General features: G+C 48.1%; 2 protein-coding genes and 2 long non-coding RNA genes across 7 annotated transcripts; 1 reads left to right on the top strand and 3 right to left on the bottom strand.

Annotated features, from left to right (window-relative positions):
- Positions 1–47,248: 47,248 nt before the first annotated feature.
- On the bottom strand, positions 47,249–65,358 carry LOC142925672 (uncharacterized). The gene is made up of 3 exons (XR_012942636.1): positions 65,050–65,358; positions 51,844–51,924; positions 47,249–47,652 (listed from the first exon to the last, which is right to left on the bottom strand). It is a non-coding gene; the product is annotated as an uncharacterized LOC142925672 (long non-coding RNA).
- On the top strand, positions 60,327–105,306 carry LOC116945230 (uncharacterized). Of its 4 annotated transcripts, XR_012942635.1 has the most exons (4): positions 60,327–60,612; positions 60,979–61,037; positions 79,701–79,957; positions 104,787–105,306. It is a non-coding gene; the product is annotated as an uncharacterized LOC116945230 (long non-coding RNA). The 4 variants fall into 4 exon arrangements; XR_012942632.1 differs by lacking the exon at positions 60,979–61,037; XR_012942633.1 differs by having other exon boundaries at positions 60,327–61,037.
- TRPA1 (transient receptor potential cation channel subfamily A member 1) lies at positions 70,963–109,747 on the bottom strand. Its single transcript, XM_032959537.2, has 25 exons — positions 108,518–109,747; positions 106,228–106,335; positions 105,385–105,493; positions 102,508–102,653; positions 98,207–98,343; positions 97,422–97,470; positions 96,418–96,517; positions 95,273–95,373; positions 92,928–93,097; positions 91,137–91,301; positions 89,984–90,098; positions 88,858–89,024; positions 87,890–87,980; positions 87,074–87,133; positions 85,684–85,785; positions 84,314–84,384; positions 83,176–83,347; positions 81,298–81,405; positions 79,818–79,987; positions 78,436–78,565; positions 77,100–77,282; positions 76,598–76,666; positions 75,304–75,414; positions 73,804–73,901; positions 70,963–73,120 (listed from the first exon to the last, which is right to left on the bottom strand). Exons 1-25 carry the CDS (start codon positions 108,836–108,838, stop codon positions 72,928–72,930), a joined length of 3,246 nt encoding a protein of 1,081 aa, XP_032815428.1. The 5' UTR covers positions 108,839–109,747; the 3' UTR covers positions 70,963–72,927.
- A 104-nt stretch (positions 109,748–109,851) lies between these two features.
- Positions 109,852–125,672, bottom strand: LOC142925671 (uncharacterized). Its single transcript, XM_076068982.1, has 4 exons — positions 124,615–125,672; positions 116,001–116,122; positions 113,825–114,032; positions 109,852–110,700 (listed from the first exon to the last, which is right to left on the bottom strand). The coding sequence occupies exons 1-4, from the start codon at positions 124,648–124,650 to the stop codon at positions 110,461–110,463; spliced, it is 606 nt and encodes a 201-aa protein (XP_075925097.1). The 5' UTR covers positions 124,651–125,672; the 3' UTR covers positions 109,852–110,460.
- Between the last annotated feature and the right edge of the window lie 18,507 nt (positions 125,673–144,179).

The raw sequence follows: 144,179 nt of genomic DNA, 5'->3' as shown, positions 1-144,179 counted from the left end.
TGGAATTAACCCGATTTTGCCGATTAAAGCCTGGTTTTTATTATCGGCGTCTCGTGCACACTTCAATCCTGCTCCTCGTCGTCTTCGTCGTCGCCCCTCGCCGCTGGACTCGGCGTTGTCGCCGGGTAGTCGTGGAACGCGTTGAGGTTCGATTTAACGAAGACGAGCTTCTCGACTTGTGATGGGCGCCAGGCTGTTCCTCAACTTGGAATGGATAAATCCCAGCGTCGAGAAGTTTCAGCTCAGACGCAGCAGCAGCGGCGGTCGACGTGGCCCTGCTGAGCGCGCACGGCGGCTGAGCCCGGGCCCGGGCCCGAACGCCGCTAATGTGTTGCGCGCGACTGAAATTCCGACTTAACTTTAATAAAACCGGATTTGCGCAGGATCCAGGTGCTCCGGTTTTATATAAAAAAACGATTAAAACCCGAATGAATAAAACCGGGCCGTGCCAGCCTTGGCTCCGCAGCGCGTGTGCTTGATCACAGCCGAGATGACATTGCTTAGATAACTGCCCCCCCCCCCCCCAACGATATCTCTCTTCGTGTCAGCGTGCCGTGAGCTCGGCTCATTCCCGCACGGATTTTGCCCGCGGCTGGCATGGGGGTACCGTAATTGAATAATCTCTCGGTTCACCGGCTCCGCACATTTGTTCCTTATTTTTTTTGACGTGCGGGAAATTGGCTCTGTGCGGTAACCTAGCGGCGGTGACGAGACGTTTACTACCTCGCACGGTATGCAGGAGGTTCGTGGGTTCGATCCCCGACCCTGACGCCTGTTGTATATTTGGAGTTTGCGTGTCTCTCGCTCTCTCTCTCTCTCCCCGTGGTCGCTTGGAATTTTTTCCGGGTCCTCCTCCCCCATATCTAGAATCAACATCACGCGTTTAGGGTAATTTTGGCCGCTATGAATGTCCACGTGACGATAAGCCACTTCGTTTGGCTAACGTTTGTGGCCGGTTCGCTTCTAAATAGAATGCAAAAGCTACATAGCTCAGGGGGCCTTGCCTGGTAACAATCTCGTGCCCCACGTTGCGTGTTGAGGAGGGGATGGTGTCGGTTGGGCTTTCGCGACCCATGTTATGATTCGTCATTGATTTTTTTTTTGGTTCAGATCGCCGCGTGAGTTCAACGCCAATGAGCGTCGCGCATGGCTCTGCGTGCACGTATCCGCTGGTGGTCGAGCAGAGATGGTGGGGGGTGGGGGGGGGGCGCGCGTGCTGGAGTGACATTGAGCCCTGGTCTGCTGGCCGTCTCCAACCCCAGCAAGTCCCGTTAAGGTGTTCATCGGGCCCCTGCCGGTAACGCGTTCGCCGTGCCACTGCGCAATCGGGAGACAATAATAGCGGTGCTGTTGCGGCGCGCGTAACCAGCGGTAGCCACACAACAACAACAACACCCGCACGCGAGCTTCGCATAATTCATTGGTGGTCGAATGTAAGTGAAAGCGCGAGTCGGATGTGACTCAAATTCTGTTTGTTCTGCCACCAGCGTGTGATCTGTATCCGCTTGCTTTAAAAAAAAAATTCGCCGACCGTGGCAATTATTTAGCTGATTCCGGAGGCGGGACATGGATTTACGCGTTCACACGCTCGGCTCACGCCAAGTCTTCACTCTTATCTCTCTTCATGGACCACGCGTCTCGCCCGAACGAGCTTGGGCTGATTTATCAAGTCCAAGGACACCCCCCCCCCCCCAACCCCGCTCCTCTCCCTGTTGGTGAATCGGCACTCGCTAAATAGCAGGTTGAGGCACGCATCGCGACACCGCTTGGCTTAGAGCTGCGATGCTCACTATATATAGGAAGGGGGGTTGGTGGCGGGGGAGGTGGTGGTGGTGGTGGTGGGACACAAGCTCCAACATGGATACCGTGCAGGAGAAATGTCTAGTGCAGGAGCGCCTGCACCACATTGCGGTGATTAACAACACACCAATAAACACGAGGCAGGGACACGTGATCCTTGTGTGCTGCGGCTTTTGCAACCTTTAAGTTGTGTTTTGTTTTGTGTGGCTGGGGAGAGTGGTGAGAGGGGAGTGTGGTGTTGATAGGGGGGGGGGGGGGGGGCTGCCATCCACAAGCAGTTGAGAAGCACTGTACGGTATGTGTGTAAGTGTGCTGGACTTCTTTCGCACCGTACGTAGCCAACCGTGCTGGGGGAAGGACAACCAAGTAAGGTTATGTCAGGGAGGGATGTTCTGACAAGGGGGAATTGAACACAGCGGCATTACCCACAATTTTAGCACCCAACGGCTGTTACAGAATTTTATTAAAATTCATAATTCTCTGTTACAGTGCATTCTGGGTAATACATTGAATAAATCGGCCTCTTTTTTTTTGCGTGCCTGAATGAAAATAAAGCATTTTAATTTAGTCTATCAGTCTATTGGGGGCCTTTAGACTTAAGGTAACCGGCAGAATTTGTTTGAGCAAAGGTGAATACGAAGCGCTCTGGCTAATAACGTGATGCAAATTACGAACAGTTGGCTTAACATTCCTGGCTCTGCCGGATGAAAAAATAAAAATGTCAAAACAGGTTCGCAATTTGCTTGCTTAATAAAAAAAAATGCTGTTGGTTCAGAAAGTTCTACAAGGTCAATTGCTCCAATCGACTAACACACATTGTCTTTGTAATGCAGAGATATGGAATGGAAGTACTGTAAACGCGCTTAGAATACATTATTTAATTTGTGTCATGCAGAAACATCGACAAAGATCTCCATACGTATATCCTTGAATAGACTGTTAAGGCAATTGCTTTTAGCGAGCACGGTGAGCACCTATGAAGGCCGGCACGGCACACGAGGGGGTGGGTGGCCAACACCACGCTCGTAAGCCTTTGTCTCTTCAGTGCTGATGTTTATACGTCAGACCAGGTTTCTCATTTGAGGCTGAGCCGACCTAGGGGAGGCCTACGATGGGTTCAAACATTCGCCACTGTTATTGGTCGTGAGTGGTAATCGAACTCGGGTCACAGAGTTCGTTGCGCAGTGCGCTAACCACGATGCCACCGCTCCCCACATCTACTGGGGGCACATAGACAGACATCGTGTGGCTGGGAATACAAATAATAACAACAGGTCTGAAGTGGGAAGCTTATAATACAGCAAGGAGATTGTGGTCATCAGTGAAGTCATTTATTTCATTTAATACAAATGTACCTTGATGAAGGGCCATTGTCCAAAACGTCGGGGAGTGTGAATATTAAGCGTGTATGCATGTGAGTGCCACGGTGGCAAGATGTTAACTACCTCGCCTGGTATACAGGTGGTCGTGGGTTCGTTCCCGACCTCGACGCCTGCTGCTGCTGTATATTTCGAGTTTGCATGTTCTCCCCCGTGGTCGCGTGGATTTTTATCCGGGTCATTCGGGTTTCCCCTCCACATCAATAATCAACATCGCGCGTTTAGAGTATTTGGCTGCTTTGCATTTCCATGGGATAAGCCGCTTCGTCGAGCTCTCATTTGTGGCCAGGTCGCAAAAAGAACAATACAGTTGTAGTGGGCTTGACCTGCTAAGATGCAAATCTTTAGTGTGGGTATATGTGTTAACGCCTTCGCTACACTTGTTAAACAACTCTGACTCATGTGACTCAATCAACCCACCCCCTCCGAAGTGTTGTAAGATTCGAGCCCATATCATAAAAAAGAGGAGTCCTTCCTTGTCTGTTAGCTTAGCAGTTCACCAGCATTGATTCAAGCGAGCCTGACTCTGCCGATGAGACACTGGATGTCGAAACCGGTCCAGGCTTTTGCTTGTCTTGAAATGAATGTTGCTGAAATCAGGCAGTCGCAACAACGCCGTGCGACTTGATGGGCTGTGTAAAGAAACATGCTTGTGTGTATATATGAAACATGCTTGTGTATATAACAAACATGCTTGTGTATATAACAAACATGCTTGTGTATATATGAAACATGCTTGTGTATATTTGAAAGATGCTTGTGTATATTTGAAACATGCTTGTGTATATATGAAACATGCTTGTGTATATATGAAACATGCTTGTGTATATTTGAAACATGCTTGTGTATATATGAAACATGCTTGTGTATATATGAAACATGCTTGTGTATATATGAAACATGCTTGTGTATATATGCTTGACTGTGGAGAGACATACATATAATAGAGGCAGCGAAAGAACTTCAACATACGTACATAATGGAAAAGGACTCCCTCATCCCCCACCCTCCCTCCCCCTCCTCGTCCCCTCATCCTCCCCCCTCCCTCCCTCCTTCCCCCTCCCTCCTCTCCCCTCGCCTTACGTAATTTGACATCGGTGTGCTTGAGCCAGATCACGTGGCACCGGCATTGAGTCGTTCTACGTTCCACGCTCAGTTCTGGGTGACCACAGTCGCCGCACACCGGCCAATTATATATATTTTTGGTGTAATTTGCCATTTGTGCATCATTAAGTATCCCGCATCTACTGCCGTGGTTTGTGTGTGGATACAGTTTAGGATTGGGCCCATGAGACTTCGTGGCATATCCAAACCAGGGATCTTCGCGCATTGGACGACGGAAGTGGTGCGGTTCAGCGGCACACTCGATTGTCGCCTCGACGTTCACGACCACGTGGACGTGCAGGCGACAGCAACGAGCCGTCGCTCAAGATCGATTCCTGTACCTCGGGCGTTGAGTCGTTCCACGTCCCACGGGTCCGTTCTGGGTGACCAGAGTCGCACACGCATACCGGCAGGCGCAAATACGCCGTGATTAGCGACTAGTCCGGCTGAAATTAAGCAGGGCTAAAGAGTAGGTGATGATTATCATTGTCGCCATCATCACCATCGACAACAAAAAAAAACATCGTAAAAGACCCATGGTCCACCTTAATCAGCATACACTGCACAAACCATGGTAGATGCGGACACCTGATGCACAAATGGAAATGTCAAAACTCTCCAGGAGTGTGGCGACTGCGGTCATCCAGGTACAGACCGTACAGGGCATAGCGACGCAATGGCCCGATCCACAAATGCGAAGGAGAGACATCACAGCGATACACTCCGCTTCTGCTGGCGCGGTAATCTGGCTTAGACCACCCGAATGTGAAATTGTAGCCATTGCTCTGCAACACCATCAGCCGTACGGAAAAGAAAATCATCATCAGCTACGCATGAAGCCTTCTCATGCCGGCACCGCCCCTTCGCGGTCTCGCAATGCCACAAATCCATCTCCCTCGTCCACGTGGGCTCATCTCATCACTCGTTGGTGGCTACGCACGTGGCCTCTAAGCCAGCACCGTGGAGAGGCACCGAGGGTCGGTGAATCGCCGCATCAAAAGTTGTGAAACTCCCTTCCCTGTAGGCGTCGAGGTGCCGCGGCCACTTTTGCCAGGAGACTTCCGACGAAGGAACACGTGGACTCCCACCACTGCCATCTATATGGGATAGAGTGTTTCCCCCTCGAACGCGTCGGCTTGCTCCGGGCACTCCGCTTTTCTCTCAAGTATAGAGGTGCATTAATTGGCTGAATACGTCTTAATATATAGAGGACTACAGAGCTTGGGCGACTGTTGGCACCTGCTCACCGCCTGGCTGCCCATCCTGTTCGTCTGTGGTTCCTCGCGCCTCCGAGTCTTCCTCTCTCGACTCGAGCGAGCGATTACTGTGTGGCTGCGCCTTACACATTGACATGATTGTTGTTGTTGTTGTGGTGGTTCGGAGAGGATTTCTGTGCTACGATTAAGGTCCGTTGCCCTCCACGTGCACCACTGCCACTGCAAGTATCACCCACACATATTCAAAAGAGACGAGTTGCACAACATTCAGCAACTTTGCGCTTGTGAACGCTCGGTGTTTAGTGTTTGTCGTCCTTTCCTCCGCACACTCTGATTGGCACGGTTGGCTGCGTGCGGTGCGAAAGAAGTTCAACGTACGTGCACACGTACATTATTGCTTGAAGCAAAGTGGCACTGGATGGATTTTGTTTACAACGAAAACCCGCCATACAAGAATTGCCATCGCGTGCGTGGCTGTGTAGTGCTATCAATTTCCAATAGATGAACGTTGCTGTTATTAATATTGTCTAGAAATAAAAAAAACCGCTAAAGACATGCCTTGAGGCAATGGTCTTTTTCGCAGATAACAGAGCTTCCGTGTGCGGTTGCATTAATGAGGACGTCTTGTACACCCCCCCCCCCCACCTCCCATTGACCTTCTTACGCGAGCCGCCGTCTGTCCGATTAATATTTTTTTGCGGAATCCTTTCCGGCCGTGACTCCCTCTCTCCGCCCTTCCGTGCGTCCAGGTGCTTTGCAGGCCTCGCTTGGCCACGAATAGCCCGGTGGACAAATCCACCGCAGAGCCCGGATTACCTTGCGAAACAACGGAAACGTCCGTACGATCCCACGCTTCCACGCTTCCACGCTTCTTCGAGCAGAACAATTTCGCTCGACGCGTCTTATCCGTGAAAGCCGGTGGATTTTTGTTTAAAAGGAAGAATTTGATGGTCGTTGCTCAAAGTCGGCAAAATTTTTGTTTGTTTGTTTAACCTCGTCCCAGAGTACGCGCGAGGGCTGCTCAGAGTACGCGACTTTTGCTACACGCGGACGTGGATTTGAGCGCGTGTAGCCGCATCGCGCGCGCGCGCGAAAGAAACGAGTACAAAACAAATTATCCAGCGTTCTATCTGACTCGCATGCTACCGATGATTAGTGAATGATTTATTGTACAGTGCTGTACCTTATTAAACATTAATGTACATTCATTTTCACATTTAAAATGCACTCTTGCATTTTATATAGTAGTATATAGTAGTGTACTGACATTGTATACAATGTATACAATGTTTGTATACATTGTATACATTGTACGTAATGTATACAATGTATGTACATTGCATACTACACTCGTATAGGCGAACCCCAATTTACGCGAATTCGCGTACTCTGAGACCTTACTGGATGCCTTTTATTTTTTTCCCCTCTCTACGTCAATGCTTACACACGTGTTTGTGTGTGTTTGCTGGAGCTGCTGACGAAATATCGTCTCTCTCCTACGAGCGGTAGTGTAGTAGCGGTTAGCGCTACGCCGCGCTATGAACCTGGCGTCCCTGGTTCGATTCCCGCTCACGGCCAACACCAGTGACGATTATCTGAACCGGTCCTGGGTCTCCCCTAGGTCTACTCAGCCTCATTTGAGTACCTGGTGTGATGGGTAAACATCGCCACTGGGGAGACAAAGGCGGTCGGGCGTGGTGCTGGCCACCCACCCCCTCGTGTACCGTCCCGGCCTTCATAAGCGCTCGCTAACAGCACTTGCCCCTACAGTCTGTTAAGGCTATACGGGGGATCTTTATCTTTGCTGGAGCTCCTGACGAAATGTCGTCTCTCTCCTACGAGCGCCGTTCTCGTGGTGCAAACCTGTCGTGCGCTGTTGGATTTCAGGCGCGTATTGGGTGAACGGAAAACTGTGCAAAGCCTGCGATACGGCTATTGATTTTTTTTTGGTAGTTTGTAACACCGCTTGTTTTACATAGAGGCGGCCACGTTCGTACAAACACGAACATTCATACCCAAATCACGCACGCGCTAATTACGTTCCATATCGTGTGGCATTGGTGGTCAGGGTGATGTCAAGTGCGCGTGGTCAACCTCACCGCATTCTGCCACGAATGTAGCATTCCGCAACAGTTTTGACAGTCGAGGCTTGATTCCTGACCACGATGGTATTCGGTGCTTGACGCTGGCCCCGGAGCCCCACCACATTTGGTCAACTCGGGTTTTGACGAGTCACCGTGTGTCCCTCGGCTATTACACGTGTGGCAGTCCACCAGCTTTGACTCAAGCAAGGGGTGACACTTTCCCGACGAGAAGCGGTTTGTCAAAACCGCTCCGGAGTTTTGCCGTTGCGTTAAACCAACGCCCCCGAAATGATGCACTCCAAAAAAAAGCCACATTTGTTAACTGGAGGTGCTAAGAAAAGCCAACATACGATTGTAATTATTTTTTTTTCTACGTGGAGGGACAGACATGTGCACACATCAGTACTTGTGACCGGCGTTTTCTGTGGTGGGGAGTCCTTTACCATTGTGCAAGCGCGTTGAACTTCTTTCGCACCGTACGTAGCGAACCGTGCTAATCGGGGAGTACACACGTGTGACCGTTCGTGCCTGCGTGTTTACCAGTGTGCTTAGAACCACCGACGCAAGCCGTGGCTTTAATGTTTGAGCTCGAACAACTGATTTCGTATGTTAGCAACATTCTGAAATGTTATATTTAGAACGAGCTACCCCAGACTGTTGACATATTGGGCTCCCCCCCCCTCTCTCCGATATGGCATCCGCTTTGCAGTGGAGTCGTTTTGAAAGAACTGGGGTATTTGTTTTTTTTTGTCGCAATACAGTATTGTGAATAAAGAATAACACGGCCCTCAGAAAGGAAATAAAAATAAAAGGTCATTGTTTTTGCAGAGATGTCCAACAGCAACACTGCTTGCAACATTTGACGCCGCAGGCTCAGGTGAATGAAATGTAAACCACCGGTGTAATACTCTGCAAATACAAACTGTTTCAGCACTTACACAATAGGCACACCCCTGTGAAGTCGTGTCAATACTGGGACAATTGTATGACCTAGTGGGGGATATGGAAGTATGTCCGAATGCATATTTGTATTCGCAAGCTGACGAAAACACTTCTCTGTGCGTTATACCACTCGCGTTGTAGTGTGCGTGCGTGTGTGGCTTGGAGGGCGGAGGAGCGACGCTCACAACAACGAGCGGAGCGCTGGGTAGATGAAACGAAGAGAGTTGGCACGGAGAGGAACACATGCCAGTCATCTCAGTCAACTCATGGCACCTGCGTCTATCCCGTGACCTCCTGCCAGCAGCGAGTCTTCCACACTATACGTGATGGTTTCAAAGTGCACCTAGCCTGGCACAAGCGCTGTGGCGACGTCATCGTCACTTGGTGGAAAATTACGATAGTTGTGTGGTGATTGTGTGTGTATCGCGGGAGCGGTGGTGTAGCGGTTAGCACGCTGCGCTATGAACCTGGCGACCCGAGTTCGATTCCCGCTCACGGCCAACACCAGTGACGATTATCTAAACCGGTCCTAGGCCTTCCCTAGGTCGACTCAGCCTCAAATGAGTGCCTGGTGCGGTGTGTAAACATCGCCACTGGGGAGACAAAGGCGGCCGGGCGTGGTGCTGGCCGTCCGCCCCCTCGTGTGCCGTGTCGGCCTCATTTTCCACAGCAGTCTGCAGTGGAGACGAGGGAGCTCTTTGTATTTGTATCGGGATGTGACCCAGCCGGTGGCTTATCGCCACAAACGCAGCAGAGTTCAATGCCCTCCCACAACGAACATCAGTGGCGAATATCTCAATTCATGTCAAAGCAGCCTTAAATGAATACCCTGGGGCGGCGCGCGAACAACTTAATTGTGGCGCTGGCCGTATCATTTGGCCACAATAGATGTCCCCAACAGTCGACGAAGCTGCGCGTGAGACGGTGTCAATGGACTCTGGACGCGGTGTGCACGTGTGCGGTGTGCTGAAGGCTTTGTGTGGCGCAATAAAAACCTTAGAACATTGCCTCTAATATAATGAAGTCCATCAGACGGATGGCTCTGTTCCAGATTCAACCTTCCACCCACCCATGATGAGATTGCCTGTGCGGGCAGTGTGTGTTTTATGTGTTTGTGTGTGCGCATGCATGTGTGAGTTATTGCGTTGTGCGATGCGGGGGAGCGGTGGGGTATCGGTGAGCACATAGGGGGGGGGGGGTCCGAATTTTGGCAATTAAAAAAAATTATTCAATGTGGATTATAGAGAACAATCTTTGCACCCCCCCTAATGGCAGACCCGATGTCCCAGGGCATGCTTGTAAATGAGACTCATCCTGGCCTCTTGAGTTCTCACTTGCACAAAACAAACGTGAATATTTTTTTAGGGAGCCAGAGTTCAATTCCTGGGGGTGATGTACAACACACGTAGCAATGGGTATGCGAACCTATAATTTATTTTATTTTACCAGCGAAGGCCCATTGAGCTCTATAACTCTTTTTTTCTGAAGCGACCTGGCTATCAGAAATGATAGCTCAATGAAGTTGCTTATCACGTGGAAATTCATAGCAGACAAATGCATGTTTCTGAATTGCACCGGGCTACCCTAGGTGGATTCGGCCTAAAACGAGTGTGAGTTACGGTTTCAGCGTACTCAACACAAGATGGACTGCGTGGTAGTTACTGGTTTTCACTACGCTCTCATGTAGAGGTGCTCATGGACAGCACTTGTCGCGCGGAGTCTACAATAGTGTGACCATGAGTGCATTAATTCACCGATCAAAATCGATTACGAATTGGTGTGTTTCGATTCATGTATGCTGTATGTGATGGATTTGCGTGATTACATCCAGCCAATAGAGGCCGCAACGTTCACCACAAGGTGATAAAAATATATATAAATATTGCACCAAGAATTTAATTTCAACCGTGAATTTTGAACACTCAATCACACAGGGAGTGGAATGGATGCACCCTGGTCTATAGGATGAAATGTGGAATCGTGGTCTTCGTGTTAGGTTTCATATCCCCGTGGATACCTTGTGTGCTGTGCATACAGAGTGCAGTGGCGTGGTGTGTGTGTGTCTGCGGGTTACACCTTGTGTGTACACACATCCAAGTGACGGAGTGTGTGTTTGTGTGCCTGTGTCTGTGGAGTTCCGGCCTTCACAGGTCCACGCTAACCGCACTCGCCTTTACAGTCTGTTAAGGTTATTTGGGAGACATTTGTCTTGTCTCTGCGGCACACCAACACCTGTGACGCATATCTGAACGGGTGCAGCGTGTCAAAATCGCCACTAGGGAGACAAAGGCGGCCAGGCGTGGTGCTGGTCACCCACCCTCTCGTGCGCCGTTCCGGCCTTCATAAGTGCTCGCTAACAGCACTTGCCCCAACACTCTATTCAGGCTATACGGGAGATCTTTATCTTCGTAGGGTACCCATTCTGTGCTACGTACACACATACAGGTGACGTGGTGTGTTTGTGTGTGTGTCTGTGCGTTGCACCTTGAGTGCTATGTACACACATACAAGTCACGTGGTGTGTTTGTGTGCGTATGTGAATCCCGTTTTACACTCGCAGCCCCAGTGTCCTCTAGGTCATGCCTCCTTATCCCCTGTGAGTGTTTTTAAAAATAAACAAGACAGAGGTTTTCTGCAACCCATCTGGCTACTATGAGAGATTCGTTCATGAGGCTATCCACATATACAAACACTGAGACAATTTCAACCGAGAGAGATGGATTCTTGCTTAGCAATAATTGGAAGGATTTGATAAACCATTTCAGGTCTTAATTGATTGTTCACGCTTACGGTGGCTTTCAGACCGCATCCATTATTTTGGTCTCCCCCCTCCTCTTTTCCGAACATAGATGGACTCGGCCATTTGAATAACTGCCAATTCGCTCTCCGTGGTGCCAACGTAAAAAAACGCCACTTTTTTCACATTTTCTTGCTGTGGTTTTCACACCTGATGATGATTGCTTGTGTTGCAGTTGAAGCGTCATGATAATTTTATTGTTTTATATTATTATTTTATTGTTTCCCTTCTACGTGACTTTACCGAAAGAACCAAGAATACAGGAGCCAGCCCATCACGATGATCTCGTTTATTTTACAGCAGACATCCGGAAAATATCAATTTGCATTGCAACATTCCATTACAGCACGCTTATTTGAAAACAAATTCTGCTGGCTTGGGTGGCATTATAGTTGAATTCCTGTGTCTAGTTTTTAGTCTTCTTTTACGTAATAAATCGTGGGGAATGCTCTTATCCGCGGCCATATTATCAGCGACCCTATTATCCGCGACCCTATAACCCGTGACTCCTACGATCGCGGGAGCTTGACGGTCCGCAAAAAAATAACTCTATTATCCGCAGCTCTTGCCTTCCTATCCGTGATAGTTTGCGGATTTCCCCCATCCTGCTTCGTGGAATGGCTTCCCGATATCCGCGATTATTTCTCATGATAAGTGGACTAAATGATTGGAAAACGATAATAATAATAACAACAACGTACAGCCCTTTGTCAGTCCATTTCTGTGGATGATAGAAGCCTCCCCATGTCGTGTTGGTCATCCGGGTGGTGGGGGGGGGGGGGGTGTATGACCATACTTCACCACATGGGTCAGTGCAATTTGAGAAAGGTGGGGGGGGGGGAGCAATGTACCTGTTCTGACACCATGCTAAGTTAACTGCAGCCAGCAATCGAACTCGGGTCTACGAATTCAGGAGCGCAGACCAACCGAACACACTTTACGCTCGCTGCTCCGCTTAATAAATGCCTGGCCCGACCAACACGCGCAGGCAGGTGCAGATATATTTACTCCCCGAGTGGAAGATCAAGGACTCGCCAAGCTGTGAAATGCAACCCATCAGGCGCAAGTCGCTGACGACTGCGCAGCACAGCACGCGTGCAGACGAGTTGTGGGACAGGCGGAGCACTCCACTCATCTCTCCCCCCCCCTCCACCCACCCGGGTGCCGCGGCAGGGCATTGAAAAGATCAAGAGCCACAATTGTGGCTCTGTTGCTTCTTCTCAAACTGATTATTGGGTTTAGTTTGTCGTCCTTGCCCCGCACCTCCGATCACCACGGTTGGATGCGTACGGTGCGAAAGAAGTTGAACCATACGTGGACAGCCATACAAACGCCACACGAAAAATGATGTGATTCCACATTTTTTTTGTAAATCCAGGAACGGTTCGCCGAGGCTCAATGCTTTTTTTTTATCGGAAGGTGGAATGTTCCAGAGATTTATTTTATGAATAATGGCAATGGTGGCACCTCTGGCAATGTCTCGACACTGGAGCAGCATTCACAGTAAGCCGACTGTGTACACGGGAAGGATCACCCTTGCACTAATTTTTCTTTTCCAGTTTAAATGTAGAGCAATATCCCAGCCCCCTTCTCCCCACCCCCCCCCCCCCCACCCCCCACTATCGTGCCAATCTAAAATTAAGACAATGATTGGTACTCTGCCTGCAAAAGGATGAATAATTATTAATCAATTGGTTGGTGTATTTCCCATCTGATGACACAATGGAAGTCGTATAACGCACTGTTGTTTCTTGAGTTGCAAGCCCAGGGTCACGCAGCTGTCATAAATCGATTTCTTCATGTTGATGAAAAACTATAGCTACGGCAATAAATATAGTTTACAGCTACTTTTTTGTTGTTGTTGTTCAATCTACTGCTGGATGAAGGCCTCCTCCATGCGCCCATCGGACAAGATTGTCGTTCGCATATTACTCGCTTCTGATGTTAGCCACAGCTGGGGATGCAACCTTAGGTCCGCTTGGTTTCTAGTGTGGTGAGATAGACACTGCGCCCTTCTGCTTCATCCAGCAATATGCTGGTGCAGGGTCTTCATTTCAAGGCCCGCGGGCCACTGCCAGCCCCTGGTGGTCTTCAGTTGCGGCCTCTAAACGTCCGGCATCCGACAATACACAACGTGTTAACGCACCCCACCACCACCACCATCATCATCATCATCGTCAAAGTCGTGTTGTCAAACCCCCAAAGGTTTCACACGCGTGGCGGCCCTCACTCTGATGTCGTCTTATCGGGGAAAGTAGCCCCCTCACTCCCCCTTCTGACAATCAGTGAAGAACACCATACTCTTTGGTTCTTTCGGTAAAGTCACGTAGGTAGAAAAATATTATTATTTGTGATCTATTATTTTTTCTACCTACGTGGTTTTACCGAAAGAACCGAGGAGTATGGATTTCCTGCGGTCACGAAAGCTTCAAAATCAAGAGATGAAGAACACTGTTATAGGTAAACATTATATGGTGTAATATATATCACGATTTAACATTGTAACGCACCGCACACAGTCTTCACTCGCTCTCGAAGACAGAGAACGAATCAGAGGCACCACAGACGACTGGTGAGGCAGCAGCCACGCGGTAAACCGGCGCCAGCATTTACCCAAGCTTTGCGGTCCTCTATATATCACGGTGCAATCAGGCCAACGAATGAGTGCATGCATGTGGGAGGAAACCGGAGCTCTGTGAGAGCACCCACTCGGGAAACACTCTATCCCATGCAGATGGAACGGGTGGAGTCCACGTATTTGCTACGACCACTACTCATTGCAGGGAAGGGAGTTTCGCAACATTTGTGTGGTGTGCTCACCAACCCTCGCTGCCTCCACAGCGTTGGATTCGAGGTAGTCTCGTGCCTGGCCACCGCTACCCCGGCTATCAAAACATGTGTGTTTTAAAAAAAAAAACTAGACCTACATACGCATGAGTACACACATTGCCTACTAAGCAACCATCAAGGAATTGTTCCAAAAAATTCAGAAAAAATTATCAAAAGTAAGAATGTGGCAATTACGCCAGACTATTACAATAGTGCATGCAATTAGTCCTGGAGGAACGCACGCGGTGTCTTATATGATTTATTATCACAGGATGCCACTTTAATAAATTATCGCTGGGTAGTAGTAGTAGTTGTGGTGGTGGTAGCCGTGGAAGCGGAGATGATTCATTTATTTCGTAAAGCCGGTCATTAATAGTCCACAGTTGGACATCCTCCATTAATTAAACGCGCAGTGTGTCAAACACGTAGCCAAGAGGCACAGATTCAAACAACTGCAACAACTATAAACATCCACCGTCTCCGATTCCTTGGAATAAGATCCCAGCAAATTGCTTGACCGAGATTCTATTAATACGTGGAGGTGTCGTCATCGTCATCATCATCAGCGTTGTTTAGCCACGATATATCCACTGCTGGATGAAAGCATCCCCGACGCAAGTCGTTAACCCCCTCTTCACGATCGTGCGGTGTAAATAAAAATAAAAATTGCCACCGAGTGGGCCTGCATCATGAGCCGATCTCTGCGCTCCAATCTCACGTCCTCTGTGCTCTCTAAGGGGGATTGGGTGAGGAGGAGGAGGGGGGGGGGGGGGTTGCATCCTTCTTCAGGCTGCTCCCTCATTCCGTCGTGAGGTCTCAGCCCGCCGGGCCTCATCTCATCATGAGTCACCCCTAGGGACGACGCCTCTTCGGTTGCGTTTGAACCGCGATGGCTCTGGCGTTGCCTACGCTGCGCTCGCAGCGACGCACGTGTAGCGCAAATAACAATAAGAAGAACAACAATCTTGATTTACACCATTGGAACCCCCTCGCCAGTAGCACAATATGATCATTGTTTTTTTTTACCCTTTTATCTGGCAACAAAACTGACACCTTTTTTTGTACAAGGAGTCATGTTTGGCATTGACCACAATACCTGCGGTCGGAATGCAAACAAAAAACATAACTCTGATAATGTATTGGCACTGTCCTTGAAATTGATTGGTCCACACCCGAGACAGATGGCACCAAAAGGCGCACAACTCAAAGACAATACACCATCAGGTGTCAGTTTTGTTGCCAGGTAAAAGTGTAAAAAAACATTTATCATATTTTGCTGCTGGCAAAGGAGGTTCCAATGGTGTAAATGCTTACCCCGAGCTCTCATACTCTGATGGTGCATTGTCTTTGAGTTGTGCGCCTTTTGGCGTCATCTGGTCCAACACCACGTGAGGCTAGGGCTCTAAGGAAATCTGTCTCGGGTGTGGACCAATCAATTTCAATGACAGTGCCTATATATTATCAGAGTTATGTTTTTTGTTTGCATTCCGACCGCAGGTATTGTGGTCAATGTAAACATGACTCCTTGTAAAAAAAAGGTGTCCGTTTTGTTGCCAGATAAAAGGGTAAAAAAAAACCAATTAACAATCTTGATTTGAAGCTTTCGTGACTGCAGGAATCCATACTCTTTGGTTCTTTAGTTAAAGTCACGGAAGGTAGAAAAATAAAATAAAAAATATTTTTAAGCAGTTCCACTGCTGGATTATTTTTTTCCGCCTGAGGACGACCGCTTGTGTTGCGATCTAAACGTCGTGACATTTTATTTTTTATTTTATTTTAATTTTTCTGGCTTCCGTGACTTTACCCAAAGAACCAAAGAGTAAAGAAGAACCACAACTACAACAACAACAACAACCACAACAACAACAGCCACAACAACAACGACGCTCAACTCATTAGTCAACGATAACACTGAGTGTTTTTAAATCAGGGGAAGTAAAAATAAAAATAATGGCCGACGTTTGGAGCAATGGCCCTTCTTGATACCACATACATTTTTTTCAATATTCTATGAAGAAGAGCCATTGTCCGAAACGTCGAAACGCCACCTGTTATATATTGACTTGTGTTCAAGGCCACACACACACACATACACTGTTTGTGATTGACGAGAGCGTTGAGTGTTTTTTTTATTTTCCGTTAGAGATTTGCGTTTTTATTTGTTCTGTATACCACGAGTTTCTCTCCCTGCCTCTCTCGGTGCAACTCACGTTTCTCTGGGTACGTTTTGCAGCGTTTTGCTTCCAAATCTCAATGTGAACGATGCTTGTTTGCACGCGCCATACAGAGAGCGGCGATGCGCCCTGCTTAAAGGGATCCCTTTGCTAGAGGAATGTGGAAACTAGGCTACTTGGGTCTTGCGGTAAAGTCACGTAGATAGAAAAATAATAATATTTTTTTCACGACGTTTCGATCGCAGCACAAGCAATTGTCCTCAGGTGACAAAAATCAAATTTTTATTTTATTATTCTTTTTCTATCTACGTGAATTTACCGAAAGACTCAAAGAGTATGAATTCCTGCAGTCATGAAAGCTTTAATTCAAGAATTAGGCTAATTGGCTTCGGGTGATGAGCGAAATAATAATTAAACGATAATATCAATTAATAATGATGATGATGATGACTAAATAAATAAGTAATACTTGATGAGGACGTCAAGGATGTCTTGCATGCTATTTATTCATGTATCATGTGATTTTTCATTGCCCACAAAGCAAGCACAGCTGTCGGGCTTGACACATCTGTGCAGGAGATCTCTAGCTCGTGACACGTGCCCTGAGGAAAGCATTGACATACACCATTATTTTAGTGGGATGCCAAGTACAAAAGCATTACATCTTGCACTATTACTGGCCACCGTAAATCTAACCTATGTTCTAACTGAACTATTTGTTTTATTTTACCAGCTAAGGCCCATTGAGACTACATACATTTTTCAGAAGCGACCTGGCCACAAATTGATAGCTCAACGAAGTGGCTTATCGTGTATAGCAGCCAACTACTCTAAACGCGTGACGTTGATTCTAAATGTTGAGAGAAAAAAACAGAGGACCCGGAAAACAAATATCCGCGACCACGGCGAGAGAGATAGCGACACCCACACTCAAAAATACAACAGGCGTCAGGAGGGTCAGGATCGAGCCCACGACCTCCTGTATACCAGGCGAGGGAGTTAACGATCTCGCCACCGTGACGCCATGGAAAGCCCTCCTACCACTTTCATTCTTGCGTGGTTTGAATGTAGGACAGCTGACCTTCAGCGTTCTATCGGTACGTCGATGACGCACGATTAAAACGGATGAAAATAATAAAAGCCTGTGCTCTTCCGGCCATCTCTCTCTCTCTGTTTGATGGCATCGTGGCAGGCATTCACACATAATTGCATCGCCATCGATCACAGGAAACATCGACCACCACGCGGTCCCACAACCACTGAGCGCAGCGCAGATGTCCATGCTGCAGGGAGAGACGGTCAGTCGTGCGCTGGTCACTTGCCCATGCGTTCACTCGGGGTGGGTGGTAGTGGCGGGGGTGGGTGGGGTGGGGTGAACTCAGGTTGTCGGAGTTTCCGGCAGAGACGTTGCGATTCGAGAATGAGGGAGCCCCGGATTGTGGCCGTGATGGCATCATGTGCCGATGATGTTACCGATGGCTAGGAGTCAGACAACGGTTTTGCCAGGATTGTAGCGCAGGCAAAAATCCACCCTGCCTTCGCTGCTTTGCTTCGTACGCACACTTACACGTATGAAGACAGCGACCCCCCGTGCAGAATGTAACAGACCGTTGGTGCAAGTACTGTTAGCGAGCAGCACCTATGAAGGCCGGAACGGCACACAGAGAGGGGCGGGTGGCGAGCACCATGCCCAGCCGCCTTTGTCTCCCCAGTGCTGAGATGTATACGGCAACAAGCATTGGAGGCTGGGTCGACCTAGGGAACCACAGACAGGCGATCGCAGTGATAGACACAACCACAGTGATAGACACAACCACAGTGAAGACACAACCACAGTAAAGACACAACCACAGTAAAGACACAACCACAGTAAAGACACAACCACAGTAAAGAGACAACCACAGTAAAGACACAACCACAGTAAAGACACAACCACAGTGAAGACACAACCACAGTGAAGACACAACCACAGTAAAGACACAACCACAGTGAAGACACAACCACAGTGAAGACACAACCACAGTAAAGACACAACCACAGTAAAGACACAACCACAGTGAAGACACAACCACAGTGAAGACACAACCACAGTGAAGACGCAACCACAGTGAAGACACAACCACAGTAAAGACACAACCACAGTGAAGACACAACCACAGTGAAGACACAACCACAGTAAAGACACAACCACAGTAAAGACACAACCACAGTAAAAAGACACAACCACAGTAAAAAGACACAACCACAGTGAAGACACAACCACAGTGAAGACACAACCACAGTGAAGACACAACCACAGTGAAGACACAACCACAGTAAAGACACAACTACAGTGAAGACACAACCACAGTAAAGACACAACCACAGTAAAAAGACACAACCACAGTGAAGACACAACCACAGTAAAGACACAACCACAGTGAAGACACAACCACAGTAAAGACACAACCACAGTAAAGACACAACCACAGTAAAGACACAACCACAGTGAAGACACAACCACAGTAAAGACACAACCACAGTAAAGACACAACCACAGTGAAGACACAACCACAGTGAAGACACAACCACAGTGAAGACACAACTACAGTGAAGACACAACCACAGTGAAGACACAACCACAGTAAAGACACAACCACAGTAAAGACAACTACAGTGAAGACAGCACCACAGTGAAGACACAACCACAGTGAAGACACAACCACAGTGAAGACACAACCACAGTGAAGACACAACCACAGTGAAGACACAACCACAGTAAAGACACAACCACAGTGAAGACACAACCACAGTGAAGACACAACCACAGTAAAGACACCACCACAGTAAAGACACAACCACAGTAAAGACACAACCACAGTGAAGACACAACCACAGTAAAGACACAACCACAGTAAAGACACAACCACAGTAAAGACACAACCACAGTGAAGACACATTCACAGTGAAGACACAACCACAGTGAAGACACAACCACAGTGAAGACACAATCACAGTGAAGACACAACCACAGTGAAGACACAACCAGAGTGAAGACACAACCACAATAAAGACACAACTACAGTGAAGACACCACCACAGTAAAGACACAACCACAGTGAAAACAACCACAGTGAAGACACAACCACAGTGAAGACACAACCACAGTAAAGACACAACCACAGTGAAGACACAACCACAGTAAAGACACAACCACAGTGAAGACACAACCACAGTGAAGACACAACCACAGTAAAGACACAACCACAGTGAAGACACAACCACAGTAAAGACACAACCACAGTGAAGACACAACCACAGTGAAGACACAACCACAGTAAAGACACAACCACAGTAAAGACACAACCACAGTAAAGACACAATCACAGTGAAGACACAACCACAGTAAAGACACAACCACAGTGAAGACACAACTACAGTGAAGACACAACCACAGTAAAGACACAACCACAGTGAAGACACAACCACAGTAAAGACACAACCACAGTGAAGACACAACCACAGTGAAGACACAACCACAGTAAAGACACAACCACAGTGAAGACACAACCACAGTAAAGACACAACCACAGTGAAGACACAACCACAGTGAAGACACAACCACAGTAAAGACACAACCACAGTAAAGACACAACCACAGTAAAGACACAATCACAGTGAAGACACAACCACAGTAAAGACACAACCACAGTGAAGACACAACTACAGTGAAGACACAACCACAGTAAAGACACAACCACAGTGAAGACACAACCACAGTAAAGAGACAACCACAGTGAAGACACAACCACAGTAAAGACACAACCACAGTAAAGACACAAGCACAGTAAAGACACAACCACCGTAAAGACACAACCACAGTGAAGACACAACCACAGTAAAGACACAACCACAGTAAAGACACAACCACAGTAAAGACACAACCACAGCAAAGACAACCACAGTGAAGACACAACCACAGTAAAGACACAACCACAGTAAAGACACAACCACAGTGAAGACACAACCACAGTGAAGACACAACCACAGTAAAGACACAACCACAGTGAAGACACAACCACAGTAAAGACACAACCACAGTGAAGACACAACCACAGTAAAGACACAACCACAGTGAAGACACAACCACAGTAAAGACACAACCACAGTGAAGACACAACCACAGTGAAGACACAACCACAGTAAAGACACAACCACAGTAAAGACACAACCACAGTGATAGACACAACCACAGTAAAGACACAACCACAGTGAAGACACAACCACAGTAAAGACATTACCACAGTGAAGACACAACCACAGTGAAGACACAACCACAGTGAAGACACAACCACAGTGAAGACAACTACAGTGAAGACACAACCACAGTGAAGACACAAACACAGTGAAGACACAAGCACAGTAAAGACATTACCACAGTGAAGACACAACCACAGTAAAGACACAACCACAGTGAAGACACAACCACAGTGCAGACACAACCACAGTGGAGACACAACCACAGTAAAGACACAACCACAGTAAAGACACAACCACAGTGAAGACAACCACAGTAAAGACACAACCACAGTGATAGACACAACCACAGTAAAGACACAACCACAGTGAAGACACAACCACAGTAAAGACACCACCACAGTAAAGACACAACCACAGTGAAGACACATCCACAGTGAAGACACAACCACAGTAAAGACACAACCACAGTGAAGACACAACCACAGTGAAGACACAACTACAGTGAAGACACAACCACAGTAAAGACACAACTACAGTGAAGACACAACTACAGTGAAGACACAACCACAGTGAAGACACAACCACAGTAAAGAGACAACCACAGTGAAGACAGAACCACAGTAAAGACACAATCACACTGAAGACACAACCACAGTAAAGACACAACTACAGTGAAGACACAACTACAGTGAAGACACAACCACAGTGAAGACACAACCACAGTGAAGACACAACCACAGTAAAGACACAACCACAGTAAAGACACAACCACAGTGAAGACACAACCACAGTAAAGGCACAACCACAGTGAAGACACAACCACAGTAAAGACACAACCACAGTGAAGACACAACCACAGTAAAGACACAACCACAGTAAAGACACAACCACAGTGAAGACACAACCACAGTGAAGACACAACCACAGTGAAGACACAACCACAGTGAAGACACAAACCACAGTGAAGACACAACTACAGTGAAGACACAACCACAGTAAAGACACAACCACAATAAAGACACAACTACAGTGAAGACACAACCACAGTGAAGACACAACCACAGTAAAGACACAACCACAGTAAAGACACAACTACAGTAAAGACACAACCACAGTGAAGACACAACCACAGTGAAGACACAACCACAGTAAAGACACAACCACAATAAAGACACAACTACAGTGAAGACACAACCACAGTGAAGACACAACCACAATAAAGACACAACTACAGTGAAGACACAACCACAGTAAAGACACAACTACAGTAAAGACACCACCACAGTAAAGACACAACCACAGTGAAGACACAACCACAGTGAAGACACCACCACAGTGAAGACACAACCACAGTGAAGACACAACCACAGTGAAGACATAACTACAGTGAAGACACAACCACAGTGAAGACACAACTACAGTGATAGACACAACCACAGTAAAGACACAACCACAGTGAAGACACAACCATAGTGAAGACACAAACCACAGTGAAGACACAACTACAGTAAAGACACAACCACAGTGAAGCCACAACCACAGTGAAGACACAACCACAGTAAAGACACAACCACAGTGAAGACACAACTACAGTGAAGACACAACCACAGTGAAGACACAACCACAGTGAAGACACAACCACAGTAAAGACACAACCACAGTAAAAAGACACAACCACAGTGAAGACACAACCACAGTGAAGACACAACTACAGTGAAGACACAACCACAGTGAAGACACAACCACAGTGAAGACACAACCACAGTAAAGACACAACCACAGTGAAGACACAACCACAGTGAAGACAACCACAGTGAAGACACAACCACAGTAAAGACACAACCACAGTAAAGACACAACCACAGTGATAGACACAACCACAGTAAAGACACAACCACAGTGAAGACACAACCACAGTGAAGACACAACCACAGTAAAGACACAACCACAGTGAAGACACAACCACATTGAAGACACAACCACAGTGAAGACACAACCATAGTGAAGACACAAACCACAATGAAGACACACCCACAGTGAAGACACAACCACAGTGAAGACACAACCACAGTAAAGACACAACCACAGTAAAGACACAACCGCAGTAAAGACACAACCACAGTAAAGACACAACCACAGTGAAGACACATCCACAGTAAAGACACAACTACAGTAAAGACACAACCACAGTAAAAAGACACAACCACAGTAAAAAGACACAACCACAGTGAAGACACAACCACAGTAAAGACACAACCACAGTGAAGACACAATCACAGTGAAGACAGCACCACAGTGAAGACACAACCACAGTAAAGACACAACCACAGTGAAGACACATCCACAGTAAAGACACAACTACAGTAAAGACACAACCACAGTAAAAAGACACAACCACAGTAAAGACACAACTACAGTGAAGACACAACCACAGTAAAAAGACACAACCACAGTGAAGACACAACCACAGTGAAGACACAACCACAGTAAAGACACAACCACAGTGAAGACACAACCACAGTGAAGACACAACCACAGTGAAGACACAACCACAGTAAAGACACAACTACAGTAAAGACACAACCACAGTAAAAAGACACAACCACAGTAAAGACACAACTACAGTGAAGACACAACCACAGTGAAAACACAACCACAGTAAAGACACAACCACAGTAAAGACACAACCACAGTGAAGACACAACCACAGTGAAGACACAACCACAGTAAAGACGCAACCACAGTGAAGACACAACCACAGTGAAGACACAACCACAGTGAAGACACAACCACAGTGAAGACACAACCACAGTGAAGACACAACCACAGTGAAGACACAGCCACAGTAAAGACACAACTACAGAAGGGCGGTAGCAGTGCCCAAACTATCTCTCTCGGTTCCTGCACAATGACTCATTGCGTGGTAGCATTCGGAAGGGTGTGGAGGCATTTGACCTGTGCGATGTAGGTTGCGGCGAATGCGTCTTGGGGGGGGGGAAGTGGACATTGACATTGTGACATCCTCAAAGGTCGCCTGTCACAGAGCAGACGCAGATAATGAACTCCACCTCAATCCAGAATGCTGATGCTACTGCTGCTGCTGCATTCATGATTGTCATACCGCACGCTGTAGATGTGCGGTGACGCTCGCTACTTGAAGAGCGTTTGACGATTCGATTCGTCGAATCATTAACAACAGCATCATCATCATCATCGTCGTCCTCATCATCGTCGTCATCATCAATCCACACCATGCGAAAAGCAAGCGGGATTACTGCCATCCTCACTGGATGAAATCATTCATTGTCACCGCTGGAGTTTAGTGCTTGTCACGATTTTATATCAAACTGATCGCGCACTAATAATCATATACTGCGTGCAATTCATAAAAGTTGTTCTTATGTCACCACTGCAAAGCGTTGCCAACATATATTGCAAATTCACGAGCAGAATATAGCTTCCACTAAGCCCCTTTGTATTGGTTAAATGCCAGGAGCATTTGTCTGTTGATGCGTGAGATTCCATTCCGCATACCCCTAACATAATATTAAAATTGTGAACAAAAAACACGTCAGTTCAAGGCAAAATTTAATCTGCTCTGTCTACCTGTGCGTGAGAATAGCTGGCATCGGGCCACGCGTGTAAGCCAGTGTGTGGGTGGGCATGTGGGGAGCGGTGGCGCAGTGGTTAGCACGCCACGCTGCAAACCCGACGAACCGAATTCGATTCCCAGGTCACGGCCAAAACCAGTGACGCTTATCTGACCCGGTCCTGGGCGTCCCCCAGGTCCACTCAGCCTCCTGAAATGAGTACCTGGTGAGATATGTAAATATCGCAACTAGTAAGACAAAGGCGGCCTGGTACCCACCCCATCGTGTGCCGTGCCGGCCTTCATAGGTGTGCTCGCTAACAGCACTTGCCCCTACAAGTCTGTTAAGGCTATACGGGGGGTCTTTGTATTTGTTTTTTGTTGTTGTTGCGGGCTTGTGGCACTGGGAGTGCGAGGTTGTAGGATGCGTTGAGACCCTTTGATATAAAGGGGTCGCTCAAAAGGAAGCGCTGCCCTCTGCTGTGTGGAACGTAACGTCCCACGAGGAGATCTCAGAGGGTAGCTCCGTCATATCCACGTCCGCGGGCCGTTCTCCAACACGAGGCGGTCACGCTGCTCCAGCGAGATGTCCGTGACGACGCCGATGGCAGTGCAACGCGGGGGGTAGATTCGGGAGAGAGCAAACAACTGGAACGTGCCTATCGACAAAAAAAAAACACTGAGTGGATTGTAACGAAACTATTAGCCTATTTTATAATGCCCACTGAATTATACAGTTCTTCAGAAGCGACCTGACCACAAATGATAGCTTAACGAATGTGGATTGTCACGTGGACACTTCTAGCAGCCAACTACTTTCAACAGCGTGTTTCTAAATGTGGAGGGAAAAACCGGAGGACCCGGAGAAAAATCCACGCGACCACGGGGAGAGAGAGAGAGAGAGACACGCAAACTCCAAATATACAGCAGCAGCAGGCGTCTGGGTCGGGATTGAACCTACGGCCTCCTGTATACCAGGCGAGGTAGTTAACATCTCTCCATCGTGGCGCCCCACTTCCAGAAATAATCTTCAGTGCACATTAATGAAGGTAACATGCTGCATTCAACTCTGAAGTATACGCTAAGGTACCTCTAGCATCGTGATAGCGTGCAAAGGAAATGTTATACGATCACTATTATCCGCAACTAATTCAGAATCATCATCATCATAATCCGTTCATTGCATGGCGAGTTTATCATGTCTTTTTTTCCAAGAAGACGTGCATTTCCATCAGCTCACAACTGGCTACTTCGAGGGAAATGAAGGCAGTGACGTGGCTGATACAGACATTTGTGGTATGTGACAGCCACGCTGGTGGTTTCTTCAAGCCGTATTGTCTCGCAGAGATTGAAAGCTGATGCCACAAATATGCTCGCCCGTAATCCTAACGAACCTGTTTTGTGGACAAGGAACTCTTTATGCAAAAAACAGTGGCATTTCGACATTCCGCAGCCTAAGTCGCGAAGCGCGTTGCTCGAATATTTTCCCTGTCGGTATGTTGTAAATAGACCACGCTTTTTGTTGGTGACAATATTGCTATCGACTCGTGTTTACATGGTCTCATGTGGAAAGTATGCTATGGATGTATGCATGTGGGGAAGTGGTTAATGCCCTGCTCGACGAACCCGGCGACCCGAGTTCGATTCCCGCTCACGGCCAACACCAGTGACGATTATCGGAATCGGTCCTGGGCTTTCCCTGGGTCGACCCAGCCATCAAATGTGTACCCGGTGCGATGTGTAGCGAACATCGCCACGAGGGAGACAAAGGCGGCCGGGCGTGGTGTTGCCTACCCACCCCCTCGTGTGCCGTGCCCGGCCTTCATAGGTGCTACTCGCTAAGAGCACTTGCCCCAACAGTCTGCTGAGCCTCTACGGGGGATCTTTGTCTTGTGCAAGTAGTCGTGGCTGTTGTGAATTAGCGCACACGTGTTCCTGTGCGTGTCCTATGCAGCTGCGTGTGATTGCCCCGCACGAGCAGTGGGCGAGTCGTGCACTGGCACACGCGTGAGTCCCAGATTCCCCGAGTTCAACTCCCCATCGCACGGCCATCGCCGGTGGCGTGTTGAATCGGAGCCGGTTCGGAGTTGCCACCGCTGCATCGGCATGCGCTGCGTCAGCGTGGTGAATTACGTTGCAGCAGCATCCATGGCCCACCGTCGTTATTGGAGGCCTTCATCCAGCAGCGGATTGACGTAGGGGCTGTACGTTATTAGCATTCGTCTTGTTAGCATAACATCAGTAGACGCGATTCGTAGTGAGCTTCCAAAATAATGCTTGTGATATTTTTAGCACGATTTGCGCGCGCGCGCGCGCGTCTGTGTGTGTGTGTGCTTTTCAATTATTTTAAAGGCTGTTTTTCTTTACGCCTTTTTTTGCACGTCAGCCGATCGGAATGCGATGCTCGCATCCGTAAGGCGCGCTCGCGATGAGAAGAGTTTGTGCGCCCGTTGTGTTGTTACGGTCCGCCGACGACTCTGCGAGCCGAGCAAGATCCCTGGGTGGCGACCCCCATCGCGAGCGCGACGGATCGCGTCTGAAAGCTGCCCGCGTGGGCTTCTCCGAGGCCGAGGCAGACTCAAATGAGTGCCTGCTGCTGCTGCTGGTGCTGCTGTTGTGCGCCGAACATCAATATTGGAGGGGCGAAGGTATCTGGGAAAGGTGGCTGAGCCGCCCTGGCTCATGAGTTTTCGCCAATAGTCCAGTGGTGGGCATAGGCCCGAACGCCCCGTAATGCCGTGGTGGGAGTGAACATTTGAAACCTGTGACTGCGTTTCGGAAGGCATAAAGGATTAATATTTTTTGTTACGTATTTTGACTCACAGATAGACCCCCCCTTCCCTAGCCTAACAGACAGGCCCACAGGCACACACACACAGATGGAAAGATGAGCTCAGAGAGCCAGAGACGCGCACAGACATCCACAGACACGCACAAAGACCCACAAAAAACGCACAGAGATTCACAGACACGGAAAGAGACCTCCTATCCCCTCTTCTGATCCAGTGGGGGAAGTCATAAATGATTCCTTCCTTTTCTCAACCCTCATTATTCCAGGCCGCCCATTCATTTAGGACTAACCATAGATGTTTGTGGCATTTTCATATTTAACTCTGTTATACATTGCGGCATATATATTAAAAGTACAATTGTGTACGTTGTGTATTTTCAACGTGTGTAACCGAGGAGGCTATGAACAATCTTGATTTGAAGCTTTCGTGACTGCAGGAATCCATATTCTTTGGTTCTTTCCGTAAAGTCACGTGGGTAGAAATAAAATAAAATAAATCACGACGTTTCGATCGCAACACAAGCAATCGTCATCAGGTGGGACAATTACAGATGACGATTGCTCGTGTTGCGATCGAAACGTCGTGATTTTTATTTATTTTCTTTCTACCTACGTGACTTTACCGAATAGAACCAAAGAGTAGGCTATGAACAGATTAATTTAAACGGTAGAACTCGTGGGTGCCTGTGCATTTGCCTACATTGTGCACTTAAGGTCAGTCAATAAACAAGGAAGGAGGAGGAATGCTAAGTGAGAATGTTGCCCTCCCCCCCCCGCCTCCGCTCCCAACAACAACAACAAACCTGGGAATATTGCGAAGGATAAATCCAGGCTCAGTTTCTATGGCGACAAACGAGCGCTTACTGACGTCAACGAAGTAATTCCCAGGGTAGGTTTATATACCACGGAAGCATTAGTTTTCTTTTCTTTACAGAAGTGGATTCCTCGTAATATTTTACAATACCCATGCTGCTGTGACCCCCAGGAACCCATGTTTTTTTCTAAGTATTTTTTTTAGCAACGGACAACCTCCCAATGTTTTGCACAATTTTTGCAAAGGCGCTTTCTAACGAGCCTACAGTATTTGGAATCACAGTCAGTGTTACTACCACCACCACAAGCATTATCACCATCAAACAAAGGCAAAGACTAATATCACCACGTATAGCCTTCAACAGACTGTCGCGGGCAAGCGCTGTTAGCGAGCACCTATGAAGGCCCGCATGGCACACGAGGGGGTTGGGTAGCACCACGCCCGGCCGTCTTTGTCTCCCCAGTAGCGACGTTTACACATCGCAGTCGGGTATTTATTTGAGGCTGAGTCGACCTATGGGGAGACTCGGGATCGATTCAGATAATTGGTCACTGTTGTTGACTCTGAACAAGGAATCGAACTCGGATGGCCGGGTTCGTGGCGCTGCGTGCGAGCCGTCTCACTACCGCTCGCCCGCATCACTTGGGTGATTTGGAACAAACATTGCTTTGACCTACGTCGTTCCGACATTCGTCGAACATTTCAGGCGTGCAACCCCGACGTAAACCGGGGTTTGCTGCTGTGTCGGCAACAAGGACACACAACCAGCGCTTCACCCGGAACAAAAAAAACAAACAAACAAACACCTTGCTGCGTAAGAGGCGCATTGCAAACAGACAGCGGCCCTTCGACAGCACGGCAAGTACTCGTGGGGACATTTTTTTGGGCCAGTGTCGCGCCCCTTTCCCCCGGTCTTAAGGGAGCCCTTCGCGGTGTTCGCCGAGCGGCAGTAAGGGGCACGCGTGGGCCGCTGACTCGCGGTGGCCCACGCGCGTGAGCACGCACAGAATGTGGCGTCCTTCAAGACGCTCACAGTGCACGCCGGTTGCGTTCGGCAGTCAATCTCTTGAGACCCACGATGACGAGGTTGCCGCTGCGACCAGCCCAAAACAACAACCCTTGTGAGCCGGTTTCCGTAAATTAAAGGATTTGGTGTCTCCCTGCACAAACCAAACCGTCCTAAAATACAATCAACAAGGGTGCACGATTGAAGTCAGGGGGAGGAGGAGTCCTGTAGATGAGGGAACGTGATGAAGGAGGGAATGCGTGCTGCATACACTGTCAGATGCTTATGGAACAAATGTCTTCAAAGTAATGCTGTTTTGTCCCAGTGAATTAGGAAAATATTTCTACAATAGATGCGGGCGGATATTTCATTTTTTGGCTATTTTTAACCCCAAGCAAGATCAATATGAGTTTGTTTTTGGGGTTAGGCCCACGTAAGTAGTTTCATGCCACAATTCACTTAATTCAACCTCCAGGACTTTTTACCAAGCAGAGATTTAACATGTGCCTTTATTTGAGCTCCGTCTGTCTCTTCGTCTGTAACGGGAGGGCACTATAACTCTCATAAATATGACCCAATATGAAGTAAACTGCGGTGTAAAGTTACATTGCGATAAGGGACTTGTCCTCGTGAAAACTGGCCATGTTGATGTAGAGTTTGTCCAAACTTGCCCTGCCACCGAACTAATCAGATTTCACACTGCTAATTAAATACTTCTGAAGACAGACGCGTGTTGAAATGTGTTACGTAATCCATGCACTTGCAATGATTTACCACATTAAATTAGATTCAAATTTAAATTTACAAGCATTTAATAGATATTGTTGGACGGATAGATTGTAATAGGGGTGTGACATTTACCCCCTCTTCCACCTCCCGGCGATTTCCACAAATCGTCGCCATTCAATTCAAGAATTGAAGGCGATTTTTTTTCTCACATTGACGAATGATAGCGCCTCTTGTGACAGCAGGTGATCATGCAAACCCCATTGCACAATAAATATAGATGTTGAACAACTTTCGCCACCGTACACAGCCAACCGCGATAATCGGAAGTGCGGGCGAAGGCCAACAAACTGAACACAAATAGCGGTTCTAAAGAAATTATTTTTCAAGTCAGATGTAAAAGTGCACAGCTCAAGTGGATTCCTAATATCGTTCCTGACGGCCGCAGAAGCGCTTCTGAAAGGGCGCGATTCAGTGGTTCGTCTTTGTTCCATAGCCAGCCAAAATCCGCTGCGAGGCTAACCGGAGTTTGCGTGATGATTTATGCTCCTTGACGAGATCAGAAAGGTGTTGTGGTTCATCTGTGGTACATCTCTATGGGTAATTAATGCGACCTTAAAGTGTATTAGTTCGGCAAACCGGAAGACAATGCAGCTCGGCGATCACTGGACACACAGGGAATTCCATGACTGTATCGTGAACCTACGAATCAACATCTCATGGGTGAATTGATGATTCGTTACGTCGCTAGTGGAGTGACATTGAACGAGTCACTGTAGCGCGCGTGGCGCTGGGAGATTGGTAGACAATGGGATTGGGGGTAGCAGCGCCCTCTACCAGTTGGACCTGTGGGCCTAGCCCGGAGCCTTCTGGGGGATCCAGAAGGGGGGCGTGGCCGAGGGCGGAGCCTCTTCAAGTTGTGGGTCTGGAAGCATGTTGGCTGTCCCGACCCGGTATGGAGTTATCCTCTATGGCTGTGAGAGTCGGAATAAACAAGAGGGATAACTCTTCCTACTAGTGTCTATGAATTAGTACACTACACTAACTTGCACACAAACACACACACACCGCGCGCATGTCCATAAATGAAAGGATTTGGTGTTTGCCCAATCAAAACCCTCCTAGTAGTGGAGTAGTTAGCGCTATGCCGCGCTACGAACCTGGCGACCCGGGTTCTATTCCAGCTCACGGGCAACACCGGTGACGATTATTTGAATCGGTCCTGGGCCTATCCTAGGTCGACTCGGCCTCAAATGAGTACCTGGTGCGGTGTGTAAACATCGTCACTAAGGAGACAAAGGCGGCCGTGCGTCGTGTTGGCTACCCACCCGCTCGTGTGTCGTGCCGGCCTTCATAGGGTGCTCGCTAACAGCACTTGCCCCAACAGTTTGTTACAGGCTACACGGGGGATCTTTGTCTTTGTGCAGCTTGCTGTCACTTTACTGCCAATTTCCGTCAGCACACAAGATACCGTCGGGCAACAGATGCCGTGCGCGGCGCCCAAAGCACAATTATGAATGTGCACGAACGAAGACAATCTGTTGGCAATTTATTCGGCATCCTGTTGTGTATTTACCATCCAGCCAGGTGGCTCAGCCGTAGAGCGGCGCGCGTCTCGCAGTCGGTAGCAGCTTGTGTGACGGGTTGACTCACCCCATCATCCCTCTGGGATCAATAAAATAAGTACCACTTTTGTGGGGAAGTCGAAAGCGGTTGCTCTTGTTTTCGGAGAGACAGACTCACCCCCGCCATAGAAACGTGCAATTTCCACCACTGGCTCAGGGCTGTAGAAAGTTTGCTGTCCTTCCCCCGCACCTGCGATTAGCACGGTTGGCTCCGTATGGTGTGGAAGAAGTTCAACGGTACATAATACGTGCATGCTAATTTGAGCAGGAAATCACTGTGACCTTGCCAGGTAGGTGTGAGCCCAGTTCACTAGAAGTATAAGGGAGATCTGGGAGGAATGCAAATAAATGTAGTGATACAAAAGAGATGTGTGCAGAGTTGAAAGTCACCACTCTCATCAGGAACAACGGCTGGTAGCTGCAATAATGCAACAAAACATTAAAAAAACCATAACCAGAATGATCATCTTTCAAACATTTTAATGAATCGTTATAAGTCAGTGATTCAATTTGTGACTTGGGATTGGTCGAGATGATCGATAGGAGAGATGATCAATGTTGCGCAGATTAAACATTGTTCCATGAAGCTGAGCTAACTGTAGGGGACACGTAAATGCGCAGCCCTGCAATTGTTCACTCACTCCACTGAATAGTGTGGGGGGCATGAACGGACGAGAGCATGATCGGGTGAGAGCCTGGACAGGTGAGAGCCTGAACGGGTGAGAGTCTGGACAGGTGAGAGCATGGACAGGTTAGAGCCTGGTCAGGTGAGAGCCTGGACAGGTGAGAGCATAGACAGGTGAGAGCCTGGACAGGTGAGAGCATGGGCAGGTGAGAACCTGAACGGGTGAGAGCCTGGACAGGTGAGAGCCTGGTCAGGTGAGAGGCTGGACAGGTGAGAGCCTGGACAGGTGAGAGCCTGAACTAGAGAAAGCCTGATCAGGTGAGAGCCTGAACTAGAGAGAGCCTGATCGGGTGAGAGCCTGGACAGGTAAGAGCCTGGACAGGTGAGAGCCTGGACAGGTGAGAGCCTGAACTAGAGAGGGCCTGATCGGGTGAGAGCCTGAACTAGAGAGAGTCTGGTCGAGCGAGGGCCTGGACAGATGAAAGCCTGAACAGGTGAGAACCTGGACAGGTGAGAGCCTGAACAGGTGAGAGCCTGAACAGGTGAGAACCTGAACTAGAGAGAGACTGGACAGGTGAGAGCATGGACAGGTGAGTACCTGAACTAGAGAGAGCCTGGACAGGTGAGAGCATGGACAGGTGAGAGCCTGAACTAGAGAGAGCCTGATCGGGTGAGAGCCTGAACAGGGTTGAGAAGCTGGACAGGTGAGAGCCTGAACAGGTGAGAGCATAGACAGGTGAGAGTCTGGACAGGTGAGTGCCTGAACTAGAGAGGGCCTGATCAGGTGAGAGCCTGAACTAGAGAGAGCCTGGACAGGTGAGAGCCTGAACGGGTGAGAGTCTGGACAGGTGAGAGCCTAGATAGGTGAGTGCTTGGACAGGTGGGAGCCTGAACTCGAGAGAGTCTGGACGCGTGAGTGCCTGAGCTAGAGACATCATCGTGATGAATGCTTCTTTGTCCCGATCCACATTTTTGACGGATCGGCTGGGAATCATTGTTAGTGATGGAAATATTGGGGACACATTTTTTTTTCTCAAATAAAAAAATAATAAATGAGCATTCGTCAAAATGAGAATTTGGCCAACAGCACACCAGCTAGCCAGCTGGTGTGCGTATTTTTTTTTGTATTATAAACAACTGCCCACAGCATGTTCTGAAGGGAATGGGAAGTTCCCACAGAAAACAACTAAACGTTTGTAATCCGCTGCCTGGAGACGGGAGCATATGTTTAATAACTTTTGCCACCAGGCAGGAAGGCTGTAGTCTCCCCTCTCAACTTTAAGATTAAATGTTCTTGCTCGTGTGTTTTTTTGTGAAGCTCGTTCCTCTTACTCTGCTTCTATTTTCATCGCCGGCGGAGTGCTTTTATTGCTGATATGCGACCCTCCGTTTGCTCTGCAGCGATGACCTCACAGCCAAGTTAATCACAAAGTAGCTGTGGCTTTTGTAAGCCCTTTGATATTCGCCACGCATATTTATGTATTTAAATAACATAATAATGATTATATATCCTTTTGCAGGAACTAAAGGAGGATAACCAATACATTCCCCCATAACATATTTTTGTTGTTGTTATTCTTAACTCTTTCGGTAAAGTCACGTTGAAGGGAAACAATAAAATAATAAAATATATATAAAAAACAATAAAAATTCTCACGACGTTTCGACCATAACGCAAACGGTCATCATCGTGACTTTACCGAAAGAGCTAAGAATATGAATTGCTGCAGTCACGAAAGCTTTAAATCAAAATTTGTTGTTGTTGTTTTCAATATATGACTTCGGTGAACGCTAATTAATCTCGTGACTTAAGACTTCTCTTTGATGCATCTTCGAAGTCCACGACGGATCTGTTCGCCTCGGAAGGAAACAAACAAAAGCCTCAGAAGCCCCCTCCGATTACCCTCTTCAGTATGCCCAGGTCTCACTCGCTCTGTGGAAACAAATGTGCAGGCTTGGTGCTGCTTGCCGCAATGAGGAACCGCGATCGTCGCGTTAGGGTTGGGGGGATTCAGTCACTTGCCGACCGCGAGTTACCTCCGTTCACTGCCGAGGCTCAAGTTCCTTCATTCGACGTAGCCGTCATGAATAATAGTTGGCAGAGAAGCGTGATCCCGAGATTGTGTACGTGCGCGTTGAACTCATTTCGCGCGCACCGTACGTCGCCAAAAGTGCCAATCGAAAGGCGCGGAGTCTCCGTGGAACGCGTTAAAAGTTTCCCCGCCACTTGGATCTTGATCTTGACACCCGCCACCAAGTTTGCCGTCAACACACTGTAACATTTTAAACACGTAGGGTTTCGCGACCAATATCATCCATAATAGAGTTTGTGTGGTTAGATCGCGTAAAATGTGTGCGTTAAACTTCTTTCGCGATCTAACCCCCCCAAAAAAACCTCTATTACAGTGTAACATTTACGTAAAACAACTCACGTTAATCTTAGGCGCAATGAGACGTACGTTTTTATTCCTTTGTAAGAACATTCTGGCCGTCGCACGTGTGTACGCGTGCACGTGTGTGTGCGCGCGCGCGTGTGCGTGTTTCATATAAGAGTTCACTGGTTCAGATCCAACCTTGGCTTGCTAGACAATACCCGAGGGGGGACTTAGTCAAACACATGCACCGTCAGCTCATTCGCATGGACGTAAAAGATCCCATGGCATTGTGTGTGTGGTTTTTAATTTTATTTAAAGTGGGCCAGGTCGTTCTGGAGCCGCCGGGGAATAATACAAAAATACCCACACGGCTACACCAAAAACTGGGGCCATCTGGGTGCAAGGGTCTTGCCGTGTCCCGGGTGCCAATATATCTAAATATGGCTCTTGCCACCACAAGCCGCCTTTCCCCAACGTCGTCTCTCACCCAACATCACGCTCCTTCTCCTGTACAGCAGCAGCATCTCCCTCGTAAGCAGAAACAAACAAATTAAGTACAGCCGTATCATCCCAATGGCATTTACTTGATCATAATTAAAGGTAATACTACAACCCTCGATATCATACATTCATTGTTATTTCTTGATTTGAATCTTTCGTGACTGCAGGAATCAATGCTCTTTGGTTCTTTCGGTAAAGTCACGTGGGTAAAAAAATAAAACAAAATAAAAAATAAAATAATCATTTCAAATTTGTTGTTGTTTCAGTTTATTTTTCTACCTACGTGACTTTACCGAAAGAACCAAAGAGTATTAATTGTTATTGTTGTACTGTGCAGGCCCCAGCGTGCTGTCACCGAGAGCATCTGGCAACCCAGCAGTCTTTGTTTAACAGGCCTGGCTCTGCTGTTGTGAACAACAACTTGAGCACCCTGCCTCGAGTTTGACTGCTTAAACAAAATGCTGCTGGCTCACGTTGGTCCACGAGACACATGGGCTGACATACACAAATTTAATGATTTTTTTTATTACCGAAATTAACGTTTTTTAGTAAGCGAATGAACATGCTCCTGGACAAAGTTATGAGACTCCGCAAGGCTGCCCTGGATAGTTTAAACGCACCACGCGTATAATATGTATATATTTTTTGGGCGCGGCTGCATTTAGACCAGAGCAGGGAGTCAGCAAACCAGAAGCACAAGAAGAGGTGTTTTTCTTTCGAATTCTGTAACAGAATAAGAAAACCCCTCAATATTTAACGAGACTCAGCGCGTGTGAACAATGTCACGAAGCGGTCCTCCAGTTTAATACGTAGGAGGAGGCTTTCGCGGCCAATATCATCCATAATAAGAGGTTTTTTTTGGGGTTGGATCGCGTAAATATATAAATGCGTCGTTAAAACGCGCCACCACCCGACACAGCCAACCAGTAAGGGTTGTCACGTAAACAGAACGTGGCCAATTCGTCACTAGTGCAGCAAGCAACAGTAAATGTTGTGGCTTGGCTCTCCAACGCACGTGACAACCCTTACTTGTTGGCTGTGTCGGGTGGTGGCGGGTTTTAACGACACATTTATATATTTACGAAATCTAACCCCCCCCCCAAAAAAAAAAAATATTATTATAAGCGGTCTTTTAGATAGATGCATGCTGCTCGGAAAGCCGCAGGTTTGCGACCACTTGGACGAGACGCTTCCTAAATCCGCATTGAGTCATGAATGCGAAATATTTTAAAGAGACTCGATGCGTGCGTGCGAAAAACGTCACGAGAAGCGGTCCTTTGGAGAGCCGCAGGTTGGCGAGCCCATGGACGAGACGCTTCATGGATCCATATCGTGTTGTACTGTACTATGGGTGAGGACGTGGGGGGAGGGGGGGAGGTGGCAGGGGGTGAAGGCGTAGGAGGGGGGCTGCTCCGGGCTCCTGTGGGGACGCACCGAGCGGAGTTTGCTGCGCTCGAGATGGAGTCAGACCTGAGAGCCTCCTCCCCCCCCTCCACCCCTAACCGCGTTCCTGTGCCGAGCGCTCGTGAGCGCTCAGGTCCAGCACGTGGGACCACCCCCCCCCACCACCCCGGGGGGATTCCGTGGTTGACAATGAAGCAGCAGCAACAACAACAACAAAAACTCCACCTCTTCCTGCTTCCTCCTCCTCTTCGCACAATGGGGGCAAGTCAAAGATGAAGAGCTACCCAGTATGGCCTGTAACTGACTGTTGGAGCAAGTGCTGTTATGAAGGCCGGTACGGCACGGCACACGAGGGGGTGGGTGGCCGAAATCACGCCCCGGCCACCTTTGTCTCCCGGGTGGCGATGTTTACACACCGCACCAGGTACTCATTTGAGACTGAGTTGACCTAGGGGAGGCCCAGGACCTGTTCAGATAATCGTCACTGGTGTTGGCCGTGAGCGGGAATCGAACCCGGGTCGCTAGGTTCATAGCGCAGCGCGCTAACCGCTACACTACCGCTCCCCACACAACACACACTAACACACACACACGTGTGTACACATCACGTTTTCCTGCTCGCTCTGGCGAGATGAGAATAAGGGGTTTTCCAGTATTTATATAAGTACATTTCAAATAATCGTAACGTCATTTTACTTTTGCTGCTTTTTTATCATGATAGTATTTAACCTAAACATGAATTATAACAATTTAACGATTTTTTTTAAAATTGTAAATACATTGAGAGACAGAAAGAGGAACACGCTAATTCGAGAACATCCGCAGGCTAAATGACATCAATCAAATCTGTTAAAATTAACATAAGTGGACGTGGGGGGGGGGAGAGCCGCCATAAGGGAATGATGCAGTGCCGGATTATCCCAGTAGCAAAAGTAGCTACACATGGAGCTACACAAGTAGTAGCTACACAAGTAGTAGCTACACATGGAGCTACACAAGTAGCTACACATGTAGTAGCTACACATGGAGCTACACATGGAGCTACACAAGTAGTAGCTACACATGGAGCTACACAAGTAGCTACACATGGAGCTACACAAGTAGTAGCTACACATGTAGTAGGTACACATGGAGCTACACATGTAGTAGCTACACATGTAGTAGCTACACATGTAGTAGCTACACATGTAGTAGCTACACATGTAGTAGCTACACATGTAGTAGCTACACATGTAGTAGCTACACATGTAGTAGCTACACATGTAGTAGCTACACAAGTAGTAGCTACTACACATGTAGTAGCTACACATGTAGTAGCTACACATGTAGTAGCTACACAAGTAGTAGCTACACGTGTAGATACTACATGTAGATACTACATGTGTAGCTACACGTGTAGCTACACATATTTTAAAGCACCCCCCTCCCTCCATCCACAACCACCCCCCCCCTCATTGATGCAGACGCGTCGACAAGAAGCACCTGCGAACATTCACCTAAACCGCGATCCTTCAAGGAAACGTCCCGCACAATGAGAGGGAGACGGAGGGGGAGGTTATTTATTTACTCACAAGTCAAGTGGGAAGGTGGGGGGAGGTGTTGCAAATAAACGATTCACAACTTCTGGCCAGAGAACAATGATCGTACGCACGCAATGAAATTAAATAAATTAGTGTGACAAAAAAATATATATTAATATATTGTAAATAATCTGTTTATTAACGCTCAAAAAAATGTACAGCAGAGCCATTGGTTAAACCCAACGTAGGATGAAAGTCTTCATCGTGCTGCTCGGTGCAGGGTTGGTGATATAAGGGCGACTCGTGAATCTGTGGCGTCAGCTGTGACTTGCAATTGCACCGGAGTGACAGCCCAAATAAAATAAATAACATCGTAATTACCCCGAAAAAATCCAATGAAAAATAGATTGTGGGTTTGAAATAAATGTAATGTCTATCAAAGGGTAAATTCGGCGAACGTATTGCATCAGTTTTGACACGAGCAAATGGAGGTGACGTCACCTTGTCAAAGTGTTGATGGCTTCCACGTACGTGTGTAGCTACACACAACACACACACACACACATGTAGCTACTACATGTAGTAGCTACACAAGTAGTTACACATGGAGCTACTTGTGTAGCTACACATGGAGCTACGGGCCCCGCACTTTCAAGGGCCCCGCGCTAAATGCGTTCAAGCTATCAATGCCGGTTCAGTGATTCTGCACTTGCTCTATCACTATAGTACTATACCGCCTTCAACTTTAATTAACGACTGGGTGTTTATTGTTAGCGATTTGTCGTAGTGTCTGGCTGTATAGCAAATGAAAACATACAATCACTTTACTATGCACGAAAAAATATGTGTGTTTTAATATTCACGTGTTTTTTTATTTGAAAGTTAGGGCCCCTTTATAACATACGCTACAGGCCCCCCCCCCCACTAGCTTAATGCGGCACCGGGATGATGGCTGACTTTCAAGAATAGCCGTGGAGTGGCGGCCAAGGAGTGGAATGCCCCCGAGAGGATGGAGCGATACAATCGGCTCGCGCTGCTGACTCCACAGACAGCAGCGGATGTCCCCGGCGGTGCTGGAGACTCAACGGTGGCTGCCTTCCCCCCCCCCCAACTCGCCGACCACCTTTGTCTTCCGAATGGAATGATGCCTCGGGACTTTTCCGCCCCTGCCCAACCCTCTCCCCAGCTTTTTGTCGCTCCCCGCAGCTGCTGACCAGAGACCCATCCGAACCCCTCTTTAATGAATCCCTCTTGTCCCTACCGTCATTAAAAGCACACCGGCCACTTACAAATGGAAGAATTCTTCACGTCAAATCATTGCGCCGTTCCGTTGCAATGTGGCGCTGATTGCCTACTTTATTGAGGGCGATATTGGCACGTAAAATAAAGATTGATTATAATCGCTGCAAAGCGCTTTATAAGTTTAGACAAGAAAATATGGGAAGGTGCTGGGTGGATTATTACAACGCCAAAATCACGGGGAGGTGGAGGCTGCCGAGGAAGTCTTTCATCCAGTAGTGGATTGACCATGGCTGGTGATGATGATGAAGATATTTTAGAATTGTTTAAATTAATACAGGACCACAAAATGATTGGATGTTGTGCGTGTTTTTGTAGCAATATAATTTTTTAAAAGCACCGTGAAGACATTTCAGTGACGTCGTACAAATGCTCTCTGTTGCGTATTACACCAGACCGCTGGTTAGAGGGCATTTATCGGCGGGCAATACCACACGCAGCACCGTGACGGTACGAGTCAGGTTAAAAGGTTCTACTCTGTACGCTACAAATCTGTTACCCTGGAGATAGCAACGCTTATGGCATATTTTAGTGTTAGGGCAGCAAATACCACGAATATGTTAAGACTAAACTTATCAATTTTTATTTGACCAAGAAAAGCCCATTGAGCTATAGATCTCTTTTGTTGAAGCTACCTGGCCACAAATGAGAGCTCAACAAGTGGCTTATCAGGTGGACATCCATAACAGCCACATACTCTAAACGCGTGATATTGATTCTAAATGTGGAGTGGAAAACCGGAGGACCCGGATAAACCTCCAAAAATACAGGCGTCAGGGTCGGGATCGAACCCACGACCTGCTGCATACCAGGCGAGGTAGTTAACATCTCGTCAGTTACAGCAGAAACAAGTAGATCATGATTTCTGAAGTTAGACATTATTTTGTAAAAAAAATTTCAGTGTACGTGTAAGCCATCAACACTTTGACAAGGTGACGTCACCTCCGATTGCTCGTGTCAAAACTGATGCAATACGTTCGCCGAATTTACCCTTTGATAGACATTACATTTATTTCAAACCATAATCTATTTTTCATTGGATTTTTTCGGGGTAATTACGATGTTATTTATTTTATTTGGGCTGTCACTCCGGTGCAATTGCAAGTCACAGCTGACGCCACAGATTCACGAGTCGCCCTTATATCACCAACCCTGCACCGAGCAGCACGATGAAGACTTTCATCCTACGTTGGGTTTAACCAATGGCTCTGCTGTACATTTTTTTGAGCGTTAATAAACAGGTTACTTACAATATATTAATATATTTTTTTTGGTCACACTAATTTATTTAATTTCATTGCGTGCGTACACTCATTGTTCTCTGGCCAGAAGTTGTCAATCGTTTATTTGCAACACCTCCCCCCACCTTCCCACTTGACTTGTGAGTAAATAAATAACCTCCCCCTCCGTCTCCCTCTCATTGTGCCGGACGTTTCCTTGAAGGATCGCGGTTTAGGTGAATGTTCGCAGGTGCTTCTTGTCGACGCGTCTGCATCAATGAGGGGGGGGGGGGGGGTGGTCGGTTGTGAAGGGAGGGAGGGGGGTGCTTTAAAATAATTTCTAAGATAAACAAAAAAAGGAATTTGTTTTTTACTATTCTGCCCCAAGTGTAATTCTCATTGTGTGTGGCATTCAAAGAGGCAATTCCAGACACATTTTTTTTTGTTTTGCATTTCCCATTAGGATTCTAAGAAGTCGGTTCTCAGCCACCGCTTGCCACAGGCTTTTGTCACATCCGTCTGTCAAATGTATGACGAAAATACCCATCGTCGTCCGTCAGCCTTGGCCAATCCACTGCTGGATGAAGGCCTCGCACAAGCCGCCACCACCTGTCACAGTCCTGCCACGTGACAATCCACCCAGCACCTGCACAGAAGCTGATTTCACTGCTCCATCTCTTCAGTAGACGTCCTCTCGGACGCGTTCCGTTCCTTGGATGCCACTCCGCTGTTATTCTCGACCATCACCATTACAGATGCGCTTCTGTGGCCGTCTGGAACGGTCTTCCTTTCCGACATTAGTAAAGCACTGGAGCTATTTCCACCGTTAAACCTAAATTAAACACTCAATTTTGTTGGAACTGCTCTTTTGTGTTTCGGTTTGTTATCCTTCACCCCCCCCCCCCCAGCGCGCCTCCGCTTAGCACGACCGGCTACGTACGGTGCGGAGAAAGTTCAACACGCGTACGCACGCACGCACGCGCGTGTCTTTTACGGATTTGACAACGTCGCTCATTCATCGGCACGCGCACGGCCAGGCGGAGTTCCTTGAGAGGCGTCTGTGTTCGCGCGGCGCGCTCCCCGTTCTTTCGCTCCCTCCCCACCCCCACCCACCCCTTATTTCCAGCAGGCTGCCTGCGTCAGTGCTGCTCAATCGAAGCCTGTGTCGACCGTGGCACACACAGGGAGGGGCTGCTGTTTTAGCTCTCGCTCACCTCAGCTAGCCTGCAAGCGGCACACAATAATAATAATCATAGTAGTAGAATTGATTTGAAGCTTTCGTGACTGCAGAAATCCATACTCTTTGGTTCTTTCGGTAAAGTCACGTGGTAGGTAGCAGTTCCACTGCTGGATTATTTTTTTTTCCGCCTGAGGACGATCGAAACGTCGTGATATAATATATATTTTTTTCTTATTTTTTTTCTACCAACGTGACTTTACCGAAAGAACCAAACAGTATAGTAATAGAATTGCTTTAACTTGTGACGCGCCACGCAGTAGCCGCTCCATCGTGATGAGAGAGAGAGAGTGAGAGAGAATGACTCGGAGGCGCGAGGAACTGCAGACGAACGGAAAGATAGATAAAGCCAGGCGCCAACGATTGCCCAGGCTCTGCGGTCCTCTATATATGATCGTGTTATCGGCCAAGTAATTCGTGTTTTACGCGTTGGAGCAAAAATGGAGCACCTGGTCCATACCCACACGTGCGAGGGGGAAACACTCTATCCCATACAGACGGGAACACGTGGAGTGCACATTTTTTTTTGCCGCACCGCCGCATTCTCCTGGCGAGCCAGGTGGTACGGCTCCTCCTCGATGCACGCCCACGGGACGTGGAGTTTCACAGCGTCTGCGCTGTGGTCCACCAACCCTCGCCGCCTCTACGGTACCGGATTCCGGGCAGCAACGTGCACAGTCACCACCATCACCGCGACGAGGAGGACGACCGCCGCCCGACGAAAGGGAGGCACTCAGGGCAAGCGAACAGCGACCGTCATTTGGCTTTTTTGGACGTTCCATGGCAACAGACAACAAGCACGTGCAACAGCAGCCCTGCGACAGTGGGAAAAAAGGGAGAGCACTCCGCACGGCCTTCCGTTGTGTTTTTTTTGCGTGTGCCGGCAGCGCCATACAAAGAAAACACGGTTCTGCGTCGTCTGATGGTGCTTGGTTTGCTCGCGTTTGTTATACGCACCGATGAGCCAGTTTTGCGTGGAGTTTAGGTTTGTGTTTCAGCTACCTATGATTTAAATGGGTTTCTAAAGCGCAGTGAGTTGATGTTCTCTGCCCAGTTGCAAATTATTGCACGTGTTAAAATTAGTTTTTACTTAGTTTGGTTACATTTCCAGAAAACATGTATTTAGCTTGATCATCATGTGATGAACATCACCACATCGGGGCGTGGTTTAGAGGTTCCTGGAAGGGGTCTCAGAAGTACTTCTGTGAACTCCGCTTCCGCGGGGCGGTTCTCTAATGCGGGGGGTAGGGGTGGTGCATTGCATGATGCCGATAGCGCAGCTGCAATAACATTTGCAAAAACGATTTATTTTAAATCGTATAAAAATGTTGTGGTCTTTATACCAGTGTTACTGCATTCATGCCAAATTATGAACTTCACCTACAACTAGACCGTTGATAAAGGGCCGGTCATAATTGACTTTGTAAACTAAAGTTTTGACGTCTCATGTCGCCTTCACTGAGGTCTACGCATACACAAGCACTGTCACAAACCCATACTTGTATCTCTGTTGCGGCCTTAGTGTCCTGCAATTCTTTGTAAAATGAATAGACTTACTTCCCTATCGCCGCGTGAACATCTGTTTTAGTCCATAACATCTGACAAGCCAGAAGTATTTGTTTAAACAGGCTCGACTGACGAATATACTCGGCAGGCCAAGACTTGGCTAGTTCGCTTGCTTACATACTGCTGGATAAGATAAATCAGAAAGCCTGATGGATGAAAATAAGATGTGTTTGTATCTTTTTATTATGTCTTTAGGTCTATGTGAGGAGATGGGAGAAAGGCTGTTTACTAATATATTACCAATAGTCCCACACAAACTGCGCACAACGGGGATGAGTGTTGCCATGTAATACTGTTCGGTACGATGTGATGAACTATTGAATTTACTGTTGCCAAAAATCTTAGGACAGATAAAACATTTATGGGTAATCGAACACGTAATTATTTTTCTTTTGATTAATTACACCACTAAAATATGCAACACGATGATTTATAAAAGTATTAAATGTCATTATTGTATTCATTATTTACGTGGTCCCTTAATTATGTCAAATTATTATTTCATGGATTCACTTACTGATTGTTACATTATACATGATTTGATCACTTTTTTTTCATTTGTGTCCACTAACAACATTTACAATGAAGTCACGTATTCACTCGCCTTTCTCAGATTGTTTTTGTCCTTTCCCCGCTCCACCGATTAGCATGGTTGGCTACGTACGGTGTGAAAGAAGTTCAACATACATACTACACTATACACGACTATACACTACACACACTGCACTATACACTACACTACTGTGCACTACTCTGCTATACACTGCACTATACACGACACTATACACTACACTTTACACAACAATTTACACTACAATACACTACACTCTACACTCCACTACTATACACTACACAGATTGAAAACTCATTTATTTCGAACTATTCTTTTGTGTTTAGTTTGTTGTCTTTGCCCAGCACATCCGATTAGCACGGTCGGCTACGTACTGTGCGAAAGAAGTTCAACACAGCTCCAAACCATCAAATACCCCACCCCCACATTTACTTTCTCCCCCTCCACCTCCACCCACCGCGTCCTCCTCCAACTACTCGTAAAAGATCTCAAGCCGCGTGTTAACTTTCGTCTGCCACGCAGCGCACTAGCGGGCGCTGTTTGAAAGTGCGCCCCACGTGCTTTTCATTAAGCACGCGAGCCAGCGAGCCCTTCATGAAGCCAGCGAGCCCTTCATGAAGCACACGAGCCAGCGAGCCAGCGAGCCAGCGAGCCCTTCATGAAGCACGCGCGAGCCAGCGAGCCAGCGAGCCAGCGAACCCTTCATGAAGCACGCGCGCCAGCGAGCCAGCGAACCCTTCATGAAGCCAGCGAACCAGCGAGCCAGCGAACCCTTCATGAAGCACGCGAGCCAGCGAGCCATCGAGCCAGCGAGCCCTTCATGAAGCACGCGAGCCAGCGAGCCAGCGACCCGTCATGAATCACGCGAGCCAGCGAGCCAGCGAGCCAGTGAACCCTTCATGAATCACGCGCGCCAGCGAGCCAGCGAACCCTTCATGAAGCCAGCGAACCAGCGAGCCAGCGAGCGAGGGCGGTTTCTTATGTTATTGTAGCCGCCAAGTGTCTCGCGTCGCCCCGTCGCTGCTGTCGTGGCTTGCGCGGCCAACTTCGCGGAACAGGTGTGCGTTCGCGCAAGGGCGCGGATCCATCAAGCAATTACCCATAATTGGCTAAAATTACAAAGTGCACCGAACACACCCCACCGCCCTCTCCTCCTCCTCCTCCCCCGTCGTTGGCAGCGATGGTTGGTGAGCGTCGCCGCTGCCAAAATGCCAATTTGGCTGCCGCCGTTTGTGAGGCCCCTTGAGAGTTGCTCTCGGCCGGGGCAAGAGGTACAATGACAACAACAAAAAAATCAACGTGACCTCCCCCCTCCACAACCCCCCCCCTCCCCCCTCCATGGCAAAAATATAAATCGTCACGATGCCAGGGCACGCAGCACCCCCAGCCCGAGGTCGAAGTTTAGAGTGCGAAAAAAGCGAAAAACAAAAACGTTGTAAGCTCGGCGCGCCATCCAAATGTGCGCTAAATATTGCGAGCATTCCACAGGGTCCCACTTCCAACTCATCTCGCCTCTCTCATCCATTCTCATGTCTCCTCTCGTCCTATTCGTCCGCAATCTGCTCTCTGTCCCTCCTTCTCCGTGTGTCCAAACTCGTTTTTAACATTCTCCCTCCTTGCGCCCCTCCACTGGAATGCACATTCCCTGTCCATTGAGAATTCCTCCTCCATAACCTCTGTCCGTTCTTCCCTTAAACCTCACCTCTTCTCCATTGCCAATTTCATTCCTCTTCACTTCCCTCGCCCCTCCACTCCTTCCCGTCCCTCCCCTATAGCCCGTGACCCCCGTGTGCCCTCCATTAGGTCACTCATTCCTCGGCCCTTGCACTGCCCCTGCCATCCAAAGCGCTCTATTTAAAGGACCTTAAAGCACCTTGAGCTTAGGCGCTCTATAAATATAACGTAAGACGAGGCAGAATTAGACCAATCGCACGTGGAGGTGGCACACAGCACAAATGGATGGGCAGCTGAGATAAAGTCGCCACCGTGTGTAAACATTCAGGGGATTTACTGGGATCTGCAACGTTGGCCACCGCTAATAGTCGTAAGGGGCAATGCTTCACCGGACTCCCAGTCATTAAAATCCTGCAGAGTAGCTGGGGGTGCCGGGTGGGCATTACATTGCATCACTTGCACAATTTTTTTTTATTGCCAAGGTCATGACACATGTGCCTGAGTTATGTATGTAAGAATGAAAAACAAAACCAACATTGGGATGTGTTGTAGACAAGCGGGTTCCATACGACCCCTGGAGTTACGAGAGCGACCCTGGTTCCAGCCCCTCGCAGATGACGGGTGATTGGCAGTTGTGCGGTCGTGTGGAGGGGGCCCACCACCACCACCACCACCTCCACGAACGTGACTCACCGCTAAGGGGAGGAGTGAACTCGCGTGGTGCCCAAGGGACATTTCGTGGTGCAAGGGGCTCCTCTCAGCACCAGCTGAGCAACAACCAAGCACTCACCAGAGGCTGCTGCATTCACCAAGACGTTTAAAGACGAATTGATCCTTGAACCCAGTCATGGCCTGCAATCACATCAATTTAATTACAGCGAAGGGGTGACTATTTGCACACCGACCGCTGAGCACGGATGTCCTGGTGATGATTCAACACGAATCCAGCGGAATAAATGATCTTTGTCCCTTTCCTAATCCCTTCATTTCCAGTCGACAGCTTGCCACGAGACACCGATCAAATATACGCGGGACATCTGCCGTGCAACCCACTCACTGCTCAAGCAGAGAATTCGTTACAGCGCACCGTATATACAGATAGTGTAGACGTTCTGATGATAGCCTCGTTGAAATATGCAGCGAACAGTGCCTCTCCAAACTGCATATGCACGCACGCGCCCTATAGCCACGCCGTCTGCTTTAAAATCCCGTGACCCTGATCCAGGCCACGAGCGGGCCTGCTGAAATTTGCGGATGGATTTAGCTCCGGGTGAGGCACTGTGGTTCGGATAGAGGAGGAGGCGGATGCAGGGGGTGCGTGCGTGTGGATTCAAACTTTCATCAGCTGCTGTCCCCCTCGACTCCCAGGCACCACCTCCCATTCCATGACCTTCTCACTGCACTCAATTCACAACCATCCCCCACCTCCACCCAACCCACAATCAATGACCCCCCGTCCCCACCGCCCCCCCCCCCTTGCATGAGGTAACAACAGGACAGCCTGTAACAGGCTGTTGTGGCAAGCGCTGTTTTGCGAGCGCCGATGAAGGCCGGCACGGGACACGAGGGGGTTGAGTGGCAAGCACCACGCCCGACGATGTTTTAAAATACCGCAGCGGGTACTCATTTGAGGCTGAGTCGTCCTAGGGGAGGCTCAAGACCCGGGTCAGATAATCGTCACCGGTGTTGGTTGTGAGCGGGAATTGAACCCAGGTCGCCGGAATTCGTAGCGCAGCGTAGCGCTAACCACTACACCACCGCTCCCGAAACAACCTCCCCCCCTCCCCCCCTCCCCGAAGCCTTCATCAATGACTCCCCGCTTCCCCACCCCTTGAGGTAAAACAAAGACAAAGATCTCCCGTACAGCCTTTACAAACTGTAGGGTCAAGTGCTGTTAGCGAGCACCTCTATGAAGGTCGGCACGGCGTAGGAGGGGGTTGGTGGCCAGCACCACGCCCGACCGCCTTTGTATTCCCAGTGGCGATGCTTACGCACCGCACCAGGTACTAATTTTAGGCTTAGTCGACCTAGGGGAGGACCGGAACCGATTCAGATAAGCGTCACTGGTGTTGGCCGTGAGCAGGAATCACCGGGTTCGTAGCGCAGCGCGCTGAACAAATCCATGCAACACACACACCCGCCCATGAAACACACGTGCAGTTATCCGTCTTATAAAACAATCATGCACGTGTGGTTTTTTAATTCTTCTTAACTGCTGACACCAGAATCGTAATTTTCATCATCGTTGCTCAATCCACTGCTGGATGGATGCGGGCCTTCCCAAGCTGTTGGACATATTTCGCGCCTCCGATTAGCGCTGGCTGGCTACGTATGGTGCGAAAGAAGTCCCACGTACATTTCGCTGGTCTGCGGCGCAACAATACACTGAGTGCATGAACCCATTAATTGCTCCATCTCCACGAACGACGCGCTCCTTTAGCGCGTTCCTCCACGCTTGGCTGTCCCTCGGTCGTGAAACTCGTGACCACCTCGCCTCTGGCTGTTGGAGGTTGCAATGTTTGCGAGCACCTGTTGAGGCACATGCTGCGAGCAGGTGGTGGTGACCATGAGCGTGTATATGCCAGGCTGCATTTCATCACTGCGGATGTTCACATACCAGACGAGGCACCCATTTCAAGGCTGAGTCAAATTCGAGGTGGCAGACGCTATAGCTTTATGCTCTCGATTGCTCTTGGCATTGTTGCCAGGATTTTTTATTTTTTTTATTTTTGCACCGCGCACACAGCCATTCGGCTGTGTGCGTAGCACAGTGCTAATGCGCGCGCGACGTTGCTGGGACACGTTTGCGTTGATTCCAACGTGACTTCAGCTGCCGAGCCCAATCCTCCGTCTATAATTGAGAGACGCATTACGGAGGGGCGTTGCGTTGCCAGCGCTGGGTGAACGCTGTGCTCAATACGAGCGGAGGACACGGCACAATGTACTCGACACACAGGAAACAGACATGCTGCGCAACATAATAATAATACTTTATTATGTTGCGCAAGCGTTTCAACGTCACAAAAGCCACTGGGTGCACGCAATTAGTTGTCCCCCTGCCCCACCCCCCCGCTCTGTAACCCTGCACTGAAGCAATGGATGGCTATAACTTGTGATCAGTACCAAACGAACGGCGATGAACTCCGTGCGGGTTATTGAACGGTGTCAATTGAATACAAAACACCACGCAAAAAACATTGCCTTTATTAAAAAAAAAATCCGAGGCGTGCGACGTTTTTAATTAGACTGTGCCGATTCAGCTTTTAGTAGACGGTTAAATAACGCAAAATTAAAATTTGTTTTTATTCTTTTGCATTGCACTTTGGATGGTAATATTTGACCTCAAGCTTTCTTTTCCCCTAAACGGGGTTCACGCGAATCTTGGGGCATCTTCGCTGTGGGCTCCTGCGCGCGCGTGCTTTGCGTGTGTCGAGTGATGCATTGCCGAAGCATTTGGCACGTGATTTGGCGGAGAAAGTAATGATTGACAAAAGATAATGTGAGTAAAAAAAGCTGCATGCGTACAGCATTGTGTCATTTACGTTTTATGCGTGTGCACGTTGGTCAGGAAATTAACACAAATCAAACGCATCGTATTTTACTGATAATAGAGCAGGTGGCTTTGGACACGAGATGTGTACTGTATATCTAAGAGGGTCGTTATAATGTTTGTTTTAATTGCTGGTTATTGCATTTAAAAAAAACAAATGGATTAAAATTTGCTGCACATATACAGAAATGACGACCAATGAATGTATATATATATTTTCACCTTCATAACTGAGAAATAAAGTTAATTTGCCGTGGTGTAAGGCCGTAGCGCACTGAACTTTCAATCCAGACGTCGTCGGTTCGGTGAGATCTCGAGGCGCGGCATTTGGAGCAGTGGGCCAGTCCCTCCGCCCCCCACCTCGTCGCCACCCCCCCCCCTCATCCGCGGCACCCCACCACGCCACCGCCTTATTCCACCCAGCGATACACATGGGTGCTCCACACACAGTCGATGGGATTGGCAGGTCACGTCTGGTGGGGTTAGGTGAGGGTACTCGCACCTCTTCTCAGACGCCTGGCCAGCGTTAAAGAGTAGGCCAAGATACACTCTAGTTGTTGGCGGGGGGGGGGGGGGAGTGCTCTCTAGAGATGCCACGCCATTCCACCAGCAGTGGCGTGAGCGAGCACTTGCAGGGCTGCGCCTTTATCAATACATTGCCGCGGTAGCGAGATGCTAACTCCCTGGCCTGGTATGCAGGGAGTGCGTGGGGGTTGATGCCGACGCTGACGCCTGCTGTATATTTGGAGTTTGCGTGTTCTCCCTTGTGGATTTTTTTTTATCCCGATCCCCCGACGATTCCCTCCACATTTAGAAACATGCGTTTAGAGTATGTGGCCGCTATATCCTCTAAATGTACACGCGATAAGCCACTTGGTTGAGTTATCATGTGCGATAGCCAGGTCGCTTCTGAAAAATAACTAGATCGCTCAGTGGGTCTTACCTGGATAAATGATAGCTGAGTATTTACTACGATAATGAGCCAAGATTGTCTGTCCCGCGCGTGACGTCACTCCACGTCGGCCAACTCCCTCATTAATACTCATGAACCGGTGACGTCCTCCACATGGAATCCCCCCGCCCTCATTAATAATTATGAGCGGGTGACGTCACTCCACATCGAGCAGCCCCCCACATTAATAACCATGAAGAGGTGACGTCTTCCAAATGGACACTCCCCCACATTAATAATAATTAGCGGGTGACGTCACTCCACATGGGGGGGGCGAGGCCCCTGCTCCCCCCTCCTCAGCGTCAGCTTACAGCCCTCACTACAAAGGCAGAACCCTCTCGTCACGTGAGGCATAGAAGTACAAATGAAAGAAGTCTGTGTCACCGCGGACTTACACATTGCACACGAATTGATGCAATGAATATCACGTCGCGGTTCCGCCTTTCGCTTGCAAGTTCACCTTCTTAGCCTTACAGATCTTAGTCGTGCGGGCAAATGCCCTGAGCAAACACCCACGCGGTAAATACTAATTATTTGTCTTCAAAATATTAACAGCCTAATATTTTGGTGAATGGCCATTATTGATTCTCAAGAAAGGCTCTTTTGAAGAAGCTTTGCTTGAAATATTAGTCTATTATATATATTTTTTATCTTATAAGGCAGTGTTAATGTAGAACGTGGTGAGTTTTAGCGTCTGTATTCAAGCGCTAACACAACCTCTCAGTTTGCTTCGTCTTTTAACACTAAACGTCATGTTTTTTGAGCCGACGGAGCTCACCATGAGCCGTGCTGTGTCTCACAGGCAAGGTGATAATAACAAGTCATCGCCAAACACGGCCTTCAAGGACCCTAATGTGGCTGTACGACCGTGGGTCGTATTTTTATATTTGCGGTATAGGGCACGCCGTGACATTCAGCAGAGTTGCCACCACCAATGAGATCATTTTAGCTTCTCAGGGTCCCCATACAATTCCAGAATCCCTTATTTTCGCATCGTGCTGAAGGCAGGGGCCTCTGGTGGCTGCATGGGTCACACAAACCAATATATTACAAACTATAAACTATTTTCTATTTTAGCAGGTAAAGGCTCACTGAGCAAGAGCCCTCTTTTTCAGAAGTGACCTGTCCACAAATGGTAGCTCAACGAAGGGGTTTATCACGTGCACATTGACATTACAGCAGCCACACACTCCAAACGCACGTTCCTGTTTTGTTTACGTGACAAACCTTACCAATTGGCTGTGTCGGGTGGTGGCGGATTTCACGACACATTTATATTTTACGCAATCTTACACCCCCCCAAAACCCAGGGCGACTGTCACTCAGCCAGTACCGCTAACGCACGCACGCACGCGCGCGCACACACACAGCACGGCCCATGCGATGTCTCCTTATCTCAACAAACACCGACTTATCTGCAGTGGCACATAGAACCCTTTGCACTCATATACACTTGCGCATCTTTTTAAAAGGGCCACTGACCTGCCAATGCCCTGTCAACAACACACGTACTGTATTGCACTTCTGTGTGTGTGTGTGTCATCTGAGTCAGTCAACCCATGGCGCATGGGGTCTGTCCCGTGACCAGCGAGCCTTTCGACACTTCACGTGGCCTCAAAGTGCACTTAGCCTGGCACACACTCTGTGGTGCCGTCACCGCCAATTTTGGTGGCGAATGGCGGTTGTTGTTGTGTAAAAGAGGTGCTGTGTGTAAACATCACCACTCGAGGAGACAAAGGCGGCAGGGCGTAGTGGTGGCCACTCACCCACGTTGTGTGCGGCGAACAGCACTTGCCACAACAATGTGTTAAGGCCATACGGGGAATCTTTGTCTTTGTAAAAGTGGTGCACATATAATGTTGCATGTCGGATGCATCTTAATAACCCAGGAAGTATGCAACGTTGGGCCAACGTTGCATATTTACCGGGAAGATAGGTATACACAGATACGGACGTTTTTCAATTTATGGCTCAGTACTCTTTGGTTTTTTCGGTAAAGTCACGTAGGTAATTTTTTTCTGTGACTGTTCCACCTGAAGACGGAAGCTTGTGTTGCCTCCGAAACGTCGTGATTTAATTTAGTTGTTTTCATTTATTTTATTTTACTTACGTGACTTTTCCGAAAAAACCAAAGAGTATGAATCCTTGCAGTCACGAAAGCTTCAAATCTAGAATTGTGGCTCAGTCTTGCACTTTAATTTCCGTGCGTGTTGTTTGTGGCGACGCTTTTTACCTCGCACTGTCGGTACGCCCGTCGTTTCTCCACGCATGTAACCCGCACATGAGAGACGTGTTGTGTCAGTGACCTCTCAACCTGGTTTAGATAAAGAATGCCCAACGCACACACAGCAACACAAAACCTGAAATCAAAGGGGGCACGCAAGTGGTATAAACACGCGGCTTGCTGAGTACGTGGCCAAATCAGACAGCCTCGGACGCACAGAATCCAAGGTCACAAACAAGAGGAACAATATTACGTGTCGCCCAAGTTGTTTTTAATGTTTTGTTTGAAAAAAGAGAATACCCCATCGCGTCCGAACAACACAAGCTACGGACCCCAAGCTTACGTGCCTCTCCCGTGTGCTTCCCCGGTAAAGGGTCACTCCTGGCCAGCGGCTGTCTCTCTCTCTCTTCCTCTAGCATTCGCGCTCGAGCGAGCGTTCACAAGTCGAGGGCTTCGGTGCGCGCCCCACATATCGGCGCGAGGCCTTCTCTTTGCATTGCCCCGTGAATTTCACTCTTTTGAGAAAACCAGAGACCCGCGCGCCCCTTTCACCGCAGCCCTAAAGCGACCTTTGCACCCGAGAGCGGCTCACGAGAGGCGGGTTGGCCCTGTGCGGGCCCTCGCCGCCCAAATGTATCGCCAGGGCGGCACGGCCATCACGGGACACAGGGCCCCCGAGTCCTGACCCTCTGAAGGTGCTTTCATGCCGACTTGAGCACCAGCGAAACGTTGTACTGCTCATTCGTAAATGTTGTGGGTCTACTCGCCGTCGCACCGATGCGTCGAAGTAACAGCTAATTGGCACGTGCTTTTCACGTGGCAATCCTTACCAATTGGCCGTATCGGATGGTGGTGGGCTCACGATACATTTATATTTTACGCGATCTAAACCCACCCCCCCCTCCCCTTCCCAAAAAAAAACCCTTGATTGTGAATAATATTGGTCACGAAAGGCTACGTCGCTAATTTAAACAGCTTCGCGTTTTTTAAAGGTTGCAGGTGACGTTGGCGATTATGAAGGGATTGTGTCGCCCGTAAATAAATCGTGCCTGGCGGCATTACCCCGGCGTAATCTGGATTTGGTTCTCCGCTTGCCCTTCCGTCCCCGCTTTTGGAAAGGTTAAAAAATGGAAAGGTTGACGAGGCTTGGTCCCTCTCGCTTCAACATTGTATCTCGTCAGTACTCAACCAGTGCCGGTGAGACCAGGAATGGGACATCCCTGAAGTCCGAAGCTGCTGAGCCCGAGTTGCGTCTTCTGACTGTAGTTTGACGGTTTTCGGCATGGTCACGAGTGTGGTGTGTTCCATTGTAATGGACCACAATTTGTCCCTGTTGAACTGAAAACTATTTCTCAATGGACTCCGACTTGCTCACGTAAACGGCAACAATCTTTAAATGTAACAACTGCAGCAACGTTGAATTGCAGCACAAAACCAATCGAGCAAATTCTAGGATAGCGGAGCCTGCTTGCTACTTGGACGGTTGACCACTGGGGCTTGCCAGGCGTTGCAGGCCTGGACACCGTGAGGTGGGGCCTAGCTGTGGTCATGTTGAGTGTCATCCTTGGGTGTGCTGTGAATACTCCCGTTTCCTCCCATGCGCCAAACACTCATTCATGGAATTGGCCAAACATTTCGATGCAGGACCCTCCTGAAAAAAAAAATCTGTCTCGAGACGCAGTGTGACAAATTTTCGTGGAGAAGATAAGAAAATAATGTTGTCATAATCATGAAAACTAAAGGGGAGAGGGGGGGGGGGGTTGTCATTGCTCATTAGTTGCCCAAGTCACAAAATTGGTCAATGTGTCTTTTCATGTTGAAGGAGCAGGTGGCGATTGAGCCTTTTGGATCCATACCGCTGCAGATTGAAGTGGCTGGTGCTTTTTCCTGGTCAATGGGTGTTGGTCTGCGCTAAGGATTATATACGGTCAAAGGCTCCCAATTGTTATTAGTTCACTTAGAACCAATAGAATGCACGTGACATTTATCGAAAGCGATTCAGTTTTCCCGAATTCACGTGCTGCACATACAACATCTGCAGCCCATCGTCCACCTACCCGCTGAATGAGTGGAATTCCTCTTATCATGTTGGTAATCGGGGTGTTTGGCCATACTTCACCACGCTGGTCAATGCGGGTTGGTGAGGGCTGGTGTCAGGCCCTGCTCAGATATCGCTTACCCACTCATGTCACTTTGTCGCCAGGAATTCAATTTAGTTTGCATGCATCTCGGTGCCACTGCTTCCCGCTTGTGGTTACTACAAAACAGATTTAGTTTCATGTATCGTGCTTTCAAAGGTAAAGGTGTTAGGATGAATCGATTAGAACGACAATATCGCTAAGAATGCATTTGAATCGATAAGAATTGATTGCAAAAGTAAAGAAGGTTGGGGATGACAGTGAGCTCCCCTCGTGTGATTAACATTGAGGAGAACCAGCTTATCCAGAACATTCAATTTGTAAAAATACATTTTAATCCAGTTAACTAATTTAAATATTTGCTTTCACAATTTTCCATGGGCGTAGGCACCCCTTTTGGTTATGAACGTGTATAGGGAATGAAAGAATAAAAGGGATGCATTGAATATTCTTTTGAGTTAATACAATTACTATGAAATGGAAATTCATTGATGCATTCATTCGTTGCACACCGCTCGTTTTATGTACCGTTTCTTTTAACGTTCAGATATTTTTAGAATACAGATTATTTTAGTCTCCTCCCTCCACCCCCCCCCCCCTCTCCAATGTATTCCAATTGTGCCATCAGCATCGTATCACGAGACAAAGAATGTGCCTGTACATTTCGCAGGGTCACTGCACCTCGTGTCCCGGAGAATGCTCGCTGAGGAGACGTTTCACCGGATTTCTGAACATAAGTCCAAAGAAGAGGTTTCTCACTTTTCGGGATACTCTGCTATGAAATTATCGCATGAAGGTTAACCCAACATTTGTTTTTTGACTCTCAGAGTTATAATTTCGCAAAAAAAATCAAATATAAACTGAAATCTTGATTTGAAGCTTTCGTGACTGCACGAATCCATCTCTTTGGTTCTTTCGGTAAAGTCTCGTGGGTATAAAATAAAATAAATCAAAATAAAATAAATCACGACGTTTCGGGCGCAACACAAGCGTCCGTCATCAGGTGGGAAAAACGTCGTGATTTATTTCATTTTATACCTACGTGACTTTACCGAAAGAACCAAAGAGCTATAAACTGAAATTTAAACGTGTTTTTTTCGTGAGTGTGTAAAGTCATCGGAAAGCCAGGTTAAGGCCTTCAAGTTTAGTACATTTCTGAGAGCCGAGTTGAATTCCAGATGACGCGCCCAGATTCGTACCTGAGAGCTCAATGATGCCGACTCAGCGTTGATCTATGAAACCCGCAGCTACTCCTTCAATGATCCTTAAAACAAATAAATTTATTTTTTGGGTCTTCATGAAGACGACCGCTTGTGTTGCGATCTAAAAGCCGTAGTTTTTTGTTATTTGTATTTGAACCTATCTACGTGACTTTAACGAAAGACCCAAAGAATATGAACTCCCGCAGTCACGAAAGCTTTAAGTCAAGATTTAAATGAATATATTATTTCGTAATTAAATTCTCATCGTGCCCCACGGCGTGGAGGAGGCCGCGATGGCGGGGAGGAGGCCGCGATGGCGTGGAGAAGGCCGTGATACACTCACTCATTTTACACTGGCTCACTCACACATCATACACTGACTCACACTACCACTGACTCACTCACACATCATACACTGACTCACACTACCACTGACTCACTCACACATCATACACTGACTCACACTACCACTGACTCACTCACACATCATACACTGACTCACACTACCACTGACTCACTCACACATCATACACTGACTCACACTACCACTGACTCACTCACACATCATACACTGGGAGTGTCATGCTGCCAGCTATGGCTGCAAGTTTTAGTTGTACATGTTATGTATATCGTTTATTGTTTTGAATCACAGTTCCTATGATTATTGTTGTTACATTGTTTTATAGCTTTATTTTGGTGATTTCGAAAACTTATGGTTAAGCCATGCTTCTTGCGGAAGTGCCTGATAACTTTAATCTAAATTGTCTTATGGTTGTTATTGTTTGACTTGCATCACACTGGGATTTTTTCACACAACGTTGTAATATGGTGGGGTTTCTTTTTTCCTGGAAGATTTGCTGGTTTATCCAGGATGTTTCTGTTGCGCGTCGTCGCTTTAAGATGTTCCCTGTTCATATTTTGTTTGTTGCGGTTGCACCCGACTCAAGAGCCGCATGGCTCACAGGGCTATACCTAATAAATTAAACTTGAAACGGTATATAAAGTGACGTCTCCAACTCTCATCCACTCCCGCCTCGAGGGCTCGCTGTGAAGAAGGTGACATTGCCATTGATATATATTTTTCATTTTAAGGTCACGCGGCGTTATTGATGGACTTGTTGAGTTCCTCGATCTGTTTTTCGTGCACCACTGCCAAGGCAGTGCCACCAAATAATTTGGTATATTTTTTTAACAAAAGACCTGGCTGTAAATAAACACAGATGTGCTCACAACCAATAAACAGCACAGCTGAACGCCATGCTGGGATCGACAGTGGGCCCGCTATAGGGCATTTAGTAATACACATTTGTTGTGTGATAAATCAATAAAAAAAACCTCACGTTTATTGTTCGTTCGTTCGTTCGTTTCTCAATCCACGTGTCCTGCTGAGGGTCTTGGTGGCAGCATGTTGAGTAGGGTGGTCCAGACCTCCCTTTCCCTAGTGACAGAATCTATCACTACATTACGATACACTACTCTACACTACACTATACACTACTACACTTTACACTACTATAAACTACTATACACAGACTCTAGCTCTCCCTGGGGAATTCCCAGGCGTTCCCAGGCCAGGTGAGCGACATCGTCCCGCCAGCAGCATCGTGTCCTGGGCCAACCCCGGGCCCTTCGCCCAGTGGGACGTGCTGCTGCTGCTGCCCGGTAGAGTGCCAGGGGCAGTCTACCGGGGGGCATCCTTACCGGGTACCCGAACCACCTCAACTGGCTCCTCTCGGTCCGGAGGAGCAGCGGCGGCTTGACTCTGAGGTTCTCCCGGATTACCAAACTCCTCACCCGATCACAGAGAGTGAGCCCGGCAACCCTGCAGAGAAACCTCATTTCGACCCTTTGTACCCGCAATCTCATCCTTTCGGTCGTTACCCATAGCTCGTGATCATAGGTAAGGGTGGCAATGTAGATCGACCTGTAAACCGAGGGCTTATTGTCCAACTGTCATTTATTTATATTCATATTTGTTCAAAATAGAGAAGCCGTCGCAAAATGACTGTCATCTTGGTGGACCACAAAGTAGAATAGATATAGTGCACATTCATGAATAGGATGCTCTTGAACTGTGACGTACTGGAGCTTTGAAAAAGTTTTGGGTGGGGCGGACCTCAAAACGCATCGGACTGGAGTGATGCGGCCGGTTCACAGCGGGAGAACTAAAACATAACTATTTCTTATGTTACCAGCTATGTAGCTCTTTTTCCGATGCGACCTGGCCACAAATATTCTAAATGTATGGCGATTTTAAACGAAGCGTGTCAGTGAGCCAGTACCCCTGAGAACCTGGTCTCAAATCTGTGAGTGGTGAGTTAACAAGGCACGAAACAAACCCCATCACATTAAATTAGATTTTTTTTCCATCAGCATATTTCCAGCGCAGAGGATTACAAAGAATTATAAACGATGCTTTATTTGCCCAGGTAAGGCCCACTGAGATATAATAGATGTTTTTTTCAGAAGCGATATGGCCACAAATGATAGCTTAACGAAGTGCATTATCGCGTGGAAATGTAGTGCAGCCAAATACTCTAAACACGTGACTTTGATTCTAAATGTTAGAGGGAAAACCGAAGGACCCAGATAAAAATTCACACGACCACGGGGAGAACATGCAAACTTCAAATATACAGGCGTCAGGGTTGGGATCGAACCCAGGACCTCCTGTATACCAGGCGAGGTAGTTAACATCTCGCCACCGTGGCGCCCACCGTGGCAAGATTATCCTTTTGATCGCTGTACAATGAACACCCCACATGGTCGGGCATCTGAAAAGACACAACCCTCTAGTTTTCGGTAAACATTAAAAAAAAAACAACTCAACACATCCGTCAATAACATCGTGGACTTCAGGCGACTAATATATGTTGGGTAACGTTACAGGCAATGGCCCATTCGCAGCAGCACTTAAACACCTCGTGTGGGTGAGAGGCGACGCGGAAGTTGTTTTGCGAAGTCAAACAAGTATGTATGTTGAACTTCTTTGGCACCGTACGTAGCCAACCGTGCCAATCGGAGGTGAATTATACACGGGGTCATCATGCCCTTCTCTGCGCAAGGGGTTGCGAAATGAAAATGTGTTCATCTCGTGGTACAATGTCATTGAGCCACGAGTGTAATGTAGTTTAACACGTAGGCTTTCGCGACCAATATTAATTATAATGGCGGTTTTTGGGTTAGATCACGTAAATATGAATGTCATTAAACCCGCCGCACACCCGACACAGCCAATTAGTGAGGTGATGCTCGTTGTAATTACTGGCGAAACGTCGTTCTCGAATTGTCAATGTTGTGGGTTTACTCCCCAACACACCGGTGTGTTGTACTAGTAACGAATTGGCACATTTAGTTTACGTGACAAACCTTACCAAATTGGCTGTGTCGGGTGGTGACGGATTTAACGACACATTTATATTTACGCGATCTAGCCCAAACACCTCTATTATACAGTATAATATAATTCGGACAAATAGACAACAGAATGACGATTTGAGCTGTTTTCCATCATTTGAGCTGTCTCGTAAACAACAATCCCACAATCACTGTCAGGTCACTCTTCATCATCTGCCATCATTATCATGCTCATCGCCATATACATACACGCGTGTGCTTATTGACACGGAGATAAAGATGAAAGAAGCAAGCGTGTGGTGTAAAGGGTTGTTGTTTTTTTAAATCAAAATCAATAGCGCGTAGCATGGTCGACATATGTACGTAGATTAATGGTGATGTTTTCCACAAGTTAGACATGATTTAGGACTCACATGATTGTGTATTGTAATCATAATTGGAGCGACTAAAGAAAACTAGACATTAATTCAATTGTTACAAATCGAAACAAAAACCCACCACGAAACTGAATTGTTATTTTAAAAATTGTATTCACAAATTTTGTTTACCCGCCCCCCGCACGCGTGATGTCAAATTTGCAAGTCATGGTGAAGGCTGTACTTTTGATGTTGGGCCATAACGCTAATTAAAATCGTTGGTTTTAATAGGCAGAGGCAGTCAGGATTTTTTTTTTTAGTAATTCAACATCCGACAAAACTATCACCAATATGGGACTGTGATACCACAAAGTAATTATTTTGAGAATCGATTATGGAACAAAAAATTGGCAGAAAACTCCGTATGATGGAATTGCCCATCTTGTTTTGGAGTAGCAACGAGCAGTCCCTGAAAGTGAACCTGGATATTAAATCTTGCCGGAAATTTAAACAAAAATCCATATGAGTAGCAACTTTTCAAAGCATTTTTCGAATTTTCACCGCCAATTTCTGTAAAGCAGAAGTCACGTAGGAAAACATGAAACATAAACGATAGTCATGCTTGTTTGAGGGACTCTAATGATAAACAGGCTCTGTTTGGCCACACTATCAGCTGATGTCCTGGTTACGAACCAATCAGATCTGAGACTGAGACACACCACTCGGCTTTGGCTTTCTATTGGCCGCTGTCGCAATTGCGGTTCAAAAACACTGCTGCGGGGGTAAATATTTTGCCAAGTGAATTGTTTTGCATTCTTTAATGCCGCAAAATAATGTTTGTTTTGCGTGCGTCTTTGTCAGACAAGCGATGCATTGTGAAAAATGTATTTGCCTCGAAGCGAAAATAACGCACTGCAAATTTCGGACATTCAATACTTTCTCAAAACATGTCGCAAGGTCGAATAACAAGAGAGCCCCACAACTTGCAGAACGCTGACTGTGAAGCAGACGTTATTTCTTCACTTAATTTTTGCCCCATATGTACCCAAAGACACGACGACTCTCGATCTGCGGCAAATCTTGTAAGTGTTAATTATTAAGTGCCGTTCGCAGGCATAGAACGTGCCGTTTAAGCGAGGAGGGAAAAACAATGCTTCGTAAAAAAAATCTGTTCCCCTTAAACAAGGTTACTTTTGCTGCGACGGCCTACTTCATGGTCTTTAGAAATCCAGTGTGGAATGTAATGAATCCAAAGGTTTATGATGTATATAAAGCATGCAGGCAGGGGGACACACCGCGGCAAAGGGGAGGACATTTATTCTTGCAGTCTCAGCGGTTTCGGAATATCCACGCGACCTTCAACCATCCCTAGCCTATATGCCATGTAGCGGTGCTCCCCCCCCCACTCCACTCCGTGTAGAACACTTTAATATTCACGTTCGCACGGCGAGTCTCCTCCCTACTCTCTTGCTTTATCCGCGATTAGCGCTGACAATGCCACCGCGCGAATATCGACTCTGCAAAAAAAAAAAACCGGGGGAGGGGGGGGGGTGCTACGTTCCATCAAACCAGCAACCACTTTAAAAATAAATATATATTTCGCCCCCCGACAAGTTGCGCGCGGTGAAATGTCGACATTCGGCTTCGATAGTGAAACGCCGAGTTTTAACAGCAGCCGATTTGACAGTAAGGTGACCTCCGACGCCGCTGGATGACACGGTAACGGTGAGCGCATATGTCCCCCCCCCCCGCCAGCCTTGAGCCAAATCGCCAGCGACGATGTCCGTTGTTCTTCGATCGCGGCGGCGTTTCGCAACCACCACCTCGACGTGCTGTGGAGTGCCCAGGGCCTATTGACGGCTCTGGAGCGGGCGCGTGACAGCCTGCGACTTGATTCGCATTTCTCTAGGCAAGCACATCGTGTTGCAGAACAAGTCTTCCCGGACCCGGCAAGTCTGGGGAACTCGGCGAGCGTGCTGTCGTGCGTCCATAGATCACGCAAACGAGACGATGCGTTTAAATTGTTTGTGCTCAATAAAATGGATTGTATTGCTCCGTTGCTTTCCGTTGTTCCACGCCGGCTCTGCAAAGGCACCGTGGCCAAGTTCCGCGATCGCCTCTCCATTGCACCGTCTTCGCTGCTGCCCGAGGTGACCTCTTCATGCCCCAACTCCTTACGCGAACAACGAGCGGCGCGCTCACGAGGACGCGGTGACAGGTTTTAAATCCCGAGCACGAAATGCGAGTGCAGTGCCGGTTTTGAGTGCGTTTAAAAAAACAATAAGAATAATAAAGCGGGCTTTGATGTGGCCGCTATGAGAAGCGTCACATGCTTCGCCGTGTTCTGAGGGTGGCAATCGAGGCGCAACTTTGCGGCGATCGTGAGTAAAACGTTTGATCCAAGGGGATTACATTCTAGATCGGTGGTTCTTCACCTTTGCTGCAGACCTGCAACCCATTTGGTTCTCGATACAAAAAAAGTACAACGTTCATAAAAACGTAGGGTTTGATGATGGGAAAAAACGCAAGTTGTACCCACGTGCGCGCGCTTAATTTGTGCTTTCTAAAGAAATCTGGCCACGTCTCGCACAAGCAGAAAAGGCATCTCACACCCCCCAGGGAGCGCGTGCACCACAGGTAAAGAACCACTTGCTCCAGATGATCAGTTAACAAAAACACACGACTGCTGTTTGGTGCTACAGCGGTTTTTGAACACACCACCGTTTGTGTGAGAGGTCTGCCAAATATGAAGAGACCTTTAATTTTGTTTTCTGCCTGTGCTGTCAATGTTTTGTAAGAGGTATTGGACATTTTCCTACGAAATATTAAAAAACTAAAAATATACAAACATTTGCTCATCGCTCCTGTTCAGCAGCGGAACCGATTATCGTCACGGGGCTGGCAACAACAGCAGCAGCAGCACGTGGAATTGGAGACGCATTGTCCGCGCGTTAGAGCTGACCGGCTATTGGAATACAAGTCGCCTTGTTGACAGAGCGTCCCTGATTTTCCTCCACTCTCCTGCCCTTGACGTCACGTTGCGATGGAGCGTCGTTGGTTGGCGTTGCATTGTCCCGTGCAATGAATGATGCACAGCTGCGCGTGTCACAACACGGTGGGTGGATGTGGGTGTGCGCGTGAGCGCAATGTTTGACAAAGATGCCCCGTATAACCTTTAATAGACTGCTGGGGCAAGTGCTGTTTGCGAGTGGCACCTATGAAGGCTGGCACGGCGCACGAAGGGGTGGGTGGCCACCACCACGCCCGGCCGCCTTTGTCTCCCCAGTGCTGACATTTAGACACCACACCAGGTACTCGGTCAATATTAAGTCGACGAAGGAGAGACCCATAACCGGTTCAGGTATTCGCCACCATTAATTATTAGTCGTGAGCGGGAATCAAACTTGGGTCGCCGGGTTCGTAGCGCAGTGCGTTAACCACTCGACTACCGTTTCCCATGAAATACCACGCATTCAAAGACGAAGATCTCCCGCTTAACCTTAACAGACTGCAGGGGCAAGTGCTGTTAGCGAGTGGCACCTAAGAAGGCTGCCACGGCGCACTAGGGGGTGGGTGGCCAGCACCTCGCCCCGACCGCCTTTGTCTCCCCAGTGGCGATGTTTACACGCCGCACCAGGTACTCATTTGAGGCCGAGTCGGCCCTATGATCATTTACAGCGTTATATGTTATTACACCTTTGTATATTTTTTGTGCAGTAGCAATGTTTTTTTTGTAAAGTGAGGGAATTCAAAGTCAGCTTTGAACAAAAGGAGTTTTCGGTTAGGATCGGGATGTAGTGGGATGCTGAGGCCCAGTGTGTGGGTTTTTGTTTGCGGGGGTGGGGATGTGGGTTTGGTGCCCTCCTTGCTGCAGGATTTCCAAATGGAAAACTTATTTCATCACATGACAAGACGTCGATAGGACAATCGTAATATAAATGGGTGGCAGAAACGGGAAAAGTAATACAGTTTACACGAGCTAAAGATAGCAAAGCTTTTATTTTACGTAAGGGGCCGTCCATAAATGACGTCACGCGCCTGGGGCGGGGGGGGGGTCAGACATTTGTGACGATGTGTGACGAGGGGAGGGGGGTGAGAAATGTGACGTCACATCCAAATGCGCAAACTTTAAATAAATATAGACAACACCTTCTACTTAATTAAATAGACTTTTTTTTATAAATGTGTTCTCCTACAACATCAGAGTGCAGCGCCACATTAAATACGCACTACAATGACAATAGTTTAAAGCGATTTGAAGCATGTTTTATATATTTTTTTGGGGGGGGGGCAAAGCTTTGTGACGTCATATTTTAGGAAGGGACTGACTTTTTGTGACGCCGTGTGACGAGGGGGGGGGGGGGTAAAAACCGTCCAAAATCGCGTGACGTCATTTATGGACGGCCCCAAAGTTCACGTGCTATTTCTATCTCTAAATCAACTCAAGCCTCCCGTATATTGCATGACTTATGGTGCATAATATAATCAGTATGCAAGTATACCAATTGGTCGTGGCTTTTTGCGTGACAACTTTGATTAGATTGGCTTTGGCGAGTGGCGGAGGGGTTATAAACGAACGTTGGCATTGCAACTACACGACCTCGCGCACAACTTACGAATTTCGAATTAATAACATCGGTCGCGAAAGCCTCCGCATAGAAGTCCCGTCACGTATGTGTGGCCCACCCTCCCACTCGGAATTCCTCTCCTCACCGCCCGCCCGCTGCTCCTTGCAACTCGTTTCTGCTCGCTCCTCTCTTCTCCCTCTCGTCCCTCCCTCCTCCTCCTCCTCATCCTCCTCCTCGCATCAATCTTGGCCTGGTCATCCCTTCTCCCTCTTCATGCACAAGGTGCTCCTCCTTCTGCTGCTCAATCTTGAACCGCGGCCCTCTCTCCGTCCGTCTTGGTGACTTCCGTCCCGGCATTCCTTCCCTCTCTCGTTTGCTTTTCATTCCCCCCCCCCCATTCATTACATCCGCGATGATCTCGTCAAGGAGAATGAACCAACACGCCAACTCGGCTCATCCTCGCAGCGGCTGTTCGCCTGGCAGTCGAATAACACTTGCATCGCGCGATTTCAGATGGGCTCCTGCGGCCGTCTGGAACAATCTTCCATCCGTTAGATTCGGAAGCCACCGGAGCTATGCGCTTTTGAATCGAGATTGAAGCTTCATCTTCCTTAGAACGGCTTGAAGTTATTTCGTTTGTGGTCCGTACCCGACACGTTCGATTAGCACGATTGGTTACGTAAGAAGTTCGACACCCACATGTTACACCACAGTGATCTATGTGCATTCGAAGGGGCATGGTGGCAACACGTGTCTCACAAACAACAGAAAACATCCCCTTCTCGTGTACGACGCCTAAACACGTTTATGTTACACTAATGGATGAAGCGTCACGATATAATTTACACTATTGTCTGTAAACAATAAATATAACTGCAGCAGCTTGTCTTGCCCAAGTCGCATGGTGCACATTGCCCGTGCATCTAACCCAGCGTAAATATGAACCGCACAACCCAGCCTTTTGAGTGAATGCCGCTGTTGTAATGTGGCCTTATTTGATTAAAGCCAGCCACGGGGGGGGGGGGGGGGAGTGGGGGGCAAAAGAGGCTGGCGTTATTATTGGTCTGCTCAGCAGTGACAATTGTATTGAGGGGTACAGTGGTGGTGTTTGTTCGCCTCCGCCACTGGGGAAACATTGGGGAGTCATGCCATCTCGAGGCACACGGAGAGAACAGCACCGCACCAAAGCGGTAACGATAAATGGTCCGCGATTCAAGGGCGCAGGAGAGCAGTCTTCTTCATTGGAAGGCCCCCCGCGGGACACTGGCGGCCTCTCGTGGCCTTTGGTGCAGTGGAGAAGTCGAGGGGCTATCCAGCGGTCCCCAACCTTTTTTGGCACCAGGGACCGGTTTCGTGGAAGACAATTTTTTTCACGGACCGGGAGGGGGGGTCATCATTGGGTCTTTCCCCCCACCTCAAAGAAGCTCTCCAGCGACGTTTGTGTTTTTACTCATTGTGGCTACTAGGGGTTAGAGCATGTGGGCTTACCAACACTGTGACTGAGACAAGTGCGCAGTGCGGGAAAGAGGCGCGGACGGAAGTGGTGAATAATAAAATAATGGGGGTGGGCCACGCGCGGATTCACCGCTCTCACCTCCTGCTGCTGTGCGGCCCGGGGGTTGGGGACCCCTGGGCTATACGATGGGGGGCGGGGGGGGGCACCACGGCGGCGAGACTCCTGGACTCGTGGTGCTGAGTGTGAGAGGACGGAGCTACCACCCCGCTCCTGCAGCACGTGGGTGTGTGAGGTGGAGTGTGGGGCAGTTGACGGGCAGCCGCGAGGCTGTCAGTTGTGGCAGTTGACGGGCAGCCACGAGGCTGTCAGTTGGGGCAGTTGACGGGCAGCCGCGAGGCTGTCAGTTGGGGCAGTTGACGGGCAGCCGCGAGGCTGTCAGTTGGGGCAGTTGACGGGCAGCCGCGAGGCTGTCAGTTGGGGCAGTGTAGGGAGTAGGAGAGTAAGTTATACAAATGGGGTGAAATAGCAGTTGAGAACTGTTAAACCTGGAGAGGAAAGGGAGTGGCCTGGTTGTGAGAACTCCATAGGAGGTTACAGGATAAATAAGCACAGGACGGTAAACAACAAGTTACCGTAATAGAGGTGTTTTTGGGTTAGATCGCGTAATGCTTAAATGTGTCGTTAAAACCCGCCACCACCCGACACAGCCAACTAGTAAGGGTTGTCACGTAAACAGAACGTGGCCAATTCGTCACTAGAACAGCAACACCGCTTGTGTGTTGGAGAGCCAAGCCACAACATTTACAATCTGAGTGCGACGTTCCACCTCTTTCGTTCCTTATATAGAGGCGTCGATGTGGTGACCACGCTTCTGCGCTCTTGCGAAAAGTGGGGTGGGGGGGGATTCATGAGCCAATGTACATTACGCATGCGCATTTTGCGAGCCCTTTTTAATTTAAATTAGCCGTACCAACGGTAATCCCTATTGAGGTATGGTGGCCTGTATCGGCATGCATTTAAACGATGTATTATTTGTTACAAATTGTGAAGTAATATATTTTCTAAAATCGCGTTACCCATTGTGGGTACAACATATACACGATTGTCAGCGTCTTCTCTTAATAGTTATATTTAGCAACGTTACCGGTGCACAAACGTGAAAGCACCCCCATGGTGCTGTCTAACCCAGCGGTTTCGAGTGTGTGGGTCCGACCCTCACAGCGACGTCTTATCGGCGTAAGTGGCCCCCTCTTGAAATTAGTGAAGAACGCCGCAGTAGAGGATGGAGCGCTCGGCGTTAGCAAACCAAGCGAAAGCATAGAGCCCCAAGTATCTCAAGGGGTTCCCAGATTCATGAACATATAATATCGGTAAATTAAATGTCAGCTCAAGTTCAAGAGTGTACGTGACAAACAAAAATAACTAATTGACATAAACAGTGAATTAACCTCTTCATTTCTTTCTTGCCTGTATCTGTCATCTCTTATCGAACTACATATCTCTGCCTCTTGACTATACCTCTGTCATTTCACCACGTCTGTGTAATCTGCATCTCTCTACTCTAATCGGGTTTCATGCAAACAAATAAATACAGAATCAGGTGGGAGCCCATTTTGAGACATAAATCACATGCAAGAGAGAAAATACAGCAATACTCAGAACTGGTTGTATGTTCGTAAGTATGGATGTATGTACGTACCTTCTTTCGCACCGTACGTAGCCAACCGTGCTAATAGGAGGGTTGGGAGACTGTAGCCATTTCGCAGTGGCTACACCTCTTAGCTCAAGGCCAGATTGAGGAATACGCTAAGTTACAGCCTTGGGTCTTCACATTCAGGGGCCTTTAAATACGAAAAAAATAAGAAGTGTAAAATTTCACATCATTGGTTTCAAAGTAAAGGAGGGAAAAATAAACTCGGTTACTTTCACTCCTATGACAAAAAATATCCCAGCATTCCTCGATCTCCTGCGAAACGTCGTACAACAAAATTGTGAACATTTAGCCTTTGATTTTCCGCGTTACCTGCTGTACCAGTCGTGGGCCTCTGCCATGCTGGTCAGTGCGGTTTTTGTTGAAGGTGGGGGACCTACGATCAGATATGCCATCGCTCTCCACTGATGTAAGCCATGGACCGGAAGCAAACTCAAGCTTCTGCGGTTCATAGAGCAGTTTGCAATCCACTGCGTCACACGTACAATTCAAATCAATTGGCATATTTGCCCTCTAAGCCTCACGTTGCTTCAGGGCCCCAGCGATGTCAAAATCTGTCCCGGCCTGTTACGTGCCTTCTTATGACCTTAAACGCAGCTGATATCGCCATCTAGGCAACACGAACCACATGGTAAACCGCCTGTAGTCTGCGCTCCTTCAACGGAGTTGCAAATCTCCACACGCTCTCTCCTGAAGCCCTCTCGCCGTGGCCAGAAGACCTCGGCATTGGCACCCAGCTCCTGACCAATACTGCATTGTAATATAATAGAATGCACACAACGTGGGTTAAGCAATGACTTTCAAAATAACACACGCGCGCGCGCACACGTGATGCGTACATTGTTTAATGCTTCACTTCGTGTCTAAACAACAACATACAATACGTATTAAAATTTAATAGCCATGTATTGTGTGTGAGCAAAATGAACAGATGTATCGGTTAGTCGGTGAAGCATTGAGGCTTTCAAGGGCTGCCCAGCCACATCATCTCTTCGTGGTGGATAAAATGAGCACCATCCGATGAGGCCGTACCAACTGGCGGGTGGTCAAAAGTGGCGAACCTATTCGGATGGCCCCTGCCATTGGAATGTGGAGTTTCCACCGCTGGCTCAGAACTGGCAACAGAAGAGGGAGTGCCGTTTTATGCTCGTGTAGGTATTGGGGCTGCTTTCAGGCCGCATTCGTGGAGGTAACCTCTCTACAGTGTCCTTGCCGATTGTTCATTAACCAAATGGGAGACTCGTCCCTGACGAGATGCAATCGCTGCACGCATCACATTTATTTCGGCACCAAGACAGCATCACACTGCGTCCACGCCCGCCTTCTAGCACGCTCATCCACTGCGCCTGCGCTGATCACTTCAACAACCCACCACACACCAAGTTCCTTGGCATCACTTCTCGACTCCACCTTATCCGTCGACGGCCACCACGACCAAATCATCGACGTGATCCCACTGCACGTTCACAGCAACGTTCAATCTGCACCCACTTTCAAGAGACACTTTAAAGAGTCGACCTTCTCCCCTCTCGCCTGGCTTCCGAGCGAGCCACGGTCGCTTACATAATAGAGGTTTTTTTGGGTTAGATCGCGTAAATATATAAATGTGTCGTTAAACCCGCCACCACCCGACACAGCCAACTAGTACGGGTTGTCACGTAAACAGAACGTGGCCAATTCGTCACGAGTACAGCACTCCGGTGGGTGTGTTGGAGAGCCAAGCCACAACATTTACAATCTGTAATCTTTTTTTCGGTAAAGTCACGTAGGGAAAAGATAAATAACATAAAATAAGTGAAAACTCAATTAAATCACGACGTTTCGGGCGCAACATAAGCGTCCTTCTCCAGGTGTGGACAACGTAGCGAAAGCGCAAACGCTTAAGTGTGTCTCAGAGATGGTTTGTAACGAGGGATTATATAGTCGCGGGGCATGGAGAGAGAGGTGGGGGGGGCATGGTGAGTGTAGGGGGCGGCGTGTGGGCTGGGAGGTGAAGTTGGGAAGGCGAGGGTGCGCTGGGAGGCAACGACTGGAGCTGAAACTGAGGCTCTGTGATCTAGATGGCGGAAGTAGATAATAAGCCGCATTTTGTTATGCTGCCGGGTGGGTAAATTCGCAATGCGCAGGCTAACAACGTATGGAGTTCAAACTGAAATGTGCAAGCTAAAGAAAACAACTTGTGGTACACACTACCACGGCGATGGTAGTGTGTAAAACTGGGGGTAACAGACTGGGAATATAGGTATGTCGATGAAAATACATCTACACCGGCTGTCTAGCAGTAAACTGCCCGGTAGCTAAAGTCTGATTTGGTTACTTACATCTTTCCAATGATTGCTAAATTTTAATCCATCATCACGGTTGAAGTTACGTCTATGTTTGGATATCTGGATGGCTTCATGGTCAAATCTTTGGTAGTATCCAGGAGGCTTGCAGAGCACCTTGGTATCGGAGGACACAATGTCATGAGAGCCAGCAGCATTATAACGGTGGTCGGCCACGGCCGAAGAATCGGTCCTGCCATGTTTCAGATCCAACTTGTGCTCGCGAATGCGATCAGAAATATGTCGTTTCGTTTCCCCGATGGAACAATCCCCACAGGTGCAACTCAGTTTGTAGACACCAGGGTACAGTAAGTCAGGAATGACATCCTTTACAAAATGCGACTTAATCCTATCCTGCTTATCTACTTACGCCATCTACAACACAAATCCTCAGTTTCGACCCAAGTCGTTGCCTCCCAGCGCACCCTCGCCTTCCCAACTTCACCTCCCAGCCCACACCCCGCCCCCCACACTCACCATGCCCCCCCCCTCTCTCCATGCCCCGCGACTATATAATCCCTCGTCACAAACCATCCCTGAGACACACTTAAGGGTTTGTGCTTTCGCTACGTTGTCCGCACCTGGAGAAGGACGCTTGTGTTGCGCCCGAAACGTCGTGATTTAATTTTAGTTGTTTTAACTTATTTTTTTTATTTTTTTTACCTACGTGACTTTACCGAAAATACTAAAGAGTATGAATCCTTGCAGTCACGAAAGCTTCAAATCTAGAATTTACAATCTGATCGCGACGTTTCGCCAGTAATTACAGCTTCATCAGGCGACGGCCAGATGTATTATGGATGATATTGGTCGCCAAAGCCGACGTGTTAAACTCACGGTCACTTATGTCCGCAAATTGCAAAATTGAGAATCGTTAAACGTCCATCACATGTACAATATCGCCTCACATCGGCAATTGTTGGTGAACTATTGCAGCCTCGTTGAGGAGTGATACCCTGATCGCACAACGGTTAACATGCATTTGATTATTCCACATGAAGTTATACCCATTTGACGTACACTCGTTATAGACTTAGGCACACAAAAACAGCGAGAAACCTCCGATTAGCACCGTTGGCTACGGACGGTTGCGTGAGAGAAGTTCAACTATATACGTACGGCACTTTGAGGCATGCCTTGCTATACCAGCACAGCTGTTGGCGTGCCTTGCTATGCGGGCACGGCTGTTTGTGGGAGAGCCTCCAGTAGAGGGCGCGCTAGAGAGGCTTTTTTGGTTCACCGAGGGAGCTCTCAAGGAATGGAGCCGCTCTGAACCCGGGGTGCATGCACCCCGCTAGGGGGGTACGAGGTGCCCTCTCTGGGGGTGCGAGACATGGGCCAGATTTGGTTTCGGGGAGGTAAATAATCGAAGCACACGCATTAAGCACGGACACGTAAGTACACCTACATCTTCTTGGTTCTTTCGGTAAAGTCACGTAGAAGGGAAACGTGACTTTACCGAAAGAACCAAGTATATGAATCCCTGCAGTCACGAAAGCTTTGAATCAAAATTTTACAACTACATCGTTTCATTAAGCCTCCGTACCTATTAACTTTATATAGATATGTTTTTTTTTAACGATTGGGAACCAAAGGGGTGCAAGGCCGCAGTGAATGTTGACTGCTCTCAAGGTAACGTGTTTTTAAGGGATTGATAAAAGGATACAAACTCCGCCAATGGATACAATTCTATATGTGACATCGCTCTTAATCCTCGTACGGGAGTTTCAATGGCTTTCCTTATTTATACAAATAAACCCGAGGAAAGCCACGTATTTCTTTATATGATTCGTATAAATAAATACATTGCTTTCCTAGGATTTAATTGACAAAGAAACGAGTGATATGAGAGGTTCATTAGGACGAGGAGCTCACGTATTGCGCCGTTGGCTGTCCGTGCACATTGTCCACAATTACATCACGATTGGGCCGTTTGCGTCATGACACGAGACGGAGGAATTCCCTTTCGAGACGCTCACAGCAATGCACGTAACAATGGCACGTCTTATCAATCATGGTACGTTCTGCATGCAGTTTGCATAACGCGAATTGGACACAACGCGATTGATGTATTAGGGAACGTTTTTCTTTTTATAACGCGGATACAAATTGTATATAACTTGATCGAGCGAACGTAGCTACGTCGCGCGAGTAGGAATAAGCGGTCGTACGGCTGCCTCGGCGTAGCATCGCACAACAAGGCACTGGGATGCCGCTGGATGCTTCTAGATGCTACCCACGCGCCTCCGTCTTTGTTCAGCCTGCGTACGCATGCCGCGTGTTATCGCGGACTGTGCCTTACCAAATGGTTATGATAACCCAGTTTGTTTCCATTACGCGGTGTTCTTCAGGAACGCAACTACCGCGTTACAGGGTTACAGACTGCACGTTTTGTTATTCGCGCCACCTGTATCACGAACGCGCCCACGCCGAACAGACGAGTATCGTCTGCAGGAGTGGATTCACCCAGTTCAGGCGTGCCGCGACTGATTTCGGTCTCGTCGCCTTTGCGTAACGTCGCGGGGATCTTCCCAAGCCCTCCGCGCAGCGGTCTGTGCGCATCTACAACGGTGTAGACAACGTACGCTTGTCGTCATGCCTTACAGGGTCGGGGCCGTTCTCCGGCTCGCCGTTGTGGGACAGCGAGGCGGAGCCGTGGCGCGAGGCCGTGCTTCGTGGCCGCTCGTGTCTTTTCATCGTTGTTGAAAGAGTTTCATTGTTCAACGGCCACCCCGAGTGCGGTCGTCTTCGACCGCACCCGCCGTGCGGGTGCCGAATAAAGTAAACGGACCGCAATGGTCAACGCAACGCGCGGCTGTATTAACCAGGGTGGCCCGCCGGGCTCGAACGGGGAAACCTCGGCGACGAGCGGCGAAAGGGCCGCACGACCGCTCGGCCACGCCGCCGAGGTGCTTCCAAAGGCGTCCTACCGCACACGAGAGAGACGTCAACGCGCGCCGACGTGAGGAGTTCGACGCGCAATCGTCGAGCCAACATTTCCGTCCCTTTTGAACACGCAGAATTTCGCGACCAATATCTGGCGCAATGGAGGTTTTTTTTCGTCTTCGGGTTGGATCGCGGAAAATGTAGTCGGTTGGGGTCGAGAGGTGGCGCTGGCAGGGCGCGGGCCCTGCCAGCGCCCGCTCACGCCACTGCTAGCGGAAGGGCCTTTCCGCAAGAAGGCGCTTTAGAGAGAGAACCCCTCGAGAAGGTGTTTTTGCCTACTCTTCCAAAAGGCCAGATGTCCTGGAATAGTCGAAAGCACCCCCCCCCCACCCCTCCCCACTTTACCACGCCATGCGTGTAACTTGTCGATCGACTGTGAGCTGGATTGTGGAGCTAAGCGCTTTTAAATCTTGATTGAAAACTAATTTCTCTAGAACTGCTTTTCGTGTTTAGTTTTGCCGTCCCTTCCTCCGCGCCTCCGATTGATGCGGTCGCCTACGTACGGTGCGTAAGAAGTTTGAAGACACATACCTACGCGCATGCATTACATTACGGACACATCTCTTTTGTTTTGCTCATGTTAAAACGGCGGGCCACCGAAACCTGCACGCTCGATCCCCCCGGCCTCTCAGCGGTGCCCGGGCCGGAGTCCCCCCGCGACAGCGCGACGGCGTCGCTCGATCGGCAGCCCCAGCTACCCTCTTTTTTATTTCTTTCAAAATCCGAATTTTTTTCCCTGCATTGTTTCTTTTTATCATAGACAGCAACGTAAGCCCGTAAACAACAATGCTGCTGCTGCTGCTGGGGCGACAAATAAACACACACACACACACAAGCCGGGCAAAGACATCCACGGAGGCATACAGACCCGACGCGATTGATCCCATTTGTCGGGGGTGGGGAGGTGACAGTCAACCCGGGGGGGGGGGGGGGCTTAAGAGTCTATCGCCCCACTCACGTAGGGGCCGGTACAACGAACATTTATTTTTTAATGGGGGGGAGGGGGGAGGAGGAGGGGTGTGGATAGGGCGGCAGCTACTTCTTGATGGCGGCGATGACCGAGTCCCAGCGGCTGCGGCGCGTGCTGAGCAGGCGGCGCTTGGCCAGGGAGTAGGAGGGGACGTCGTCGCCCTCGTCGCGCTCCGCCTCCGACACGATCTCCATCTTCTGCACGACGAGCTTGAGCAGCTCTTGCTGCCGCTGCAGAGCCTGCGAGATGTCCTTGAGCCTGTGGCGACGCCGACGCACGGCGCGCGAGGCGTTGACGTCATCGACCCGTCGCCGTCGGCGGTTTCAGCGGCTCGTGGGGATGGTGTCGAATGAGCGACGCTGAACCGCTGACACTGGTTCTTTGCAAAGCGATTTTCGTGAAACTCTTTTTACGTTTATGTTTTGCTGGTTCCATTGTTTTTGTTTTGATGTTCACGTCGCGTTGCCCCCCCCCACCCCCCTTTTTTTTTGTCGCACCCAAACATTTCTGTGCCGCGCGTAAATTCCACGCCGGTCTCTTTTGCGAGAGGCTTCCGTGTCCATGGGCTCTCACGTGGAGACATAATGGTCAAGCACATGCGTCTATTTGTGTGCACGCGGATAAAACATCTATTCATTTTGCTCATGTATTTATTTAGATGAGGAATGCTTTCCACGAGCGTCCCAGTAATGGGGATTTAATACGTATGACAGCAGAAATAATGAATAGCTATGAGATGCACATGCTCCCGTGTGCAACTCACACATGTATAATCCTTACCTATGCAACTCTCACTTGTAGAATGCTCCCACGTGCGTCTCACACCTGCATAATCTTTACCTAAGTAACTCTCTCATCTGTACAATGTTCCCACGTGTCCCTCTCACCTACGAAGCCCTCGGGTGTACAATCTCAGGTGTACGTCTAAACACGCCACACACCTGTATTTCTGCTTCTGCATCTCCATCTCCAGCTGCTGGTAGGGGACGTTCTCATTCCCTGGCACGTCCATGTTGCGGTTGCCAAACGAGAAGATGCTCTGTGGGAGGCACGGGTGATGCGAGTCTCAACCCTAGCGTGGCATGTGCAGCTGCAGATAGAGCAAGGTCAAGGGTCAAACCCCACCGGCCTCCGGCTCAGAGGCGTCGGAAACATTGATGCAAGAGAATGCTGTCTGCACTGTACGTTGAACTTCCTTTCACGCCGTACCTAGCCAACTGTGCTAATCGGAGGTGCGTGGGAAGGACAACAAACTAAACACAAAAATGCGTTCTAAAGAAATTAGTTTTAAATCCAAATGATTTTAAAGTGCATAGCTCCAGCGGCTTCTTAATATCAGAAGGAAGAGCGTTCCAGACGGCCGTAGAAGCGCATGTGAAAGCGCGCGATGCGGTGACCACCGTCTTTGTTCGATGGCCCAGTCAGAAGCCGCTGCTGCTGCGAGGATGACCGGAGATCGCGTTAAGTTTTATGCTCTTTGAAGAGATCAGCAGCATATTGTGATTCGTTTGTGGCAAGCACTTTGTGTGTAACGAGTGCGACCTCATAATGTATTCGTTCGGCAACCGGAAGCCAACGCAAGTTCGGCGACCACCGGACGGACCACGGTAGGACCTGAAAAATCCTGCGTGTACTTTTGAGTGAGACGCCGACATTCACGAGCCTCTTGCCAGTCAAGAAAGATGAAAGCCAGAGACTGGCCGAGAAGCGGGATGCACGGCGGTGCAATAGCCTCACAAAGACAACTCTTCCCATAATGCAATGCGCAAGCAAGATTTAATAATTTGACTTTTACTATCATCGAGTTAATTAAGGGGTAATACTCTTTGATTATTGAAACGCGTGTTACTCAACGGCTACCACACTGGAACTATTCATATGCCAATTAAAAAAAAACTGTTAATCAGGAAACATCTTTATCGGGGTCCCATGGCGTACAGTGCAGTCTCCAACTCTTATAATCCATTCCATCTCTCTAGCATCTGTAGTCACGTGCTGCGCAGAAGAGCCACTGCCCAAAACGCCCCCTCTCACAAATGTTACCTGCTCATGCCACAAAGTGCGATTGGCGAACGCGCCTGTGCCGGCATGCTCCCACGCAAGCGAGCGCGCACGGTAGTGCAGCGGCTTAGCGCGTTGGCGCTACGGACCCAGAGACACGAGTTCGATTCCCGCTCGCGGCCAACACCAGTGACGATGATTTTAAGCTGGTCCGGGGCCTCCCCTACGTCGACTCAGCCTCAATTGGTGTGATGTTCAAAACCATTGCCGCTAGGGAGACGAAGGCGGCCGGGCGCGGTTGCTGGCCACACACCCCCTCGTGTGACATTCCGGCATTCATAGGTGCTCGCTAGCAGCGCTTGCCCCAACAGTCTGTTAAGGCGGCTACATGGCGGGGGGCGAGGGGACCTTTATGCGTGTGCATGCGCGTGCGTACGTACAACCAGCATGGATCTGCGACACTTGTTGGGGTAGACGGTGATGGACACCTGGTCCACGCACTGCAGCAGCCACGACGGCAGCTTCTTCTCCAGCTCCGTGTGCAGCTCCACCTGCCCAGCGAGGGGGTCAAGCACGGGGAGGTGGGGGGGGGAGTGGGCGGGGGGGGGGGGTCAAACGACCCGCAGCCTCGTCGACGAAAATCGACTCTCAGGCGTGCACTACGCGCATCGAATTTTGTCCGAAGGATGATCAACGCGACGAATGACGTTGGGGCAATCTTCTCCTCTTCTCGTCCGACCACCAAAGTGAAATGTTCTTCCGGTGGCCGAGTGCTGTCTCAGCAGTGGGCAGAGCAAGAGCTGCCGCATGGTCGGCCTCAGTCGCAGCAGCTGTTTGGTTTTTGCCATTTGGGGCAGGTTGGATCTGGGCCTGCCGACTTGGGTGCGACAGTCGGTTCAGAGTTTTCCATGCGTAGTAATCAAGTACGAGACTTGACAATTTACTTTACCAGGTGAGGCCCACTGAGCTATGAAGCTTATTGTTCAGAAGCGACCTGGCCACAGCTCATAGCCCAACGAAGTGGCTCATAATCACATGGAGATTCATACCAGCAAAATACACCGATGTTTCTAAATGGGGAGGGAAAACCGGAGAGCCCAGATAAAACATCAACATGAGCACGCTTAGAGTATTTGGTTGCTGGAAATTTCCACGTGATAAGCAACTTCGTTGAGCCATCATTTGCGACTAGGACGCTTCTGAAACAGAGATATACAGCTCAGGGGTAAAATTTAAACGGTAATATAAATAGTAAAATGCGTGTCGTAAGCCCTCCTCCACCCGACAGAGTGAGATTGCTCTCCAACACCACACCCAGTGGTGCTGCCGCAGCAATCGTATATTAGCCTCGTTGGTTCACGTGGCAAGTTAAAGAATTGACCGTGTCGGTTGGAGGAGGGTTTCACGACACACATTTTAGTTCTGACGTAATCTGACGCAAAAAAAATCAATCACGAATCATAATGTTTAACTACTTTCGCACCGCACATGAGCCAACCGTGCTAACATCGATCGCGAAAGACTGCGCGTTAAATTTCGTCAACGCATGTTTTGCGATGAATACACGACCGAAGCATTAACCGGGGCGGCTGCCGGATTCGAACCGCGAGCCTCTGTAACAGGCGATGCGCGCACTACCGCTGGGCCGCGTCACCGCCCCCCAGGATCTTATTTGGACCTCGGTGTGACGCGATTAGATAGAGCCCCCGTGTGTGTGCGTGCGTGTGTCCTCACCTGCATGGCGATTCTCTTCAGGCACGCGTTACGCTGGACCTCTGCTATGTCACCGACCGCCAGACCAATCTGGCCACGGCAACAACAAAAAAAAACACATAAGTGCGTTTAACCGTAAGGCAGGCGAAGGTCGCCAACGCTTTGGCTTGCAGAGCCGCTAATCTGCAAAAAAAACCCCCAATCTACTACAATACACCATTCCATAATTCTTTCTAAATCAATATAATTTTAACACAGTCGGACCCCTATTGACCTGTGGCCAAATGTCGGTTCGATATCAGGAACTGAGCATCGTGCTCAGATGGGCGACTGCCGTGCACCAATGCGCCACAGGCTGCTTGGAGGCAGCCGGGGGCAGTGCCAGACAAACCCTCTTCCACCGCGCTTCTATGCCACCCCCAGCTCAGCCACACGCACACTGACCAGCGCGGGGGATAACGTGTGGCCAAACAACTCGCACGACCTGCACGGCTGCAACATTTGACAAAGGGCCGACTCTCACCATGAGGTTCATGAGCAGGATGGGCATGAGAATGAGAAAAACGACGAGCATCACGCAGGTGAGCTCGGGGAAGGGCAGCTGCTGGTTTATGAACGGCGTCAGGAAGTTGTCCGTGTACTGCATTTCTCCCAGCATCATGACGAACGCTTGCATCAGGGACACGGAGACTGTGTTGAACGCCACCTGTGCATGCGCACGCACGCATAGACACGACATCTTTCGTGAGAGTGTGTGTGTGTGAGAGTGGGCGTGTGGGGGAGGCTCGTGTGATGGAAGCTACTGGGCAGTCGGAGGCAGTCGCCTGCCAACGACAACGGAGGGCCGAGGAGCGACACGCAGAACAACGAGCGGCGCACCGGGCGGCTAAAACACAGCAAGTTGGCATACTCTTTGGTTCTTTCGGTAAAGTCACGTAGGTATAAAACAAAATAACTACGTGACTTTACCGAAAGAACCAATGAGTATGGATTTCTGCAGTGACGAAAGCTTCAAATCCATGTTGGCATAGTAGGGGGCGAAGGTGGTGCATGGGCCAATCTTCTCAGTCATTCAACCAATGGCACTTGGGTCTGTCCCGTGACCTCCTGTCAGTGAGCCTTCGACACTTCACGTGGCCTTAAAGCGCACATAGCCTGGCACAGTCGCAGTGGCGACGTCACTGCCACTTAGCGGCGAATGGCGGTTGTTGTTGTTGTTGTTTGTGCTGGCGACCCACCCTCTCGTGTGCTGTTCCGGCCTTGATAGACGCTGCTGCTACTGGCTAACAGGACTTGCCCCAAAAGCCTGTTGAGGTTACATGGGGGAATCTTTCTATTTGTCTTTGTGTTTGAGCGCGTGTGTGTGATAGTGTGGGGAGTGGTTCGTGGTTAGTATACTGCGCCACGAACTCATTGGCCTGACTGTAATTCCAACTCACGGCCAACACCAGTGACGATTATCTGAACCAGTGCTGAGCTTCCCCTAGGTAGACTCAGCCGTAAGTTAGTACCTGGTTCCGTGTGTAAATATCAGCACGGAGGAGACAAAGGCAGCCGAACGTGGTGTTGGTCACCCAGCATCGTTGTTTTAAAAGACGTTGCACCGCGCTGTACGATAGCTGGCGCCAAACTGTGCCACGCGCTATTCCGCATGGCCTCGTGACAGCCTCGGTTCCGATGAAGTTACTTTCATTTTTTTATTTTCTCGGGGGGCTCTGCTCCGATAACGTACACGTACGTTCTGTTGTGTAAATATACGTCATTGGAACGGGAAAGGCTTAAGAGCTATGCTGTGGTGGGGGGGGGGGGGGGATCGTTGCGAGCTTGCGAGGATGCGAGACGGCCGCGGGCTGCCTCGCCTGGCGACTCATGAGCACGTAGAAGGAGAGGCCGAAGGCGAGCAGCAGGAAGAAGAAGATGGTGACGATGTGGCAGAGCGTGCGCAGGATCTCCAGCAGCATCACCACGTAGATGCCGGCGAACTCGAACCTGCGGGCGCGACCACAGCGGCACGAGTGGCGGCGGTTTACGCGCGGGGCCGCCGGCTCACGGGGCCGGCCGGGGGGGCTAGGAGGCCGAGAGGCGAGGGCTCGTTAGGGCGGGGGGTGGGGGTGGTGGTAAAACGTCGGCCCGAAAGACCGAGACGGACGCCATCGACGCGAGACCCTGCCGTGCACGCTGGATCGGAAGACGCTCCGGGAAGTTGGGCGCACGCCAAACTCGTGCCCGGTGCGAGTGAAGGTTCCGCTAATCTGGCCCCGAGCGTACGCTCGCCAGCGCGCGGCCACCTTCTGGATCACTAAACGCATCCGCCGCTGACTTTTAACGTTTCGAATAGGGTGGCGAAAAAAGCGCGCCGTTATAATCCAGGGAATACGGGACCTCCCGAACTGCTGAGCTGCGCACTTGTGAATCTAGATTGAAAACTCATTTCTTTAGAACTGCTCTTTCGTTTTCAGTTTGTTGTCCTTCCCCCGCGCCTCCGATTAGCGCGGTGGGCGAGGCGCGGTGCGAAAGAAGTTCAACATGCTGTCCTATGACCATTTGAACTTGGCGTTAGACGAAGGGGCTCACGGCGTTCTCTGCTCGTGAATGCTGCAGCTCTCAAACCCCTTTTTCGGATTTCCCCCGCTCTCCGTTTGAGACTCAGAACCGGAAGCTTTTGTTTGATACCGGAGGAATCCTACAAAGCTCTTTTCCACAGATGGCCAGTAGGGACCACCGGGTCAGAACGTTACAACATCAACAAAGGGGCCGTCCATAAATGACGTCACGCGATTTTGGACGATTTTTGACAACCCACCTCCCCCTCGTCACACGGCGTCACAAAAAGTCAGACCCCCCCCTTAAATGTGACGTCACAAGCTCTGCCCCCCCCCCCACCCAAAAAAATAAAACATGCTTCAAATCTCTTTAAACTATTGTCATTGTAGCGCGTATTTAATGTGGCGCTGCACTCTGATGTTGTAGGAGAATACGTTTATTAGAAAGTCTATTTAATTAAGTAGAACGCGTTGTCTATATTTATTTAAAGTTGCGCATTTTGATGTGACGTCACATTTCTCAAACCCCCCCCCCCTCGTCACACATCGTCACAAATTCCTGACCCCCACCCCCCCCCCAGGTGCGTGACGTCATTTATGAACGGCCCCAAACAATACAAACACAGGGTTTGCGTGCGGGCGAAGGCGGCGTGGCATGGGCAGAGGTGATGGTGGTGGTGGTCTGGTGCGCTGGCTACCGTCGGAAGTAGAGGAGGAAGTTGACCCAGGCGAGGAACACGGCCACGGCCCCCGCCGACCAGGTCCACGCCTCCGCGTTGCCCGTCATCATGGGCACGACGAACACGACGCAGGAGCTGTACAGCACCCACTCCAGCAGGTTCGTGAGCTCCACAAAGTACTTGCCCGCCTGCGCCGACGTCACATTCCCGGTGCCGGCACGGCGATCGCGTCCGAGAGGAAATACGGAGAGCAGAGAGGGGGGGGGGGGTGGGGGGGTGGGGCGGAGAGGGCTCGGCGGGGTTCTCCTGCATTGGGTAGTTGCAAGCGAGAGCTAAGGGGGCCGTCCATAAATGACGTCACGCGATTTTGGACGATTTTTTGAAACCCGCCCACCCCACCTCGTCACACGGCTTCACAAAAAGTCAGAGCGCCCCCTCGAATATGACGTCACGAAGCTCTTCCCCCTCCTCCCCCCCCCCCCCTTAAAACCATATTTCCATTTTGAAACATAAAACATGCTTCAAATCGCTTTAAACTATTGTCATTGTAGGGCGTATTTAATGTGCCGCTGCACTCTGATGTTGTAATTAAGTAGAACGTGTTGTCTATATTTATTTAAAGTTGCGCATTTTGATGTGACGTCACATTTCTCAAACTCCCCCATCTCCCTCGTCACACATCGTCACAAATGTCTGACCCCCCCCTCCCCCCAGGTGCGTGACGTCATTTATGGACGGTCCCCCCCCGCCCTCCCCAGTAAGCACGGCACGTTGGGTCTACGTCGGGCCAACGTTGGCCCAACGTTGGCCCAACGGCGTAGAGGTCGTACTCACTAGAAGCAAAGTCACCCGCAGCAAATGAACCTTGCCGATGTCGTCAAGGACCGTCAACCATCACGCGGTCTCCGCTAATCCTCGCAGCAGCGGGTTCTGGCTACGGCTATCAAACAAAGGCGGCAGTCACCGCATGGCGCGCTTTCAGATGCCGCTTCTAAGGCCCTGTGGAACGCCCTTCCGTCCGATATTAGGAAGCCACTGGAGCTATTCATATTTAAATCTAGATTTCATGTTCATTTATTTGGAACTGCTTTTCGTGTTCAGTTTGTTGTCCTTCCCCCCGCGCCTCCAATTAGCACGGTTGGCTAGGTACGGTGCGAAAGAAAGTCAACCTCAAAAATTCCCCTGCTATAGCCCGTAATCGAGCACCTGTGAAGGCTGGCACGGCACACGAAGGTGTGGGTGGCCAACACCAAGCCCGGCCGCCTTTGTCTCCCTAGTGGCGATGTTCACACACCGCACCAGGTACTCATTTGAGGCTGAGTCGACCTAGGGGAGGCCCAGGAACGGTTCAGATAATCGCCACCGGGTGTTGGCCGTGAGCGGCAATCGAACTCAGGTCGCCGGGTTTATAGCGCAGCGTGGCGCTAACCGCTACAACATACACATTTCGATGGGGGGGTTGGGGGGGGGTTCATCTGTTGTGGCACGGAAGTCTCACCAGCTGCACAATTTGTATGATCTCCTTGATCATGCCCAGCACGGATGTGCACAGCACCATGGTCATGGCGGTGAGGTTCATCTTGTTTCTCTGAAACGTCTTGAATGGCTGGAGTGGGGCGAGAAGGGACGGAGGTACGTGCAGTCTCAGTGTGACAGAAACGACGCAAACACACGGGGAGACGGCGGAGAGACACAGAAACGTAGACCCTGCGGAGACACGGAACCAATAGACACTGATACACACAGGGAGACAATGGGGGAGACAACCACACAGGGAGACACTGCAGAGACACACTGAGACACTGATACACACGGGGAGACACTGCAGAGACACACTGAGACACTGATACACACGGGGAGACACTGCAGAGACACACTGAGACACTGATACACACAGGGAGACACTGCAGAGACACACTGAGACACTGATACACACGGGGAGACACTGCAGAGACACACTGAGACACTGATACACACGGGGAGACACTGCAGAGACACACTGAGACACTGATACACACGGGGAGACACTGCAGAGACACACTGAGACACTGATACACACAGGGAGACACTGGGGAGACACTGATACACAGGGAGACACTGCGGAGAAAATGATACACACAGGGAGACACTGCAGAGACACACCGAGACACTGATACACACAGGGAGACACTGCAGAGACACACTGAGACACTGATACACACGGGGAGACACTGCAGAAACACACTGAGACACTGATACACACAGGGAGACACTGCGGAGACACACTGAGACACTGATACACACAGGGAGACACTACAGAGACACACTGACACTGATACACACAGGGAGACACTACAGAGACACACTGAGACACTGATACACACAGGGAAACTGCAGAGACATACTGAGACACTGATACACAGGGATACGCTGCAGAGACACACTGAGACACTGATACACACAGGGAGACACCGGAGAGACACACTGAGACACTGATACACAGGGAGACACTACAGAGACACACTGAGACACTGATACACAAGGAGACCCTGCAGATACACACTGAGACACTGATACACAGGGAGACACTGTGGAGACACACTGAGACACTGATACACAGGGAGACACTGCAGAGACACACTGAGACACTGATACACACAAGGAGACACTGGGGAGACACACTGAGACACTGATACACACAGGGAGACACTGGGGAGACACTGAGACACTAATACACACAGAGAGACACGGCAGAGACACACTGAGACACTGATACACACAGGGAGACACTGCAGAGACACACTGAGACACTATTACACACAGAGAGACACGGCAGAGACACACTGAGACACTGATACACAGGGAGACACTGCAGAGACACACTGAGACACTGATACACACAGGGAGACACTGGGGAGACAACCACACAGGGAGACACTGATACACACAGGGAGACACCGAGAGACAACCACACAGTGTGTGTGTGATCACTAGTAAATATGCACGCTTGCTGAAGGGCTGGGGGGGGGGCGATGGCTTCCTTGGGGACTGAGAGGATGGAAAGAAAACGGCGATGCCAAACGATGCTCAGCAAGGATGAGGTACGGGATGAAGACAGCGGTCGGAAGGCAGAGCGACACGGAGGAACGAACTGCGCCTCGGACCCTTCTCCAGACGGAACCACGAATTAATGAGTGAATGAGTGAGTGAACGAATGATGAATGAATGAGTGAGTGAATGAATGAGTGAATGAATGAGTGAGTGAGTGAATGAATGAGTGAATGAATGAGTGAACGAATGTGTTAATGAATGAGTGAATGAATGAATAAGTGAGTGAATGAGTGAGTGAGTGAATTGAGTGAATGACTGAGCGAGCGAGGTGAGGTGAAGCGAAGACCATGTTGTAATCGACGGCACTCGTGTTGCCGTGCCCGCCGGTGGTTCCGTTGTGCTGGTCGTGACCGTGGTGCATGTCGGCTGTGGAGGAGGCCACAAGGTAGGTGAGCGGCACGAGACCCAGCATGTACACCAACAGATTCAGCGAGTAGATCTTCATGCCGTACGAGAGCCTGGGCAGGAAAGACAGAGACCCATAAACCCCCCGTTGTAGCGTGAACGCACCGCTTAGGGAGAGTGCTATTAGCGAGTAGGGGCCGTACATAAATGACGTCACACACCTGGGAGGGGAGGGGGGGGTCAGACATTTGTGACGATGTGTGACGAGAGGGGGGGGGGTGAGAAATGTGACGTCACATCAAAATGCGCAACTTTATAAATAAATATAGACAAACACGTTCTACTTAATTAATTAAGACTTTATAATAAATGTGTTCTCCTACAACATCAGAGTGCAGCGCCACATTAAATACGCACTACAATGACAATAGTTTAAAGCGATTTGAAGCATGTTGTAATTTCAAAATGTAAATATGGTTTATGGGTGGTGGGGGGGGCATAATTCAGGTGACCACCACTGCACCACTTACTCCGGCAGGCACGCGCACACGCGCAAGCTGTCGCACTCAACTAACATGAGAACTGACCGAAGGGGTCACGATAGAGCTCAGTTACATAGTCTTTTAGCCGGCAAGCCTACGATGAATTATTTCATGACACCGGCAATATGTGCCACGCGATCAATGCGACCTTAATTGTAAAGTGGAGGCAACTCGTGACTTCAATACGTGGGATTGGTGGCAGCCTTGGGTCTCCAACCATCACGGAATGTTTACCAGGGGGCGGGCAGCGTTACTTAATCTCGGGCACAAGTAAAAAAAAATAAGCCCACTGCGGTCCTCTGTGCCTGTACGGCTGTAGACGACCCAGGTCCAAGGACCTCAACGTGCCGTCAGGTTTCTCTCTCGTGGTGCGAAGACTTTTTATTTTTAATTCGTGACTCGTAAGACGAAACCGTTCACACGTCACCCCAGGCGTAAATGCGGTTGTGAGCCCGGGTCTTCCCAGGGGAGACAGGCAGAGAGAGCGAGAGAGGCGCGGGGAGAGAGAGAGAAAGGAAATCGTTTGGGTGTTCACACCATTTCATCTTGAGGAACTGCTCGCAGACGGGGTGAGTGAGGAGGTTGACGCGATTGAACCTCACCATGGCCTGCGGCGACAGCACGCGTGTGTTAATTATACAGCCACGGCACGTGGGGCAGTGTTGTCGCAGTGGAGACACGCGGGGGCGGGGGGCGCGGGCTACAGGACGTCCGCTCTCTAAATATTTATTCTGGAGAGCCACGCTGTGTAGTACTACTCTTTTTCAGGAGGGTCCTTCATTGGGTTTTTATTTTAAGATGTTTTCAGCCGATCGATGATGAGCGTTTATACAAGCAGGAGGAAACCGGAGCGCCCAGAGAAAACGCACGCATTGCGCGAGGGGGCAACGCTCTATCCCCATGCGAATGGTAACGGACGGCGATTATGTATGTGTTTGCGTCGAACTTTTTTTGCGCGCCGTGCATAGCCAACCACGCTAACTGGAGGCACAATGATTAGTCAGCATGCCGTAGCGCCTTCTCCTGGTGGGCCAGAGTATGGCACCTCGAGCCGCGCGAGGAGGGAGTTTTCACAACATCCGCCAACCCTCGCCTCCACGGTGCTGGATTACAGGCGTGCATAGCCACCACCGCCCATCCTAATATGTAGAGGAGCGCAGAGCTTTCGTCGTGCTTGTCTGTGGTTCATCATCACTTCTCCGAGCGAGCGAGCACCGCGCGGTTGCGGTGCGCCACAGCGTCGCGAGATGCAATCGACACGAATGACGCGATATCAAACTGCTTTGCAACCGTTATTATTAAGCCTAAATTATTATTGATTCACGTCGCTAGAGAACGCCCGCCGCTACCGAAGAATAACAGCAACAACGAACCGCACACGTGACCGAGAAACAAACACAACTTACTCTTTGGTTCTATTCGGTGAAGTCACGTAGGTAAAAAAATAAAACAACAAAAATCACGACGTTTCGGCCACAACACAAGCGGCCTTCATCAGGTGAAGGGATCAGACTGTCTCGAGGACAGCGCTGGAGTGAAACACAGCCAAGCTCAGACCGCGACCTTTAAGCTTGTGTCAGAGGAATTAAGGTGCCTTGACAAAGGAATTAGCATAAACAAATTAGCATTTAAGGTGCCTTGACAAAGGAATTATGCTAATTCCTTTGTCAAGGCACCTTAATTCCTCTCACACAGCTTAAAAGCCGTGGTCTGAGCTTGGCTGTGTTCACTCCAGCGCTGTCCTCGAGACAGTCTGGTCCCTTCACCTGATGAAGGCCACTTGTGTTGTGGCTGAAACGTCGTGATTTTTGTTGTTTTATTTTTTACCTACGTGACTTTACCGAATAGAACCAAAGAGTATGGATCCTTGCAGTCACGAAAGCTTCAAATCTAGAAACACAACTTACATTCATGGAGAAGAGTGGCTCGTACAGGTTTTTCCCATTTTCCGCTTTAAGGGTGTCGCGTTTGTTGATGGGGCACTGCAGTAAATGGAAGTTGTAGGTTTGCTGCAACGAAAGAGAAGTTGCACGATCGCGTTAATGCACAGTGGAAGGCACCAGCCTCTGTCTCCATGTCACCCGTTATCTTATTGTCCTTTAATATTCGCGAAGTTCATTACGCCACGAGGAAAAGATGTACGTCTGCAGACTCAACCACTCAGCAGTGTAGTGGGTTGAAGTGTGGGTACTCCCACCCACCTCTTCCAAGACGTCTGGGCCAGCATGAAAGAGTAGCCCCATGTTGTTGTTTGACTTGCATCCCACTGGGATTTTTTTGCACACAGCGTTGGTGAATATTTTTGCTGTTTTTTTTTCCCATGGATTTTCTGTTTTGCACAGTCACACATAGTCACTTTAAGAAGTTTTTCTTGTTCGTAATTTTGTTTTTTTGTTTGTTGTGGTTGTACCCGATTCAAGAGCCCGATGGCTCACAGGGCTATACCAAAATAAACTGAAACTGAAACGACCCTCTAGAGGGGCTCTCTGAATCTACTCTCTAGTGGAGGCCCTTGGTCTAAGCGAATAATTGCAGGGCTGCACCACAGCCTTTAACAAACTGCTTGGGCAAGTGCTGTTAGCGAGCACCTATGAAGGCCGGCACGGCACACGAGGGGGTGGGTGGCCAACACCACGCCCGGCCGCCTTTGTCTCCCCAATGGCGATGTTCACACAGCTGACATGGGAATTCATTTGAGGTTGAGTCGACCGAGGGGAGACCCAGGACCGGTTCAGACAATCGTCACTGGTGTTGGCCGTGAGCGGGAATTGAACTCGGGTCGTCAGGTTTGTAGCGCAGCGCGCTAACCGCTACACTACCGCTCCCCACCATGCACACATACCAAGGCCGTAGCCATGGAGTCAACATTGGGGGGGGACCAAATCTTCCAGAGGGTCTGGGCGCCACCCCCCAGAAAAAAATATCTAAATGTGGAAACGAATTTCCTGCCTAAAATGAAAAAAAATTCACAAACACATAGGGTGGATTTTTTTTTTACAATAATGTCTAATAGTGTATTGTATTACATTGCTCTGTTTTTTTTACCTTTCCTTGTTTCATTGTATGTAATGGCAGAGATTAGGGATTAATAAAGTACAACCATAACCACAATCATATGAACAGAAATCTATTTTATAGCATTATATTGGGGGGGGGGCATATTGAAGGGGGGCGATGTCCCCCCCCCCTAATATATATTATAATTACGGCCTTGACACACACACACACATGCACACACACTGACACACACACACATGCGCACATTCACGCACGTGTGGGGGAGTGCAACATCATTACCCAGTATTCCTTGCTGTTCCTGTCAACACTTGACTCTTCTCTGCATCTGTCCAAAACCACCTGTGTGTGTCCGCGTGTACACACAGACACACATGTTCACACGTAAACACTCATGCTCATAACGCACACACACACACACACACGTAAACATTCAGATAACGTCAGTATGTGGACACAAAAAAGACAAAGATCCCCCCAATAGCCTACATGGGCTGTTGGGTTAAGTGCTGTTAGCGGGTACATATGAAGGCTGGCACGACGCGTCACGGGGTGGTTTGGGTCTGAACCATGCACAGCCGCCTTTGTCTCCCCAGTCCTGATGCTCACACGCAGCGCTCGGTACTCATCTAAGGCTGAGTTGACCTAGGGAATGGCCCAGAAGCCGTTTAGCTATTTACCATAGGAAAAAAGAAAGAAAAAAAAAACCCGCCAAAATACTGTAAAACAAACCACGTGTTGTGCTCTACAGCACACGACGGTTCTTCGTGAACGACGCAAAGTGGCTCACGCACGAGGGCTAGACGGGGCGGATGGCGGCGACGCTGTCAGCGACGCGAGCATGGGAGTGTTGCAGATACAGCGACGACGCATTCGCGAACGACGTAACAAAAACACAGGAGCGGTGGGGGGGGGGGGGTGGGAGACGTGAATCGGGACGTCGCTCTACTCTGTTTATGGCTTCTTCAGACGAGTCGACGTAGGGGGCAGAGAGTCATTCTCTCTGCCGACGATGCCCGGATCACGGCGACGCAGCGCTTTGGCTTCTGGGGACGGGTGGCGCGTGAGGGTGAGGCGCGAGAGCGAAGCCTGTTGCACCTTGCAGATGTCGGGCATGTGGTTGATGAGCTGGAACATGGGAGAGCGCGTGGTGTCCTCCTTCTGGAAGTATGTCATCAGCTCGTTGCACCTGCGCACGCACCGGAAACACGCGCCCACGGCACCGTTTCGATCAATACTCAACGGAATCGGAATCTTTATTGAGGCCGGAGGGATACGGTGAGCCGCAGATGTCCTGTAAAGGGGGGGGAGGGGGGCGTCAGCAGAGTTACACGAAGATAAAGACACGCGCGTGCCAGTCACCATCACCTTGCCCATGTCTCTCCACCGCCAACGCCCATCACATCAGAAACAGAGAGGAGCTGTGTGGCGCTAAACTTTGACCATTTGTTTAGGTTATTTTTAGGCCAGAGTTATTGGCGAATGTGTTGACATGTTTAGTGATTTGTGCTTCGGCACCACTGACAACGCAGCATCGCGATAAAACATTAATTGTTTTGTTCTTATTATAGGTGGAAAAGAGCCGATGAAAAAAAGCAGGTACGGTACCGATAGCTGCTCGTGGTGTGTGCATGGTCAATAGCCAGTTCCGTAAATAATCTTAATTAGAATTTTCACTCGTGTTAATCGGTACAAGGGCAACACATATACTTCAGGGGACCACATTAATGTAGATTTAAATTGTCTCACTTTGCAAGTGTACGGCCCAATAGCCCACCATGGGACATGTGCTGTTAGCAAGCACTTGTAATACATTATTAACGCTTTATTAGCTTATTGATGCCTCATCATTACCTGCACACCTAGCATGGGAGCTCGTGAGACCCGTCATTATCAACCACGACCAATCAATTGAGATTCATCATTTTTTTAACTACACTGTCAAAACTTCCCGACCGTTGCCACGTCCGACTCGGGTTTCCCCGAGCTCGTAGGGCGGCACGCTAACCGCAGCGCCACCACTCCTCCCCCCCCCCCCCCCCCCCGCTCTCTCACGAGCGTCATACCTTTGGTGCGTGACCATGGTGAGCACCACGTCGGCGTGGCCGTTGAGGATGGCCTCGTTGAGGCAGGAGAAGCCCTCCGCGTTCAGCATCAACTCCGCTCCCTCGTCCAGCAGCAGCCGCGCCGTCGCCGCGTGGCCCTCACGCCCACACAGGTGCAGCGCCGTGTGCTGGCGGGGGGGGGGGGGGGCGGACACACACAAAGACAAAGAGCGCGCGTATAGCCTCAACATACCGTTGGGGCAAGGGCTGTTCCATTGGAAAGTCATTTCTTTAGAACTGCTTGTTGTGTTTCGTTTCTTGTCATTGCCCTGCACCTCGGATTAGCACGGTTGGCTATGTCAGGTGCGAAATAAGTTAAGTATATTGTAGGCAAGGCCGTAGCCATGGAGTCAACATTGGGGGGGACCAAATCTTCCAGGGCGTCTGGGGGTCCCCCCCCCCCAGAAAAAAATAAATCTAAATTTGAAAACGAATTTCCTGCCATTTCCTGCCGAAAATATAAAAAAAATTCGCTAACACATAGGATGGAATTTTATTTTATTTTTTACAATAATGTCTAATAGTGTATTGTATTACATTGCTCTGTTTTTTCTTTTTTACCTTTTCTTGTTTCATTGTATGTAACGGCAGAGATTATGGATTAATAAAGTACAACCATAACCACAATCATATAAACAGAAATCTATTTTATAGCAATATATTGGTGGGGGACATTTTGAGCATATTAGAATATTGGGGGGGATGTGTCCTCCCCAATATATATTATAATTACGCCCTTGTATGTAGGGGTGCTGCGGTGGTGAGATGTTAACTCCCTACTCTGGTATGCAGGAGGACGTAGGTTCGATCCCGACCCTGACCTCTGGATATATATATACATATATATGTTCTCCCTGTGGTTGTGTGGATTTGTCTCGGGGTCCTCCGGTTTTCCCCTCCACATTTAGAATCAACACACATTTAGAGTAATTTGGCTGCTTAAAATTTCCACACGGTAAGTCACTTCGTTGAGCTTTCATTTGTGGCCAGGTGGCTTCTGAAAAAGAGCTATATAGCTCAGTGGGCCTTAGCTGGTAAAATATAAATAGTTACAAAATGAACGATTTCACGCATTAGTCTCGCTCACCCCTCCTTCCTCTGTTTTGTTGAGCAGGTTGCGATGTGTCTCGAGCAGAAGCTTGATGGTCTGCGTGTAGCCACCCACAGCTGCCCAGTGCAGGCTGGTACGGCCCTGGTGGTCTCTACACAAAGACAAAGATCCCCCAAATAGCCTGAACAGACTGTTAGGGCAAGTGCTGTCAGCGAGCACCTATGAAGGCCCGCACGGCACACGAGGGGGTGGTTGACCGGTACCACGCCCCGGTCGCCTTTGTCTCCCCAGTGGTGATGTTTACACATCGCACCAGGTACTCATTTGAGGCTGAGTCGATCTAGGGAAGGCCCAGGACCGGTTCAGATAATCGTCACTTGTGGTGGCCGTGAGCGGGAATCGAACTTGGGTCGCCGGATTCGTAGCGCAGAGCGCTAACCGTTGCACCACCGCTCCCCTTGCACGCACACGTGCACGCGGCACCCAAAACACTGCATCACAATTTCCACGGCCAGCTTCCATGAGCAGTGACGTCACCGCAGCGCTTGTGCCAGGCTAGGTGCACTCTGAAGCCACGTGAAGTGGCGAAAGTTCGCTGAGCAATCAACACCACCACCATCGCCATTGGTCGGGGTTTTTGACAGCATCTTTACTTAGATGCTATATAAATCCGATATGAATTGTATCAGCAGCAGTATCGCCACCACTACATCATCATCGACACCACGATTTATATTGCCTTGAACAGATATAGCTCATGCACAAATCTAATTAATTATAGCAGGAGTGGGGAACCTTTTCCTGAATCAGGGCATGAATAAGACCTTCACATACCGGCCATATGAGGCACCATTCCTTTGGCAGGAAACCACACATGAACGACACACGTTCAAAAGCTTAAAGCAGAAAACAATCTGCGTGTCTGTCGACGGAGTATGAAGGGGCCTTTGCAAACTGAGGACTCCACAATTACACGCTGTTGGCGCCATCCCAGGAATATCGCCCCTCGAAACACCCGATGAGTGTGGACAGAGACGATCCGCAATCTCGAGGGCGAGGTTCGTAAGCCCCGGGGGGGGGGGGGGGGGGTGGGAGAGGGGGCAGTCAAAAGCTGACGTGGGAGCGTGGCGCCCTGGGCGGTCGAGGCGTCACCCCCCGCTGGGCGGCCACCGCAGCCGTCTCCGCTCACCGCAGCAGCAGCGCTCCCCTGCTGAGCAGCAGCTGCACGACGCGCGTGTGGCCGTTGGAGGCGGCGAGGTGGAGGGCCGTGAGGCCGTCGCCGTCGCCCTCGTTCATGAGCTTGGAGCCGCGCGCCGTCCGCAGGAGTTGCGCGCACGAGTTGAGCCGCCCGTACCTGCGGTTCGCTCGGCACAACGCTGTCCCCGTCAGTCATCCTCCCGAGCGCCGCGACGGACAATGCTCGCGGACGCACGCGCCGTCAAGTTAAGAGAAAAAAAATAAAATAAAAAAATGAATGAATGATTCGTGATGATAATTCAAATTTCTCGCGCGCATTCCATCCCAGGATCCCGGCGCAGCAATGCATTAGAAGCAGGAAATAAAAAACGGAACCAGGGCAAGCGACCAAACTAAAGAGGGAAGGCCACTTTTAAGAGATGCGGTTTTCAAAGCAGGCTTGAATCTATCTACCGACTCGGATTGCCCTGATTTCAAGTGGCAAGGCGTTCCATAGCTTGGGTGCCACGCTAACAAAAGCCCGGTCACCAAAAGAGCGCCACCTAGACCTGGGGATGTGCTGAGCAGTTGGAGATCAGAAAATGTTAAGGACCTTGATGGAATATATTAATGTATTACTGTAGTTCACGCCTCATGATGACATCATACAACTGCGATACAGTCAATGATTCCAATGAACTTTTGCAAAGCCTTAATGTAGACATAAAACACATTTTTACACGTGTCTGCGATTCATATTCTACTCAGTTCATCGGCGAGCTCAAACAATTGGCGCGTTGTTAAACGCTTCACAGCGGACAACTGCATTTGTTTGGCTCTGTCGGGAGGTGGATGGTTTCACGACACGAATTCAGTGAGATCCCAACGTGGCTTAACATAAAACGTCTGTCGCGAATTGTAATTAGTGTGCGTCTTTTAAATACAGATTGTCAGAAAAAATAATAACATAAAACGAGCAACAGCAATCACCCTGTAATGATATTTTGCAAAACGAACGATACCGATCGGCAATCGTGGATGTAAAATCGCACGGTATGTCGTAGCGGGGGACCCTGCCACGCTGTAGTGGTTGTCGCAACGGGTCGGTCCCCCATCGCGGCGGCTGAAACAAGCATCTTCAGGTCCCCCACCAGAAGTATAAATGTGTACACCGCGGTTAGTCGGCCGGCAGCTCGCTTGCGGCGGGGTAAAGTACTATGTGGGTAATCCCGCCTCTGCAAAGGTGTCTGGCCAGCGTGAAAGAACAGGCCAAAATTCCTCGCGGAGGAGCTCTCTGGAGCTCGCCCCAGTCGAAGACCTTCAAGCCCTTGCCAGCGGCATGAGCAAGCAATAGCAGGGCTGCACCCTGTGAGCGATGCCCGCCTTGCACACGTCCCACGTGTACGGACACTCCAACTCATGGAATTGGCCAAACGTCCAAATTTAGAACCACAAGGCTTGGCCAATTGTTGACGCCGTTTCTGGACGCCTTCCCGCTAATTATCATCATGATCATCATATTCTGCCATCCCCATATTGCGGCAATCGTATGTATGTACGTTGAACTTCTTTTGCACCGTAGGAAGCCAACCGTACTAATCGGAGGTGCTAGGGAAGGACAACAAACGAAAGACGAAAAGCAGTTCCAAACATTTCAATCTAGACGACTTAAAAGTGCACAGCTCCATTGGACACCTATTATTGGAAGCAAGAGCGTTCCAGACGGCCGCAGAAGCGCATCTGAAAGCGCGCGATGCGGTCACCATCCCTGGCGATCGCGCGCGCATGCATGTGCTGTGCTCACTCGGCAGCGAAGTGGAGCGGAGACTTGTTGGCCTTGCTCTTGAGGTGAATGCTCGCCTGCAGGGGCAGCACCCCGCCCAGCGCCTCGATGGTGCCATACTTCGAGGCGTAGTGGAGCGGTGTGCAGCCCTCCGTGTCCTTGTCTTCCAGCAGAGCCTTGATGTCCTCGCGCTGGGCATGGATGGGGGAGGATGCACCCGATTGGTCTAAGCTTCTCACCCGATATATTTCCCGCCCGAGCGCAGCTAGGCCGCTCGACGTCACAAGTTTCCCGGTGACAATATTCTATAAATGAAACTATTTTTTTTTATTTTACCAGGTAAGGCCCACTAACCTATGTAATTTTTTTCTTAAGAAGCGATCTGGCCACAAATTATAGCTCAATGAAGTGGCTCATCACGTGGAAATGTACAGCAGCCAAACACTCTAAATGCATGTTTATAAATGTGGAGGGAAAAAGAGGAGGACCCGGAGAAAAATCCACGTGACCACGGGGAGAATCTGCAAACTCCAAATGTACAGCAGGCGTCAAGAGTCGGGATCGAAGCCGCGACCTCCTGTATACCAGGCGAGGTAGTTAACATCTCACCACCGTGGCGGTTATTCATTTAGGTCACCCCCCGCTGCACTCGTCCTCTGCAATGTTTGGCGTTTTTGATTGGTTGCTGCTGCTGCTGCGGTGCTCACGCACCCGGCGGATCTCCGTTGTTACAATAGCCGGGCAGCTGGCTGAACGGGGATCATCATCCGAGTAACAAATCAAAGAAACTTTCACTGAAAAAAATCCAGAAAACTTAAACAAGGCGTCAAAACGTCCGTTTGGAACAACATACGACCTGGAATCAAACCTGTGCACACGGCGCCGTGATGCCTCTTGACATTGGAAACTTGCCGGTGGCCCAGGTGCCTCAGGGGGTGGGGGACTGAAGCCCTCCTTCTCTCTGGGACACACCCAGCCGGCACGAGATCCCCGCGCGGGTGGCTCGGCTCAGCGGCCGCACCCTTCGTCGCTTGTTGGAATTGGTGACGAAGCATCCGCCGTTGCGGTGCCAACGTTTTGGAATAACCACGCTTCTTCCCACCAACCATAGGGGTCGGCAAAACCTGCGTCTCCGAAGCTGCGCGCGGCTCTTTAAGGGCCGTTTCGTGACGTCTTGGCTTACGGTCCAGCGTCTTGCATTCGCGTTGCATCGCGGGTCATTAAGCATTGAGGGTTTTGTCGACCGTATTCGAAAAAAAAAGTCTCTTCCTGTTATTTTGGGTTGCTGAGCCCTTGCCTTAAGCTCATACATCTACCTCCAAAGAATGTGTCCTCAAACAGAAGATGTTACTGCCACATTCGCCACTGCAATTTGAAACTATGAAATGTAATCACGGTATAATAAAAAAATGCAATTATAAAGTGAAATGTAATCGAGGGATTGTATTGTCTTGATATGGTCTTGTATTGTTATTGTTGTTATGCTGCCTTGCCCAAGCTTACATTGAATCTTGACAAATCTGCATAAATGTATATACCAGTTGCAATTTGTACTTGCATGCTATATCTATATATTGCATCAACTTGCTTAACCTGTCTCTCTCCTACTCTTGTCTCATCTCTTCTATTGTTTGTTGATGTAACTTGTTAACATACCCCGACTGTACATCTGTGACTAAAAGAGCTTCACAGCGAATCAGATTCCTCCTCCATCTCCAAGTAGAGATTCTGACTCTGTTGTGGAGCGGATCTGGTGGGCCACCCCGGTTAATTCTGCGGGTGGATTCACCGTGAGGTGCGCGACGTCTGCTTCACAGCGGACGTTATCGATTCCCGCCTCCCCCTCCCCCGACGTTCGGCACGAGCGGGCTTCTGTGTGCCAGCATCACGGCCCGAATTGTGTGCAAGTTGTTCAATTAGGGATCACGCAAGTGGGGATGAAGGGTGTGAAAAAGTGACCCGATTAAGGAGTTTTAATCGGGTTCTTGAGACACCACCTCTTACCCTGTGGTTCTTTCGGTAAAGTCACGTAGTTAGAAATAAAATGACATAAAACAAACCACGACGTTTCGCTTGTGTTGCGATCGAAACGTCGTGATTCGTATAATTTTATTTCTACCCACGTGACTTTACCGAAAGAACCAAAGAGCTTCAAATCAAGATTACACCACCTCTTGCCACCACTTGCCACGAGAGTTCTGCACGATGCTTTCTTTATCTCCCGACGTGACGCCGATTGCTCAACCGCGTATAGCAGCAGAACTCGGAGCGATGGAACGTCGCAGCAGACGTCCATCCCTGCGCGCTTCTTGAAACCGAGCAAAAAAAATAAAAATAAACGTCCCACGGTAAGCCAAGCACCTCACCTGAAAGATGTCCTTCCCAAAGTTTCCCAGCCACCCGCCTTGCGAGACCGCCACGTGCAGGAAGTTCCGCCCCTTGATGTCCTGGATGCTCACGTTGGCTCCTGCGTCAACGCCACGCGCAGGGGGCGATGTCACGCGCGTTCGCCGTTCGTGAATAACGCGGCGGCGTCTTTGATTTTAAAAACTTGGAGGCAGTGTAACACGTAGGCTTTCGCGACCAATATAATCCGTAATAGAGTTTTTAGTTTTTTGGGTTAGATCGTGTAAATATATTAATGTGTCGTTAAAACCCACCACCACCCGACACGGCCAATTAGTAAGGTTCCTCTTCTGAAACAGAACGTGCCAATTCCGTACTAGTACAGCACACCGCTTTGTTGGAGAGCAAATCTACAACATTTACAATCTGAGCACGACGTTTCGCCAGTAATTACAACTTGCTTCATCAGGCAGCAAGAGAGACGCCCCCCCCCCCCACTCCAGTATGCCAAAATCGTCGTATCACACGTGTCGTGACGGGTACTGCAAGATCCGACCGTGTCCGTCCAGTGCTTGCCGAGCTACGTTGACTTCTCGTTGCCGAACGCATTTTGAGGTCGCACTGACTCCACGCAAAGAGCTTGCCATAAATGGACCACAATACCTTGCTGAGGAGCATGAACCATCACGCGAACTCTGGTCATCCTCGCAGAGGCTTTTGGCTGGCCATTGAACAAAGATGGTCATTGCATCGGCCTCAGAACGATTGTTTAAGGCCGCTTTATAACTTACAATTTGTATTATTGTCGCTCGATTTCAGATACACTCTTGTGGTCGTCTGAAACACTCTTCCTTCCGCTGGAGCCATGCGCTTTTAAATCATCGAGATTGAAAACTTATTTCTATAGAACTGCTTCTTGTGTTTAGTTTGTGGTCCTTCCCCCCCCCCACCTCCTATTAGTACGGTTGGCTACGTACGGTGCGAAAGAAGTTCAACATACGTACATACAAATGCGAGCCACAAGACAGAGGATACTTTAAACACGACAGGGTCACGTGGGGTGGCCACGCTCAGTGGTCCCGCAGTCGGCCGCCGGTTTTCTGATCACGCCGGCGTAGATGACGCGACGGGCTCAGCCCGGGCGCCACCGGGGAGTGCCGCTCACCCAGGGAGAGCAGCGTGGTGACGGTCCTCCAGGCTCCGCGCATCGTCGCGAGGAGGCACGGCGAGCGCTTCTCCCTGTCCAGGCTGTCCAGCTCGGCGCCCTGTCGACAACCGGCGTGCCTGCTGAGACTTACGTTCCGCGACGGAGCCTCTCGTTTCACGATAGAGCCTCGCGTTCCATGATAGAGCCTCCCGTTCCATGATAGAGCATCTCGTTCCATGATAGAGCCTCCCGTTCCATGATAGAACATCCCATTCCATGATAGAGCCTCCCGTTCCATGATAGAGCCTCCCGTTCCATGATAGAGTCTCCCGTTCCATGATAGAGCATCCCATTCCATGATAGAGCCTCCCGTTCTATAATAGAGCCTCCCGTTCTATATTAGAGCCTCCCGTTCCACGATAGAGCCTCCCGTTCCACGATAGAGCATCCCGTTCCACGATAGAGCATCCCGTTCCATGATAGAGCCTCCCGTTCCACGATAGAGACTCCCATGCAATGATAGAGCCTCTCGTTCCATGATAGAGCCTCCCGTTCCACGATAGAGCCTCCCGTTCCATAATAGAGCCTCCCGTTCCATGATAGAGACTCCCATTCAATGATAGAGCACCCCGTTCCATGATAGAGCCTTCCGTTCCATGATAGAGCCTCCCATTCAATGATAGAGCCAGCGATTGGACGAAATTCATTCTGGTAAAGTAACAGTTGCTGGCCAAACATCCCAGTACCTGCAAATTACTCAATTGTGGTAAATGTACACATAGTAACATCGACTATAAAAACTTGTCAGGACCCTCCCTTGAGACTCACTGAAGATCAACCACTGTGGAAAAGACTGCAAATCAGCCCCTCCGCAGTCACGGTCGCACACACACGACACGACACCATCATCAGCGTCAACTTTGGTTACGAAAGACAAAGGAAAACAACAACAACAACAAAAGTGTGATTGCCCGAGCCTTTGAACGTGGCTTTGGTTGAGGGCTAAAGGCCCAAGAACTCACCTCCCGCACCAGGTACTCCACCAGCTCGTAGTGATCAAACATAGCCGCCCTGCAGCAAAAACATCACCACCCACGGTGTGAGGATTAGAACACGCGGACACGTGCGTGCGCGCGTGGTGGTGAGCAGCAGCGTAGCGGTTAGTGCACTGCGTCCTGAACCCGGTAACCCGAGTTCGATTCCCACTCACGGCCAACACCAGTGACTTTAATCTGAACTGGTCCTGGGCAGTCCCTTGGTCAACTCGGCCTTAAATGTGTACCTGGTGTAGTGTGTAAACATCGCCACTGGGGAGACAAAGGCTGCCAGGCATGGTGCTGGCCACTCACCCCCTCGCGTGCCGTGCCGGCCTTCATAGGTGCACGCTAACAGCACTTGCCCCAACAGTCTGTTAAGGCTATATAAACGAAACTATTTTTTTATTTGACCAGGTAAGGCCCACTGAGCTATATAGCTCTTTTTCAGAAGCAATCTGGCCACATATTAAAGCTCAACGAAGCGGCTTATCACGAGGAAATGTATTTCAACCTGTACTCTAAACGCGTTTTTCTAAATGTGGAGGTGAAAAAAAAAACAGTGGACCCGGAAAAAAATCCACGATATGCGGGATCCTCGGAGATTCCTTTCAGTAGAGACTTTTTCCTAAGAACTCCGCAAGTCAGGGCTAGCGACCGGGCAAGGTCAGTAGCCCCGGCACGTGGCCGACGTTGGGTAATGATGTGAATGTGGTGGCAGCACAAGAGGAGTGGAAGAGGAGGGAGAAGAACGTCAAGTGAGGTGACGTTACTTGTGCAACGGCGTCTGCTCCTCGGCGTCACGCAGCTTGAGGCTCTCCCTCTGCGGGTCCTGCATGGAGAACATCAACTGGACCATGTCCATTGCCCCCTGGGCGCACGCCAGGTGCACAGGCGTGGACTCATCATTCTGGTGGGGGGGGGGGGGGGGGGGCGAGGGTTGTGGACGGGAGGGGGGCAACAATTAGAGTAATAAAATGTTAGGCCCCCACCGCTGAGTTCCACGCGCTAGGTTCAACGTCAGTCTCCAACTTCGATTAGCACGGTTGGCTACTTACGGTGCGAAAGAAGTTCAAACAAACATACAGCTCCTTTTCAGAGCGAGCCGCAATTACCAAATCGTCGTCATCGTCATACAGATCATCGGTCATTCGCTCCTTAATGTAAGCGGTCTTCTCGTATTTCGCTTAAGACGCCCAGCTAAAGTACGCTTGATTGGTGATTGTTACTCTCCTAACAACGTTCCTATTCAAATATCCCACTTTTGTTTTTCATTAACAGTGTTAAAACACTTCATCTGCGTCATAGGCAGTCGTTGAGTCCTGGTCATAAGCGTGTGTGTTCATGACTCCAATTCAAAACCAGAGGCGATTTTAATTATCTCCCCTTTAGACCAGAGCTGAAGTGGCCACTCCCAGGGTCAACTTACTAACAAGCAGCCAGCGAAAGCTGCCCGGATGTCATAATTGTGTTTTCACGGTGTATTTTCCATTCAGTAAGTGCAGGCATTATTGCATCTCGCTGACAGATGACCTTTGTTATGATCGTGCATTTAAACTGTTGCGATCATTTGTCTCATACCTAGCAGAAACAATCACACAAGCTCACAAACACACCCAGAAGACAAATACAAAGCTCCCCCGTATAGCCTTTATCATGCTGTTGGGCCAAATGCTGTTTGCGAGCATCTATGAAGGCCGGCGCAACACACGAGGGGGTGGGTGGTAGCCAACACCACGCCCGGCCGCCTTTGTCTCCCTAGTACTGATGTTTATACACCGTAGCAAGTACTTATTTAAAGCTAAGTCGACCTAGGGGAGGCCCATTGCCTGTTCAGATATTCGCCACTGTTATTGGTCGCGAGCGGGAATTGAACGCGGGTCGCTAACCACTGCGCCACCGCTCCCCCCCACCACCACAGGGCCGTATTATTTGCAAGCACTGTGCCAAGGGCATACGAAAACTAAAGGGCCTACGAAATATAAATTGAACACGTTTTTTGTTTGTTTGTATATATGATGAAAAAAACATTTAACCAAGATATATTATTGAATAAATAAATTTACTTGGGAGCTCGTTGTAATTTCTTTGCAGTGGTAACAAGTCGTTGACTCGTTGTTGGGGCATATTACACCAACAATAAAAGTCAAACATCTTTAAGCTGAAACGAAAGTAAAGCAATAAGGCGCTCGCCATACGGTCGTCCGGTCAGAACCGTGGATTTGTTATTGATTAAAATGAACGGCATCCTTTTAAAGCTGCTCCATTCGATATGATAATCATATAATTACATTGTCGAAGACATTTCCCCGTTTATTTTTAAGTTTACCTTGGGTTTTCGCTCTCAATAATTTCGCATAAAATCTGCTTATCTGCGGCACACGGTGCGCTCCCATCGAATTATGGCAAAGTCTAAACGACGTCTGTCCACCGGCTGGACGATGTACCTGGTGAAACAAGCGAGTGACAGCGGTGGGAGGAGTAAAACATGGGGCAGCAGTGCCGACCGTAGAAATGTATCACTGAAGGTCTACGAAAACACAATTGCCTACGGACTTAGAAGAACCTTAATCCCCCACCCCCCGGCCTTGCTGTTTTGGAACACGAGTCTGTTGGTTCTACAGCGTGGCAAATTGGGACAGCGATATTGATTGCGAAAGCCTTTGTGTCAAATTGACCAAAAGTGGTTCTGTTTCGTTGAAGCGACCGCTGTCATTGGCGAACTTAAAGCACGTGTCGAGTGACACGTAGCCTCCATTGCAAGTGTCACTGCCACGCGGCCACCGTGTGTACACTTCCTACGGTCGAGCAGAGATGACCGTGGCTCTGTACAATAGGTAAAAGTGAAATAACCCCCCCCCCACCCAAAATAACATCGGCTGCAGTAACACAAACACTGAGTGAATACTCCGACGAAGCTTAATCAAGTAATTTGCCCTCGAGTACACACCCCCCCCCCCCTCCGCACAGAATCGCTTTTCAGCGCGACTGCGTGACCTGCCTGTCACGTGTCGGCGATGCGGTGACGCGTCGGGCCAACCCAATGGCTCCGCCTGTCACAAGCCTGAGCGCAGTCACTTGGAGCTCTTCCCACCCAAGGCCACCTGCGCACTGCTGGGTAACCAGCTCATCGGCGGGCGCCTTCCTTCGTTTGCCATTTTCTGACACCCACGTAGAAGGCCTTCGTCCAGCAGTGGAGTGGCCACTGCTGGATGTGCACGTGCAGGCCTGCCGAAACCGTCTCTCCGTCCGGCCAGTTGAGGCGGCGTTCTGTGAGGACCAGCGGCAGATTATCCTAGTAGCTACATAGGCTACGAGCCCCGCACTTTCAAGGGCTATAGTACTATACTGCCTTCAACTTTTATGACCGACCGGGTGTTTAAGGTTAGAGGTTTGTCGTATTATCTGGGCTGTGTAGCAAATGAAAAAAAATATACAATTACTTTACTTTGCAAGTAAAAAAAATTCGTGTTTTAATATTTATGTGTTTTTTTTTATTAATTTAGGGCCCCTTTATAACAGATGCTACAGGCCCCACACTAACTTAATCCGCCAATGGTGAGGACAGATGCGATAAATGGCTAAAACTATAAAACGCCACATTTTTTGTTTGTTTACCAGGTTAGGGCCACCTAGCTACGTAGCTCTTTTTCAGAAGCGACCTGGCTATCTCAGAAATGATAGCTCAACGAAGTGGCTTATCATGTGGAGATGTATAGCAGCCAAATACTCTAAACGCGTGTTGATTCTAAATGTGAGGGGGGACAAACCGGAGGACCCGGAGAAAAATCCACGCGACCACGGGGAGAACATCCAAACTCCAAATATACAGCACGTATCAGGGTTGGAATCGACCCCACGACGTCCTGTATATCAGGCGAGGTAGTTAACATCTCGCCACTGCGGCGACCCTGATTAGCCCATTGACAGACATCTTCAATCGTGAGCCTTGTCCTAGGATACATGGAAGATTCGGCTCAGCCATCTTATGACGGACAGCGTCCAACCTTTATTTGCCGAGCACTTATCAAGGCGAGCACTGCACACAAGGCGACATAGCGGACTCATGTTAGGCTGCGGGGAGCGGTGGTGCAGTCGTTAGTTAGCACGCTGTGCTAGAATCCGGCCGCCACGAGTTTGATTCCCGCTCACGACCTCCCCTAGGTCGACTCAGGCTCAAATGAGTAGCTGGTGCGGTGTGTAGATATCGTGACTGGGGAGAGAAAGGCGGCCCGGCGTGGTGTTGGCCTCACACCCCCTTGTGTACTGTGCCGTCCTTCATAGGTGCTCGCTAACAGCACTTGTTCAGTCTGTTCAGGCTACATATGGGGGGGGTCATTGTGTTTTGTTTGATGATAATAATTGGGGATGGTGATTATAATGGTGATAGTGGTGGTGATGCTGAGTTGCTGCTGATAATGATCATATGCTGCTGATGCTGACAATAATAATGACGATCGTGATGATGTTTGCTTCTGCTGATGACGACGGTGATGATGTGCTACTGATCTTGACATTAATAATGATTCTGATGGTCAGTTGCTTGTGCTGATGATGACAAGTCTCATGCCGTCGGTGACGACAACTTTAACATAAAAACACCACGATTAGCACGGTTGGCAGTGTACGGTGCGAAAGAAATTAAAAATGCATACATAGAGTAGTCTCTCGGTTAACAGTGACATCGGTTAACAGGTTAAGAGTTTCGCCCCCCATGGGACCCCATGGTTTCGACTAACGTTAACATTTTGATTAACACTACGTTGACGTTATGCACGCGGGCGTCAATTTCGGCCAATCCCAGCGCTCGTTAAGTGGGGCCGAGCCATTCCCTCAGCCAATCAACGACGACCCCCATTCATGAGCGTTACAGATTTGTTTTGTTAACATTACGTTTCCCGTTTCGGCAGTGGGGGAAACGGCGCTCTCGCAGACTCATTGATTTTCATTTGGCTTATTTTTCAACTTACAGGTGAATTCGGAGAACGGTCGTTCCGGCTAACGTCAGTTTTCGCGGTAACGAATGAAAAACACACGACGTTAACCGAGGCGTGAGCGTACATGCGAGCGGCACCTGCTTGGCGTCGATGCGGGCGCCCGACTGCAGGCAGATGCGGATAATGCCCAGGTGGCCGGCGTGCACCGCTATGTGGAGGGTGCTGTTCTGGCTCTTGTCCGCGTAGTTCAGGATGGTCTCCTTCATGTAGCCCTTCTCCTCCGCTGGGGCGGCGGGTTGCGGACACGTGGGTGGCACATGCGGAATCAGAACGTTTACTTTGACGGCAGGAATCCGATGAGCGACGAAGAGAGCGTTACATTTCACAACCAGGTGTCGTGGTTGTAGGCAGGCGCGTCAACGCGAGGACAAGGGAAGCCGAGGCCGTGGTGGTGAAGGTCGTGGTTCAAATCCCCGGTAAGGAGTTGAACTCGACTCACGTTCCTTCCGATCTAAATCAAATCAGCACAGTTTTAACACGTATGCTTTCGCGACCAATATTATTCATAGTAAAGGTTTTTGGGTTAGATCGCGTTATTTATAAATGTGTCGTAACCCTCCACCACTCGACACGGCGAAACAGTAAAAAAAAAGTGTCACGTTTAACATAGGACAAATAGTTCACTACTTTAGCCCACCGGTGTGTTGAAGAGTGAATCAACATCATTTAAAATTTGAGTACGACGTTTCGCCGGGTGGTCATCGTTTCGGCGGCGAGAGCGATGAGCCGGTGCCACTCAGAAATGGGCTAAACATCCATGTTTGAAGTGTGGTGAGTTAACTATTTTTATTTTATTTTACCAGGTAAGGCCCATTGAGCTATGCTACTCTTTTTCATAAGCGACCTGGCACACGCAAATGATAGCTCAACAAAGTAGCTCATCACGTGGAAATGTATAGCAGCCAAATACTCAAAACGCACGTTTCTAAATGTGGAGGGAAAAAGCGGAGGACCCGGAAAAAAAATCCACGGGCAGAGAGACATGCGAACTCGAAATATACAGCAGGCGTCAGGGTCGGCATCCAACCCACGACCACCCGTGCACCAGGTGAGGTAGTTAATATCTCGCCCACCGCGGTGCCCTTTGGTTTCAGAGTCCATGGTTTCAGAGTCGACGGTCTCATCCCGGTAAACAATGCATTACACAAAAAATAAGAATCATATTTGGTAGTTTTTTTTTCAATTGATGTCACGTGATGCGTATTTCTATGTAGCAGGGTGTGTGGAGAAGTGCACGCCTGGCGTGAACTCGGGTCGCCAGGCTCTTAGGGTAGTGCGCAAACACATGAGTCACACGAAGACAAAGATCCCCCGTATAGCCTTTACCATTCTTTTGGGGCAAGTGCTGTTAGCGAGAAGCACCTATGAAGGCTGGCAGGGCACAAGAGGGGGGTGTGCGGCCAACACCACTCCCGGCCACCTTTGTCTCCCCAGTGCTGCTTTCTTTACACATCGCACCAGGTACTCATTTAAGGCTGAGGTGACCCAGGGGAAGGGCCCGGGACCAGGTCAAAAATTTGCCACTGCCGGGTTCTAAGCGCAGCGCCTATAACCACTACACCCTCGCTCCCCACACAATGCACCGCGCACACACACACACACACCTACAATCTGGAAATACGCTGCCGTTGGCATCAAAGCAAGCAGGCAGTGTTTACAGCTATCAGTGCGAATTTTTACAGGACGTCTCGCCGATGACACCAGACCGCCTTGCGCTGGCGGTGAGCAAAGTGCGCCGGTTGAATGACGTCGGGGAACCCGGTGAGAGGTTCCGCAGGGACCCGTGAACGCAGCAGGAGTAGAGACACGTGGGGGCAGGGGGGTATAGCCGGCTCCAGACCTTGGCGATCAGTTGCGCATGCACAATCACCCCCCCCCCCCCAAGTGGACGATCGCGCAACCCAAATTTGCAACGCAGGCTCCTTCGGTTGCACGTCTGAGCGAGCAGTCCCGTGCGGCAATGGAGTTCGAACGTCGCGTTCGGGCACGTTGACACGCAATCGCGCGTTCGCAAAAAACCGACCCGCGGCGCGTGGCGGAATGACGTCGCTACGGATCGCGCGATCAGTTCTCTCGAGAGCACGGTCGGCCTCCGCTGTGAGCAACCGATTGTGCGGCTGCTCGCAACTGGTCTACAGAGACGTCCACAACGCGTGCGATTCAGTTGCATGCAACTAGGTTGTACAACTGACGGTTGCTGTTATCCTCGTGTATTTTTTTTTTTTAAATGTCTGCTGCAATCACCCCATCTGCATAAATACTCGCTGTCTGTGCCCTATTTTCCCCCGGGGCATTTTGATCGCAACCATGGTCCAGTGTGTTTTTTTATTTATTGTTATTTTGCCTCTTTACCCAGAAAACCATCACCGAGTCTCGAGACTCGTTTGCAGGAGGGTCCTGCGACGTTGTTTCCCAGAATCGGGCGATTGCTGCTACTACGTGTTACCCCAATCGAGTACATCTGCAGGTATTTTCTTTCAGCAACGGAATGTTTTCGCCAATGCCAGCCACGTTATATGTTTGTGTTTAGCTATGGCAGGAAACCATTGAACTCGGAGGAAGCTCATGCACGAACGGCGGGGAGAACATGACAAACTCCAGACAGAAAGCGGGCCGGGGTCGGGAATCGAACCCAGGTCCTTATTTTGTTGCTGTGAGACACAAGCGTTACCACTGCGTCATCCTGCCGCACAGATATGCCCCTCCGCTGCAATGTATGTGTGTATGCATGTTTAACTTCTTTCGTACCGTACGTAGCCAACCGCGCTAACCGGAGGTGTGGGCGAATCTGACAACAAACTAAACGCAATACGCAACTCTATAGAAATGTACTTTTAAATCGAGACTTAACAAACACATAGCACCCCCCCACCCACCCCCCCCCCCCCCCGGCGTATTCCTAACACAACTGTGGGTTGTGTGTGTGTGTGTGTGAACGCGTGCTGCGGATCTACCCTTGCGGAGCATGAACTGGAAGGACTTTGTGGAGCCGGCCATCACCGCGATGTGGAGGGGGAAGAACCCGAGCTGGCTCTTCTTGCACATGCGGGCGCCATGGTCCATCTGCCGAGAGGGAGAGGGTTGATGGGAGGTGGGGATACAGCAAGGCCGTAATTATAATATATTGGGGGGGGTTACCCCCCCAAAATATTAAAATATGCTCAAAATGTCCCCCCAAATATATTGCTATAAATATAATAATTGCTATGCTATGTAAATAAAAACAACAATTTGCTAAACCTTGGCCACAATATCTGGACTTGTCTTCATATAAATCAATGCATAGATTGCTGTTTATATGATTGTGGTTATGGTTGTACTTAAAAAATCCCTAATATCAAACATTACATACAATGAAACAAGAAATGGTAAAAAAAAGTAAAAACAGAGCAATGAGTTTTGAAATGTAGATATTTTTCTGGGTTGGGACCCCCAGCCACCTTGGAAGATTTGGTCCCCCCCAATGTTGACTCCATGGCTACGGCCTTGGTTTACAGGCACAACCGTCGCGATCACGCCCCCGACCGACTGCCTCTTGTCTCGCGAGTGGCGATGTTCGCACAACCGCACCAGGCACTCATTCGAGGCTGAGTCAACCTAGGGGAGGCCCAGGACCGGTTCAGACAATCGTCACTTGGTGCTGGCCGTGAGCGGGATCGAACTCGTGTCGCCGGGTTCGTAGCGCAGCGCAGCGTGGCTATCCGCCGCGCCGCCGCTGTGACGCACACAGACACACACGCGCCCAGCCTCTTCTTCGGCACCCTCAACGCAACCGGCCGCGTCGCCAACGCACGCACCAGCACGGCGATGCTCCTGGGGTGGTCGAAGGAGCAGGCCACCATGACGGGAGTCATCCCGTGCACGCCCTCGATGTCAACGTCCGTGCGTGCCTGCGACATCAGGGCCTGCCGGCACACGGGTGGGGGAGGCACGCGTCCAGTCCTGCTCGTCACATCCCTCCGCGGCGCGATGGTGTTCAGGTTGTCACGGTTGCAGGCTACGCGATGGCAATCTGTGGGGTTTTAGTTCAGGCGAAGTTACTCTGCGGATTTCACTTGGCTATTCTCTCAACCTAGTTGATGGACATTTGTGGGATTTTTTTTTAAATCCAGACTTTGTGCTCTGCAAGTTAAACCAAAAATAAAGACATTTTCAATTTTAGTTCACAGGTAAGGCCCATACAGCTATGTAGCTCTTTTAAAAAAACGACCTGGCCAACAAAAGTATAGCTCAACAAAGTGGCTTATAACGTGGAAATGTACAGTGAGGAAAAAGTATTTGATCCCCTGCTGATTTTGTACGTTTGCCTACTGACAAAGAAATGATCAGTCTATAATTTTAATGGTAGGTTTATTTGAACAGTTAGTGACAAAATAACAACAAGAAAATCCAGAAAAACGCATGTCAAAATGTTATAAATTGATTTCCATTTTAATGAGGGAAATAAGTATTTGACCCCCTCTCAATCAGAAAGATTTCTGGCTCCAAGGTGTCTTTTATACAGGTAACGAGCTGAGAGTAGGAGCACACTCTTAAAGGGAGTGCTCCTAACCTCAGCTTGTTACCTGTATAAAAGACACATGTCCACAGAAGCAATCAATCAGATTCCAAACTCTCCACCATGGCCAAGACCAAAGAGCTCTCCAAGGATGTCAGGGACAAGATTGTAGACCTACACAAGGCTGGAATGGGCTACAAGACCATTGCCAAGCAGCTTGGTGAGAAGGTGACAATTGGTGCGATTATTCGCAAATGGAAGAAACACAAAATAACTGTCAATCTCCCTCGGCCTAGGGCTTCATGCAAGATCTCACCTCGTGGAGTTGCAATGATCATGAGAACGGTGAGGAATCAGCCCAGAACTACACGGGAGGATCTTGTCAATGATCTCAAGGCAGCTGGGACCATAGTCACCAAGAAAACAATTGGTAACACACTACGCCGTGAAGGATTGAAATCCTGCAGTGCCCGCAAGGTCCCCCTGCTCAAGAAAGCACATATACATGCCCGTCTGAAGTTTGCCAATGCACATCTGAATGATTCAGAGGACAACTGGGTGAAAGTGTTGTGGTCAGATGAGACCAAAATGGAGCTCTTTGGCATCAACTCAACTCGCCGTGTTTGGAGGAGGAGGAATGCTGCCTATGACCCCAAGAACACCATCCCCACCGTCAAACATGGAGGTGGAAACATTATGTTTTGGGGGTGTTTTTCTGCTAAGGGGACAGGACAACTTCACCGCATCAAAGGAACGATGGACGGGGCCATGTACCGTCAAATCTTGGGTGAGAACCTCCTTCCCTCAGCCAGAGCATTGAAAATGGGTCGTGGATGGGTATTCCAGCATGACAATGACCCAAAACACACGGCCAAGGCAACAAAGGAGTGGCTCAAGAAGAAGCACATTAAGGTCCTGGAGTGGCCTAGCCAGTCTCCAGACCTTAATCCCATAGAAAATCTGTGGAGGGAGCTGAAGGTTCGAGTTGCCAAACGTCGGCCTCGAAACCTTAATGACTTGGAGAAGATCTGCAAAGAGGAGTGGGACAAAATCCCTCCTGAGATGTGTGCAAACCTGGTGGCCAACTACAAGAAACGTCTGACCTCTGTGATTTCCAACAAGGGGTTTGCCACCAAGTACTAAGTCATGTTTTGCAGAGGGGTCAAATACTTATTTCCCTCATTAAAGTGCAAATCAATTTATAACATTTTTGACATGCGTTTTTCTGGATTTTGTTGTTGTTATTCTGTCTCTCACTGTTCAAATAAACCTACCATTAAAATTATAGACTGATCATTTCTTTGTCAGTGGGCAAACGTACAAAATAAACAGGGGATCAAATATATTTTTCCCTCATTGTATAGCAACCAAATAATGAAACGCGTGTTTCTAAATGAGGAGGGAAAAATTGGAGGACCCGGGGAAAAATCCACGCGACCACGGGGGAGAACACGCAAACTCCGAATCTACAGGCACCTGGGTCGGGATCGAACCCACGACCTCCTGTAAATAAGGCGAGGTAGTTGACATCTCCCCAACGTGGCACCTACACCTGCTGCTACTGCTGGACCGCACGAGAAGCCTCACACCTCTACGGTGTCGCTCAGGTCCAGCTCGGACGCCACGTGCAGTGGGGCCTTCTGCGCGAGGTTCAGGACGTTGGGGTTCGCCCCCAGGACCAGCAGCAGCCGCACCGCCTCGGCTTGCCCGCTGCCGGCCGCCACGTGGAGCGGCGTGTCTCCCTCATCGTCCGTGACGTTCAGCACTGCACGTGGAGGGCGGGAGGGAATGCACAGGGACAGCTCCGTCTCGTTACGCACGAGATGGGCTGGTGGACTCAACCCAGTGGGGTCGCTCCTTTCACAGAGGGCGCAGGCTGTGGTGTGGATGCCAATTATACTCGTGCGCATGGCATTATGTCGATGTCTGCCAGCCACGCATTGCCGGATTATCCCAGTAGCAAAAGTAGCTACTACATATGTAGTAGCTAAGGGCCCCGCACTTTCAAGGGACTCGCGCTAAATGCTTTCAAGCAATCAATTTCGGTTCAGTGATTCTGCACTTGCTCTATTACTATAGTATTATACTGCCTTCAACTTTTATGAACGACAGTGTGTTTAAGGTTAGCGATTTGTCTTATTATCTGCCTGTGTAGCAAATGAAATAATACAATTACTTTACTGTGCGAGTTAAAAATGTCAGTTTTAATATGTACTTTTTTTTGTTACAGGCCCCGCACTAGCTTAATCCGGCACTGTAGCCATGTATGTATGTTGAACTTCTTTCGCACCGTACGTAGCCAACCGTGCTAATCGGATGGTGCGGGGGGGAAGAACAACAAATTAAACACAAGAATCGAATATCAAGGACATGGGTTTTCAATCTAGTGCCATGTGAGGGCGAGAGAGAGAGAGAGATTGTGTAGCTTTGCTGTTCCTCCTCCACTGAAGGGGCTCAGACCACGGTGGTTTCGCTCTGTGCTCGAATATGCGCAGGGATTTGTCGGCGCCACGTAGCGCTGACAAAACGAATAAAAAATATGAAGAATAAAAATATTTAACTTATAATAGAGGTGTGAACATGTGGACTATATCCGTATACTTTTGGTCTTAGTCACCTTAGGGCTTTGGGGGGGGGAGATTGGGGTGTGAGTAATGTGGACCTGTGTTTGGAAGTGGTGAATAAGCACGTGGGCTGTAGTCAAGCACTGCAGAGGTGAGGGGTGATGGATAGTCGCATGAATGTTGCGAAACTCCCTTCTCGTCAGTGTCGAGGAGTCATTCCCTATTCTTTAGTTCTTTCAGTAAAGTCACGTAGATAGAAAATAATCAAATAAAAAATATATATGTTTAAAAATAATAATAAAAACAAAACGACGACCGCTTGCGTTGCGATCGAAACGTCGTGAGTTTTTTTAAATCGAATTAGCATTTTTTATTTAATTATTTTTAATTATTTTCTATCTACGTGACTTTACCGAAAGAACCAAAGAATATGAATTCCTGCAGTCACGAAAGTTTTAAATCTAGAGTCATTCCCTAGTTCGCCAGGTGAAGGCGGCACAGCAACCATGTTTCGTAAGTATGGGATGCAGTGTTTCCTCCTCGCTCCAGGTTCCTCCTACACGTAAACACTCAATGATTGGACGATACCATCTTCGTACGCAGAGGACTGCAGAGCGTGGGCAACTGTTTGGTAGCGCCGGCTCATCACCGCCGCTGGCTGCCTGCTTGTCTGTTCTTCCTCCTCGCACCTGTGAGTCATCCTTAATCTCACTCTCTCTCTACGACAGTGTTCTGTTCTTCACTAGATTTAAGAAGGGGGGGGGCACTTTCACCGATAAGACAGTGCGAGGGCCGCCACACCATTGGGTTTGACAGCACGATGGGGGGGGGGGGGGGGGTGTATTCCGATTTGTGTTATTTTTCGGGGAGCCACCTAGGGGCCGCTAGTGACCCGCGAACGCCGCTCGACAAGATCGAGCGAATCCCGGCGCGTCCTCTGGCGCGTGTTACACGAATCGAAATAATCATCAATGACTAATTATTTGTACGATTTTTCGCGAGTGTTTATGGCCCCCCGGGGGCAGCGGTGTCGTAGCGCGAATGCCTTCGATGCCCTCTCGCTTGACGATGAACTCGATCACGTCTGCGTGGCCTTGCGCGGCTGCCCGGTGCAGAGCCGTGCGCCCTTTGTGATCGCGGCGGCTCAGCACGTCCGCTTGGGCGCTCAGCAGCTCCTGCAGTCCCTTCACGTCGTTGTGCTCCACCAACTGCAAAGGCCACAGACACAGACCACCCCACACCCAGCCAGCCAGCCAGCCCCCCCGGTGTTGGGGCGAGTGCCTGTTAGGGAGTAGCACCGCATGAAGGCTTGACACGGCACACGAGCGGGTGGGTGGCCAGCACCACGTCCGACTGCCTTTGTCTGCCGAGTGGCGAGATTTACACACTGCACCAGTCACTCGTTTGAGGCCGAGTCGACCTAGGGGAGGCCCAAGACCGGTTCGAATAATCGTCACTGGCGGTGACCGTGAGCGGGAATCGAACCCGGGTAGTCCGGGTTTGTCGCTCAGCGCGCCAAATACTGCACAACCGCTTTCACAATTGCAAAAGACAAAGGTCGCCTATGAAAGCCAAAACGGCACACGAGGGAGTGGGCGGGTGGCCAACACCACACCCGACCGCCTTTGTCTCCCCAGTGGCGATATATACACACCGCACCAGGTACTCATTTGAGGCCGAGTCGACTTAAGGGAGGCCCAGGACCGGTTAAAATAATCGCCACTGGTGGTGGTCGTGAGCGGGAATCGAACTCGGATGGCCGGTTTCGTAGCGCAGCGTGCTAACCATTGTGCCACCGCTCCCCCACACGCACAATGCACGTATGTATACACCATGTACATGCCTCCTTGCACACAGGCGCATGTGTTCATACATATACACGTATGCACTCTTGGTCACACCCACATGCACACGCACGTACATGCACATTTGAGCACATACGCATGCTGTCATACACACGTGTGAACGGTCACACACGAACACGTGCACGTGCATTTCCACGCACATGCACACGTAAGTACATGCATGCATGCTACCATACGCGAATGCAGTAATTATCGTGTTGGTTGTGGGGGGTAGTGGGCAAGGCATTTCGGTAAAGAAAAAGGAGATAGTATCACTGACACATGGTATGACTTGCATATGGTACAAATTACAGATGGGATAACTTACAGACGGTACGAATTACAGATAGTACATTTTAAATGGACGATAATGCACGATGCAGTCTATAATGCATTTAAAAATGAACGAGAATGACGTGTGTTGTATATTTTTCCGTGAAAGCACAAAACCCGTTTTCAAAGCACTTTTAAACACTGCGTATAACATCAACAAACGCCTATGCATGGCGCTGAGAGCAGAGCTTGAATTAAACAGAATTATCTAATCAAGATAAAATTATCATTATCTACGGCAACAGTAGAACCATCATCATCAGCATCAGGAAGAGGCAGTAGCATCAGAATCGGCACCGTCTGAAGTAGCCAATCAGCATCGTCTTCAGCAATGCAAGAGAAGTTTGCCACCGAATTATCTTCACCGTCACGGCCACTGCCATCATCATGGTAACAGTTGATGCACTGATCATCATACCATTCCAATGAGCTAAGATTCACAATAATTCGACCGAACAATATTTAATCTATTTTTATTTTTTTTACAATGAAATCCTGTATTTATCAAAGGTGTTTTAATTGCCGTGAGTGAGTTCGCGCATAAGTTTAAACAGAAAGAGAAACACACCCTTTTCCCCCAAGACATCAGGCTAGATATCAAAAAGGGAAACAGAAGATTAAAAAAACTGAAATGAAATCTCCTCTGCATTCGTGAATAAGCATTGGAAAGCAAGCACGTTAATCCGCGGCAGAGATAACACATCTATTTAATGGTGCACAAAATAGTCTCACTTGCCAACACATGTCTTATCCGTAAATAAACTCACCTTGTCTGGCATAACGGCGTTGTGGTTCGTGATGCAACGAAATCTCAACGGCATGCTGCGGTCGTCCGGATTTTTTAAATTATTATCACCAAATGCTGTCCGTTGGCCGTGTGTGTGTGTGTGACAGAATTATATATATGTCCTTTTTAGAGCCGATTTTATTATTTTCAAATGCATCGAAGGGTCGTGTTACTTTGACAGGTGGTCTCCACAGATATCCAAAAGCCAAACAGAGTGCGTGCAAACATCCAAGCCACGGAGAGGGGGTTGCGGATGGACATTCAATAGCGACCTCTGGCTGATGGGGGAGACCATTTCCTGTTGTCTTAATAGGAACACAACGCACACTAACCCACTCTTCATAATAAAGGTGTTTTTAGGTTAGATCGCGTTATTTATAATGTGTCGCAACCATCCACCACCCGACATGGCCAATCAGTAAAAAAAATGTGTCATGTTGACAAAAGACAAATAGTTCACTACTTTAGCCCACCAGTGTGTTGAAGAGTGAATCCACAACATTCACAATTTGAGTACGACGTTTCGCTGGAAATTACATCCAGCATTTTCGGGCGATTTGACAAAATAGTGAAGCCATCCACCTGCTTCCGGTCTTAAATAGTGCAGGACGTCATTATTGTTGAACCCCATCGGGGTTCGAGATCAGAGGCGGAGGTGTGGGTGTATGCAATTATGTAATATAGCAGGAATCAGCCACTTAGCATGTGACTCACCTGTAAGGAATTGCAGTATGTGTTAAACTAACCCACTCTTGTGAGTGATAATCAGGGTGCTGCTGTTGTTTCAACTTTTATTTGATTTTACCCGGTAAGTCCGACTGAGCTATCTAGCTCTTTATCAGAAGCGAGCTGGCTATCACAAACGATACTTTAACGCTAAGTGGCTCACGGTGTGGAAATTGATAGCGGCGAAATACTCTTAACGCGCGTTTATAAACGTGGAGGGGAAAAAAAACGTAGGTCTCCTGGAAAAAAAACGAATCCCAGCGACCACGGGGAGAACATGCAAACTCCAAATATACAGGCGTCGGGGTCGAGGTTGAACCCACGACCTCCTGCATACCAGGCGAGGCAGTTAACATCTCGCAAGGAGACCGCCTCCTTGTGGTTCATTCGTGCTGGAGCTGCAACAATTTCATACTCAGGCCTTCCGAAGTATGACATTGCGATCAATTTTCCAGCTTGTGGGTGAGATCGGTTGGTACAATGTCACCTCCGACGAGCGCGGTTTGCCTACGTACGGCGCCATAGAAGTTCAACAAACACAAACAGTCGAGTACTTTCATATCCATCCGGGCGACACACGCGAAGGAGCGGCGTGGCGGGGTGAGGGCGGCGTACAGCGCGCTGATGGCGCAAAATCAGCACCTTGAAGAGCTGTGCTGGACTCTGGGACATGTAGCACACGGGGCCGTCGATGGCGCTCTCCTCGTCCACCGAGTCCGAGTTTCCCCTGCCCAGGCGCGACCACAGCTTGAGCAGCATGCGAGGGCTGTCCTGGCCGGGCGACAGCGAGCCGCCAACGTCGCCGGCTCCCTTCGAGGCGCCCAGCGCCCTCTTGGACGCGTGCTCCCAGCTGCGAGCGATGGAGGCGCAAGGCGCGGAGCGTCGCGGGTCAAAGAGGGCCGCGGTGGCGGTGGACGATCGTGGTGGGCTCGAATCGGTCCGTGCCGAGGTGTTAAACGCGTGACACCCCTCCTCCTCCTCCTCCCTCGTCCCCCCCCCAATGGAGCCTCCCGCACACGTGCGATTTAACGCTCGTTAAGGGGAATGGACAAACATCTCAAGGCCAGCCTGCGGCTTACAATATTCGTTTCTGCCACCTCCCCGCAATACATATTTGCCTTTGTTGTTAAGTGATTGTCATCGGTGATGTGTGCTCTTTGGCAGCGGGCAAAATCCACGAAAGCCTTAAGCAAAAGCATCGGATATGTGCGCAGACAACGCTCGTCGTGTTACTGTGTGCACAGCACTCGCTGCAGGCGGGCGGGGGGGGGGGGGTCTTTATTTAATTGTGAGAATGACGACGATGTCAATTCGCTTCGTCCACGACTGTTAAACGCATCTGGGAGGACGTTGACAAAGGTGGAGATGGAGCGGTGGAGTAAGTTCGTGTGCAGGTGCTGGGTGGATTAAGAACATCGCAACATCGTGGCGACGTCTCGGCCAGGCTTCCGTCCAGCAGTGGACTGACCATGACCACCAAGTTATGATTACGAATGGGCCATTGTTCTATTTGAGTCGCGGGCATTTCTGCTGCCCGTGTCGACGATGTTTTGGGGGGCACGATGGCGCTCTTCTCGTCGAGCACGTGGCATGTTTCAGCTACAGCGAGGGCGATGGTCGTCATGCAGTGGGTTCAAGTAGGAACGGGAACCCGTTACGAAGAACAGAACCAGCAAGGCGATGAAACGGAACCAATTGAAGGGGGGCTGGGGGAAGAAACCCCATTCGGAACACAACACGCCGAGCGGAGCATGAGAGTACTGAGCGAGCCTTTCCGTTTGCACCGTCACATAGTCACGCTAAGATATTTTTATTGTTCATGTTTTTTGTGTTTTTTTTGCGGTTGCACCCGATTCAAGAGCCGAATGGCTCACAGGGCTATACCAAATAAATGAAACTGGAAAACCGGAAACTGAAAATGGAACAATGCATGACACAGGAAAGCCAGTTGTAAATACAACTCTATTGCCAATTGATTTTAAAATCTGATCCAGAAATCCCAGGGAAACTATCGAACTGCAGACCAGTATCTAGCAACTGAGGCGAGTTCCATGCCAGGTTCACAAATTGAGTTGCCACTAGCGTTGTGCTGCGGATTGGAAAGCTGATTAAGAGTGTATGTGCGTGTTATGTGTCGCGCATTCATTGGTAGAGTATTACCCAAACACGTTTACCTACTGCAGGCCTTGCGTATGAATAAGTCGGTGTGTACGCATGCGATCGTGGGTAACAGACCTTAACCCGCTGAGCGACAACAACCGGTGACCTAGGATGCAATTCCCAGCAATGCACACCGTCAGTAGCAAGCGATGTACGAACAATTGTGTCCTGGGTCTCTCATAGGTCACCCCGGCCTTAAATGCATATCCGCAGATGGGCATTGCATTGACTACACCACCCTGCTGTGCGCCGTACCGGCTGTAATGAGTGCTCGTTTAGGAGGCACCTCCCGCCAGACTGTATGGCTGCTATTTGTGTACGCGTGGATTTGTGTCTGCATGCTCGTGTAAGGCAGCGGCAGTGTAGGCGTTCGCGTGCTGCCAAATACGCACCCGGCGCGACCCGAGTTCGAGTCCCGCTCACTGCCAACGCCAGGGACGATTATGCGAGTGGGTCCTGGGCCTCCCTTGGGTATCTAAACATCGCCACTCGGGGAGACGAAGGCAGCCGGGCTTGGTGCTGGCCACCCACCCTCTTGGTGTGCCGTGCCGGCCTTCATAGGCGCTACTCGGGGAACGCCACATGCCCCAAAAGTCTGCTGAGGCTATACGGGGGACCTTTGTCTTTGTGAGGCAAGAGGCGCGATGCGTCGTCTCACCGCTGCATGGCCGGGCTCGCGGTGTCGTCGGTCGGACGAGGGTGGTCATCACACTCCAGGCACGTGGACAACTTCTGTTTCACGTCGCACGGAGGGTGTTTCGTCATCGTGCTGTTCAGGGGCTGGCGTTTGCAATGAAACGAAGAAAGAAACGGCACACAGAGAGATTACTTCTCTTGCTGGAGCTCTCTCTCTCTCTCTCTAATGCATCCACTCCCATGCTCTCCGCTCCAGAAAGACAGCACCCTCCCACCCCCTCCTCCCCCAGCCTCTGCACAGTGAAGGGTTCGCTCCTACACTGCTCCTGCCTCCCGAAGGCTGGAATCCCCTCCCCGCAGCCGACCGTGCTGCCAGTCCCCCTGACAACATGCGAGTCCCGGCACCAAAACCTTCTTGTGTTCCGTCCGTGTCATACGTGTAATACTTCCCCTGCCGTCTCGTACACGGGACATATGTTTGTACAGCGCCTTGAAAGGCAGCTGTTTTTAGATTCTCTGTGAATCCAAATTGTATCGTGTGTGACGGTTTATTTCTATGATGTGTTTTCAGTTGGACACATTGCAATTATATTTTCTAGATTCATTCTCTGGGCTGTAGAATAATTCCACTCGTTGCCAGCTATAAAATACGAGAATCCTCAAAACAAACAATCATTTTCAAACTCCCACCGTGAGTATTTGGTGATGTTGCTGCGCTGGCAGAAGTGCGCAATCACGATTCACGAAAAAGAAAACTCTAAACATTCCTCAATACATTATTTGCGTGCTATGAAGAAAGGCCACTGAACGAAATGTCACCAAGTATATATATTCAATTACGAAGCTACATTGCTATTGACGAACGTGATCCGTTTTTGTTGTTGTTAGAACTAACTCGTAGCCCTCACGTCCTCTGAATGTGACCGTCCGTCCCTGCCAGGCAGCCAGCCAGCCAGCAAAACTTTTTTTAAACCGAATATACAGAAGTTTGAAACGCGACGCTTGAATCGATTCGTGACCCTGCCAAATATTGTTACAGGTGTAGCTATCAGCACCGCATGCGGCTGTTGTTGCCTGACGTTTGACGCAAAGTGCACCGAGAGGAATATTAGTGTAATAAATTGTCATTTTTTTCCTGGGTAGTAAGTGTTATTTCCTAATTGCTTATGCCTAAAATGTACGGAAAAATGGCTATTATTCCCCATAAACTTTGCTTTTGTGACCAGGACAGTGATATTTTGAAATGTACCTATTTTCAATGAGAAAACTGCCGAATTTGTGTTTCTTCGTTCACATAAAGTGAGAAAAAACCAACATGAATCAAAACTAACATGTATTTATGCTACACAAGATTTAGACATCAAGGCGCACTACCACAGGCGGGACTGGCCACAGCGGACCTGGTTCTCTGTAGGGAGGAACAACGTCAAGTGGGAGCCACTGGTGGACCCCCGGAAGGTGCTGATGCCACCACTGCACATCAAATTGGACCTTATGAAACAATTTGTCAGAGCTATAGATAAGGAGTCGGCAGCCTTCAAGTGCCTTCAAGACTTCTTCCCTAAGCTGTCTGAGCCAAAGGTCAAAGCCGGTGTCTTCGTCGGACCACAGAAAAAGAAGATCCTGGAGTGCAATGAATTCCCCAAGAAGCTCACTAGTAAGGAGAAAGCGGCTTGGGACAGCTTTGTCGCAGTGGTTCGTGGCTTCCTGGGCAATCACAAGGTCGAAAATTACGTGTAGCTGGTTGAGACTTTGGTGAAGAACTACGGCACAATGGGCTGTAGGATGTCCCTCAAAGTCCATATCCTTGATGCTCATCTTGATCAATTCAAGGAGAACATGGGAGCGTACTCGGAGGAGCAAGGCGAGTGCTTCCACCAGGATATACTGGACTTTGAACGCCGCTACCAAGGACAGTATAACGAGAACATGATGGGAGACTACAATTGGGGGCTGATTCGTGAATGGGGCCGTCCATAAATGACGTCACCTAGGAGGGGGGGGGGTCAGATATTTGTGACGATGTGTGTCGAAGGAGGGGGGGGGGGGGGGGGGTTGAGAAATGTGACGTCACATAAAAATGCGCAACTTTAAATAAATATAGACAACGCGTTCTACTTAATTAAGTATACTTTTTGATATTTTTTTCTCCTACAACATCAGAGTGCAACGCCACATTAAATACGCACTACAATGACAATAGTTTAAAGCGATTTGAAGCATATTTACATTTTTTTGGGGGGGGGGGACAGAGCTTTGTGACGTCATATTTGATGGGGGGTCTGACTTTTTGTGACTTCGTGTGACGAGGGGGTGGGGGGGAGGGGTCAAAAATCGTCCAAAATCGCGTGACGTCATTTATGGACGGCCCCAAAGTGATTTACATTATAATCGTAAATCTAAAAAAAACTACTCACTTCTAAATCTTTTATAGTAAATTTTGTATTACTTTAGTATAAATACACGTTAAGTTTGATTCACATGTTGTTTTTTTCTGACTTTACGTGAACGAAAAGACACAAATTAGCCCGTTTTCTCATTGAAAATAGGTCAATTTCTAAATATCACTGTCCTGGTCACAAAAAGCAAAGTTTGTGGGGGGGAAAAAAAGCCATTTTCTATACATTTTAGGCATAAGCAATTACGAAATAACACTTACTACCCAGGAACAAAAAAAATTGTGTTACACAGTGTTATTGTTCAATGCTGAGTGCGGTTTAGAGGAAGACCACACCAGGTACAAACCACGTTTTGCCGTTAATCTGCATGCCGACAGTAGACCTTTGGGATGGTATTACCGTTCACTTAGGGCAAGCGCTCTTGCTCTCACAGATGCGCGCTAATGGACACCTAAACCCGATAGCATCTAGATCCGCATTCTATAATGGAGAATTACAGCACTGAGTTAATTAGCTACTGATTTAAAAAAAAACGAGTTGTCATAGCAAGCAACGAGTCCGTGGCATTCGCGTGAGTTTTGACGACGCTGTTGTTAAAAGCACACAGCAAACAGTCTCCTTGCACGTGCAAGCGATGGACGTGGTGAATTTTAAAGAGGTTTCTCGACAGTTTCAGAGGATGCATGCTCAGCACTCGGCCAAACTCGGAACGCCTCATGTTGGTTAATTCAGTGATTGAGATTTGTACAAAATATAACTTCGGACGATTAGTCACTTCAATCAATTTTCGATCCGATATTTGGCACGTCAGTCGATTACTTAAATAACACTGTGTAATAAATTGTCATTTTTTTTCCTGGGTAATAAGTGTTATTTCGTAATTGCTTATGCGTAAAAAGTATATAAAATGGTTATTATTCCCCACAAACTTTGCTTTTGTGACCACGACAGTGATATTTAGCAATTTACCTATTTTGAATGAGAAAACGGGCGAAATTGTCTCTTCGTTCACATAAAGTCATAACGCAACATGTAAATTAAAATTAGCATGCATTTTTCTAAAGCAACACAAAAATGAATATAAAAGATTTAGAAGGGGGTAGTTTTTCGATATTTATGATTAAACTGTAAAACACTTTGACGAATCAGCCCCCAAATGTAGTCTCCCATCATGTTCTCGTTATACTGTCCTTGGTAGCGGCGTTCAAAGTCCAGTATATCCTGGTGGAAGCACTCGCCTTGCTCCTCCGAGTACGCTCCCATGTTCTCCACGAATTTATCAAGATGAGCATCAAGGATATGGATTTTGAGGGACATCCTACAGCCCATTGTGCCGTAGTTCTTCACCAAAGTCTCAACCAGCTCCACAGTTTTAGACATTGTGATTGCTCAGGAAGCCACGAACCACTGCGACGAAGCTGTCCCAAGCCGCTTTCTCCTTACTAGTGAGCTTCTTGGGGAATTCATTGCACTCCAGGATCTTCTTCATCTGTGGTCCGACGAAGACACCGGCTTTGACCTTTGCCTCAGACAGCTTAGGGAAGAAGTCTTGAAGGTACTTGTTGAAGGCTGCCGACTCCTTATCTACAGCTCTGACAAATTGTTTCATGAGGCCCAATTTGATGTGCAGTGGTGGCATCAGCACCTTCCGGGGGTCCACCAGTGGCTTCCACTTGATGTTGTTCCTCCCCACAGAGAACTCGGCCCGCTTTGGCCAGTCCCGCCTGTGGTAGTGCGCCTTGGTGTCGAAATCTTTCGTAGTCATTTTTGTATTACAGTACTTGATATAAAAACATGTGACTTATTTTATTCACATGTAATTTTTTTCTGACTTTATGTGAACGAAAAGACACACATTTGTCTGTTTTCTCATTGAACATAGGTACATTTCAAATATCATTGTCTTGGTCACTAAAGCAAAGTTTGTGGGAAATAATAGCCATTTTCTGTACTTTTAGGAAATAACACTTACTACCCAGGAAAAAAATTATAATCCGACATCACAGCTCCTTGTGTAGGCACATTGCTTTCCCGAATTACATCTACATCATTCACCACTCGTCATACAAATTGACATTTAATGGATATCCATAATAGAGGTTTTTTTTGGGGTAAGATCGCGTACATATATGAATGTGGTGTTAAAACCCGCCACCACTAGTGACGAATTTGCACGTTCCGTTTACGTGACAGCCCTTACTGGTTGGCTGTGTCGGGTGGTGGCGGGTTTTTACGGACACATTTCTATATTTACGGGATCTAACCTACAACCCTCTATCACGGACGATATTGGTCGCGAAAGCATACGTGTTAGATTTAATGGTTAATTGCTTGAATCTCTCCTCCGCGTAAAAGGGTTGATTGCTAGGCGCACGTGCCGATTACATCAATTACCATCATTAGCATCGCCGGGGACGCGGGCCAATCTGTCAGCTGGCAACGCACACCACTGGGTGGGATGGGTGTTGGGGGCGGTAAATTAACGAACCCCGCGGGCCATGTTCACAACTCACAGATTATGTCACCGCAACCACATAAAATATTGGGGGGGGGGGGTCATCTGTAGCAGCTACTTCTGCTCACTTGAGTGTGGGGGGGTGATTGGTCGAGAGGGTTGAAGGGAAAATGCAGGAAAGGGTGAAGGGGGATCGGGGATTTTACCTTGACTCCACGGGTGATTCGGTGTGTTTCAGAAACGCCCCAAAGGGGAATGGCCACGCGTCTGGCGCTTCCCTACACTTTAAAAAAACTAAACGATGTTTTTACTTATATCCTTTTGTCGTTCGGCAAAGTCACGTAGATAGGTTCAAAGAAAATTACAAAAAAACTACGACGTTTCGATCGCAACACGTGCGATCGATAGCAGCCAAAATTACCCCGAGCGCTCGTTGATGCTCAACGTGGAAGGAAAAACCGGAGGACCCGGAGAAAAATACAGGCGTCATGATCGAACCCGCGACCTCCTGTATACCAGGCGAGGTAGTTAACATTTCACCACCCCTGCGGCGCCCTCGTACCAAATGAGAAAACAAAACATCTGGCTTTGTAATGCCTGTTTCAGACTCCGCAGAGAGTTGTTTAAACAAACACATTAGCATCACCCGACCATAAACAGAATGTAGTGAACGGCGCATGAGAGAGAATGAGGCCGAAACAGTAATACCGCAGCAAGTTAATTTCCGCTTGGCGTCTCAATATTTGCCGAGCGATGGCACAGCATCCTCCCTTGCCCCCGACACGCAGCCAGTTGCTCTCCGGACACAACCACCGCTCGCTATGGAGGTGGTGCCATCGGCATGGGCAAAACTTATGCGGCCAAGACGGGAAAAAAAATAGATGCGCAGGTCCCCGTGTAGCTAAAGAGGCCCCAGATTCGTGAAAATAGAATGGTGAATCAAAATACCAGCTTAAACTTTACGCCTACGTAAAAAAAAACTCTACTGTTTTTTTTTTACAGAAGCGGACCTGGCCACAATTGATAGCTCAACGAAGTGGCCGCATCACGTGGACATTTATAGCAGCCAAATCATCTAAACGCACGTTGATTCTGAATGTGGAGTGAAAAACTGGAGGACCCGGAGAAAAATCCACGCGACCACTGGGGAGAGAAAGAGAGAGAGACACGCAAACTCCAAATATACAGCAGCAGGCGTCAGGGTCGGGCTCGAACCCACGACCTTCTGTACACCGGGCGAGGTAGTTAACATCTCCTAGCCACCGTGGCGCCCCCTTATTTATCCTTTAAAAATATAGCCCAAACTGTAATACGGTTAACATATGTACCTTGTCCAGCTAATAATGTGTTTAGTCACGTGGTCCCTAACTGGATGACATCGCAAGTGCAATGGGCTCTCACGCAACGGAGTTCCACGTACACGAGCAGCAGCAACAGCAGCAGCACGCGTTCGCAATGTCCTCTCACTTAGGGATGTCATTCGTGGATCTCTGATTAATGAAGAAAGTCGCAAAATCAAGGCCTCGAGATGGAACCCTCAGATGATCCAAGCAGAGATGTTCGCGTTAGGCGTTGATCTGCTGCGGAAGTATTAAGTTACCAAGCACAGGAGTTTGATTGGTTTATCGTGACGCTTGTTTACCCGGGATTGTTGTATCCCCTCTGAGCCTCTTGAACTCACGACTTCTTTTTTCAGGAGGCTCCTGCCAAAAGGTGATGCCCGGTTTGGGGGTAGCGATATACCGGGCAATAACAATGCGATGCGAAGACGCCGGGCTGGCCCCAGGACACGCTGGTTGGACGATGTCGCTCGGCTGGCCGGGGAACGCCTGGGAATTCCCTAGGCAAGGCCTAGAGTCTGTGTAGTTAGTGTTTAGTGTAGTAGTATATAATGTAGTAGTGTATAGTGTAGTAGTATATAATGTAGTGTATAGTGTAGTAGAATTCCCTAGGCAAGGCTAGAGTCTGTGTAGTTAGTGTTTAGTGTAGTAGTATATAATGTAGTAGTGTATAGTGTAGTAGTATATAATGTAGTGTATAGTGTAGTAGTTTACAATGTAGTAGTGTATAGTGTAGTAGTATATAATGTAGTCGTGTATAGTGTAGTAGTATATAATGTAGTGTATAGTGTAGTAGTGTATAGTGTATAGCGTAGATAGTGTATAGTGTAATGTATAATAGTGTAGTAGTATATAATGTAGTGTATAGTGTAGTAGTTTACAATGTAGTAGTGTATAGTGTAGTAGTGTATAGTAATGTATAGTCGTGTAAAGTAATGTGTAATAGTGTGTAGTAGTGTATAGTGTATTGTGTAGTAGTGTATAGTGTATAGCGTAGATAGTGTTATAGTGTAATGTAGTAATGTATAATAGTGCAGTAGTGTTTTGCCAGGGTAAGGGAGGTGTCGACTGCCACGACTCAACTCGCTGTCGCCGCGACCCTCACCAGCACAGGGGGACTGAGAAACAAACGGAGTAAAATAACATAGGACCACTGCTCGCACGTGTTCGCCGAGTGCATTGTTCATATTTGTTGTAAGGCAGCGTTACTCATTTATTTAAGCAATAGCACAGGATCTAAAATTTCGATTTAAAGCTTTCGTGACTGCAGGGATTCATCTTCTTGGTTCTTTCGGTAAAGTCACGTAGAATGGAAATAAAATAATACAAATTAAACATTTTATTATGTTTTATAAAAAATATTTTTTTATTATGTTCTATTTTTATTATTTTATTTCCATTCTACGTGACTTTACCGAAAGAACCAAGAAGAAGGATCTAAAATGTTAAGTCATAATAAACCGGTCGATTCAAATCAACTTTCCTGGTCGGCATATTAAAACTAAGAGTAATATCACAACGCACAGCGCTGCATGCAACGTAACTCACTGTCTGTAATTACACACGGCAAACACTGCTGTGTATGCACGTTGAGCTTATTTCGCACCGTACGTAGCCAACCGCGCTAATCGGTGGTGCGGGGGAAGGACAACAAACTAAGCACAAGGAGCACTTTTAAAGAGACGAGTTTTGCAAATTAAAAGTGCACAGTTCCAGTGGATCCCTGATATCGGAACGAAGAGCGTTCCAGACGGCCGCAGAGCCGCGTCTGAAAGTGCGCTAAGCGGCGACCCTCTTTGCTTGATGATCATTCGCCAAAAGCCGCTGCGAGGCTGATCGGAGTTCACGTGATGGTTTATTGTCCTTGACGAGATCAGCGTGGTAAAGAGACGAGCAAGTTAGCTGTGCATCGAACTGAAAGGCTTGCGCAAAGTAAGCATACTCTGCGACAAATGCGACCGACGATACATTTCTACAACACGTGCACGCACGGCCGTACTCTTTGGTTCTTTCGGCAAAGTCACGTGGTTAGAAATAAAATCAAACAAATCGCGACGTTTCGATCGCAACACAAGCGGTCGTCATCAGGCAAAGGGGTCAGCCTCTAAAGGCAAACTGTTTATAAGGGTTTGGGGATGGGAGTAGCCCAAGCGTATGAACAACACCAGGAGCACGGGCGGTGCACGAGTGTCAATGCAGCAACAATGCCAATGCAGCAACAATGCCAAATGCAGCAACAATGCCAAACGCTGGGGATGCGGGGGGAAATAAACTCGGAAAAAAAAACAATAGACTAGTACCCGGCAGATAAACCCTATGCAGCCTTGAAACACTCTAAAAGCGAAACACCCCATTCGTGGCACGGCCCCGTGCCGCGAGTTATTCGTTGCAGCCAACACGGACCCGTTGCACGTGTGCGAGTCTGCACGCCGACAGTTTTACCTGCAGCTCGTAAGACGACCACGCCGCGAGAGACATTGCCTTTCTCCCTCCTCCTCCTCCTCCGAGTTTCACGAGTTGAATCCCAGGCACGTTGCTCGCACGCTCACGCACGCGCACGCACGTGGCAGTCGTGATGAGCGCTCGTCACCACGGGGGGGGGGGGGGGGTCTCGACAACTCACCTGTAGGCTGGGGCCAGCAGCTTAGACCCCAGTTTCACCGAAGCTCAGAGCCCGCCTACTTGTGGGAAGAGAAAAATAAAAATTTGATCGCCGCAAGCGATTGGTTTTTTTTATCTCTCGCTCTCTCTCTTTCTCTTCCCCCTAGACGCGCTTGCGTTACAAGCGGCGTGTCTGTGCGTGATGCGCCTGCAACTGTGCGTGCGTGTGTGTGTGCTCGCTAACAGCGCTTGCACACACGTCTGATAGGGTTATAGGAGGGGGGGTATATCTTTGTCTCTGTGTGCCCGTGCACCTGCTGCGGTGAGCAAACAACGGCACTTGGGGTGAGACAAAGGCGCGGTCGGACGTTGAGCTGATGCTGGCAACGCGACTCCCATCGTGTTGGCGTGCCAGCCTTTATTGGTGGTCGCCTAAAGCACTTGCCCCAACAATCTGCGTCGGCTGTGTGGGGAATATTTGTCTTTTGCGTGAGCCTCCGGGAGTGTGCCTGTGTTGTATATCCCTGTGTTTACATGCGCGTGTTTATACTTGGATGTGCCTGTGCGTGTATGTGTGTTCATGTGTTTATGCTGGACTACATAGTGACGGACCAGCGGATGCGAGCCCATGTCCTTGACACCGGGACCTACCGTGGAGCTGATCTGCCCACTGACCATCGACAAGTCATCTGTAAGATGCGCCTGCCATTCTTCCACTCCGGTGGTGGGTGTACACCCACGACATCATTCCAACCTAAAGTGGCCTGGTCTCAGTTATCTGATGAAAGTTGCAAGCGAGAATTTCATCATCGCTTGCGGCTGGGATTGGCATCGTTCGCGACTCCTCCTGATGTCGAGGGTAAATGGGCGAGGTTTAGGACTGTGGCTCATGCAGCTGCAATGGCTGCTTTGGGTACGCGGTCCAGACCTCCCCAGGGACCCTGGCTGACAGAGGAGGTTTTCAGGATTTTTGAGAAAAAGCGACAGGCCCACTGTCATCAGCTACAGAATCCCACGTCAGAGAATGAGGAGGCTTACCGCAGCCTTCGCTCGGAGGTTCGGAGAGCCGTGAGGCGCTGCAAGGATGGGTGGTGGTCTCAGTGGCCAGCGATTACAAATCTCTATTTAACTCCATCAAAAAAGTAACCTGCAGCGCCACACCTATTACCATCATTAGGGGAAAAAACGGTGAACCAATCTCCGACCCCCAGGAACAGGTTTGCAGATTTGCTGAGCATTTCTGTGAGGTCCTGGGGAAGGGAAAATCCCTCAGCCAGGAAAACATCGTGGCACAAAGTGAGGATGACCCAGCTGAGGCTGTGGTGCCTCAAATATTGGAAGAAGTCACCCCTGTGAGTGGCTGGCTGAGGTGCCATCTGCTGAGGAAGTACTGAAGGCGATCCGGAGTCTGAGACCAGGAAAGGCAGCGGGCAGAGATGATCTCCCAAGCGAAATGCTGAGGGAGGGTGGCGTTTGTGCACAGACTGCCGTATATGACATCATAACAATAGTCTGGACCACTGGACGGGTTCCGCAGGATTGGAAGGATGCCCTGGTGGTCCCCCTCTTTAAGACGGGGGACCGCACAGACTGTAACAACTACAGGGGCATCTCACTCCTCAGTGTGCCGGGAAAGGTCCTGGCAAGGATTATTCAACATCGCCTTGCCAGGCACGCTGAGGAGAGGCTTGCTGAGCCCCAATGTGGTTTCAGGAAAGGGCGGTCCTGCACAGATGCCATATTTTCTGTCCGTCTGCTACAGCAGAGGTGTAGGGAATTCCAGCAAGACCTACATCTCTGCTTTATTGACCCGGTCAAGGCCTATGATACCATCAGTAGGCCTGGGCTCTGGGTTGTTCTTCATGTTTTTGGAGTACCTGACCTTCTGCTCACGATCATTAAGGACCTTCATGATGGTGAGCGGGCCCGGGCAAAACTACGTGGCCGGGAGTCAGAGCCATTCCCTGTACACCTTGGGGTGCGACAGAGATGCCCTCTGGCTCCCACATTATTTAACATCTATTTTGACCATGTAGTTCGTGAAGCCTTCAATAGCTGTGCCAGGGGAATCTCCATATGGTACAGATATAATGGGAGGCTGATCGATGCCCGGGTGCGGTCAAGGGATGGCTCCCTATTGCTCAACCACGTTATGTATGCCGATGATTTGGTAATAGCTGCTCATTCAGAGGAGGAGTTGGAGACGCTGCTGCTGACACTGGAGCGTGCTACTAAGAGATGGGGCCTTACCATCAGCCCCACCAAAACTAAGCACCTGCCTGGGTATTTTGTACCATTGGACACTCCACCCCCACAACTCCCAATCGGTGATGGGGCAGTTGTGGAGAGAGTGGAGAGTTTCCCATACCTGGGCAGTGTGCTTATGACCGGCTCCAGTTTAACAGCAGAGGTCTCACTCCGAATCAGTCGAGCGGCAATATCTTTTCATCGGTTGCGTAACGCTGTGTGGAAGCTACCTGGTCTGTCGCTCCGCACTAAGCTTCAGGTCTTCTCGGCCACGGTCATTCCCTCCCTTCTCTACGCTTGCGAAACGTGGACCCCCCTAATGGAACATCTTCGCCGGTTAGAAACATTTAGGCTGGCCTGCCTACGATCCATCCTGGGTTTAACCAGGCTGGATTGTGTGAGGAGTTCACAAATCCTTGAAAGATCTGGGCACGGTCCCATCGGTGAGCTCCTCCGGCAGGCAAGGCTGCGTTGGCTGGGTCATGTAGCCCGCATGCCCAGCCACCGCATGCCTAAACAGCTTTTGTTCCGCCGGATCTAGGGGGCTAAACGGGCGCGGCACGGGCTAGAGAAGAGATGGAGTGATGTGGTACAGGAGGACGTGGAGCTGAGTGGACTTGCCGATGACTGGTACCAGCGGTGTCAAGATCGGCCTCTGTGGAGGAAGCTCGTGAAGGACGCTACTGGGCAGTTGGAGGTAGTCGCCCTCCAACAACAACGGAGGGCGGAGGAGCGACGCTCACAACAACGAGCGGAGCGCCGGGTGGCTAAAGCACAGCAGATTGGCACAGTAGGGGGCACAGGTGGTGCATCAGCCAGTCATCTTAGTCAGTCGACCCGTGGCACCTGGGTCTGCCGCGTGACCTCCTGCCCGCGGGCGTTCGACACTTCACGTGGCCTCAGGGTGCACATAGCCTGGCACAAGCGTCGTGATGACGTCACCGCCACTTAGTGGCGAATGGCGGTTGTTGTTGTGTTGTTCATGTGTTTATACTTGGATGTGCCTGTGCGTGTGTGTGTTCATGTGTTTATACTTGGATGTGCTTGTGCGTGTATGTGTGTTCATGTGTTGATGCTTGGGTGTGCTTGTGCGTGTGTGTGTTTTTAAGTGTTTATGCTTGGGTGTGCTTGTACGTGTGTGCGTGTGTTCACGTGCGACAAGATGTATGGGGAGCAGTATAGTGCAGCGCGCTGCACGACGAGCCTGGCGACCGGAGTTCATGGCCAAAATAGTAACGAATATCTGAAACGAATATCTGAACTGGTACTCGGCCTCCACTACGCCGACTCAGCCTACAATTAGTACCAGGAGACAGTGGGAACCGTTCGTGGTACTGGCCACCCATCCTATCTTGTGCTGACCTTCATAAGGTCCCTCGCTAACAACACTTGCCCCAAACGTCTGTTAATACTACACGGGGAATCTTTACCACCGCGTGTTTATGTGTGTGTGTGTAGCGGTAATGTTAGTGATCAAGCGGCACTGCGCTACCAACCCCAACGATTCCCGGCCACAGCGAGCCGTGCTGACGTCTACACACCACACCAGGTGATCATATAAGGACAAGTTGATCCAGGGGAGGCCCAGAACCAGGTCAGATATTCGCCACCGATATTGAGCGGAAATACTACTCCAATGCAGTCTCCAATGCAAGCGCTGAACAAGCTCAAAATTCTGCTTAGCTTCGGAAACGTTAGGAGGACTCACGCTGATTTGGTCAGCGACGGGCGAAGTCTGTGTTTTACATGTGCCATGCAGGTGTGTTGCATCATACAGGTGTACACGAAAGGCAAGTATTACAGATGTAAATTTTGATTTAAAGCTTTCGTGACTGCAGTAATTCATATTCTTAGTTTTTTCGGTAAAGTCACGTTGAAGAGAAACAACAAAATAACAAAATATATATAAAACAATAAAAATTCTCACGACGTTTCGACCATAACTCAAACGGTCATCATCAGGTGTGTCGGTTTGCATAAATTTATTTTGAAAACGGCATATTTATTTATTTATATAAAATAACGTTTGCGTCACGCGCAACGATTGGCTGTTTGCCAGGACTAGTCCATCTATTTTTTGAAAAGAGGAGGGGGGAGACGAAATTTGTTTTTATGTATGCTGTCTGAAAGCCACTGTAAGCGTGAACAATCAATCAAGAACTGAAATGATTTATCAAATCTTTCCAATGATTGCTAAGATAGAATCCATCTTCTCGGTTGAAATTGTCTCTGTGTTTGTATATGTGGATAGCCTCATGAACGAATCTCTCATGGAAGCCAGATGGCTTACAAAGAACCTCCGTCTTGGAAAAGTCAATGGAATGTGAGCCTACTGAATTAGAACAATGATCTGCTACGGCCGAGGTGTTGGTCCTACCGTGTTTAAGGTCTGCTTTATGTTCACGAATGCGGTCCGAGATATGGCGTTTGGTTTCTCCAATGTAACTACTACCACAGAGGCAACTTAGTTTGTAGACACCAGGGTATTGTATGTCCGGAATCACATCTTTTACAGACGGAACCAGATCACGGATTTTATGTAATGTGTTGAAACGGACCTGGATCTTGTGTTTATTCAAGATTTTGGAGATCTTTTTTGTGATCCCAGCAATGTAGGGTAAAGTGATGGTTTTGAAAGGCTCCTCAAGAGGGTTCTTCTTCATGGTTTGAGTGATAGCTTTGCGGATTGTATAGTCGGAGTAACCATTAGCCCTAAGAGCTTGGTGTACGTGCTTGAGTTCACTGCTTATGTGTTCCTGGTCGGATATGCATTGGGCTCTATGATACAGAGTCTTGATGAGAGAATTCTTCTGTGATGGATGGTGGTGGGAATCCGGTTTCAGATAAGCATCCGTATGGGTAGCTTTCCTGTAGACAGAGTGGCTCATTGAACCATCAGGTCTCTTTTTAATTAGGACATCCAAAAAAGGTATCTTGCCATCTATTTCGACTTCCATGGTAAATCTGATGGCTGGGTGTATGGAATTGATGTGGTCGAAGAATTGGTCTAGAGCAGGCCGGCCATGTGGCCAGATGACAAAAGTGTCATCCACGTACCTCTTCCATAAGGTCCAGGTCCGTTTCAACACATTACATAAAATCCGTGATCTGGTTCCGTCTGTAAAAGATGTGATTCCGGACATACAATACCCTGGTGTCTATAAACTAAGTTGCCTCTGTGGTAGTAGTTACATTGGAGAAACCAAACGCCATATCTCGGACCGCATTCGTGAACATAAAGCAGACCTTAAACACGGTAGGACCAACACCTCGGCCGTAGCAGATCATTGTTCTAATTCAGTAGGCTCACATGCCATTGACTTTTCCAAGACGGAGGTTCTTTGTAAGCCATCTGGCTTCCATGAGAGATTCGTTCATGAGGCTATCCACATATACAAACACAGAGACAATTTCAACCGAGAAGATGGATTCTATCTTAGCAATCATTGGAAAGATTTGATAAATCATTTCAGTTCTTGATTGATTGTTCACGCTTACAGTGGCTTTCAGACAGCATACATAAAAACAAATTTCGTCTCCCCCCTCCTCTTTTCAAAAAATAGATGGACTAGTCCTGGCAAACAGCCAATCGTTGCGCGTGACGCAAACGTTATTTTATATAAATAAATAAATATGCCGTTTTCAAAATAAATTTATGCAAACCGACACACCTGATGATGACCGTTTGAGTTATGGTCGAAACGTCGTGAGAATTTTTATTGTTTTATATATATTTTGTTATTTTGTTGTTTCTCTTCAACGTGACTTTACCGAAAAAACTAAGAATATGTATTACAGATGTGTTCTACAGTAAATTTCCACCATGCAGACAGAGCTGTTGTGTTGTGTTAGATCTGTTGTGTTGTGTTAGATCTGTTGTGGTGTATTATATCTGTTATGTTGTGTTGTATTATATCTGTCGTGTTGTGTTAGATGTGTTGTGTTGTGTTAGATCTGTTGTGTTGTGTTAGATCTGTTGTGTTGTATTAGATCTGTTGTGTTGTGTTGTGTTAGATCTGTTGTGTTGTGTTAGATCTGTTGTGTTGTGTTAGATCTGTTGTGTTGTGTTGTATTAGATCTGTTGTGTTGTGTTGTGTTAGATGTGTTGTGTTGTGTTAGATCTGTTGTGTTGTGTTAGTTCTGTTGTGTTGTGTTGTATTAGATCTGTTGTGTTGTGTTAGATGTGTTGTGTTGTGTTAGATCTGTTGTGTTGTGTTAGATCTGTTGTGTTGTGTTAGATCTGTTGTGTTGTATTATATCTGTTGTGTTGTGTTGTATTAGATCTGTTGTGTTGTGTTAGATCTGTTGTGTTGTGTTGTGTTAGATCTGTTGTGTTGTGTTAGATCTGTTGTGTTGTGTTAGATCTGTTGTGTTGTGTTAGATCTGTTGTGTTGTGTTAGATCTGTTGTGTTGTATTAGATCGGTTGTGTTGTGTTAGATCTGTTGTGTTGTGTTGTGTTAGATCTGTTGTGTTGTGTTAGATCTGTTGTGTTGTGTTAGATCTGTTGTGTTGTGTTAGATCTGTTGTGTTGTGTTAGATGTGTTGTATTGTATTATATCTGTTGTGTTGTATTATATCTGTCGTGTTGTGTTGTGTTATATCTGTTGTGTTGTGTTGTATTAGATCTGTTGTGTTGTATTAGATATGTTGTGTTGTGTTAGATCTGGTGTGTTGTGTTGTGTTAGATCTGTTGTGTTGTGTTAGATGTTGTGTTGTATTAGATCTGTTGTATTGTATTAGCACTGTCGTGTTGTGTTAGATCTGTCGTGTTGTGTTGTGTTAGATCTGTTGTGTTGTGTTAGATCTGTTGTGTTGTATTAGATCTGTCGTGTTGTGTTGTATTAGATCTGTTGTGTTGTGTTGTATTAGATCTGTCATGTTGTGTTGTATTAGATTTGTTGTGTTGTATTGTATTAGATGTGTTGTGTTGTATTAGATCTGTTGTGTTGTATTAGATCTGTTGTGTTGTATTGTATTATATTATACGGTTGACAATAACAATAGTATTAATCATAAGGCACATTTGGTGTTCATGCCATTCATACAATGCAAGGCCTTCAGGCATACGCTGTTGTGTTATGACATAGCCTGCTGCAGTTTCACAGTAGGGTGGCGATGCTCTGTGTTTAATCGTTAGTTGTACGTATGTATATTTTTTTACATCTTTCGCACCGTACGTAGCCAAACGTGCTCATCGGAAGGACAACAAACTACAGGCAAAGGGCAGTTCTAAAGAAATTAGTTTCCAAACTAAATGTAAAAAGTGCCTACGAATATCAGAAGGAAGAACGTTCCAGACGGCCGCAGAAGCGCATCTGAAATGGCGCGATGCGGTGACCGCAGCCTTTGTTCGACGGCCCAGCCAAAAGCCGCTGCTGCGAGGATTTCCGGAGTTGGCGTGATGGTTCATGCTCAGTGACGAGTTCAGCAAGGAACAGTGAGGGAAAAAAAGTATTTGATCCCTTGATGATTTTGTACGTTTGCCCACTGACAAAGAAATGATCAGTCTATAATTTTAATGGTCGGTTTATTTGAACAGTGAGAGACAGAATAACAACAACAAAAATCCAGAAAAACGCATGTCAAAAATGTTATAAATTGATTTGCATTTTAATGAGGGAAAAAAGTACTTGACCCCTCTGCAAAACATGACTTAGTACTTGGTGGCAAAACCCTTGTTGGCAATTACAGAGGTTAGACGTTTCTTGTAGTTGGCCACCAGGTTTGCATACATCTCAGGAGGGATTTTGTCCCACTCCCCTTTGCAGATCTTCTCAAAGTCGTTAAGGTTTCGAAGCTGACGTTTGGTAACTCGAACTTTCAGCTCCCTCCACAGATTTTCTATGGGATTAAGGTCTGGATTTTGGCTAGGCCACTCCAGGACCTTAATGTGCTTCTTCTTGAGCCACGCCTTTGTTGCCTTGGCTGGGTATTTTGGGTCATTGTCATGCTGGCTGAGGGAAGGAGGTTCTCACCCAAGATTTGACGGTACATGGCCCCGTCCATCGTCCCTTTGATGCGGTGAAGTTGTCCTGTCCCCTGAGCAGAAAAACACCCCCAATGCATAATGTTTCCACCTCCATGCTTGACAGTGGGGATGGTGTTCTTGGGGTCATAGGCAGCATTCCTCCTCCTTCAAACACGGCGAGTTGAGTTGATGCCAAAGAGCTCCATTTTGGTCTCATCTGACCACAACACTTTCACCCAGTTGTCCTCTGAATCATTCAGATGTTCATTGGCAAACTTCAGACGGGCATGTATATGTGCTTTCTTGAGCAGGGGGACCTTGCGGGCACTGCATGATTTCAGTCCTTCACGGCGTAGTGTGTTACCAATTGTTTTCTTGGTGATTATGGTCCCAGCTGCCTTGAGATCATTGATAAGATCCTCCCGTGTAGTTCTGGGCTGATTCCTCACCGTTCTCATGATCATTGCAACTCCACGAGGTGAGATCCTGCATGGAGCCCCCGGCCGAGGGAGATTGACAGTTCTTTTGTGTTTCTTCCATTTTTTCGAATAATCGCACCAACTGTTGTCACCTTCTCACCAAGCTGCTTGGCAATGGTCTTGTAGCCCATTCCAGCCTTGTGTAGGTCTACAATCTTGTCCCTGACATCCTTCGAGAGCTCTTTCGTCTTGGCCATGGTGGAGAGTTTGGAATCTGATTGATTGATTGCTTCTGTGGACAGGTGCCTTTATACAGGTAACAAGCTGAGATTAGGAGCACTCCCTTTAAGAGTGTGCTCCTAATCTCAGCTCGTTACCTGTATAAAAGACACCTGGGAGCCAGAAATCTTTATGATTGAGAGGGGGTCAAATACTTATTTCCCTCATTAAAATGCAAATCAATTTATAACATTTTTGACATGCGTTTTTTCTGGATTTTGTTGTTATTCTGTCTCTCACTGTTCAAAGAAACTTACCATTAAAATTATAGACTGATCATTTCTTCGTCAGTGGGCAAACGTACAAAATCAGCAGGGGATCAAATACTTTTTTTTCCCTCACTGTATTGTCGTTCAATTGTGGCAAGCACTCTGTGTGTGTAGAATGATCACGACCTTGTCGTGTATTCGTTCGGCGTCAAGTTGAGTAATTTGCCCAGTTGGTCTACTCTTGCGAATGAACCCCGCGCTCCCCCCCGCGTTCCCGCTGAGGCTCTGCCCTATGAAGAACTGGAGCCAACATCCGCCACTGGACAATTGACAGTGATAGCCACGTGATTACTTCGTGGGCAGAGTATCCTGAAATCTGCAGTCCTCCAGATGTAGCGATATATAGCGTAGGATTCTCGAATCCCATTATAACGATATATAGATATTTTGATGGACTGGCGTGCCAGCTGGTGTTGGTTCAATCACAGTTGGCTAAAAGCCCGAATCGAACCCCAGAAGAAGTCTCTACCTTTCCGGTTCAGTGCAATAATAGGAGCCTAACGAACCCTCAATATATATCGGAGAACAGCAGGTTTCAATGGCCGGTAGGGGTTTTTTTATCTCCCTATTTTCTCGAGTGCCATTGCAAGCCCGGCTGTGTTTGCTGAGTGCACGGTCAGCCTGAGCAACGGAAGTCGCCCCACAATGAAACCACTGCGACTCGCCGAGTGAGAGGCAATTGCGCAATGCGTCTGCAGGTGTTTGATAACAGCCCAGCATTAAAGATGGACAGACGACACCAACGCCACCACCTTCGTCGTCGTCGTTAGCATCGTGGGCGGCGGTGTGACCCAGCCACGCGTGACCACAGGCCGAGCTCACCTGTTCACTTAATGCACTGCGAAAATAACACCATTTGGGTGTATAACAAGCGTTTCTGAGTGCTGTAAATGAAGGGCAAGTAAAAAAAAGAAAAATTGGGGCCAATATTTACATACACGACAGAGAGGCAGTTAATCATGCAGTAAAAAAAAAAGGTTAAACGAACGAAAAACTTGAGCTTGGAATTGAACCGGCAGGGGGTCAACAGCACGGACTGATGGGGGGAAAGGAGGTTCGAGAGCGTGGGGTTTAACGGAGGAGCGTGAGAGGACTCCCCGTGCGCTTCTCTCTTCGTCTCGTGGAACGATTCGAGGAACAAACACGGGCAAAAAAGAAACAGACCTCTTGGAAAGTTGTGCGGTGGATCAGTGCAATGCATCGCGAAGGGAGAAGCTCCTTCGGAAGGCTGAAGGCAGATCGATGAAACCTCGTGGAAGGTTCTTTACATCGTCCCCCTTCTCTCGGGATGATCTTCCAAACGTTAATTTAGATTTACAATTTCCCACGAAGATTTCCATGCACGTAGCTGACATTGCTTCTAACTTACGGAGAAAAGACGACACTCACCCGTCGTGATTTCCTTCTGATCACCACAAGGTGTGTTTAAAGTGATCACCACAAGGCGTGTCTTAAGTGTTTAAAGTGATCACCACAAGGCGTGTTTTAAGTGTGTTTAAAGTGATCACCACAAGACGTGTTTTAAGAGTGTTTAAAGTGATCACCACAAGACGTGTTTTAAGTGTGTTTAAAGTGATCACCACAAGGCGTGTTTTAAGTGTTTAAAGTGATCACCACAAGGCGTGTTTTAAGTGTGTTTAAAGTGATCACCACAAGACGTGTTTTAAGTGTTTAAAGTGATCACCAAAGGCGTGTTTTAAGTGTGTTTAAAGTGATCACCACAAGACGTGTTTTGAGAGTGTTTAAAGTGATTACCACAAGATGTGTTTTAAGTGTTTAAAGTGATCACCACAAGGCGTGTTTTAAGAGTGTTTAAAGTGATCACCACAAGACGTGTTTTAAGTGTTTAAAGTGATCACCACAAGACGTGTTTTAAGTGTGTTTAAAGTGATCACCACAAGACGTGTTTAAGTGTGTTTAAAGTGATCACCAAAAGGCGTGTTTTAAGTGTGTTTAAAGTGATCACCATAAGACGTGTTTTAAGAGTGTTTAAAGTGATCACCACAAGACGTGTTTTAAGTGTTTAAAGTGATCACCATAAGACGTGTTTTAAGTGTTTAAAGTGATCACCACAAGGCGTGTTTTAAGAGTGTTTAAAGTGATCACCACAAGACGTGTTTTAAGTGTTTAAAGTGATCACCACAAGACGTGTTTTAAGTGTGTTTAAAGTGATCACCACAAGACGTGTTTTAAGAGTGTTTAAAGTGATCACCACAAGGCGTGTTTTAAGTGTTTAAAGTGATCACCACAAGACGTGTTTTAATTGTTTAAAGTGATAACCAGTAGACATGTTTTAAGTGTTTAAAGTGATCACCACAAGACGTGTTTTAAGTGTTTAAAGTGATCACCACAAGACGTGTTTTAAGAGTGTTTAAAGTGATCACCACAAGACGTGTTTTAAGTGTTTAAAGTGATCACCACAAGGCGTGTTTAAAGTGTTTAAAGTGATCACCACAAGACGTGTTTTAAATGTTTAAAGTGATCACCACAAGACGTGTTTTAAGTGTTTAAAGTGGTCACCACAAGACGTGTTTTAAGTGTTTAAAGTGATCACTACAAGGCGTGTTTTAAGTGTTTAAAGTGATCACCACAAGGCGTGTTTTAAGTGTTTAAAGTGATCACCACAAGGCGTGTTTAAAGTGTTTAAAGTGATCACCACAAGACGTGTTTTAAGAGTGTTTAAAGTGGTCACCACAAGGCGTGTTTTAAGAGTGTTTAAAGTGATCACCACAAGGCGTGTTTTAAGAGTGTTTAAAGTGATCACCACAAGACGTGTTTTAAGTGTTTAAAGTGATCACCACAAGGCGTGTTTTAAGAGTGTTTAAAGTGATCACCAGTAGACGTGTTTTAAGTGTTTAAAGTGATCACCACAAGGCGTGTTTTAAGTGTTTAAAGTGATCACCACAAGACGTGTTTTAAGTGTTTAAAGTGATCACCACAAGGCGTGTTTTAAGTGTTTAAAGTGATCACCACAAGACGTGTTTTAAGTGTTTAAAGTGATCACTACAAGGCGTGTTTTAAGTGTTTAAAGTGATCACCATAAGACGTGTTTTAAGAGTGTTTAAAGTGATCACCACAAGACGTGTTTTAAGTGTTTAAAGTGATCACCACAAGGCGTGTTTTAAGTATGTTTAAAGTGATCACCACAAGACGTGTTTTAAGTGTTTAAAGTGATCACCACAAGGCGTGTTTTAAGTGTTTAAAGTGATCACCATAAGACGTGTTTTAAGAGTGTTTAAAGTGATCACCACAAGACGTGTTTTAAGAGTGTTTAAAGTGATTACCACAAGACGTGTTTTAAGTGTTTAAAGTGATCACCACAAGACGTATTTTAAGTGTTTAAAGTGATCACCACAAGCCGTGTTTTAAGTGTGTTTAAAGTGATCACCACAAGACGTGTTTAAGTGTGTTAAAGTGATCACCAAAAGGCGTGTTTTAAGTGTGTTTAAAGTGATCACCATAAGACGTGTTTTAAGAGTGTTTAAAGTGATCACCACAAGACGTGTTTTAAGTGTTTAAAGTGATCACCACAAGGCGTGTTTTAAGTGTGTTTAAAGTGATCACCACAAGGCGTGTTTTAAGTGTTTAAAGTGATCACCACAAGGCGTGTTTTAAGTGTTTAAAGTGATCACCACAAGGCGTGTTTTAAGTGTGTTTAAAGTGATCACCACAAGGCGTGTTTTAAGTGTTTAAAGTGATCACACAAGACGTGTTTTAAGTGTGTTTAAAGTGATCACCACAAGACGTGTTTCAAGTGTTTAAAGTGATCACCACAAGGCGTGTTTAAAGTGATCACCACAAGACGTGTTTTAAGTGTTTAAAGTGATCACCACAAGGCGTGTTTTAAGTGTTTAAAGTGATCACCACAAGGCGTGTTTTAAGTGTGTTTAAAGTGATCACCACAAGGCGTGTTTTAAGTGTTTAAAGTGATCACCACAAGGCGTGTTTTAAGTGTTTAAAGTGATCACCACAAGGCGTGTTTTAAGTGTGTTTAAAGTGATCACCACAACGCGTGTTTTAAGTGTTTAAAGTGATCACACAAGACGTGTTTTAAGTGTGTTTAAAGTGATCACCACAAGACGTGTTTCAAGTGTTTAAAGTGATCACCGCAAGGCGTGTTTAAAGTGATCACCACAAGACGTGTTTTAAGTGTTTAAAGTGATCACCACAAGGCGTGTTTTAAGTGTTTAAAGTGATCACCACAAGACGTGTTTTAAGTGTTTAAAGTGATCACCACAAGACGTGCTTTAAGAGTGTTTAAAGTGATCACCACAAGACGTGTTTTAAGTGTTTAAAGTGATCACCACAAGACGTGTTTTAAGTGTGTTTAAAGTGATCACCACAAGACGTGTTTTAAGTGTTTAAAGTGATCACCAGTAGACGTGTTTTAAGAGGGTTTAAAGTGATCACCACAAGGCCTGTTTTAAGTGTTTAAAGTGATCACCACAAGACGTGTTTTAAGTGTTTAAAGTGATCACCACAAGACATGTTTTAAGTGTTTAAAGTGATCACCACAAGACGTGTTTTAAGTGTTTAAAGTGATCACCACAAGACGTGTTTTAAGTGTTTAAAGTGATCACCACAAGACGTGTTTTAAGTGTGTTTAAAGTGATCACCACAAGACGTGTTTTAAGTGTTTAAAGTGATCACCAGTAGACGTGTTTTAAGAGGGTTTAAAGTGATCACCACAAGGCCTGTTTTAAGTGTTTAAAGTGATCACCACAAGACGTGTTTTAAGTGTTTAAAGTGATCACCACAAGACATGTTTTAAGTGTTTAAAGTGATCACCACAAGACGTGTTTTAAGTGTTTAAAGTGATCACCACAAGACGTGTTTTAAGTGTTTAAAGTGATCACACAAGACGTGTTTTAAGTGTGTTTAAAGTGATCACCACAAAACGTGTTTTAAGTGTGTTTAAAGTGATCACACAAGACGTGTTTTAAGTGTTTAAAGTGATCACCACAAGACGTGTTTTAAGTGTTTAAAGTGATCACCACAAGGCGTGTTTTAAGTGTTTAAAGTGATCACCACAAGACGTGTTTTAAGTGTTTAAAGTGATCACCACAAGACGTGTTTTAAGTGTTTAAAGTGATCACCACAAGACGTGTTTTAAGTGTTTAAAGTGATCACCACAAGACGTGTTTTAAGTGTTTAAAGTGATCACCACAAGACGTGTTTTAAGTGTTTAAAGTGATCACCACAAGACGTGTTTTAAGTGTTTAAAGTGATCACCACAAGACGTGTTTTAAGTGTTTAAAGTGATCACCACAAGGCGTGTTTTAAGTGTTTAAAGTGATCACCACAAGGCGTGTTTTAAGTGTTTAAAGTGATCACAACAAGACGTGTTTTAAGTGTTTAAAGTGATCACCACAAGACGTGTTTTAAGTGTTTAAAGTGATCACCACAAGACATGTTTAAGTGTTTAAAGTGATCACCACAAGGCGTGTTTTAAGTGTTTAAAGTGATCACAACAAGACGTGTTTTAAGTGTTTAAAGTGATCACCACAAGGCGTGTTTTAAGTGTTTAAAGTGATCACCACAAGACGTGTTTAAGTGTGTTTAAAGTGATCACCACAAGACGTGTTTTTAGTGTTTAAAGTGATCACCACAAGACGTGTTTTAAGTGTTTAAAGTGATCACCACAAGACGTGTTTTAAGTGTTTAAAGTGATCACCACAAGACGTGTTTTAAGTGTTTAAAGTGATCACCACAAGACGTGTTTTAAGTGTTTAAAGTGATCACCACAAGACGTGTTTTAAGTGTTTAAAGTGATCACCACAAGACGTGTTTTAAGTGTTTAAAGTGATCACCACAAGACGTGTTTTAAGAGTGTTTAAAGTGATCACCACAAGACGTGTTTTAAGTGTTTAAAGTGATCACCACAAGACGTGTTTTAAGTGTTTAAAGTGATCACCACAAGACGTGTTTTAAGTGTTTAAAGTGATCCCCACAAGACGTGTTTTAAGTGTTTAAAGTGATCACCACAAGACGTGTTTTAAGAGTGTTTAAAGTGATCACCACAAGACGTGTTTTAAGAGTGTTTAAAGTGATCACCACAAGACGTGTTTTAAGAGTGTTTAAAGTGATCACCACAAGACGTGTTTTAAGAGTGTTTAAAGTGATCACCACAAGGCGTGTTTTAAGAGTGTTTAAAGTGATCACACAAGACGTGTTTTAAGTGTGTTTAAAGTGATCACCACAAAACGTGTTTTAAGTGTGTTTAAAGTGATCACACAAGACGTGTTTTAAGTGTTTAAAGTGATCACCACAAGACGTGTTTTAAGTGTTTAAAGTGATCACCACAAGGCGTGTTTTAAGTGTTTAAAGTGATCACCACAAGACGTGTTTTAAGTGTTTAAAGTGATCACCACAAGACGTGTTTTAAGTGTTTCAAGTGATCACCACAAGACGTGTTTTAAGTGTTTAAAGTGATCACCACAAGACGTGTTTTAGGTGTTTAAAGTGATCACCACAAGACGTGTTTTAAGTGTTTAAAGTGATCACCACAAGACGTGTTTTAAGTGTTTAAAGTGATCACCACAAGACGTGTTTTAAGTGTTTAAAGTGATCACCACAAGGCGTGTTTTAAGTGTTTAAAGTGATCACCACAAGGCGTGTTTTAAGTGTTTAAAGTGATCACAACAAGACTTGTTTTAAGTGTTTAAAGTGATCACCACAAGACGTGTTTTAAGTGTTTAAAGTGATCACCACAAGACATGTTTAAGTGTTTAAAGTGATCACCACAAGGCGTGTTTTAAGTGTTTAAAGTGATCACAACAAGACGTGTTTTAAGTGTTTAAAGTGATCACCACAAGGCGTGTTTTAAGTGTTTAAAGTGATCACCACAAGACGTGTTTAAGTGTGTTTAAAGTGATCACCACAAGACGTGTTTTTAGTGTTTAAAGTGATCACCACAAGACGTGTTTTAAGTGTTTAAAGTGATCACCACAAGACGTGTTTTAAGTGTTTAAAGTGATCACCACAAGACGTGTTTTAAGTGTTTAAAGTGATCACCACAAGACGTGTTTTAAGTGTTTAAAGTGATCACCACAAGACGTGTTTTAAGTGTTTAAAGTGATCACCACAAGACGTGTTTTAAGTGTTTAAAGTGATCACCACAAGACGTGTTTTAAGAGTGTTTAAAGTGATCACCACAAGACGTGTTTTAAGTGTTTAAAGTGATCACCACAAGACGTGTTTTAAGTGTTTAAAGTGATCACCACAAGACGTGTTTTAAGTGTTTAAAGTGATCACCACAAGACGTGTTTTAAGTGTTTAAAGTGATCACCACAAGACGTGTTTTAAGAGTGTTTAAAGTGATCACCACAAGACGTGTTTTAAGAGTGTTTAAAGTGATCACCACAAGACGTGTTTTAAGAGTGTTTAAAGTGATCACCACAAGGCGTGTTTTAAGAGTGTTTAAAGTGATCACCACAAGGCGTGTTTTAAGAGTGTTTAAAGTGATCACCACAAGACGTGTTTTAAGTGTTTAAAGTGATCACCACAAGACGTGTTTTAAGTGTTTAAAGTGATCACCACAAGACGTGTTTTAAGTGTGTTTAAAGTGATCACCACAAGACGTGTTTTAAGTGTTGAAAGTGATCACCACAAGACGTGTTTTAAGTGTTTAAAGTGATCACCACAAGGCGTGTTTTAAGTGTTTAAAGTGATCACCACAAGACATGTTTTAAGTGTGTTTAAGTGATCACCACAAGGCGTGTTTTAAGTGTGTTTAAATTGATCACCACAAGACGTGTTTTAAGTGTGTTTAAAGTGATCACCACAAGACGTGTTTTAAGTGTGTTTAAATTGATCACCACAAGGCGTGTTTAAAGTGTTTAAAGTGATCACCACAAGACGTGTTTTAAGTGTTTAAAGTGATCACCACAAGACATGTTTTAAGTGTTTAAAGTGATCACCATAAGGCGTGTTTTAAGAGTGTTTAAAGTGATCACCATGAGACGTGTTTTAAGTGTTTAAAGTGATCACCACAAGGCGTGTTTTAAGAGTGTTTAAAGTGATCACCACAAGGCGTGTTTTAAGTGTTTAAAGTGATCACCACAAGGCGTGTTTTAAGTGTTTAAAGTGATCACCACAAGACGTGTTTTAAGTGTTTAAAGTGATCACCACAAGACGTGTTTTAAGTGTTTAAAGTGATCACCACAAGACGTGTTTTAAGTGTTTAAAGTGATCACCACAAGACGTGTTTTAAGTGTTTAAAGTGATCACCACAAGGCGTGTTTTAGGTGTTTAAAGTGATCACCACAAGACGTGTTTTAAGTGTTTAAAGTGATCACCACAAGACGTGTTTTAAGTGTTTAAAGTGATCACTACAAGGCGTGTTTTAAGTGTTTAAAGTGATCACCACAAGACGTGTTTTAAGTGTTTAAAGTGATCACCACAAGACGTGTTTTAAGTGTCTAAAGTGATCACCACAAGACGTGTTTTAAGTGTTTAAAGTGATCACCACAAGACGTGTTTTAAGTGTTTAAAGTGATCACCACAAGACGTGTTTTAAGTGTTTAAAGTGATCACTACAAGGCGTGTTTTAAGTGTTTAAAGTGATCACCACAAGACGTGTTTTAAGTGTTTAAAGTGATCACCACAAGACGTGTTTTAAGTGTCTAAAGTGATCACCACAAGACGTGTTTTAAGTGTTTAAAGTGATCACCACAAGACGTGTTTTAAGTGTTTAAAGTGATCACCACAAGACGTGTTTTAAGTGTTTAAAGTGATCACTACAAGGCGTGTTTTAAGTGTGTTTTAAGTGAGGCACCTTTTTCTTTACGTAATCTGTGTGCGTATCCGCCGAATCGTTTTTCTCGTGCGTTACTTATTTGACAAACTGGTGTTCTTTACCAGAATCTGCAGATCATGAGCTGTCGATGGGCACTCAACTTCACTGTCTTGCGTCTTGCCTCTTCACACCGAACAGACGGTGGGTGGCTCATTGCAGAATAGATAACACATTCTGGGCTCTAGCTGCGTGGGTAGCATAATACATACACAACCACTATGCAATTCTGTAGCACAGTCTAATGTTGATTTGAAGCTTTCGTGACTGCGGGGATCCATACTCTTCGGTTCTTTCGGTAAAGTCATGTAGGTATAAAAATAAAATAAATCACGAGCAACACAAACGTCCGTCATCAGGTGAGAAAGCATGATCTGCTGCTGATGACGGGCGCTTGTGTTGCGCCCGAAACGTCGTGATTTTTTTCATACCCACGTGACTTTAGCGAAAGAAACAAAAAATACAGTCTAATGTGTTTTTTTTCGACCAGATCAGAATAATATTTGTTTAGAATATATCTAATTAAGAAACCTACTGCAGATTTAAATTATTATGGTTATCATGTATATTGCACAACGGTTATACTGCGGTACATTGGCATTTAACAACCTCATAACAACCCACGTTACAAATAAACCGACCGTGCGACCCTTAATCACTCTCTGTGACTCGTGTGTAAGGGGTGAGTCGCGTTGAGCTCTCACCTTGGCTAAAGAGGACGCTTACCGTATGCTTTGGCATAAAGGAAGACTGACCGCATTTGCTCAATCGGTGCTCTTCATTGTCAACGTCCGCCGGCCACTGCGACAATACACAACACGTGACAACACCCTCACCCCCCCACATCGTCATCGTTGTGCTGCTGTCAAACTTCAAATGGTATTTTACTGGTAGGAACGAAGTTGTAAACTGAGTGTACCAGCCTGCAATAGATTAATGTGTCCGTCCGTCCGTCCCCTTTCAATACTTCAACGAAGTGAAATCTCGTGCTGTTGGGGTGTATAAAATCAGCAATAGACAGCGCAGAGACTTGTCCTACCAGCCCACCCTGCAGGGACCTGTTTTTGGTTCTTTCGGTAAAGACACGGAAGGTAGAAAAATAAAATAAAAAAAATATATATCACGACGTTTCGATCTCAACACAAGCAGGTCGTCCTCGGGCGGGAAAAAAATAATAATAATCCAACAGTGGAACTGCTGAACCAGCGAGAGAGCCACATGGATACTAACCTCTTGTTGTAGCTGCTCTTTCGCTGGTTCAGCAGATCCACTGCTGGATATTTTTTTTTTCCCGCCCGAGAACGACCTGCTTGTGTTGCGATCGAAACGTCGTGATATATTACTTTTCTACCTACGCGACTTTACCGAAAGAACCAAAGAGTATGGATTCCTGCAAGTCGCGAAAGCTTCAAATCAAAGATTGAACTCT

This window comes from Petromyzon marinus, chromosome 23, assembly GCF_048934315.1.
Source record: "Petromyzon marinus isolate PM22_M1 ecotype Great Lakes invasive population chromosome 23, UKy_Petmar_22M1.pri1.0, whole genome shotgun sequence".
NCBI classification, from domain to species: domain Eukaryota; kingdom Metazoa; phylum Chordata; class Hyperoartia; order Petromyzontiformes; family Petromyzontidae; genus Petromyzon; species Petromyzon marinus.
This window is presented reverse-complemented; position numbering and strand designations above follow the sequence as displayed.

Bases quoted from the DNA above. Each gene is read 5' to 3' on its own strand.
- LOC142925671 (XM_076068982.1), bottom strand. From the start codon at position 124,650: ATGTCTCTCGCGGCGTGGTCGTCTTACGAGCTGCAG. The intron at 116,123-124,614 runs GTAAAACTGTCG...TGCAAACGCCAG, and splicing joins GGTCGTCTTACGAGCTGCAG to CCCCTGAACAGCACGATGAC. The intron at 114,033-116,000 runs GTGAGACGACGC...CATCGCTCGCAG, and splicing joins GCGAGCCCGGCCATGCAGCG to CTGGGAGCACGCGTCCAAGA.
- TRPA1 (XM_032959537.2), bottom strand. From the start codon at position 108,838: ATGCGCACGAGTATAATTGGCATCCACACCACAGCCTGCGCCCTCTGT. The intron at 73,902-75,303 runs GTACGTACGCAC...TGCCTCCCACAG, and splicing joins GTCGCAGATCCATGCTGGTT to AGCATCTTCTCGTTTGGCAA. The intron at 73,121-73,803 runs GTGTGTGGCGTG...GCGTCGCCACAG, and splicing joins ATGCAGAAGCAGAAATACAG to GCTCAAGGACATCTCGCAGG.